At 39.1% G+C, this 132948-nt stretch overlaps 1 protein-coding gene across 12 annotated transcripts; it reads right to left on the minus strand.

The window, feature by feature from the left end:
* Nucleotides 1-3581: 3581 nt before the first annotated feature.
* Nucleotides 3582-67089, minus strand: Il15 (interleukin 15). Of its 12 annotated transcripts, none has more exons than XM_076915459.1 (9): nucleotides 66824-67089; nucleotides 49266-49433; nucleotides 46151-46272; nucleotides 16608-16706; nucleotides 15359-15456; nucleotides 14303-14387; nucleotides 8888-8932; nucleotides 6479-6616; nucleotides 3582-3974 (listed from the first exon to the last, which is right to left on the minus strand). In XM_076915459.1, exons 4-9 carry the CDS (start codon nucleotides 16617-16619, stop codon nucleotides 3864-3866), a joined length of 489 nt encoding a protein of 162 aa, XP_076771574.1. In that variant the 5' UTR covers nucleotides 16620-16706; nucleotides 46151-46272; nucleotides 49266-49433; nucleotides 66824-67089; the 3' UTR covers nucleotides 3582-3863. The 12 variants fall into 12 exon arrangements, with proteins under 12 accessions (XP_076771574.1, XP_076771572.1, XP_034378515.1 ...); XM_076915457.1 differs by lacking the exons at nucleotides 49266-49433; nucleotides 66824-67089 and adding exons at nucleotides 66116-66256; nucleotides 66591-66761; XM_034522624.2 differs by lacking the exon at nucleotides 66824-67089 and adding an exon at nucleotides 66116-66482.
* Nucleotides 67090-132948: the final 65859 nt, after the last annotated feature.

The raw sequence follows: 132948 nt of genomic DNA on the forward strand, positions 1-132948 counted from the left end.
GAATCATAGGCAGAGTCATAGTGACCTGTCCCCTGAACCTTTACCAAGCTGATACCCTGTTCTGAAAGATATATGTACTCCCCCGAACACCTATGCTCCTGTGTCATCCCCTTCCCCACATCCTGCATTTTTGTATTTATAACTCTTGTGTTAAAAAGTAAAAATTATGACTTGATAATAATAAAATAAAAAAGAAAAGAAAAGATTCCATTCAAAAAGCCTTCTTTGTCCCAGGATTTTTTCCCCAAAGACCTTTCCTGCCCCTGTAGAGCCCGATGCTTCATTGTTCATATGCTTCTAACTCCAGTCTTGCAAGTCCCACATGCTGGATGCAGGGCTGCCACAGTGAGCAATTGCTTGCTGATATTGTTGTCCATTCGGTGTTCCAAGAAATCATCAAAGATGATAGAGGTGACACTCCCACACAGTGACGAAGTTTATGAACCCGATATTTATCTGTAAGGAGACTTTGACTTAAAGTCTTCTGTTCAAGGTAGGGTTTTTTTTTTGTTTTTTTTTTTTTGTTTTGTTTTGTTTTGTTTTTTTTTTTTGTATGTTAGAACAAGTCTTCTTTCTAAAGGTCAGACAAAAAAGGCCTTATCCAGAAGCAGTTAGCTCTTCCATTGCCGTGGTTTCTTTTCCATCTTCCCCCCTGTCTATTCTGGATTGTTTGGTTTGGTTTGTTCTAGGACCACTCTTGTCTTCACTGACCGGAGTGTTGTCTGCCAAGTCTACATTCCCCCTCTGGCTTATCTACTATCCGCTGACAGCTCAGCTCACCTGTCACTCCCTCTAAGAAGTGCTCTTTGAACAAACACCTTGAATCAACCTGATTTTCCTCGATCCCCTTGTACACAAAATATGACCTCAGAAAAGGGGCTTGATAATACGATGCTTCTGCAAGATTGTGAAGCTCAGGAAGGATGACACTCTGGCCTTCCTACAGCATCTGTTAAAACGTTTGCACTGAGTACATTTCCATTAACTAAGGTAATAGTATAACTGATTATGACTAGTATGACTAGTAGGCTTAGTGAGAAAAACAAGTGATCATGACAATGAATGTAAGTGACTTGGGTATGGATGCTGCCTTCCATGAATGACAATAGTCCAAAAAGTTTGACACTATTTCCAAAGGCTAAATGTAGCGGCTTTCAAATCTACTTCCATGTTACAACTCTCTGGTTTCTTTAATCCCTATTTTGAAATTCACGGTTGAAGAAATAAATTATAGGATAAAAGCCTGTCTCTGTTTCATTAATTTTCTTCCATGTTAGAAGAAAATTATTATTATAATTATTATTAATTTTCTTTTATGTTAGGTTGAGTACACAATTAGGACCAAGGGACACTTCATACAGCTAAATATTTTACATAACACATTCTTATTGTGATCACAATTCAGTCACTAGACATGTTCAGAAATACTAAACCAAATCTCTTCGGAAATGAGAGTTCCTCTGGGCAAAATATTTAGCCATTGCATGCATTTGTTAAGCATGATTTGCCTGTGAGTGCTGTCGGCTTATGTTGAATTATACACTCACACAAGAGAAGGAACAGGAATACGCTCTCTGGGATTTCTTGTTGCTTGGGGACAGAAATGAGGGAACAATGACATTACTTGATTTTTATTTTGTGTAAGTCAGTTTGATTTTATAAGTTATTGGATTTGTCAGCCATAAACTACAACATCAAAACATATAATTCCCTCTTTACAACTATAGTAACAACAGCAGAAGAAGGTAAATCTATTGATTCACTTGTCTCAGATAAAGAATGAGATCATATGAAACTAGACTTGTAATTGGGTTATAAAATTCTCTTGGCTCACAAATTACTTAATAGTAGTTATGATTGTGTTTCCACGTCCCACTTCAGAGTCCTTTTACTTTATGACTAGAGAGAACATGCAGATTATATCCTCTCATATGTCATTTCTTTGCTTGAAATAAAGAAAATGCAAGAATCTATCCATCAATGGTATGTTGGATTATCAGTCTAATTTTTATTTGTTTTACCTTGTTCATTTGCCATTAGATATATGATTTCGTGCTTCTTTCATTATAGGATATATATGACAAATATTTTCATCAATTGGGTGAGATGTAAATATGGTATCCACCAGGAAGGTAACCTGGGTTGGCCAATGGAAGGGTGTGAAAAGCATGAACTTTGAAATAGATGGGAAGGTTTGATTTTAAGAGCAGAAAGATGAAGTTAAATTAAGATGGTGGTATATAATCACTTTATCTCTTATGGTAACTAAATGATGGTTGTATATGACCACTTTATACACACATACTTTGTATCAAGTTAAAGGATTTTAACAACTATAGACTCAAGTTTCCTAAAGTCAGCTGTGGTGTGTGAGATTTTAGAGGCAGTAACATTGAGCACTGGAACGTTCCAACTTTTCAAACCATCCTGTTTGTGTATACAATACAAGTGGGTTATCAGTCACTATCAAATACCATCAGGAATATGACTAGCATTTTCATTTCCCTTTCCTCAGATAAACAAACACTGGATGGGGACCAACTTTTCTTTAACAATTAGATTGGAAAATTATAGTTAAAATGGTACATTTTCCCCGTTGTCTAGCAATGGGAATGCTAGAAAGCTTACTAATTTTAGACAGAACAGTGAAGAATATTAGCAAGGATTGTAAAAGTTTACAGACAGTTATTTTTAAGTTGCATTTGGGTGTTGAATGCATATGGGTATACATAAGTATTAAGTGCCCTGGTCTACCACTTTCCTCTGCATCCACTTAAGACAGTGTAAGTCATTGAACCAGCAAGCCACAATGATTCTTCCGTTCCTCCACAAAGCACAGGGTAGACATAGCCATGGTCAGCTCTCCAAGGATGCTGGGGATCCTAATGCAGACCCTCATGCTTGTGCAGGAAATATTCACACCCGTGAGCCATTTCACCAGCACCCACGAACAACTGTATTTTGGTCAAGCCAAATGGAGTCTCACAAATTAGCCCTTTAAAAATCTCAACAAGTGTGCATGTGGCATTAAAATTTGCGAGAATAAAATAAAACTGTGAAACACTAACACATCAGTTTTCTGTGTATTCTTGTACTTTCCTTGATGGAGTATCACCCCCCCACCCCCAAAAAGACATACCTTTCATTTGCTACAACATAGGAATTAGGGAGCGAAAAGGTGGCTCAGATGAGAATGTGCTGGTGACACAAGCATGAGGATTTGGGTCCAGATGATCAGCACACATGTAAAATGCCAAAGATGTGGCAAGTGCCTTTAATCCCACTTCTAAGGAAGAAAATATAAACAGAAGGATCCCCAGGGGTCACTGGTCAGTTAGTCTCACAGAATCACTGGGTTCCAGATTAAGGAAAAGACACAGCCTTAAAAACAACGACAGCAACAACAAACAAGGTAGAAAATAACGAGCAAGGCACCCAAGGTCAACCCCTTGTCATGACACACTTGTGCGTGCGTGCACTGCACCGCCAACACACACACACAAAGACAAGCATGTATGCACACAAACATCACAACCCAGCCACACACACATTAATAAAAAGGGCAAAGTAAGATTTAAATGTCAATTGATAAAATAGGCATACAAGTTTATTCCACATCTTCTGTTATATTACAAATATGTACAACTGAAGTAATAAATTAAAAATAAGCAAGCAAACATAAGTCCGAGAGGAGCTCTCTTCCTCTCTTCATTTCTGAGAGTTCATGTGATCCAAGTGGCTTATCAGCTCCTTGTTAGGAAGCTTTGTTTTCCCAGCAGATCACAAATGCACGGAGCTGCGCTGCCTCTGAGCAGCAGGCGGTGGTGTCTTCATAACAGAAACACTGACGAGGCCTGCCTCACTCAGGACGTGTTGATGAACATTTGGACAATCCGTATAAAGTTCTGCAAAAACTCTGTGAAGGTTTTCTCCTCCAGCTCCTCACATTCCTTGCAGCCAGATTCTGCTACATTCTGCCAAACAAGGAGGAAGAATTAGATCTGCAAATAGAATACACTTCTTCATTGGAGGTTATCATACTACATAAAACACATGGTGAGGTCCTCAGACATGAAAGCACTGGCAAATTAAATCATGTTTTGAAAATTTGTGAAAAAGAGCCAGGAGATTTATAGGGGTTGTGTGTTCCTGTGTTGGATTAAAATCTTGCAAGTGCACGGGACATTCATATTAGACTGCATTCTTCCTGCTTAAAGCCCATCACTGTATTGCTGTTGTTTTGATTTTTTTCCTTTTTGTTGTACTTTTTTATTTTTATTTTTTGTATCTCTCTCGAAGTCTGTACTTCACAAACACTTGCCTTTCTGTTCTGTACATATAGTGTGTGTGTATGTGTGTGTGTGTGTGATAGTTATCACATATATAATATATTAGATATGAATATATCACAGACTTTTAGCCTTTTTAACTACTATTGCCTAACTATTCCTGGGAAGCATAACCATATACCATATCTTTTGTTTCCCAGCGTTAAGCACAAGGCCTCGGACAGTGAGTAGCTAACTGAGTGCTTATTGGTTGATCTGAACCACTTAGGCAAGTGCTATAAACATAGCTTTGGGAACAGCTAGAATACTACAAGCGCAGCCGCCACCACGAATAAACATTTTAGAGATCATCTGAACTACAAAGGCTGTGCCAGCAAAATTCAAAATTAGATTTCATATTCATTAGGCACTTGGAATTCAGATTCCCCAATCTGTATAAGGCACATAATGACTGCCAGACACTGTCACAGTGCTAATATTGCTCTCTAGTTGGTCCTGCAAACAATGTCAGAGAGGAAAGCAAGCATGCTTAGTGTCTCATCACCACTGACATGCAAACTGAAGTTCCACACAGGTCTCCCAACCACACAGTCCTGTGCACTCTTCCAGTATTTATGACAAACTGTCACTTTGAGGGTGGCACCAACATGCAGCCTAAAGCTCAGCATTGATAGTGTGGTAAGTTATGTGTTATCATTAATAAGTAGTGATAACATATTACAGAAGTAATTTAACCATGGATAGAATTCACTTGGTAAGTATCGCAAGTGACGGATACCTGTGAGAAGTGTATGCCCTGGGAATCGTAATAAAGAACTCTAGAATGTATGTACTCTGAGGCTAGCTTTCTAAGGGTGACAAATAATCACTGCTACTGACTCTCGGGCATGATTATCAGTGTGGGGCATGTGTAGAACTGGGGACAGCAAGTGTGGATGTGAGAAAAGCATGGTGAACATGAATAAGTGGCATCACTGAGAAGGTGGCATCTGAGCAGACACTTGAGGCAGCCCAGGCTTTGGAAGGAGAAGCTAAGGCATCTCACCATCACTGCACCTCCAGTTGTATCTGCCTAAAGACGCTCCAAGAGTGTCCCTGACACCCATTCCCTGACCTTTGTGTAACATACCACCTTATTGACTATCCCCTATCCACACCAGAAAGAACCCTAGCACTCCCCACTGGCTCCCTCCCCCCCCCCCCCAACACACACACACACACACACACACACACACACACACACACACACACAGAGGCTTTTCTCTGTTACAACTGTGCTTAAAGGCTAACTGGCTGGTTCACTCATTCACTAATCATTTAATTCACATCATCTCTTTCCTTGAAACGGGTGCTTCTTGAAAGGAGTACACTGAAGAGTTCACTAAATTAAATCATTTTACCATGCCACTGATGATGGCATTCCTTTGTTTGCACCGGGTTTTGTCCACTATGATTGTCCCTCTCAAGCCACCGTGCCACGTACCTCACAGCATCTGTGTAGCTTACCCTTCAGCCGACCACAGCAGTCACTAGTATTTGCGTTCTTGTAACCCTCTCCTGCTCAAGTTGTCTGGAATGTTCTAAATACTACTTGAATCATTAACACTTTCGACTATTCTAATTTTTTCCATTGATGAAATTTGTAGAAGGTGAGACGACAGAAGCTGGAGTGGAATCATGGCTCGTGTGCCTTTAGCTGCACAAACGGGGCACGTGCTTAGCTTTGTGCTTCCCTTTGCATCAACATTCAAACAGATATGGAGACAGCTAGCCATGAAAAAAAGAGAAGAGACCAGTCTCTGAGACTGATTTTGAGGATCTGGTATAACGGTCAGTGTGTGGTATTAAGACCTAGTCCAATACATGTGAACTACGACCTCTGATGCCAAACACTTGATCACATTAATGTCTATCCACTGCACCCACTTGCCAATATGGCATTTTAAATCGATATGACTCTGACACTAAAGCACACAAGTTGGCATGATGCAGAAATGCTTGTTTATCAGGAGGATCAACAAGTTTAGGATTCTGTGCACGCCAACCCTGCTACCACTTTTGGACACCACTCCACTAGAATCGAATTCTCTTCTGTGTGCATCATGGAGACTGTGCTTATATGCAAGTGCCTTATCTCAAGCAAGCCCAAAACATCAGATGCAGCTCTCTATGGTTGCTGGATCACTCACCTTGTTAGAAGACAGAGTGCTGTTGGCAAGGTAGAGCACGTTTCTTACTGTTTCACTAAGAGTCATGTTACTGTACTCGTGTAAAATAACCTGTAATTCCAGGAGAAAGCAGTTCATTGCAGTAACTTTGCAACTGGGCTAAAAAGAAAAAAGCCAGTTTAAAACAAAGAAGCAAGCAAAGAAAACCTTTTCCCATTATTCATTTTCACATTGATAAGACTTTGATTTAAAAAAAAAAAAATCAGCCAAACCCATCTAGTTATTTTACAAAGAAACATAATGCCCACACTGCTTAGATTTAAATATCAACTTGGCAAAACTTGGAAGATAGTCTTAATGAGGAATTACCTCTCAAGCAAACCTGTAGGCATGTCCCTAGAAGCTTGTCTTCATTGTTAATTCATAGAGGAAGACACAAACTAGTGTGGGTGGCAACATTCCCTAGGCAGAGGCTCCTGAATAGTGTAAGATAGAGGAGAGCCACCTGAGAGCAAGCAAGCTTCCCGCAGTTGCTCTGTCTGTGCTCTTCACTGTTAGCTGGGTACTTTAAGTACCTGTTGTGACTTCCTATAATTATGGACTATAACTTGGAATTGTAAGCCAAACAAACACTTTCTTTCCTAAATGGTTTTTTGATTGTGTGCCAGTCAGGAGTTTTATTTATGTAGGAAATGGCTTTCTTTTTTTTTTTTTTTTTTCATTTGATTTTGTCAAAACTAAAGCCATCAACAAAGAAGGATAATGCTATTATACAGAAGGAGATAAGGGCATAAAAGGCTGCCATCTATGCTGAATGCCCTCTTCCAATGGGTGCTAGAGCAGCCTAGAAGTGGCAGAACATTTGTAAAAAGTGTTTAAAGTCATACTACATGTTCACATCTTACAGAGTGGTAATGTAAGTCACGTATTTCCCTACAGCTCCCAACAAAAAGGATTCTAAGAAGTTTGAAAAAGAACCCAAGCAAAGGCAGTGCCCACTTATGGGCTGGCCAAATCAGAAGGGGACTGTGAACAAGAAAATGTATTTCTTGTAAGAGTTACTTCACAAAACCCTAAACTTAAAAAACAAATTAAGGAAACATTAAAGGGGAAATTATCTGTGCCTGAGCCTAAGTGTTCACATCTACACAGCAATATTGGAGTCTTTGCATCGCCTTTGAGTTGCAAGGTTATCTTCCTGCACAGGAAAGCTTTTTGATTAGTGAAAAAAGCAGAGTAAAACAGAAAATATGCAAAAATCATAGTAGGGGTTATTTAGATGTCACACACTTGTTTGGTGGACATCTGCTTGTCTGAGTTTCAGACTCCACCTCCTACAAAAGATGAGGAACAAGAGGGCACACCCCTTCCACCTCAGAGAAGTTCCAGGAGACAGTTCCAAACACACTATGCACAGTTTGGTTTTGTTTCTAGGTTCATTTTTTTTCTCTGTCTCTGTGATAAAAATACTCTGACAAAGAGCAGCTTCAAGGAGAAAACAATGTTTTCTCACGATTCCAAGTTACAGGTCATCATTGAAGGGAAGGCAACAGAACCAGGTAGTCAGAACCACAGTTAAGAGCAGAGAGAATGTGTGCAGCTGTACTCAGGCCTCCTCTAGCCATCTCTACTCCTAGTCCAGGGTTCAGCCCATGAACTGATGCAGCCCACATTCAGAGTGGATCTTCCCACCACTGTTAACACATTCCAGAGACACGCCTTCCAGCAAACTTCACTGATGTTCTTACTAGGTAACTTTAAATTGTGGGAGGTTAACAAATATTTAAATTAACATCTTCCAAACAATAGACTTGGAGATCCATTTCTTTGCTTTAGCATAGCCTAGAGTGAAAGGAGGACCCACGTGACCAAATGCCATCCGCAACATCAGTATATTATATTGGGGCTAGCTTATCCTTTAAAAATTCTAGTACAAAATTTGGATTATTCTTTTATCTCACATAGAGACTAGTGGAAAGACTTCTTTCAAGTGTAGAGACCCAGGCAAAATACAAAGCATGGATGCCTTTGAGCAAGTTTCAGTAGATATACTGAGGATGTTCACACATGATAGCACTAGAGTGATGGGTATAAAGACACTTACATAAAATTATTCAGTCAGTCCTATTCTAGCATCTAATTCTATGACACTCTACCTGCATCACAGAAATATATAAGAGATGTTTGACAGTGATAGAAAGTTGTGGGGTTTTTTCCATTGTGATTTAACACCATTACAAAACTAGCATTTATGTAGCATTTTGCCGTAAGTCCCCAAAAATTCAACACTCCCTCTGAAATGTCATGAGTCAAACACTAAGAGAACCCACCACAAGTTAGACTTTAAAACTGTAACTATTTCAGTGAAGTTATGGGAACATGGCTGAAGAACTAGAAAATAGCAATTTTGAAAAACCTAACTATACTCACATGAAAGTCACTGTCAGTGTATAAAGTAGTGTCAATATGGATAGACTGAAAAAGAGAAAATGAAGTCATATGAAAAATCTAGGAATGACAACTAGCAACTTCCTGTAAACAATAACTTTTGTCCTTTAAATTAAACTTGAATTTTACAATCACGTTAAGCTCCTGCAATTGTAAGAGAACATACTGAGAGACCATCTGACCCTCCTTTGCATATCCCTGCAGGGACTTGCTTACCCGTAACACAATCTCCTAGCAGGAAAATTCATATTGATGTGATGTTTCTCCCTTCTCCAGATATTACCAGTCCCCTGTCCAATCCTAGACCTTTAGCATTTCAAGAATGTGAAAGAAATGGAATTACATAGAATGCGACCTTTTAAGACTAGCTTTAAAAAAATAACATTTTGAGCAGTTGTGTTATAGGGAAAAAACACAGCAGAATGTTTGAGGTCTCTTCTACTCATTTATCTGACTCCAATTCCTTTCATGGTTAATATCCTTCACACACTCTGTGCATTTGTTATGCCCAGTGCGTGTACACTCCTACATAGCTACAGTACGTGTGTTTAATTTCCTGAATGTCTTGGTTCTGGGATAGAAATAGTCAGCAACTGGAGGGCAACAGTCACTGGGATTGGACTTTGAAGGACACGGTAGGACTTTCACCTCTTCATTTTTTCTTCTTTCTTTCCTTTCTAGAAAAAAAATGTGAGCAGTTTGCTTTGCCATTAGAAGCTGGCAATCCCACCAGAGACTCCAAATCAATAGTTTAATATATAACATAATAATTATATAATATATTCTATGTTATATATATATATATATATATATATATATATATATATATATATATGCAGGTATCCACCATTCTAACGACATGCCTTGATGTTGAGCTGTGTAAAGAACACCTTACTCTCTCTGCTCACTCTTCCTCTTTCCTAACCCTCACTAACCATCTTTTTTTTCTGTAATTTTATCATCTCTCCAAGGACAAATATTTGGACTTGCCCAACATGAAGCATTCTTAGACTGAGTTCTTTTACTGTATGGAATGCTTTAGGGGTATCTGTTTCCTTTCATGCCTTGGCCACCTATATCTCTTGATCTACCAGCTGGATACACCAAAATAAAGAACATGATGAATAAAAGTGGTAAGAGGTTTGTTGTAATCCCAGGGGAAAGCAGTCTTTCCCTCACTGGCAAGAGTTTAAGTATTCTAGAATATATTTTATATTAAGTTGAAGAACTTGCTCTGTTCCTGTTCTGCTGAGAAATTTTGTCTTGAAGTATCTCTGCCACAGTCTGATGAAGCTGCTATAATAATTTCATATAGACTAGATGTCTTAAACAAAGACATGTACTTTTCTGGACTTCTGAAGGCATTCAGTCTCAGAGGGATGTGCCAGGAATGGTCTCCCAAGATTTCTCACTTTGCCTTATCAATGCCTGTCCTATCTTCTCTCTGTCTCCTCAGGGTATCTTCCTCCTGTGGGTACCCTCCTCATAGCATGGTTTCCTGTCCTTCTAAGGCCATTGGCCATATTGGATTAGAATTATCCTAATGACCCTGATTTCCACTTAAATGGCTCTGTAAAGATTTTCTATCAAATGACAATCACACAAAGAGGCATGAAGAGTCATTAACAAAGGAAAATTCATCCTGTATAAGAGGTGCTGAATTGATCATGACTTTTCTAAATCAATTGATATGATTATCCTTTTTGGCTCCTGATATGTCAGCCTGAGTTGACTGACAGGTCTTGAAATAATGAAAAGATACTCATACTAGAATAAATTCTATACAATGATGATGTAGAATTCCTTTTATAATACAGTGGTAGATCTGATTGGCTAATATTGTATTGAGAAATTTTACACTAAGTACATCAGAGTTGCTTATCTTTGGTTTCATATTTTAATGTAACTTTATCAAGTTTTCACATCAGGGTAAGATTAGTCTCCTAAACTGAATTAGAGGGACTTGCTTCTTTCTGTGCTCTAAAAAAGAGCTGTATACATCATGAACAATGTTTGAAATAGGTTTCAGGATGCTGGAGCAAGGCAAGCTGCTCCTGAGGGTTCTTCTAGGAGGTTCTGCATGGTGAGTGGAAAAATGTCAGTGGTTGTACTTGGACGATCAATTTCATCATTGTTATGTTTTGGGAAGTTTATGGTCTTTCTAGAATGTTTCCATTTCCTGTAAATCACTGGTGCAGTTACAAGATACTGAAGGGAACAATTCTGTGCCAATCAACACCAATTCCATCCATGGTGCTGATGCCTGGTACCACCACTCTTATTATTAGATGTTTATAAATTTCATTGATTTTTTTTATTAATACCTTTATGTTTCATTGATTTCCCCCCCCCCGCCTTCCTGATTTCAGCTTCATTAATGCTTTCTCCCAGATCTATTCTATCCTTCCTCCTACTTGTATTGAATTCATTTTGTGATTCTTGTAATTTGGTAAGCCGTAACTTCAGTTGCTGACTTGATGCTTAGTGATTTTCATCTTTTCTAATTCATGCATTGAATTTTTAAAGTTTCCTCATCTTTAGCAGTTCACATTGTAACAGATCAGATTTTATTTTATTCATGTCTGTGAGGTTATTGGCATATATTTGAGAATTAGACTTTGACCCATGAATTACTTATAAATATATTGTTTAATTTGCCAATTTGTGAGACTTTCCTGTTGTATATTATTATCTCCAGTTTGAATCCATTGTCTTCTAAACATACTTTCTGCACAATCAAAGATCTGGTAGTTCTATGCCCCTTACTTTATTGCTCAGGAGAAATTTAGTCTTGGTGATTATTCTATATGAATTTTTAAAAGCTTGTTTGGATGTCGTTGGGTAGAATGCTTCATGCACAAAGTCAAATCCCATCAGTTGGCTTTGTTATGGTTCCTATATTTTTTAAAATATTTGTACTTAATATTTTAGTTATTTAGTGGACAGGAGATGGTGAAATACACAACTGTAATCATAAATTTGTCTGTTTCTCCTTTGAGTTGTTAAATTTTTGTGTTGTGAATTTTGAGACTTTATATATATATATATATATATATCAATGTTTCTTCTTCATGAATTTTCTTTTGTCATTAACATTGCTCTTGGCATTAGCATTTTCATTTTCCATCATGCTGGCTTTACCTGATACTAATATAAGACTAATCATGCTCTTGATTGTGACATTCCTCTTCTTGGTATTATTAATGGTTTTTTTCCTTGTATCTGGATATGATAGCTGTTGTGTTAGGAGACTCTTGTCCTGCTTAACTATTCTGTTTTAACATGCATCCAATTAACTGCTGAGATGTTTTGTGCTCAGCCTGACTTACTGCTGTGTGCTGTGATTCTAATGGCAGCTTAGCTTTCAGGACCACTTTGGACCTTCCACTATAATTCTCACTCACTGCAATAAGTCACTTCTTCAGACAAGGTTATTTGGTTCACGGGGACAAAGTTTACCTTTCAGAGTTGTCATTTAAGATGATATTCCTCATCTTTCTTGATTAGATTCAGCAGACCCTGCTACTAGGTCATCTGGTATCTCTAGGCAGGAGAAGATCTATAATCCGCAGGAAAAAAATACCTCATTCTATGGCTAATGTCACATTGGGTCCCTTTCCTGCAGCCTATTTTCCAGATAAATAACTCTTCTTCCAACTCCTGCCATGTCTAAGCCCCTTCCTTACCCACCCAACTTTGTGACCTCTTCTTCTTTCCTTCTTTCTTAATTAAGTATGATCTATGCTGCCCATATACTCTTATTAGATGTGTGGCCATCCACTGTTGCTAGGAGACCTAACTAGAGATGATGCCCTTAAAGAAAGCTTACTCCCCTTCTCTCAGCAACTACTAATTGCTAGGACTTCTTCAGTTGGGAGTAAACTTTCTGTCAGCTTCCACAATTCATGTTGGAATTTTATTTGACTTGAGATTGTGTGGGTCTTGTGTGTACTGTCAAATGTGTATGTATTCATACATGCAGCTGCCTTATTGTGTTGAGCAAGCACTCGTTCCTTGGAGTCATCTACTGCCTCGGGCTCTAACAGTTTTCCCAATACCTCTCATATACAGATACCGGTATCTTGGGAAGAGGGAATGGGATACAGAAGTCACAATTAGTGCTGAGCACTCTGCAGGGTCCCATCCTCTGCACCTTGGCTGGTTGTGCTCTCTATGTTAATCACCATGTAGTGCAAAGAGAAACTTCTATGGTGAGTTTTGGGAAATACACTAATCTATGGGTATAATGATGTCATTAAGAGTCACTTTAATGCTATGCATTTAGCAAAAGAATGGAAATAGTGTCTACACTAGAGCCCAGGACCTGCCTACACATGGTTCCTAGCTCTGATAAAGGTGTAAATCTTAACAGTAATTAGAATTTAAAAACAGTATCTTAGAAGGTTTTGTAATGTTCATATATTTCTTCACAAATATTGTTATTTTAAATGGTATTTTATAGGAATTTGTAGAAAGACATAAGAGACGCATACTTCATAGCCATTATATGTTTTCTTTCTGGAAAAAAATAATATCAATGACCTGACCCAGCACTTGCCCCTACATGCCACAATATGTACTTGCCATGTAGGATGTGGTTTGTGACATGGCTCTTTTGGCTTTTACATTGTATTGGAGAACAGTTCAACAACAATAATAAAAAAACAAGCCTGGTACTATACTCTTGAGCAAAAGTCTATGGGCAGGCAGCCATATACCCTAGATACATGGTATCTATCAACCTTGGAAAGCAATCAATCCTTGGGTAAAATTGGTCAAAGTGCTATGAAGAAGAAATTGACTGCTCAGCACTAAATAAGACATTTTTCTAAACCCCACTCCTTGTCCTGCCAAGACTCTGGGATACTGATAAAAAGGATGCAGACAAAAATAAAAGCCAGAGGCTGGGGAGAAGTGTAGTGGAATAATGTCCTGTGGATCCAATGTGGCTGTCACACTCATGAACTCAAAGTACTCTGTTATCTGCACAGATCTTGTCTGACAAAATAACAGCTTTAAAAAGGATGTACGCTCCTGGCTCCACTTCCCCCATATAACAACATGTTGGCATGTGATAGCTACCAAGACAAAAAGAATTATTCTCTTTTGTTGGTATCCCACTCTTATTTTTCTGTTTCCTTGGATGGAGTCATTGCCATGTACATACTTAACATGATAATGTTAAGGCAACATTAATTGGACTTAGTGGGTTACCAAAAAAGCAAGAAACAAAAGATACAAAGTTGGGAGCAGACACAGGAGAAAGATAGAAGAACGGTCTTAAGAGGAGTAAAATGACAAGTAGATATGATCATATTTTAATACATAAATATGAACTTCTTGAGGATAAAAGTTTTAATACAAACAACAAAAATGAAAAAAAAAATGTGTACTTACTTGAATAAGACTTTCGATTTTCTCCAGGTCATATCTTACATCTATCCAGTTGGCCTCTGTTTTAGGGAGACCTACACTGACACAGCTGTAAGAAGACACAAAGCCAAGCACTTTGGAGAGAGTTCTATTGTCTGACTGAGTAGATAAGCAACAGAACTACCAAGATCAATTATCTTCTCACTAGGAAAAAGTTAAGTCTTATTCTCTGTCCCTGGGCATCTGGCAGCTTGGTAGTTGAATGGAAATATCAAAAAGATAGTACAGTTTTGATAGTCTAAGCTAATTTAAGGAAGACTGTCCAACTGTCAAACCTCAATGATCAGAGAAAGGCTAAATGGATAGACAGTTTATACGTAGCCACATTAGTTTATCATAATGAAATTGAAATAGCACCTGATCTGTACCATAGCTCAGTGAATGTTCTTGAATTGATTATTAGCTGTCTATACATACAGGCTTCATGAAACTTTTAGGGCTAGTAAGTGTAAAATCTTGAACTCTATAAACATTTTCACTTAACAAATGTGAGAGAAAATATCCCTTTTTCATGATGCCCATGGTAATCTGATGCTAGGATGATTTCACAGTCACTGAAAATTTGACTAAATACAAGATGGATGATCAGAAATTTATTCACTTTAGTTAAAACTCACATTTAATATCCAGAATAAAAGACACATTTATCACATGAATGTGGAGTGATTCTTAAAGCCCCAGGAAAAACAGTTATTCTAAAAAAAGATCAGGAATAAGCCATGTCAGCCAATGACAGTCTGTCTAATGTGGTCAACTTACATGTATGAGATCAGTATATAGAATAGTTACAGCAAAAAGTCAACTGCTGTAGGGGATAGAATACTCATATGGAATACTGCAAAGGTGCTGAAATCCTCATTTAAGGATTCACAACTCCTTCAAGCAGCTCCACAGTCACCTGATATTCTACACTAAAGAGTGAAGACCTACATACAAGGAAACTGAACACAATACAGTTTCATCATCAAGACATTCAGGGACCACTAACATGATGACAGCTATGACTAAAGATGAAATTACCCCAAAATGAAGACATGAATGCCAGCCTCAGTTAAAAAGTGACTGTTCAGAAGGAAACACAAGTAGCACGAGATGGATGTATTCCTCATATATGGTTTCTGGAAAACATAATCACAGACAATATGGTAAAATATCTCTAGTTAAAAACATTGGGAGACTGCATTTTATTGTATTTTAGGTTCAAAGTTTTAAAGGTGTCATTTCACAATGAATACTCTTTATGGAAAGAGTAAAATTTCAATGAACCTTCTGTTTTGTTTTATTCTAATTTCCAGCTGTCTTTACACACAGTATCTCCAGTAGACATTTCTCTAGTTGAAGGTCAATGATAAACTGACATTTTTAGTGAGTGAGATGCATACCCTTGGGACTATTGAGGTCTTTCTGTCATCATCCTCTTCCTCTTACCCTTCTCTCTTTATTAATAGACTACACACTATGTTCAGCACAGATTAGTAATGTAACATAATATCAAGCACACTAATTATAGATTAATTTCATGCAAGTATATGGAAATTAAAATACATATTATCACATGGAGAAAAACTGGATAAAAATTAAACCAATAAAGGTATTTGGACCAGGGCTAGGATTGATGTCCTCAATCCTAGGACAAGAGAGACAGAGGCAAGTGAATTCTGTGAGCTTAGGACTATCCTGGTCTATATAGTGAATTCTAGGCCACTCAAGGCTACATAGTGATGAAATCCTGTTTCAAAAAGAAGTGTATCCTTTCCCATTCTAACAGCCCCTACATGAGAACTTTAGGGTATGCATGCCTCAGTTATTTAAAACCTTATTTGTCTGAAATTGACCCAGCTTTAATTCTCTGACCTGACTCTTCAGGGCTCTCAGAGCTTTTATAGTTACAGAGAGCAGCGTCAGTCAACACCTCAAATACCAGGAGTCTGTACTCTATGTAGACTCTGCTGAAAAGATGCGTAACACCAGACCTTGCCCACAGAGACACAAAGTGTGCGGTGACTAGACATTTGGAGAACAAAAGAGATTGAGCGAAGTGTAGTGACACATTAACAACAGCACAAAGAACACAGGCATACTGTTAGTCTTGTTTTCAAAAGCCTATGTTACTTATTTTTAACATCAACATAAACCTTAGAGAAACAGACATCTGTCACAGCCAGAGATGTTTAGAGAATAATCATGCCACTTATTATAAAATAGAATCGAGATTAAGGTGACCTTATAAGAAAAGCAATATGCTATTTTTGTCTGAGTTTTTCCTTACCAAAATTTTCATTACTTAATGCCCAGGTAAATGCTTCAGTGTTGAAGCTGAGCTGGCTATGGAGATGGGCTTCCAGCTGCCATCCATCCAGAACACCTCCTGCAATACAACCAGGGCAAAGGATGATAATCAAAAACACAAGCGAGTAAACCAGAAGCAGACAGAGGAAGGCCTGGTGCTTAGGCAACATCTGCTTTTCATAGGGTAGGCTATATGTTCCTTAACACACACATCAGATTTAGCTTTTCTGAGAGCATCATTTGGAAAATCTGATCTGGTGGCACAGAAATCTCATGACTGCCAGGATTAAAGACCAGGTTTGTCTGAGTAAAAGAACAAAGCATTCTTTCACACAGTGTCCTAGATCTGACAGATTTCAGGGCCATCTCAATTAGAATTAGAGGCAATCATATACAAAGGCTCATATAACCCCAACTGATAATAGAATTTATAGCAACAGCCACATCACATAGATGTCTTAAGTACACTCTTTAAAATAATTCTTATTTATTTGAACACCATTTGTGAATTTCCTATATAACAAAACTATTTTTTCCTAAACCAAAACAGGGGAACATGTGATGGTTAAACACTCCAATTAAACTTCATTTCATTAAAATATTCAGGCTCAAAATAAGTCAAATATGGATGGTCTTGCTGTCCTTAAAAATTATACACACTAGTAGACTTTACCAATGAAAATATCACAATCTGTTGCTTCATTAATACAATTTATCCTAATCAATTATCTCAATAGTTCACACATTTGCAATGCTTCCTAATGTTCAAATATTTGCTGCAAATTATGTGCAACATAGTACCCTTATTTTTTACATTTAGTGTGTGTGTGTGTGTGTGTGTGTGTATGTGTGCGCGCGCGCATGCGTGAGCGTGTGCACGCGCGCATGAGTATGCCTCTGTGTGTGCGTCTGTGTGTCTGCATCTGTGTCTCTGTGTATGTGTGGTGTATGTGGGAATCGTGTGTGTGTGTGTGTGTGTGTGTGTGTGTGTGTTTGTGTATGGTGTGTGTGAGAGAGAGAGAGAAAGAGAGAGAGAGGAAGAAAGAGAGAATGCTCATGCACAGGCCATGGTACATGTGTGGAAGTCAGAGAACAAATTGTGAGAACTCCCACTCTCTTTCCATCACTTGGGGATCTGGGATCAAACTTAGGTCATCAGGCTTGGCAGCAAGCACCATTACTGACAGAGTCATCTTGCCATCTTCTTTATACTCTATAGTGTATAGTATATTGTTCTTAAAAGAAAAAACCTAACATTTATCAGAGTATAAAACAAGATACTAGACATGTGTGGTTAGTAGAGTGTTTTCGTGAAGCCTTGACCGCACGTTTCTTGTGACACTGGTGTTAGACTCCCCCCTCCAGCAGCAGTTCCTATATTAAACAGAAAGGCTGGTTTACACCTCTGTCTGATGTTTGCCCCTAAAGCCTAAGTCTCCTGAGCCCACTGTGGAAAGCATAAGCAGCAAAGACTTGAGAGTCAGCTGGGTTTTTCCACTCAGTCTACACTGACCTTTCTGAGATCTGTCTGTTCTTAACTGCCTTGCTTTCCTTTCAGTAAAGCTTGATTAACTTTTCCTCAGGACTACTTTTGTTCTTTATAAAAGTGTTCTGACTGTAGTCTGTTTACTAAGGACCATGGCTTTCCAGTTCACTGGTAACAAGAGCCTGTTATGATATCTCTGTCTTATGTCTGTGTATGCTCCAGGCATGGCAACCCACAAGTGACAGATGACCTAGAATAGGTAGAGAAATGAATTAAAAACTGTGTATGACAAATAAGCACAGACCAGACAGGCGCAGGGAGCTTGGAAGTGTTGAGGCCAGCGGGGTGCAAAGCATGCACTGTTTGCTCCCTACATTGCAGGTCTTTATAGCAGAGGGTTATTTTAACCCTACCTTGAGAAATGGGCAAATGTTAGCCACGAGTGAGGACTGTAACAGTGTGAAGTTGGGGGAAAGCACCTGAGCAAGACTATGTCCACCCGAGCAGTGGATTGACAGGGTTGAGTCATTTTCTCAATAACATAAAAGTAAGAGGTAATGGTGGGCATATATATTATCACTACTGTACAAATAAAGTCATTTTCTACCAAGAGTCAGGTCGTAAGTAGCACATACTTTGAAAGTCCTGTAGTTTTTCTCGTAATTGCATCAATATCCACTAGAGCTTGAACGTGGCTGCAGATGATGAATGGGTTGGCTGCATCTCAGTTCAGCTTCCTCATCACAATATGTGGCAGATGCCTCCCACTTACAACTGAGAGACCAGCTCTTTTGACAAACAAGTATTTGTTTTGCTGATGATGTTTGGCTCCTATGCATCCCTAACTCCAGCCTCGATTAAACACAGCTAAGAGAGTCTTATCTTTAGTTGACTTGTCCCTCACAGTGGCAGTTGTTCACTGATTGTTCTCCAGCTGCCCATGGAAGGCATTGGTGGAACTCTCCAGGAAGCCCACCCAGTTCCCATCAGAACAAGCTGTTATGAAAAAGCCAGCCTGGATCACTGTCTCGACATGTGCTCTTTTCTTCTTGTGTGTACCTTCATCATGGGGAAGCCACATATACCCCAAATGACATTGTGACTAAGAGAAACACTAATAAAGCTACCTGGTATTGGACTTTGAACTCCAACACAGTATGTTAAGTACAGCTCTTTCCTTTAGAGGTGTCCAGCTTCAGGAACGTTAAATCTTACAGTTCACCACAAGATAACAACAACAAATGACCAATTAAGATGGTCATGCTTTTAAAATATCACCCCTATAAAGATATGAAGGCCTACACACATAATTTCAGTCTTAACTTGGGATCCTCTTTCTTAGAGAGCTGTACAGTTCAATCTTGGTTGTCAGCTTGATTAACCTGCAATCAGTTATGGAAGGGTGTGGATAGCTATTTCCTTTAAAGAGAAGTGGGGAGGGTAGACTAGCATACATCCCTGGGGTGGTCTGAGAGAAAGCTGCTTTTTGCCTGCTTGCCTTCTCCCCTTGCTAGTGAACACATCTACTCTACTATTGCCACTGCTGCTGTCATCCTTCAATCACATTGGACATGGCTTCTTCTACTGGTTCTATTCTGTAGAGAAACTAGATGAAGACAGAGCCCAAACACTGCAGAAATTTAAGCCCACAGACCCAATTCCCCGTGTGCTACTACCTAGGCATGTTTCCAAGCAGCTCAGAGCAAAGACCTGTCTCTCAACTCTCTGCTTCATCTGGTCTTATACCATTTTCCTGTTCCTTTTCAGGTATAATCATTATCACAGTGGGTTAAATTTTATCATGAAGAGAATAATAAACTGTATACAATATATAAATTAGCTCTGAATATGTATGCAATAAAATTTCATGGGCAGAGGGAGAAGAAACTTTATCACAGCACATAAATAATAAGTGATATTAAATACATGTTTCCAAAAGAGAGGATGCTTTGGAGTCAAGTGGCCATAAGAGGGAGCAAACTTTGCATAGAAACAAAGAGGTTAGTGTATGAAACCACTGTGCCATAAGACTCCTTGAATGATGCCACTCTCTGAAGAAGCAGTAGAGGAAGTCAAGAGATACAGTTGTGGACCTTCACAACCCACAGACTCTGACTGAGTATACTGGACAGTGGAAACACCAGGAACCTTAAACAGTGATGATAAGAAACAGTTGCATTGATAGGAATTCAATGTGGCATGTTAATAGTTCAACAACAATAAAAACGCAGACCAGAAGTTTACTTCTCAGACAAACTGTGGCTCTAAAGCAATAACCAGCCCTTGTACTTAAGTGAGTTGTTTTACAGCTCCTGGTTATCCATGATTACTCTCCAGGGAAGGAGAGGCTGTTGGTTCTGAAAATGTACGAGTTTAGTTGAATATATGTGGAGGTTACATGTTAATGGTTAGCTAAATACAAGGCTGTTCACTAACAACTAAGACCCTTGCATACCCCCTCTCCATTTCCCCAACACACAGATTCCACAGAAACTCTATTGGGATAGCGTTTGATTGTTGCTTCCATATTTGAATTTCCAAATATCTCCTTTGTCCTATTTCCCTGCACTTTGACCTTCACACTAAAGCTCAACGTTAATCTCTCCACAAATCTATTCTCAGTAATTTAGAAATCTCAGCAGAGATCAAAATAGAAAACACTTGTCTGAAAATTTCTTATAAGACTTCTCTTTCTAAAGTTGTCTCTTCTGTGTCTCTGACATGACCTCATTTTTATACAACTGTTATTGAAAAAAAAAAAAAAAAAAAAAACAAGGAAAAGCTGGAATGGGTTCCTACATGTTCCTGTTCCTGCAGACTGATTTCAAGACCCCTCATTCTTTATACCAAAACCCTACTGATACTCAAGTTTCTTGTCTATGATGGTAGAGTATTTGCTCATATTTTAAAACATCTCTAGATTACCCATAATACCGAATGGGGCATAAGGGCTATAGAAATGAATACACTAAAGTGGTCAAGAAATAATGACAAAGAAAAAAAATTTGTGCATGGCCAGTGTGCTGGTTTGAATATGCTTGGCCCCTGAGGTGTGGTCTTGTTGGAGTAGGTGTGGCCTTGCCAAAAGGATTATGTCACTGTGGGCGTGGGCTTTACAAGCCTCATCCTAGCTTCCAGGAAGCTAGTCCTCTCTTGTTTGCCTTCAGATGAAGATGTAGAACTCTCAGCTCCTACTGCACCATGCCTGCCTGGATGCTGCCATGCTTCTGCCTTGATGATAATGGACTGAACCTCTGAACCTGTAAGCCAGCCTCAATTAAATGTTGTCCTTAGAAGCATTGCCTTAGTCATGATGTCTTTCACAGCAGTAAAACCTTAACTATGACAGTCAGATTTCCCCTACCAAAATCTATTTGATTCATGGTTATTGAATGAATCATGGTGTTGAAGGGGCCAACTTTCCATGGCAGATGGGAAGTGATCCAGAAGTTGTTAAAGTACTTGAATAACTCATTCCAGCTTCCTATAGTGATAGACAACCAAGAGCAGAGAGAATCCGCATTCTACTGTAACAACAGTCAGTCCGCCACATTGTCCACAACCCCTTACTTCTCAGGACTTCCCAGTATTGGCTTTGCACTCTGTATGGGCTACTGTGAAGAAGAGAGAAGTCAAACCCAGAACCTCAGAGGCTCCATATGAAGCTACACAACTTGTGTCACTGAGCCACTGATTCCAAAAAGATACTTCTGAGAAATATACTCCAGCCAGAAACTTATGACTAAGATGGCTTTAAACAAATGTTTGAAGGGGAAAAGATATCATTCTTGAGTTAAAAAAAAAAAAAATTGTAGAACTCAATTACCAATATTTCCAGTAGTTATCTTGTCTAACAAGGCTGGAGAGATGGCTCAGCAGTTAAGAGCACTGGTTGCTCTTCCAGAGGTTCTGAGTCCAATTCCTAGCAACTACATGGTGACTCACAACCATCTGTAATGGAATCAGATTCCTTCTTTAGGCACAAAGTTGTACATGTAAATAGAGCACTCACATACATTTAAATAAACAAACAAACAAACAAACAGATCCTGGGGCTCAGACAGTGTTAAGGAGAAAACTGACTCCAAGTTGTTCTCTGGCCTCCATAAACTCCTGGTATACATTCCCCATGGGCACACAAATAAATAAATAAATAAATAGATGTCATATTGTCTAACAAAACTAGAAAATAGCCATTATTAAATATTTTCTAGATTTTACATATTCTTTTAAAAAATCATATTAATTTAAATTTTTTACTTTAGTTTTATGTGCAAGTGTACATGAATGCAGAGCCCAGAAGATGGCATCAGATTCCGCAAAATTTAAGTTAATGGTGGTTATGAGTCACCTGATCTGGGTGTTAGGAACCAGTTGTGGGTACTCTGCAAAAGCAGCAAGCACTCTCAGCTTCTGAACCATCTCTCCAGCCTCCTCACCCCCAAGACTCATGCCATAATTTTAGAAGTACATAAGCAGACAGTAAATCTGGGTTTTGGTTTATTCGTATATTGTATGTGGTGATAACAGTTACTTACTTTTGTTGGTATCTGCACAAATATTCAGAAAACTACAACTCAGTAAATGTTTTTGAAAGGGGAAAGTACACCCAAGAGCAAAATCCCACATTAATAACTTCTTCCATGCAGAAGAGCAGTTTCATTGTTCTGATGCTGACTAAAGTTGAAAAAAAAATATCTGCAAGACTCATATTTCATTTGATTTTAGTTCAATACATTTTTATATTAAATGGAGGTTCGTGGAGGGTATGCTGCCAACAGACAACAATGACCCTTGCCCTGGGCATCCACACAACGGATCAATATCGGAGAATGATGCTCTGCCTATGAAAAAACTCTCCTTGCAGGAACAGGCCTCAGTCAGGCCTCAAATGACTCACTTGGAGCGTTCACAGAAACACTGCACACACTAACACAAAAAGAGTCTTCTGGAACAGTTAGGAACCAGTCAAGTGCTTGTCTTGGGAGAAGTAATTTCACAGTTTCCAATAAACACAGACAACATAAAAATTTTAAAAAGGGTGAAAGGCTCCTTAAGAATCCGGCTGGCTTAGTCTGGCCCCTCCAGTCACTCAGGACTGTGCCCCACTGAAATCTTATCCAGCAAACTACAAGAGGAAAAAAGAAAATGTGTTTTCTGGTTGTAGATAGTGTTTGGGTGTCAGTACTGCTCGTGGCATGGATATACAAGTAAACAGCTTGTTGGGATCACTAATTATTCTTGAATTTATTTTCTTATTTGTAAAGAGAAATTCCATGGTGTTAGGTTTCCTTTTGAATACCAAGTGTCCTGGATGGTTTTATGTCACCTTGACATAAGCTATATCAGAGAGGAGGGAACCTCAGCTAAACAAATACCTCCATAAGATATGAATGTAAGCAGACATGTAGAGCATTGTTTTAAATTAGTGATTGATGGAGGAGGACCCAGCCCGCTGTGAGTGGTGCCACCCATGGACCAGTGGACCTGGGCTCTATGAGAAAGCAGGACGAGTAACCCATTAGCAGCCCCCTTCCATGGCTTCTGCAACAGTTCCCACCTCCAGGTTCCTGCCTGGCTTTGAGCTCCAGCCTTGGTTTCCTTCAGTAGACTGTGATTCAGGATATGTGACTCAAAGGAAACCTTTCCTTTAGGAGTTGCTTTTGGTCATGATGCTACATCCCAGAGATAGTAACCATACTAGGACACCAAGCGACCTGTTTCCAGACCAGATGAAAGATTACTAAGACTTATGTTATCCTTTCAAGGATTTCTGCTTCTTTTTGTAGAAGTTCATCAAATGTGCCAACTACTAAGAAAAATGGAAGGGAATAAAATGTTTCATGACTTGTCTTACAGAAGAATTCAAAGCAGCAATACAAAACTGTTTGAAGGAAGAGAGGAAGGAAAGAAAGGAGGGAGGGAGGAGTAAGAAAGGAAGGTAAGAAGGGAGAGAAGGAAGGAAGGAAGGAAGGAAGGAAGGAAGGAAGGAAGGAAGAGAGATGAGGGGGTGAAAGAAAGAAAGGAAGGTAAGAAAGGAGGAAAGGAAGGAGAAAGGAAGAGAGGAAGAAAAGGAAGAAAGGAAGGAGGTTAGAAGAAAGGGAAGGAAAGAGAAAAGGAGGAAGGGATTGGGGAAGGAGGGGGAAGTGAAGAAGAGAAAGAAAAAAGGAAAGAAGGTAGGAAGAAGGGAGGGAGGGAAGAAAGGAGAAAAGAAGGGTAGGGAGGGAGGGAGGGAGAAAGGAAGGGAGGAAGGAAGGAAGGAACAAAGGAAGGAACGAAGGAAGGGAGAAAGCTATGTTGTAACAGATATAGGCATTTGGTCATACATCATCAATTAATATATAACAGAACCACTATGTTGTTGAACTATAGGACATATCAGGCATGCAGTAGCTCATCCAGATATCACCAGTTCCAGCATGTGAGCGAACAAAGCCATGGCCATGAGGGGTCAAGGGAGGGTCTATAAGATGAATCATGAGTTAGGATACGTGTACGGAAGCCTGGGGTCCTGAGGTTAGACATCTGGACCCATGTGCTCAAAGGAAAGGTTATGAATTTTTTAGAGAAAGAAAATGTTGAAACAAGAATTTGTAACATGGCAGAACTAAAATGCAACTATATTTGCCACAGTGGAATAATCTCCAAACTACCAGATAGTTATTGAGGATTGTCTCATATGAGACTGCAAGTCTCAGCAGTTAAGTCTAGGGTAAGAAAGGGGACCTGTTAAACGGTACTTGGTTGTTGTCATTTCAAATGTCCAAGGAAGACACCCAAAGGGCTTGTTTGGTTTCCATGTACGGGGAGGCGGGGTGCATAGACTGTGTAGCCCCTTCCTGCAGCAGACTGGTGGGGAAACAGTTCGGAGAGGGGACAGTGGGTGGAAGATGAAGGATGTGTCCAAATACCCAAGTCAAACATGCCCTCAGTAAAACTAATACGAGGAGCTTTGTTAGTTCCTTGGTAGAAAACAGGATGGCAACACATAAAGACGTTTTCCCATCAAATGTGAAAGCTTCCTTTATAGCCAAGGCATAAAGCCATCTCCGGGATGCAACTTTACAACAGTGCTTTCCAGCCTGTGTCTGACAGAAGCAGCCATCTTACAAGACTCAGATAGTTTGAACAAAAGAAATGAAACTAGTGACATAATATTTACCCGATAGAAGGAAGCTCAGAAAGGGGGAGGGTACACTTCTGGACATAGTACTGGTGGTCCATCACTCTCAGTCTCTCACACATAAAGTCATGCTTCTCCCTCCAGCTACAATAAGGCATCTCTGTCAAGCGGAAAACCAGCACATCGGCTTACAGAGTACATGGCCTCCGTGGTTCCCCCTAACAGAATCCCACAGCTTTATGAAGCCACGCACTGACAGAACAGCAATGGAAACAGAAAATAAAACCAAAATAAAAACATAAACAGCTGTTTCCCCTGCACTATGGCAACACTACAAATGCCTGGCAGCACCCGAGCCTGCATGGTGCAGGCTCCTTCTGAATCTTCCTGGATGCCAAATGGCAATGCAAATAGATTCATTCTCTGTTGGTTGTTATTGTCCTAATTTTATTGTCAGGAAAAAAAAAATCTTTCCCTACGTGCACGTTACCCTTAATATCCTTGCTTCTGGGGAGAGAAGCTATAGCTTAGACCCGATTTATAATTTTACTGTTCATTTAATTTCCTTTAAAGCTTTAAAATGTTATGCGAAGGCTTTGACTCGTCACAACAGAGCTGTCCATTTCAGGCCTAACCCATCAAAATGACAGCATGAACCGTTCTCACAGTCTACAACAGAGACAAAGTCAAGCCCAACGTTTTAAAAGACAGTGAGTGTGTGCACACTGACTACTCCGCACTGTCATGGTTGGCATTCATGGATTATTTTAATAATCTGTGCTGGAGAACAGAAATATCTGTGTCTCATTTAAAATGCAACCAAGTATTAAGTTTTTTTTTAAGTAGCATTTGAGATAAAAATATTTCTGGCCCAAAGAATAAAGAAAGATGTATTTGAGAAGACAAAAGCCTTTTATTTCCAAAAGAAAAAAAAAAAATTATCCCCAGAGCTTCCCCACAGCCAGTCCCACACACTTCCCACCAGGCTTTGCTTGAACGTGAACACAAATACATATACCTGGAATTACTTTTTCCTCCTTTTACAAGATCCAAGAAGTGATTTTTCATTAGTCAAGCCCCAACTCCAGCACATCATAAATGATACTTGTATCATTTATGGTAATTTTGGAACTATGTATAAGTATGAACTACATACTTAAGCTGCAGCCCAGTGATGCCTACCGACCGATCCCTAATGAATTACTACGGAAACTAGCTTTAAGCTGTTTAACCCATAATCCACACAATTCAAAACACACAGGATGTGATTACAGTCTGTTAGTTGACTCTCAGAGTTGAGCTCTGGCCTGGTGAATGCCAGGAGAAAAGGCACCTTCCTGGGTATTCTGCATGGAGACAAGCAAGCTGTCAGGAAGAAGGCAATGTTTCTATCACAGGGTCATGAATTATTTTATATTTCCTGCCCAAGAAATGCATGCCATTTTCATCCTATCTAAGATCAGTGGAACGACCCTTGCCTCAGTTTCTCCTTTTGTGGGACACTAGATTATTCTTGTTCATGTAAATGTTCTCTAGTTAATTATCTGTGGGTATTTTCTTATCCTGGATATGATTTCCCTTTTCTCTTTCTTCTATAGCTTTCTTTTCTCTTGTGTGTGTACATGTGTGTGTGCATATAGTGTATGTGTGTGTGTGTGTGTATGAGTGTATGTATGTGTGTTTGTGATTTAAGACATGGTCTCATCCTGTAGCCAGGCTGGCCTGTAACTCAGTAAGAAGCTTAAAGTAAGGATGACACTCCTGACTCAGGCACCCAAGTCCTTGGATCACAAGTGTGAGCCACCATGGCTGGTTGTCTTTTTCTCAATTGATTTTACATCTTTTGCAGTTCTCTTGATTCCTTGTTATGAGACTCACAGCCATTTAACACAATTAACTGGGAAAAAGACAAGTAAGTAAAAAAAACCTGTAATTTCCATGGGTATTTGGACATGACACTAGTTAACCAAATTTCTTCAGTGTGTTTATGAGACAGAGGGGAGAAGGCAGCATCAAGGCAGGTGATAAAGTAGGGCAGATTACACTAACAAACACAAACCCAAATCAAAAATTATGTAGAGCATAACGAAACATCGTTTATGTGCTGCTTGACCATCTGGACCTGCTGTTTTATGGGATGAAGGGGTGAAAGCTTGAGCTTGAGCCCTCCGAGGAGGTACTTTTTATAGCAGCATTTGAGGCCCACACAGACTGGCAGTACAGTGTTATGGCTGCTTTCCATAAGGCCTATCAATAGAAATTGAGCCTACAGTGAATGCTGTGTAAGGACAGAGCCCCGGAGTTCAGTCAGCTGCAGGCTTGCTGACATTAATTCTGCCAGTTCCTTGTGGTTCGTAGATTTGTGCTTCTTCCTTCAACTGGGAGTATGACAGGGGCTGGACTGTCGCGCCCCGCTTGTCCAGCAAGGAAGACGCGACAAACCGGATTCTTCTCAACAGCCTTTATTGGAAGCGCTCTTTTAGCTTTCTGGGAGAGACTGACTCGAATGCCCAGAACGGGCTGCTTATATACCCCCAGCCCTGGGCGTGTCAAAGCACATGGAGGTGTCCGATTGGTCAATTTGCAATGACTCATTAGCATACTCATTAGCATACTCCGCCTGGGTGGGGTTGATTGGCCAGGTTCGTGGTACCCTAGTTGTACCTCATTTGCATGCCCCGTTTGGGAGGGGCTGTAGTCAGATTCCTAAGTGCACTGCTCATGCACAGTACACTGATAGTTTTACCTGAGCCTGAGTAGCCGCCATCTTGGATGGTGCCTCAGAGCGGCTGACGCGCGAATGTCAGCACTGTCAGTCGCTTTGAGGCTGGGGTGCTGCTGCTTCTCTCGGCTGGCAGCCGCAGCCTCTTTCAGTCAGCAGCGCTGTGAGAAAAAAACGGGCAGCTGCTTTGAAGTGGCGGCAGTGCCGCCGCTTTTCAAGCTGACAGACCTGTGGTGCCTTCCAGCCGTCAGGTCTGTCAGGTCAGCTGCCTACACTGGACATGTGTTGAGATATCATCCCTGTGCTGTGGTTGGTCACTTATGACTATGTCATGCCATAATGAATGGCTTACCAGAGATGTTGTTGAGCACAAACATAAAATATAATCACATTAGTCATGAAGATGAGAGATAGAGAGACAGAGAGAGAGGCAGAGACAAAAACAGAGACAGAGAGACAGAGATGTTTTCTAGCTGGTGGAAAAGGGGGGATGGCAGACAGAAATTCTGAGAAAAATTAGACTTAAAATTATGTAGATGGGGCTGGAGAGATGGCTCAGGGTTTAAGAGCACTGACTACTCTTCCAGAGGTCCTGAGTTCAATTCCCAGCAACAACACGGTGGCTCACAACCATCTGTAATGGGATCTGATGCCCTCTTCTGGTGTGTCTGAAAAGAATGGCAGTGTACTCATAAAATAAACAAATAAATCTTTAAAAATAATAAAAAATAAAATTATGTAGACTGTATAAATCACTGACGATTTGAGATGGATGAGTGTCATGAAACACAGCATCCATGTTTTCAACATGGTAAGCAGCTTTTACTGACAGCCAGTGAAGAAATATCAGCCTCACTCCTAACCTACAAAGACTGAATTCTGTCTGCAAACTTTAATGAGACAGGCAACAGATTCTTTCCTGCATCTCCAGAAAAAGAGATTGTTTGGTAAATCCTTTGCTTTCTACCTATACTATAGAAAGAATATCCACTTAAACTGGACACCCATGTAACTGTGACTCTATTGAAGATGTTGTTTTAAGCTTCTTTGGTAATTACTTCTTACACAGCAATAGAAAGGTAATTTATAAGGCAATGTGTTTCACTACAAGTGTGGTTGACAATAGATATATACTAAATATGTATTATGTTTATCAATTTTACACATAAATATGTATATATATTATATAGTTGTCATAAATGATTTTAATAGAAAGTAATGAGACTATTTGTGCAATCTAAGGCAATCTATTTAGGTAATAGTTAATTTTAAGGTGTCTTTCTTTTATTTTTGGCATTTCATTACAGTCACATCATTTTTTTTCTTTTCTGCCCCCCTCAGCCCTTCTGTACACTCCTCCTGCTGCTCTCTTTCAAAACATGCCCTCTTTTTCATCAACTGCCATTGCATGTACACACACACACACACACACACACACACACACACACACATATATATATATATATATATATATATATATATATATATTGCAAAATATAACCTACTCAGTCTGTATGTTACTTGCATGTGTGTTTTCAGTGCTGACCATCTGGGATTGGATAACCATTATTGTGCTTTTCCCTGGAGAAGCCTATTGCTGCTACTCCAGCTTTCCCTATGGTGATGAGGAAATATATCAAAGACATAAGGGAAGTATTAAATTTGGGTGATTGTGGTTGTCTGATGGTCTAGGGAATTGTAAAATTACACACACACACACACACACACCACATACACACATATTCAAAATTGTTCCCTTGGTTGTATAGTTACAACCTGAGAAAAGACCTTATGAATGCTGCTCTCCCAAAGGCTATGTTATATATTATGAGACAGAATACTTCATAAATTGCACACACACACACACACACACACACACACACACACACTCATTACATGCTTCTTGTTTTTAATGCCCAAACTTATCAGTACTGATCAGAAAGAGGGATTCTACAGTATTTACTTACATGTGAATATGTAAAAAGAGGGTAACTTTACTACAATTTATTCCAGATGAAATTAAACATCAATTGCCCACTGCAGTGCTCTAATAACAATGAGAGGAGATGATACTGCCATGAACAAAGACAATGTCCTATTTGTCTTTGCTGAGCTCACACTCTGCAGAAGACAGATGGGCCTAAGTACTGCCGATCTTGGTTTATATTAGAGGAAGGTAGGGTGCAAACATATAGAGGAAGACTTTGGGCTGGGGGAGGCTTTCTGCAAGAAGCAATGGGAGTGGACCCGAGACCTTCAGGGCAAGAAAGCACTCATTGAGAGGGTTTCAAGCAAAAGCGAACTAATCATCAATCTTGTTATAGAGGCATGAAAGTGACAACAACCTAGAAACAAACTTACTAATGCCTACTAACGCTGAAAATGGAGTGATGATCAGGATTGTGAAATGCTCAAACTGCTGGACTTTCTCGCAGTCATAAATTCTTCCCTTATGAAACATCCAACAGTAGCTAACCAAAAACTCATGCCAGCAGCACCTGCAACCAGACTGAACTGAAACTTGTTGGCCTGCTTTTCTTATTATTATCTGCTACTTGTGGTCATGAAATATGAAAAATGTAGGAAGCTGACCTGACAGACCTGACGGCTGGAAGGCACCGCAGGTCTGTCATGTCAGCTTGAAAAGCGGGCCGATTCAAAGCTGCTAAAAGCGGCGGAACTGCCGCCACTTCAAAGCAGCTACCTGTTTTTTCTTACGGTGCAGCCGCCGACTCAAGGCGGCTGCCCGTTTTTTCCTCTCGGCGCCACAGACTAAAAGCGGCTGTGGCTGCCAGCCGAGAGAAGCAGCGCCGCAGCCTCAAAAGCGGCTGACGGGCTGACGTTCGCCTGTCAGCCGCTGAGGCGACTATCCAAGATGGCGGCTGACTCAAGGCTTTCAGGGAAAACCATCAGTGCACTGCGCATGCGCAGTGCATTTAGGAACTTGACTCCAGCCCCTCCCAAACGGGGCATGCAAATAAGGTACAACTAGGGTACCACGAACCTGGCCAATCACCCCGCCCGGGCGGGGTATGCTAATGAGTATGCTAATGAGTCATTGCAAATTGACCAATCGGACACCTCCATGTGCTTTGCCACGCCCAGGGCTGGGGGTATATAAGTAGCCCATTCTGAGCATTCCAGTCAGTCTCTCCCAGAAAGCTAAAAGAGCGCTTCCAATAAAGGCTGTTGAGAAGAATCCGGTTTGTCGCGTCTTCCTTGCTGGACAAGCGGGGCGCGACAGAAAAATACAATGGTTGACCATCATAAATAAAACTAAATTTGCACTTTACTACATGGCAAATTACAACTTGCCCTACATAGATGCGGGCTAAGACAGTCACAACAATCTGACATATTTTGTGTGCCTTTTCCAAAGTTCCATTACTGAGGAGGGGTTTCTACTTCTCTCCTCAAATCAGCACCAAGCCCTGTCCATACCTGAGTAGTTAAGCCCAAAACTATGTGTAAGTTCCAATGCTAGGACTTAAAAGGTCTGTCCTCTCTGTTCCTTCTACTGGCACACAAGAAAACTCAGTGGAGACAGTAACGATTGAAACAGTACAGATGTTCAGACCTGTCATCCCAATAGCCCAGATGGCAATGAAAACAAACCATGGAGTCAACCAACAAACTGTGAGAATAACAAGGCGTATCTAAAATTACGCTGTGACCTAAACTGAGCATCTACATGTACAAAACTAATGTACTATAGATTTTAACAATTTCTCTGAATTAAAATATTGTCTTTAAAAAAAGTTCTGGGTTGTAGTTGGGGATATTTTGATCACTATAGAAATCTCTTGCAAAAGCCACCTATCTTGGCTAATCTTGTAATTAATAAAATCCATGTTAAAATATATTAATCTCTAAAATCTATGTAATCAAGGGAATAAGATGGACTCGGTATTTATGGCTAGTTTAAGAAATTCCTTGGTTAGAATGAACAGAATACCAAGACACACATTTTCTTTGTTTAAATAGTATCTAAGATGTATTTGCTTTGGCCAATATTTAAAAGGATTTAACAATATCCCTTTCCATAAGCCTAGGCATCATGAAGTGTTTGTGTCAAACTCTGTGTCCTAAAGCTAGTATAATTAATTCTGTCTCATATCATAAAACTCTGTAGAAGTAATTATTTAAAAACAGTTGCTGGCAAAGCCAACCATCTAAGCTGTGGTGGCTCTGCCTAGCTCAGCAGCCATGACCGCAGCTAGAAATGGCCAGCCAGAAACACCAGCCCTGCCACCCATGAGACACCAGCGTGGGAGATGGCTCTGCCAATCTTCCACGCTGTCTCCACATGAGGTGGCCCAGACCATCTCACCATCCACAGGGTACCCCATATGAATGAAACTTTAATGCTCAAAGAATAATTAAAGGCTTTATATGTTTGGTAATGTACAATTAGAGGTGTTTCCCAATTAGCTAACCTAAATATAAGTTGTTACCCAGGACTGATCTTCATACCTGCGTGGCTCTTCATCCTCCTACATCTCTGCTCTCTCTTGCTCCTCCTCTTCCTTTTCCTCTTTCTCTTCTTACTCCTCCCACCTTAGCTCCTCCTACAAAACTCTTGTAAGGCAAGGGTATCACTCTTTGTTCCTGCAATATCTATGAACTCAAGAATTATTCTTCATTAATTCTGTAGACTTATAAAATTAGAAATTTTCTGATACTATCCTGTTAAAATCAATATTTAAAAAGTCTGGATTTTTTTTGAACCTACATTTATAGTTGATAGACACCTTTAAAAGATGCTTCATGGCACTGACAAGAAGTAAGGGACAATTGGGAATCTTCTTCTGGATAGCTTTAGTGAAAGAAGCCAGCAGTGTCTGTTCAATGCTCATCCCTAAACCGGGCATCTACATTAAACCTACCAAAGCCCAGGGATGGTACCCAAAAGAGGATGGAAAGGCTGTAAAAGCCAGAGGCGAGGAGGAATGCTAAGAAAAGTAGTGTCTGCTGGACATGGCCTGGCTGCTGCAGTCAAGTATCTGTGGCTGTGTGCTCAAGAAAGACATGAAAGCAGAAACATGGCTAGTTGAGAAGAAGTTACCTGTATGAGTAAGAAGGGGATAAAAGAATGTATTTGGGGGATGAACATAATCACAAGAAATCATATGTGCATATGTAATTGTCAATATGAATAAAATTTTCTTTCAACTTACAAATATTTATATGCTTTAGTGATAATGTTCAATTTTAATATTTTCATGCTCAAATTCAGTTTCTGTTACTGTGTGGTTACAGCAAAGATTGTTTCTTCAGTACCAACATACAGGTGTTTCTCTCCATCACTGCAATGAAGCAACTCCACAGGAGACACCAGTTGAGTGTTTGATAACCCAGTATACTTCTGAGGCTGCCACTTTGAGACAGTGTCAAAGTTTGTGTGTTGGCGGCTCGGTTCCACAGGTGCACCCTACTTCTGACACCTGAGACACTTCTGGCCCTCTGGGATTCCTGTTAACTCCCTGCACTTAGAGACCAGCATCGTTCATCAGCCATATTGATTTGCTATAGCCTTACCCAAAATGCCTGGAAACACATTTACTAGTTCTTTAAGAAGGATAATTCTGAATAACAAATAAACCTCTGGGTTACTGTGGTTCAAAACCTGGTACGGCCCAGATGCAGGAGCTTCCGTACCTTTGTAACTAAGATGTACAACTCTCCTGGAGTGAGAAGAATTCTGCAGCTTCCACAATGTTCTTAGAAAGTTCTCGGAAGCCCTGTCTCTATGGCTATTTTAAAGGAGATTTCTTTGCATAAGCAAGACTGGAAAACAAGAACGACATAGAAATTGCTAATATACTAAATGAGACTACCCAGGCCATTGCGGCCAAGGCTTGTTGGCCCCTCTAAGCAATACTCTTCCTGTTAGCTGACTTTCTAGATTCTTGATGAGATGAGATTTTTCTGCTTTACAATCGGGTAAAGCAGGCAAGAGACCTCCTCTAAGGCCAACTCCGAGAAGAGAGTAGAACAGAGAAGTTGGATACTGTTTTTAGTCGCCATGACATGCACTGAGGAAGAGGAAATGGGTGAGAATGTCTTTAGATTTATGATCTCTGTTTAGGAAGAGAGGAGGGGCTGGTGAAGGAAGGGCAGGACATGTTAGGGGTTTCACTGGCTGAGTCCTGCACTTGCAGTCAGAAGTGCTCCTCCATCAGGGCAACCAAAGCTGCCCTCACACTGCTGTCACAGGGCAGCGAATGTGATGCTGAGTTATCTAGTAACCACGGATAAGTCAACTTTTTAATTCACCCCTGGGAAGAGAGTGAATTAATCTAGATCCTGAGATGTACCATCTCAGTCAAGCACCTGATCTCCTGCAATGAATGCAGCAGAAGATGACAAACTGTGGCCTCCTGGGCTCAATCAGGTCAAGGATTATTTACCTTGTTTTGTTCCACATTTTTATTTCTGAATTACACATAAATATAAAATTACATCTTAATTTATGTATCGTTTATGTTACATTTGAAATGATATATTATATACTTTTACTTTTAACATCACATATATACTTGTATTTTAAATATATAATTATAATATTTACTATATTAACATATGTATTAAATATACTGTTTTTACTTTAAAATATATATAATTTTATTTTAAATTATATATAATATATTGTACTTTAAATTATATTATAATTTAAAATGTATTACAAATATATTAAAATGTATACATTATATATAAGTATAAAGAATGATAAACAAAACACAAAGCACGTATCTACAAACATTAAAAATCACTCTCTGATCCTTTACTTCCAAAAAGTTTGTCAATTCCTGGCTTTAGGATAGTTCTACTTGAATAACCCACTACTATCTCAAATACAATAAATCTAAAGGAAAAGTATCTCCTCGGATACAGCACTTTCATCTTGCAATTCTCCATTTCTCCTAGAGCCAACAGAATACAGGCATTCACTACCCACCAGCACCCTAGGATGGAGACCTCTCTGCTCTCAGATCAGCTACTCTATTCTATCTTGTCACCATGATACTGGAAGCCACACAGCCAGAACTGAGTGCATCTTGCTGTTGGATCATGCAACTGTCTCTTGTTCATACTTTGATCATGCTGCGTGTGCCTAATGGCGGGTTTCAATCAGCATCTCTTAGTCAAGTAATGACTGTAATACGTTCAGGGTTCAGGTCCTCTTGCTAATCCTTGATTCTAATGCCTTTCAAGTCCTTCTCAATTATGCATCTGTATTTCCAGCTACATTTCCATTTAACTTCCACCAGGAAGACACTTGTGCCACTTCACTTTGGATATGAGAATGAGGAAGCCATAGTCTATTTATGTTTTGCATTTTCAAATATTAAAAAAAAACAGTATTTCACTATCAATGATGACATGAGCAATAGGTGCACATGATCTCATCTCATCATCTCTAATCTTGCCTGTTTATATGTTAATAATTTTTGTATCACAGTAACTTTGATAGGAAACATTATCATCATGTTAAATATAATAAAGCTGAGGTACAAAGAAGTTGCATATTGTCTTATACTATTGCCATGACAAAACGCCATAACCCAGGCAACTTGGGGAAGGATTTATTTTGCTTACACTTCCACACCACAGTTCATCACTGAAGAAAGTCAGGACAAGAATTCAAACAGAGCAGGAACCTGCAGAGGCCATGGAGGGTGCTGCTTAGTGGCTTGTTCTCCATGCCTTGCTCAGCCTGCTTTCTTATAGAACCCAGGACCACCAGCTCAGGAGTGGGCTGGGCCCTCCCTCATCAACTACTAAATAGGAAAATGCCCTAAGGGCTAGCCTACAGTCCTATTTTATGGAAGCATTCTTTCAATCAAGGATATCTCCTCTCAGATGGCCCTAGCTTATTGAGACAAAACTGGCCAGTAGACATCTTAGTGCAAGATTTCCCAGATTATAGCAGCACCAGAACAGAAAGTCAAGAAGCCTCTTTTGAGAATTAAGCCAGGGTCATCTCCAATGTTAACAGTCCCCACTATGTAGGCTTAGCCAGGATGCCACCTTGGAGATGAAATTTGGTCTAAATCTGGTTTGTCCATATGAAGAGAAGAAATCCTATCAGTGAAGACTCTCTATGAGGATGACATACATTCTGGTATCCTTCCAGGAGAGTGGGACAACAAAGAAAAATACAGCAGAAGGCAACATGGACTAACTTCTCATCCCAGAGTTGGTACCCATGGGAAGGGAGCTGAGCATCATTGGTAGTAAACTTAGTAGTCTATATCCAGAATTACCAACAAGAAAGCCATCCCACTCTGGGAGCAATCGATTGTGGCAGTGTGACAAGGATGAGTTAGTCAGGCAAAGAAGGACTGAGTTAAGAGACACAAACCTCCTTTCTGGGAAGATAAAGAGGTTTCTGCCAAATCTCACAGGGAACTTGAAAGGGAGAGGAGGATTTTGTACTGGAGCAGCAGTTGCAAGATTGCTTAAAAGAAGCTGAACCCAGCATGTCAGAGAGAATGTAGCCATGCAGCCTGGGAGACAGACAGGCTCAGAAGAGCACCAGTATGTCCTCACAAAAAGTCCTCCATTCGGAAAACAAGGGTAGCATATGTTCTAGGTTCATGTGACATTAATGCAGAAACAATCATTAATAAAATTACAAATGGTGCCAACACAATTATATAGCATGTATTAATAAAGAGGAATTGTTTATCTACAACCTTTCTGTGCTCAAATTGTATTTCTGGTAAAGTGAGCTTTACTAACTGTGACAACAGACAGAGCTTAATGTCCCATAATAAAAATGTTCACAATGCCAGACTACAGAATATTAACATAACCTGTTGTACCAGAAATTTTAAATGAAGAGATTAAATAAATAAGTTCATTAAGGGTTGATGGTAATGATGATAATTCTACACACCCATGTAGATCTGAGTAACCCACAGAGTGTTCTAACAGTGTGTTCTATGCATTTTAAGAATAAGAGAAAAATAAACACACTCACATTATCAAACACTCTTAAAGAATTTAACAAAAAGGGGCCAAGTGTTTTAAAAACTCAGTGTTTGAGTCAACTCCACCCTTCCTTCCTCCAACAGAAGAAACAGAGCCCTCAAAAGCAGAAGACTATCTTGTTTCTTCATTTTTTTTTCTGACTGGGCAAAATGCATCCTCTTTTAAAAGACACACAGCATGTGAATAGTGAGTTAAACCACAGGAGGAAAGACAGAAGTGCTCCTCACAGTGAGTCACTGCTGAAATTCCAGGCAGGCTTGCTCTCACTTTTCATCCCTTTTACATTGCCCCATAGATAAGCCCATCGCCATCTCCAGAGCTAATAATGCATACACTATGACTTTTCTTTTTTAGTGCCTGCTACAAGTTAAGTACCATGCAAGTGGCTTTACAGACTAAGGATTGGTCACATGCCTGGGACATTTATGATGCACATCTGATAATAGTCTCCATTTTACAAGTAAAAATAAGAGCACAGGAAGGTTGTAATAAAACTTCTAAATGGCATATCTGGGATTTAAATTCCACTCGGATCAATACTAAACACATAGAGGTTTATGCAAATATAGCCACCACTATTTACAAGGAGAAAACACAATAGCCATGACTTCTATAATTATACAGTTGACAATGTTCAACAAACACCAGAGATGCCACAAAGACTGAAGTGCCAACATCTATAAGTTGAGGAAAATATCAATAATAAATAAAAGATACATAACTAATAACTTTCTTACATATTATTCTATATCCCAGCACTATGCAGGAGAAGTAGATTCTTCTAAGTACAGTTTTGAGGAATGATTATAATAATGAAAAGATTGGTATTACATAGAGAAGACAAGTGTAGATTAGAAGACAGATGTGCAGTTAAATAATTTCATGTGTGAACTTAACCCTTAAATAGAAATACTACACATTACAAAAATACCACTTTTTTTCCCAAATTATTCTCTAAGAAATGAAACTGAAAGCAAAATTCACATACAAGAGCTGATTATGGAAGTAAAATTGACACTGTGTTCCTAAGTTCATCTAGAAAACAATCCACTGGTACAGACACTATTTAAATAGGAAAAGAACAGAGAGGAAGCAGACAGAGTGGAGCTCACAGTCCACTAGTTTATGAAAATGTGATTTATGATCCTTGAAATAAGTCTGTCTATGACGCTTTCTAGATCTGCATCTTGAGGCAGCAGGTTAGCAGAGCCACTTAGCAGAGTCCATAAAACAATTAACCCACTTTTTCAGAGAAAGCATAGAGTCTCAGCTTATATCATGTGACAAACTGAAAACTGCAGATTTTTAAAACAAAGCTATCCAGAGAAAAAGTAACTGATTTCTGGCTAGAGATATAGAGTTGGTATTTTTAATTCAAAACAGGAAAAACAGCAGGTCTGATAACATAAATGTCATTAAGTTCTATAATTTAACACATAGTAAAATTACAAGATTAATGGAGTTTATAAAGTAAAATAAATATATTAACATATAGCTCTAGAATATAGGAAGTGATAATAAAAATTTAAGAATTTTTCCATATCTTTCTACTTCTAATTATAACAGAAATTGGACAGATAGTTTCAAAGTATGAAAAAGCAAACAGTAAATGAATACACCATGGAACTCAGTCTCTACTGTATTAAAGAGTGATGTCATCTTTACACCTTACAAAGTTGACAAAAGCTAAAGCTTTGTGAGGTGGTAGAATGGGCCCAGTGGGTAGAGCAACTTGCGACCTGCCAAGACCAACAGCTTGAGGTCCATGCTGGGAACTCCTATGGTGAAACGGGAGAAAATTACTCCTGAAAATTGTTCTCCATTCTCCACACTTGTGTACTACCCCCATACTAGCTCTAACATACAAATAAATAAATAAATGCAAATTTTAAAATTACTAATTTGCATTCTCCTTCAGTTTTCTATAAAGGCCGTATATGGATGTGACTGAAGACACAGGCTAAATACAATGATTCTCACCTCCAAACCTTGCGCATGAAAGGTAGAAACAGGAAGATCAGGGCCCATGGCCAGCCTCCCTACGTAGGGTTCATATCTGAGCTATCCAGAGCATTTCACCTCTGCTCTGAAAGAGGTCAAAGATGGGAATAAAAGAAACAGGAAACACACTGTGAAATGATACTCATAAAAACTGTCCCCCAAACCCTGCCCATCAACTGCTTTCTGTTCTACCCTGGGTCATTAGGCAGTGCTTCCCAATAGTTCTTGTCCATCCTGAAAAATTTCCCTGTGGAATACAAACATAGACATAGGACATAGACTTTTAACCCATCGTTTCTTTGATAAATATTAAATAACAAGTAGCATTTTATATGTCATTGAATATCTATTAATGAGCTGAAAGGTCATTTATATTTCTTTTTAAGCAAAAGGTTTATTCATGTTCTTTTTCCCACACTTGGCCTTGGACACATCTCTATTCACATCCCCACAATTTCCATTAGAGAAAAAAAAAATCCCTACCTGTCCCCTCCAAACCCAGTCCATCAGTTTCATTTTCAATTTCTCCAGATTGTTCTTTTTCCCAACCAAGGGGAGTTTTATACAATGAGTCAGGTTTATGTTTTTAAAGATGCCTGTTTTAGATGTTGGAACTGAGTAAGAGTTGGAATTTTCCAGTGAGATGCTTCAGGAGTTTCTAAGTAACAAGACAGCAAAATGTAAGAGCTTTACTTCAATCGTTTGTTTTTGAGTCCTAGCTCTCCCTCTTGTCGGCGTTGATAATTAAGCTGATCCAACATCACCAAGACACGTGAGGTTTAAGCAGCACCACCTCATTTGCACCTTTATCAGAATTGCCTCTAGCATTTTGTCATGAGTTATGCCATGCTGTCTAGGATACAGCTGTGTACATATGCATAAATGCCATGTTTATAAAATGTCTCTTACTTTGTTGACTCATTATTATTGTGTATGAATTCAGGCATATATGTATTGGCTGTCTGTACATGTGCCTATGGGTGTGTATATGTGGGCATGCAGCTATGCCTACAAGTGTGTGAGAGTGTACATGGAGGTCAGAGGTTAGCATCTAGTGTTGCCTTTGATGGTTCTCCACCTAAATATTTTGAGGCAGCATCTCTCTGAAACTGCAGCTCATTGTTTCATCAAGGTTGGGTAGTCAGTGAGCTCTGAGGATTCTCCTAGCTTTAACCTCAGCCCAGTGTTGAAGTTATGAATGTGAGCCACTGAATACAGCTTTAAATAGGTGCTAGCTATCCAAACATGAATCCTCACATTAGTGAGTCAAGAGCCTTACCTACTGAGCCGTCCTACCAGCTCTGAGTTATCACTATTTTTTAAACATGTATAAATACTGTTGACTATTTTTCAACTAAATTTTCCCATCTGTGAAAATTTGCATATTGTTTTCCTTTGGTTTCTAGGATATGATGAATTATTTTTAGACAAAAAGCTCTGATTTCTAGGATAAACTTTATTTGACCATAATATATTATTCTTTCAATGAACATCTAGGTTCTTTTTAGTATACTAAAGTTTTTGAAATTTATCTACCACAATATTAATATGAACCAACATTAACTCAAATAGCCTTATTTGGAAGATGGCATAGCATTTCATTGGCTTGAGAAGGCCGGTTTATCAGAGAAGACAAAACAATGCAAAGTATGTTTTTTAAAGATCACACCTTTATGGTAGAAAGGAGAAGCAGTCAAATGCACTATCACCACAGACGCTTCCTAAACATTTCTTTTCAAATCCAATGTAACAGAAAGTAAAAGAAAATTTCAGCACACATGGTATGGTCTAAGACTAATTCCTAATGTTGGTCCAGCTGGTGCGTGTGGTCCACAGCATTCAACAATGGCCTAGCTCATCAACAATGGTACAGCTCATGCCATGTCCAAGCCCTCCTGGAACACTACCAAAATTAAGCACATATTGTGTCATCAAGAAAGCCATTACAAAACTAAATTGGCAAAAATCCTGGCTGTGAGAATGAGCAAAGAAACAGATGATATAATTTGCTTGAAAATGAAGCGACACAGATTTACCTAGTCTGTGGAATAGCATAGAAGTTCCAGGAGACATCAGAAGAGCAGTAACAGCAATATGATGTTATCTTTAAACATGGGAGTATTTACATAAGTGAATTTCCAGAAAAGCTAGAGATTTTAAACTGGGAAAATAAGAGGAAATGGAAAAGTCAGTTCAGGGAAGAGCTACAGAGTAAACATTTCCAGTGCAGAGAGGCAAGCAAGTTGCACTGTAAGACTGAAAGGAGTTACTCATAGACAAAGAAAAGGGAAGAAAGTTTTGGTAACTTCTGCCTTGTGAATCAGAACCAAGCAGCAGTATTTTTAAGTTTCCATGGGAGAAAGGAAACAATTCAAAGAAATGCCTGAATCTGTCTGTTTGTATGGGCGTGGTGATACTCATTGGCACTTGGGTACCAGTTTTGTCAACTCCAGCTTCCTTGTGAGATGATGCCACCAAGAGACATGCCATGTCCTTCCTATGGCTTTATCTCTTCATTTGTAGATGAGCTCTGGGATGGTCAGACCATGTACAGCCTTCTCTGCTTCTTCCAGCAACTGTTGCTGCCTGGATTAACTTCTCAGTCAGCAGAGCATGTTGCCTCGTAGAATACTCAGTTGCTGGTGGTTCACTGTTACCAGTGGGTTTCCTCCATGCCTCTCCATTCCCTCTATCCCAGGGGAGATTCCCACACAAAGATAGCCCCAGTTGCTCAACCTACAAAGGCCACAATTTGGATTTCACAGTATCCTTCACATTCCTTGAGCTTTGCTCTAAATTTATTTATGAGAGCCTTCCCCCACCCCCAACCCCAACCCCAGTCCCTGCCACCAGGTCCAACGTCTTTATTCTCCATATGCTTTCCGATAAAATGGCTTATTCTAATATAAATTTAAGTAGTAAATTAATCAAAACAACTGCATTTTCTTACCTTTGCTAGTTTCCCAATAACCATACAGAGAGACTAAGATTTATTCAAATTGTCTTGAGCCAAAATACTGAGCAACCATTACTCTGTTCTAAACTTGCAAGCTAGTCAGGCTTCTCCCAAACAACATCCTCATTTTATTTGCATTTCTTTGTCCTTTTTGATTCAGCTCTCTTCTCATAATGTTTCTTTCAACCTCTCCTCAAGGTTCCCTCCCTCACTTTCTGGTTCTTTCTCCACCCCTCCTACAATCAGAAATTTCACCTTATTCTCTCTAAAGCTCTGTATTGGCTCATTGGCTTTTATTAGCAAGATAGAAAATGAATGAGGAGCAATGTTTATACAAACTTGAGACGGGAGCTTCTAAGAATAAACACAACAAAGCCATGTCTGGATTGAAACAAAATATGATGGCAGAGAAATCAACATTTGAATAACACAAGGATGACCTTTATACAGTGCACAAAAAAAATTATGCCTACAGTTTCCAGAAAGATATTTACATTTGGCATTAACTGTTTCTATCTTCCTTATGGAACCAGAAGATTTCCTGCAATGTCAGCATTGGCGAGATAGCAATGTTAGGAAGACTCACAGAGATGATCAAATCAGTGTTCACATATTTTCTATAATAATGCCCATAAGGTCTAATGTCTGTGATGGCTACTCTGGCTATCAGCTTGGCTGAATTGCGAAGATGCCCAGAAAACTGGCAATCCATACTTCAGGGGGTGTCTATGGAGGGGAATTTGGGAGAGACTGCTTCCTTGTTGAAAAATCAGGGCAAATAGGAATCCCAAGAGGTGGGAGTGGCCCTGGGCAAAATGAACCACAAAAGTAGAAGTGGGAAGCCAGCCTTCATTCATGCTCTCCCCTCCTGACCAAGTTCACTTATTTGTTGTTGTTGCCTGTGGATATAAGACTTCAGGCTTTTTAACTATTGACCTCAGACTTGCACCAGAGGCTCTGTAAGTACCGCCGGGCCTCTGGTTTTAGACCAGGGCTGTTCCTTGACCCTTCTATCATTCTGAGGCTTCTAGCTTTTCCAGTCTCAACAGATTTAGCTCTCCACCCTGCAAGCAGTCACTGCTGGGTTTCTCAGCCTCTGTGATGTTCTGAGTCAGCTCAATAAGTCCCTGTTTATAATAGCATATGCTTTTGGTTCCGTTTCTCTGGAGAAGCCTGAGTAATATGCCCAACCTCCAAATTTTTTTCTAACAAAATTGTTAAAAATATGCACAGAGTTATACACAAAAGAAATGCATTCTATTGAGTATTTCCAAAATCTATCCAAATTAAAGAAATCAATGATAGAGTTTAATATATATTTAAACTGTATTACTATATGCATGATGATAATATTTACTTCTGTAATGCTATAAGAAAAAAATGCTATGATTTAGTGTTAAGTACACAAAGATATAAAGCAAATTTTTCATTCTGTTTTTTATAGAGAATGTGTAGAAAACTAACTCTAGGAAGAATAGAGTAATGAATTACCTGTTAGTCATTACATAACTGGTAATATGTCTCCCACTTCACACTTCTCTGTAGACTACACTTTTACTATAGTGAGCACACATTATCTTAATAATCAGAAGAATAAGAAATATAATTGAAAGCTTTAGCCAAATAGAGTTTAACATGGGTATCAGGATAACCATAACTTATAGGCTGTGGTACTAGTTGAGATACAAAAGGAGAAGGCTTAACATGAAAACACACAGGAGAGACCCCTGAAGTGGTCTCCTTTGAAAATTCAGTTATGTCATATGATGTTTTGCTGGGGCAGACAGGTGAAAGGGGGTTTTGCTGAAGCAGACAAGTGAAAGGATGTTTTTCTGAGGGAGACACATGAGAGAGGGCACATGATGTTTAAGAAGAATATAAATACGACCCCACAGACAGTGAGAGGAGGCTCTGGCATTGATTCACTTTGCTCTGCCTTGATAGGCTTCACTGATGGTATTCATTCGCCTTGCATCAAGTTGCTGATCTTTGCTTGTGGTGACTCCATATAGAGTAAGTCACCAAAGAATTTCTCATGATATTCTGGCTACTTCTTGCTGCTTCAGTGGACTTGGGCGATTTGGCAGAGCCTTGCAATTTTTTCTGGATCGAGTTGCTGCTACTGATTCATGTTTGTGTTTTGCTGGTAAACTGAACTGCTGATATCCTGACAATGAAGACTGGAATTGCCCAAAGAACTAGTTCTAAACAGGTCTACAACCCCTGTTTTTTTTATCAACCTTCCTTTCCCACTACCTCTGGTGGGTGGCGGGTTGAAGCATTTAAGAACCCTTATTAAAGTAGGCTTTGAAAAATCTAAGGGGTCGTCTAAAAAAGAAGGTATTTACATACCACATAAACAAACTTTTCATTATACAAACATTTCTTTTTAGGGTTTAAAAAGTTTGAAAGAGCATGAAAAATGCTACAGGTGAGATGGGCCAACAAGACTGTCACTGTAGCCCAGGATTCTTGACTGTAGGACCTATGAAGATTCTCAATTGAGTGTCCAAAAGGAAAGCTGCTTTGGTGGCAAAACTCCTACTTCAAATTGTGCTTCCTTGGGTCCTTAGGACAGTAAAGAGCCAAGAGTCACTAAGTGACAAATTGTACTTAATTGTCTGTGTTCTAGATGCAAATTAAAAGAAACCTGAAGTCTCTAATTCAACTTAATCTAAATTTCCAGCCCTCCCTCACATCCACTGGAAAAGCTATCAGTGACTATCATTCTATAGTCAGTTGAATGACCTGTTTTCAAGCATTCAAACACAGAAAGCCAGAATGAAATTATTTAGGGAATCCAGAAGAGCTGAAAAAATAAAATCATAAAGCATGTGACACTTTTCTTGTCTTCAGGAGCCTTATTTGTCACTGGCTACTACAGGGTAGGGAATGTGCTGTTTAAGTTTCTTATATCCTTCAGGTGCAGTTTGAGTCAAAAAAAAAAAAAAAAAAAAAAAAAAAAAAAAAAAAAAAAAAAACCCTCTGCCACCATAGCTTATTAGTCCTGTAGTTTATCACATGAAAATTTTTAAAATATGATGGTTATTTTCAAGTTATTTTTATCACTATCTCACAGTAACAAGGTGATTTGGAGCTACAGTGTTTTTGCTAAAAATGACTCAATTTCTATAACTTCAGCATCCAGGATACTCCTCTGTCTCTTCCTTGAGCCCCATGGCAACAATCCCTAAAATCTGTGTGTCTGAAACTCTAAGCACAATTTGATTCTTGAGTTCAGGAAATTTTCCACAAGATTTCTAAGAACCAGCTTCCTTTCAAGAAAGCCTAGGAGGTCACTGTGTAAATATCTGTTTATAGTTAGTCAGTGCCCAGGACATGTTGTTCACACTTTTTCTTTCAATTTTTATTCTTTATAATTTTACAACAACAAAAATGATTGAAGAAGACAGGAATTACCTTCTCATTCTGGGTTTTTGTAAAGTTATTCTTCTAATAACTCTGTTCACTTCTATAACCTCCCTTACCTTCTGCACTGTCGATCTTGATCTGACCACACACTACAGGATTTCGTCTGAATGTGACACAGAAATTACAACTCAGAATAACAATGAAAGAAATGCATTTACCAATAAGATGCCAGAGCTTAGTTTTCTGTGTGTGTGTGTGTGTGTGTGTGTGTGTGTGTGTGTGTGTTCATTTTGTTTGGCTTTTTTTTAGCTCTACACACCAAACATGCCCAGTGTTCTCAAATGATTTTCAAATGTTGGAATTACTCATCTAAACAAACAGACCTATGCCATTTTCTAATCTGTTTGCATTAATGTACTCATTGAAAAAAAGAGATTTTGCAATTACTTTTGTGTGAAGCATAAAGTATCCCATTCCTTCAGATTACCTAGTAACAGAGCAGAAAGTGAAAGAAAGAATTTATTTAGCATGGGTGCCAGAACCACCTGGTTTGGAAATGATGCTGTGCTTGAGACAGTCATGTTTATCAATGACCAAGGTTACTACCTACCCACGTGATAAGAGATGACTAGTCAGGAAATCAGATGGCCTAAAATATTTTTGATCTGACTCCGGGTAAAAGAAAACACCCACTTCTGTTATGTGGCATACTTTCTGTCCTCTCTAATGCTTGTAAAGGCTGGCATTTTCTTAAAGCTTGAGTGTAAACAATGGTACCTTGCCTGCCATGGCCTATTTATTGTTTGCCGCATTACATTACATTATTATTACATTATTGCATGATACAATGCTTAAAGCTTGCTTACTTGGCCTCCGGTAGGCTGGTTATCTGCTGACATGGGCTTCTGTGCTCTTAAGGACCTCACCAGCATGGACCATGAAGAGACACTGCTTTGGAGAGCCAAAGGGCCATGTGTCAAAGTGGATTCTGTAGGAGCAAAAGGCAAGGCTTAAAGAGATAAAATTCATACTGACTCTTTTCCTCCAAGTTATAGTTAAGTATAGACTCGTTCATTCTGTTAAAGACTAGTGTAGAGAAAACTTAAAAATCTAGATCTGAATTATTTCTTCAAAAAATCATTCCTAAAATCTTCAGTTCCCCATAATACAATTGATGCCCATGTTGACCATAACTCTAATAATAATTCAAAGTAAATAGGATGTGAAGGACAACTGTGGGCTTTATATCAATTACAAAACCTAAGCAAGATGATGGAAGTTGGTTGTATATATCTGTTCTAAAATTTTCTACTCAGGTACTTAGAAGTGTGTGTGTGTGTGTGTGTGTGTGTGTGTGTGTGTGTGTGTGTGTGTTATTTACAATGTATATCTGCTTTTAAGGGGTTTGGTTACACTGTTAGAGAAGCTTAAAATAGCCTACCTCCTATTTTGCTTTTTGAAAGTACACACTTTATGTTTTTCAAAAGAGTAAAATAATATTTTCTATCTTTTAAAATAATTAAGAAACATCTTACAGTACAGAAGGATTAATGATATGAAGGATGTCATATTTGTAGCTTTACTATTATCTTAGATAAGTTCTTCTGCTCATTGTTGGGGTAATAGAAGTTTTGAATTAAAAAAAAAAAAAAGAAGCAGCATTGTGTTGCCTAAAATTCCCAAGTGAGTTTTTGTAAGAGGGTTTAGATATGAGCTCTAAGACTAATTCATAGAGAGGAGAGCTCTCTTACTTAGCATTTAACTTCAGCAGCCCACTCCAAGACTTCGTGTCTAGTCCACATAAGGAACAGTGAATACTAGGGAGGGCAGGGAAAGGCAAAGACTGAAGCGCCACTCAAGAACATTCCTCCTAAAGGATTAGTGCTCTCACAAAAAGCTTGCTGCTCCCTGCCCTTCTCTTCCCCACTCATCCTATCCCCTGCTTCTTCCCTTTCTCCCCTACCATTTAAAAACATGGCAAGATGATAGCCATCTCTGTACCAGGAAAAATCATCTCTCACCAGGACACAAATCAGCTAGATTCTTATTCCTAAAATCCCCAGCCTCCAGGATTGTAAGAAACAAATTCTTCCTGTTTAAACCACTCAGTCTCTAGAATTCTGTTATAATTAATACCCACAGCTGACTCATACAAATTATATCACATCCCCACCGACCAGAAAAATTGATTTGCCCTTAAATATACCTGTAGAAAGGAATAAAATAACCCCCCCAAAAAAATGAAGGCTTTGCTTTCAGTGCTTCTCAGCAAAATCCTGTGTGTTCTCACTGATGCCCTACTGTGGCTCCTGTTACTGGGATACAGACTATATGCAAAAGCAAGTTGGATTGGAAAGGGTATTTATAATTCAGCCCTCAGTTTATAGTATACTGTGAAGAGAAGTTAGGGCAGGAACTAAACCGAGGCCATGGAGGAAAACTTTACTGGTCTGTTCTCTATATCAGCTTGCTTTTATATACCACTCAAACTAGCTGCCCAGGGATGGCACCACCCACAGTGGCTGAGACCTCCCATAACAATCATTAATCAAGAAGATGACCCTATGGGGAATCTGGTGGGTATTTTCTCAACAGAAGTTCCCTCTTCCCAGATGATCCTGGCTTCTGTCAAGTTGACAGAAATCTAACAAGCACGAGGAAACTATCATAGTCAGATTTGATGAGTTGCAAGACCAAGAATCAGAACTGAAAGTGAGAAGTTCAGCCTGCCACCCACCATAGGCCAGTGCAGAAGCACTGTTAAGGAGAACTCATATCTGTCCAGGAGGAGCATCCCTAACCAAGGTCCCGCCACCCACAAGTCTTCTTCAATCCTTCTTATCTGCTCCAGGAGAAATTCAGCCCCTTAGAGCTATACCATCTCCTCAGTCCCCAGCTTGAGGCAGTTAGAATCAGAAGGGAGCTAGAAAATCATGCTACATGGACTGTAGTGTTTCCCCTACTGATCTACAGGTCTGGCTTTAATTAGGGGACACAGGCATGAGACTCTCAGTATAGGACTAGATAATTAAATATAGTTACACAGCTATCCCTATACAAAAATTAGAGAAAGTAATAAAAATTAAAAATAGGCAACAACTACCCCCCCTCAAAAAAACACCTTGTAGCTTTTTAAAATTGTAATCTGAATGGATCTATGGATTCAAGCATTAAGTGTGAGAAAATAATAGCAAGTGTTAAAAGTGTCAGACAGGAGAGGTTTAGTTCCTTTCATTACTCATTCATCAAGCAACTATGAAATATATCTATGTCATCTTGTGTAAAGGTACTTAGGCTACGTGGTGCTTGGTAAGACTGTAACCATGTCACTTAGCACTCTGAAAACCCAACACTGTGTCTCATTCAAAGGAGATGAGGAATGTGTTTAACTGAATTACCACCATGCATGCGGTGGCCAAGTTAAGACCTTTTGCTTTGTTTTTGTTAGAAAAAAAACCTCTAGAAATGGTGAATGACTATTACATTCTTTGAATGTATTTTCTGTGCCTGACTTTTCTGTTCCTAACCTAGTGATCCACATCTTGAAAAACTCCAGAGCTGTGCTGTCAACTCTGCACAGGAGCCACAAACCCTACGTGACCATCTGAGAGTAAATGAAGTAAAAGAGAACAAAACCAGAAATTCACTTCCTTTCTCTGATGCTGAAGAGCTGAGGCACATGCAATTTTGAAACATACTAGCCACCAGCTAGCAATACCGCAGCATTCGTGAGTTAACTCAATATATATTCACCCATGGAATTGAGAAAGTGGTTATATCTACCTCACAGGATGATTGTGCAATTCTGCAGCTCATGCATGTGAGTTGCGTAAAACGGGCCATGGCACACAGAGAAGACTCAAAACTACTGTTGTCTTTATGATTTTTATGGTTATATTTGATTTTCACTGCTACTGATGATTGTTGACAGTGACATAAACTGTTTATCAAATCGAAGAACGGGAGTCAATAGATTTGTACCTGAGATGGCGATGGTCTACTTGAGTTGACACACTTCTAGATAGGGCTTCAAAATTCCGAAGAAAGCTGTCAAAGATCATGAGGAAAGGGACAAAGCCACACAGCAGAACAGGAGGGTGAGGTTTTCAAAGGTGGAGAGTTTGAGATAAGTTTCAAATAACATAGGGACTGCAGAGGTAAAAGAACGAGAGTAGAGAAAATGTTAGAGAAATAAGGCTAAGTTGGTGGAAAGTAATGGGGCAGGGGCAGGAAGAAGCTCTGTAGTCTTTGCTCCTCAAGAACATCTATTTTCTTTCCATCACATAGGCCAACTCATATCATGTTTATTTGTAGCACCAAAATAGTCTAGCCAGGCTTAACTTTAATAGTGGCCACTTCTGCACTCCTTCATTCCTTCTCCATGTTATCTTTATATGATAAAAGTATTGTGCGTGTATACCACACTTAAATTTTAAAAATAGATATGGAAAGCTGTTTGCTGAACTTTGGGGATTGGCTATTGAAGATAAACTACCTCCCTCCAGTCCAGAGAAATGTAATAAATACAAAAGGTCCCCAGGTATACACTTAGAATAAAGGCTCTGCTTTTGATTTTTTGTGGTATTTAGATTAAAAGATCCTTATAAAGTGTCTTCTTCATTATAAAAATCAGCAAATCATTACTTAACAATTTTCCAGTACTGCCACTAGCGATAATTGTTTAACTATTAAGGTGTATGCTATGATTTATAGCAGTCCCGCTGATTTCAATCACAGCATGATCACTCAGCACTGCCACGGAAGACACACCCCATCTGTTTGTCTCGGGAAATATTGCATGACAACCATAATGACGAGTACCTGCTATCACCTGCTGATAACATCCCGTCAGAAGAAATGACAGCCTAATGACACAGCTCAACTCCTTCTGGCAAATGACCAAATTCAAGTGTTTCTATTGCCTCTTGCAGAAGTGAACAGCATGCTTACCACAGTCCCCAGGAATAATGCCACAGAATAAAGCAATCTAGGACAAAGTTGTCATTTTGTTCAATTTTGACCACAGAATTCCTTGGGGGTCTATTGTGTCTACAGTGTCGCCATCAGTGACTGCCATTCTCCTTTGCTTTAATTATTCTTGCTGATGAGACATCAGACATTACTTATTTTGAATATTTGCCCTTTTGTGCAACATAGAGAGTGGTTTACACGGTATATCTCAATCACCAGAGTAGCAACAGATTCCTGGAGTGATCCCAGGTATCATTTGTGTACAGTATTGCTTGATGGGCCCTTTCTGACCAGGGAACAAAGTGTTTAGCAGCAAGCCAACAGCTTGCTGAAATGCTAAGACCCAGGCTGTTTCTATTAACCAAGTTTATTTGTCAGTTGGCATAACAAGCATCAGAGCTCTTGAGCAATGAATGTGGCTACTGCTTTTCCTCTCCCTGGCCTGGTTAGCAGATAGTATCCACACTCTCAATTGTCATTGTTTTTTTTTTCTTCTATGGGGATTATGTGTAATTATTTCGGGGAGAGCCAGTAGACCTCTGACTCCTAAGACAAGGAGTCTTAATTTATAATTATATCTTCTTCCCATTGATCTCATCAACTACTACTCATTCAAATAGTTATCAGAAGGCCAAGTATTACACTGGTAGAGTAGTATTCATCAAGCCACTACTAAGGACGATCATTTTTACCATGTTAAGTTTTAAATTTTTTTCTCTGATTTAAATTACTTCACTCATCCTCTTCAGATTCAGTATCAAGAAAGTAGGTTTCCTAGACAACAGCAAATGCTGTGTCATTCCTTGTGGAATAACGATTGCTACTCTCTTAAGATTCAACTTGTTGAGGGAGGAACTGAAGGATCTGACAGCTAGACATCAATAACTTGTTTCTTGCATCAGGACAATCTCTACATATGGAAAGCTGCCATACTACATGATTAAATTACTAAAACGCAGATTCTTTAACACACACATGTTGAGAACAAAGATATCTTAAAAAGCTTTGCTATAACTTAGGACTTAAAGTATCCTAAAAGGCTCATATGATCCAGGTGTGGTCCCCTATGCAAATGGTGTTTGGAGTTTGGGGGAAGTACTTGCATCATGGAGGTCCTGGCTTTAGAAATAGATTATTCTATTGGTATCAATATTTGAATAGGTTGTGCAGAGGTGGTAGATCTGGGTCCTAGTTAGGGGAAGTGAGTGATTAAGGGAATGCCTTGGAAAGATGGTTTGACCCCTTCCTGTTATATTATGCCATCTGCCCCCTAGCGCCCTGATTTGAACCTTTGCTCTCTAACTTGTTTCTATCATGTACTGCCTCACTACAGGCTGAGAGACACTGCAGCTATCCAATTATGAACACTGACATAAACTCTGACTCAAAGTAAATTATTCCTACTTTTCCCCCTGCACTGTTTGCCATATTAACACAAACAATAAAAAGTATAACACAGTCTTATAGAATACATATCCTATGTCAAAACATAACATAAATCATCTCCATATTATTAAGCACAGGCTATAGGCTTCTAGGTGAGTAGTATTCAGTATACCCCTAACATTTGCTAACAAAAATTTGTTTCTACAGAGGCAGAATCTCAGTCTTTGGATTGTTGTCTGAACAATGACAGAGAATTCAATATCTTCTATTATATTCTCATGCATGCTACTTTGTTCCCATTAAATTACTAAAACAATAGCAGCTTGTATCATACTGAAGATGAAGAATTTTTGATAAAATCTGAATCCTTGCAACTTTATCAGAACTATGAAGGAGATGGGAAGCCAAGAAACATAAATACATATTTTAGTTCTGTCTTCAAATAGCTTCATAACCTTAGACAACTTATCTTTGAAATACAGAAATTATATTGGAGCTGACTCTAATTCAGTTTTGAAGTACCATATATTGCCAAGTCTTTTCCTTCTTCAGAATATCAGATTTAGCAGCCTCAGAATTTGGTCTAACTATCTTAATTTTTCAGAAGAGAAAACACACAGAAATTAAATGCACTGTCTAGATTTACACAGTGAGATAAAGTTTGGGTTCAACAATGTGTTTGGAGATCCCCATGTAGGGCCAGATCTGATGCTAAGGTCCTGTTCCCCGATTGGTTCTTGATCTGTTAGTGAAGAAGCCATGGGCCAATTGCTGGGGGTGGAAGTAGGGGTGGGGGTGGGAGAAATAGACAGAACTTCTAGGTCCCTGGAGGAAAAGAGACAAGTGCAAGGTAGGAAGTGAATTCACTATGCTTTGGAGAGAATAAAGCTAAGCATCCATGCGAGGTCTTGAGAGGAGCAGTTGTCTGTGGCCACTCCCGTGGGTGGGTATTACGGGTGTTTAGCAGGGACTAGATGTATCTGAGCCACTAAAATTACGGCAATTAATTTACGGCAGGTGGGGTGTGTGGAGATAAGAATATTAATAAGGGCACACTACTTCAGGTGGGAGATAATAGTGCCCAGCAATTGTGCCAAAAGGCAAGTTGAAAATGAGCAACCTGTGTATGTGTCTTTTATCTGTGGATTCAGGGAATCTGGGTGGGGACTGGTAATGAAGGTGAGGCAGGGAAAGCTACAGGCTACACCCCCTTCCCAACACACATTACTTATCCACTAGGAGTTTACTGGGCTACCAAGAATATGCCAACTGTCCATCCTAACTTCAGTTCCAAGATGAAGGCAACTTGTTCTAATTAAGTAGGAGTGATGGTTAGTCTTACAACTCCACATGGATTGATTATATATAAAGGTGTAGTTATTAGTAGACTTTGAGTTGCTGTTTTACATCTTAGAATTAGCTGTCCTAGAGCATCACCACTATGATTCAAAATGCTGCTACACTGCTGTGACTCCAATCTACTGTTTGCAAATATCGAGCAAATAAGGATCAGAACCAGCCACTGCACCAAAGTAATTCTCCTTATTCTAACCCACAATAGCTCAATTATCCTACTTCCTCTTTGGCGTTTTTGCTAACAGCACTATCCCCTCCTTTATGCACTATCTGGCACACCATAAGCATCCTGTCTAAACATGCTTTTATCATTGTCTTCAGCACTTCCTTTAAGGTTGAACCAATGTTCTACCATCATCACGACCCAAGAACATTTCTTCACATTTCTGTATTGAATTCAATATTTACCATACATTTTTATGCATAAAGTTCACAAATTTTGAAGGATCACATTCATCCTTACCCCCTTTGGAGCTTGACATTAGGGTTTTTTTTTTTGTTTTTTTTTTTTTTTTCATTACTAAGAATGTACTTATAGGGTTTTGTTGTTGTTGTTGTTATGAGTCATCTATTCAGTCCTCAAATCGAAATTTGTCATGAAAAATTGTTGTGTCCCTCCCTGTTGGGGGAGGTTGTATGATCTGTTTTACTAATATATTATGCTAGCTAATGATTATTTACTAATGAAAAATATCATAATTTCACATCTCTCTGATAAACATGCTGAACTTTCTAGTAAGTTTTAGTTATTTTTTTACACAGCTTTCATCTATAAATTATAAAATTTTACATTCTCTTAGTTACATTTTTATGCTTGCTATTACCAGTGAGAACTACTAGCAAATAATAGTCTACATTTGAAGAATGCAGAATCTAAAGTGAGATCCGAGTTCAAACCCCGCTTCTATCACTTTCTAACTGACAGCACTGAGCAGGCCATTTGAATCACGGTGCTCTAGTGAATGAATATGAAATTAGCCCCACGAGTTTGGGAGAACTGATTATGTCGAAGTCTTTAGCACTTCAGAAGAGGAAGAAATGTTTAGAAATATTTACCAAGTAGAGTTAATAATCAAAGGTATACAACCTAGTTTGGAGATTTATAGAATAGCCCCCCCCCCCGGAAGTCTAAAGACTGGATGAGATGGGTGTCAGGAATAAAAAACAGACAAACAGGAGAAGGAGATGTTGGATGAACCAGTTAATTCTTAACAAGGGCAGCATATCCTGATGCTTGTCTGTGAAGAAAAACAATGTGTTTAAAGTCAGTCACTCTACACCAAGGGCACTAAACTCTAAATAGACAGCTATTAACGGCTCCATTGTATAATACATATCTGGAGTGTTTCATGATTACTTCTGTCTGTCTCTCACATACCTCGGCAGAGAACCATGCACAGACAGAGTGATCAGTAAACAGGCACTATTGTTCAGTAGAACTGCCCTGATACTAGTCTTCCAAGACTAAAATCCATGGCTTGGAAAATCTAGTTGGTAAATAACAGTGGCTGGGGTTAAGAAAGGCCAAGATTAGTAAGATAAGTACAGTCATGGCAAGTCAGACAAGACCTCACCAAAATTATGTTTCATGTTTCTTCACAAGCAACCACTAGGGCATTGCTTTACAAGAGTTAACATCTAAAACTGTAAAATATATATTTGTAAGTCATCATTAGACTCATACTGTGACATTATAATTTTAAGATGATATATTTAATCTTTTATATTCTTGTGAGAAGAGGCACTAGATAAATTGCATGTCAACAGCATATCTAGTTTTGTAAACTTCCCTTATCCTCTTCTGTTGAATTGTTTCTAAAATACTTGGCAACAAGAATTAAGAAAACAAAAAGAGCCCTGTTTGAATGAATTTAAAGATTAGGGTTTGCCATATTTCAATTTCCTTTTATTTATGAAAGCATTTTCTTTGTAATTGCAAAATTACCTACTCTATAACAAAAAGTGGCATAAAATATTAAACAGCCCTGGGTTGGTTTTATTATGTATTCTATATTCTAAAACTTTCACATTTCTAATAATGAATCCAACTATTCTGTCTGCATCCTGGGTCAAATTATAGTCCTAGGAGATTTCGGTTCACTTCTTGATCCTAAAAGTAAGAAGTATACTGAGAATTCTCAAAAGTCATATGATCTGACCAGGGATAATTCATACTGATCAAAACTAGCTAAATACATTTTCTCAGACAGTTTTCTTAGCACTCAACACAAGGGGTGGCTTAAAGGCAACGCAAATAACATTTGTAAGCTTCCATAATCTTGCAAACAAGGTGGCAGGCATACAAGGATTCACTGTTTCCCTAATGTCAGCCCTTTGACTCCATTACTGCAGCTCTGAGTATTTTCCATGCCTGAGAAGCTTCATGAATATGTTCCCACCAAACTGAGTACTACTGAACCTTTTTGCCATATATATAGTTCCGAATCAAACACTTCAACAAATAAATAATATACATTAATATATCAATTATCCTTGAAATTGCTCTTATTTCTTTTCCCAGTTGTTTTTATATTTGTGATGCATGTGTCTAGTTGGTTGATTGGTTGGTTGGATGGATGGAAGGCTGGCTTTTGGAGTCAAGGTCTTACCAAGGTAGCCCAGGCTGACCTTGAACTCAGCATCCTTCTTCCTCCACCTACCAATACTGAAATTGCTTGACAAGTTCACAAAGGTAGAATGCAGACAAATTTCTAGGACCAAGACAGGAGACCGGGATGAACTTTGATCTTGCATAGAAACCTTCATACAGAAAGTGACTTTTTAAAGACAGACATGAGAAGATAGGCATTGGATAGACAGAAACGTGTTTCAGAAGACAGCAGGCAGTGCAAGTATGACATGCAAGCAAAAATGTGTGAAGCGTAACATTCTTTCTTGTAGATCTCAGAACAGACCAAGGCTTTCCCGAACTTTTCACTGAGCATTGCTTCTCCCAGGGTAATCAGCTCTGTGACAATCCATTGTGTGTGTGACCTAACTCCTGGATAACACTCTCACAATTAGCCACAACTGATTTCTTGCTAATTTACTGGCTATGCTCTTAGTAATTTGATCTATAGGACAATACTCCAAATGACTAATATTTTTAACTGTGTAATATACTTTTGTTACAGTCTTGAGATTCCACAATTAGTATCTCTTTTTCTTGTTTTAGTTATAACCAAGATCTGTCCCTGGCACCTTTAATTTTCCTATCTGTCAGGATTAATTCCCAACACTTGACTCATACCTCCTGGTGACTCAAAACTTGCCAACTATTTAGAATGCAGCCCATATATTCTAGGAACTTAACATTACTGAACTGGCAACTAAAGCAAACAATTTAATAGATAACTAAGATATTAATAAGTAGATTCTCTTGAAGATGTTTTTTTTTTGTTTCTCTCACTGGTTTTTTTTTTATATTGTTCAGTTGGTTGATTGGTTAGTTGGGTGGGTGGTTGTTTGATGGTTTTCAAAAACAAAGACTTACAATGTAGCCCAGTCTGGCCTTGAACTCAACATCTTCTTGTCTTTGCCTATTGAGGACTAGAATTGCCAGGTATGGGTAACTATGCCCAGCCCTCACTATTTTTTTAAACCTATTGGTATTCCTTAGTGGCAATATATCATTTATTCATTCATTCATTCATTCATTCATTGAGTTTCTAATAGAAACTACCATATGCCATATCCAACAAATGACAGAGCTATGTTAATGAAGAAAATAATAAAAACACATGCTCCACTATAGTTTACATTATAACAAGAGAATTGTTCACAAGTCATTAAATCAAACATACACAAGTCCAGAATTCCTTTTTATGAACATATGAAAAACTTTGAAAACTGAAAACTTTCTCTGTACTGTATCAGTTAATCAAGCATGAATTGAACAGATATATGTCTCTATAACCTATATGTAGTTCACTTTTGAATTGCTATCTGAATAAGTTTTATTGTTGCCATTCGCATCACCAGATATTGTTTAACTTTTAAAAGCCTGGAATAAAGTCCTGTGTTTCTAATTATATTTGATCCTCTGAGTTTCAGATGAAGTATTACAAACTTGGTTGTATTAGACAAGAACAGGGATATAGAGAAGGTGTGAGGTAGGGGGTGTTTTGAGCATGCAATTTGAAGACTGGTGATGACAGAAAGCTTCAATACAAATGGGGTACTCAATTCAAACCTCAATGGAAGTAAATGAGAGTGGACATGTCTCAGATAAGAGAATCCTGGGCAAAGATAAAATAACAGCAAATTCAAAGGTTCTTGGGCAAGAATGTAGAATGCTGTTTGATAAGCAGAAACGCTGTCTGTGTTAATAAATCAGTGAACCAAAGAAAAGGGGAATAGACAAGATACTAAGCATTGTAACTGAATTTGGATTTTACTCAGAGGAGAAAGCAGAGGAAGATTCTGAAAAGAACAGTAGTACATTTCAAGTTTCCTTACATTACTGCCCTTCGTAAAATACAATTTCCAGAAATAGCTAACATAAAGCAATGGCTTCCAGCCTGTGAATACCCATGCCAGTCCACTTGTCAAGAAATGATGTCTATGTCCTCTGATGTTGAGTAGAGAATCCCCTTATGAGTTCTATTTCCCAGAAGAAGGATACAAGTGTGGCAGTCAGAATTGAATCCTTAAGTGTTGGCAGGTTCCACTTCCTGTCTTACAGGAGTTCAAGATTATGTAAAGTAGACATGGGCTCCAACCCTTAGCCCAGAAGACATCTGCAATTGATTCCTACTAACAAAGAAAACATTAGTAGGTATATTTACCTATTTACCACACTTAACAGGAGGCCTCATGCCAAGCAGTAGATGCCCAACACAAAACGAACTCAGTGATATTTTTGTAGACTCTTTCTTTGATATTACTTTCTTTGGGCATTGATTGTCTTTTGTTTTCATATTATAATTTCTAATGCTGTAATTTTATGGGCCGTGTGTGTGTGTGTGTGTGTGTGTGTGTGTGTGTGTGTTTCTTGGGTTTTTACTTTTTTAAATAATGTGATTTATGGTGCTTTTGTTTGTTTGTCTGTTTGCTTTGGAAAGATATAATAGGTAAAGAGTTGGTTGGGAAGGGAGTTGGGATGGATTTGGGAGAAGTCAAGGGAGAGGAAACCAGAATATATATATATATATTCTGGTTATATATATCCTCAAATCCCTGGGTATAAGGAAGTTACATCCAGAAACAAAAAAAAGCCTTGTGAAAGACAACTAAGTCGCCCAGGTAACAGGACAAGAAGCAGTTATGAAGTGCCATGTCCACCTATGTCTTGGGTCACTCCTGCTCAGAGGGTACTGGCACTGATGGATGTTACTGAAAGAACAAAACAGACATTTGAAAGTGGCAATTGGCTGCATTTAGGGGCTAAGATTAAGTATAGGACCAGAAAAATAAAAGATTTTCAAGATGGCTGTAATGGGCCATACTTGTAAACACAGCACTGGAGGGACAGAACAGGTGAATGACAAATCAAGGCTAGACTAGCTATAGAACAAGTTCCAAGGCAGTGTAGCACTTTATCTCAAAAACAAAATACTAGAAATAAAACTGATTCTCCTCCTTGCTTGTCTAGGCATCAACAAATTTTCAAAGGAACACATGGTCTTGGGGCAAAGTTCAAATCTAGGGTTCATTAGAGCAACTTACTCTCAGGTTATAGATTATATGACTTGTGCATCTGCATCTCTCATTAAGGCCTGAGAAAGTTTTAAGGCCATGTCTTGCAGATGTGGCCAGGTAGTCTAAAGTTTCCAAAGCACCATATTGGTTCTTCTATAGTATTCAGATACACAAAGTAAAGAGGAACCAGTCTTGGGAGTTGTGTAAGTACTTTTTCTTAATGGAATGAATCCCAATAAAAACTCCGAGAAAGCTCCAACATTTAAAAGACATTTAAACTTAAAGAAGCAAACCAACCAACAAAACAAAATAACAACTACATAAAAGAATGTCTGTTAGAGCCAGTCTTCTCCTGTTTGCCTTCAGAACAAGATGCAGGAAGTAGACAACTTAATTGAAAATGTGTTCCTATGGAAAAAAGAGGAAGGGTCCAGAAGGAGACAAATATCCAAAAGGTGAAGATAAAGGACATCCTATGATGCTCACCACTGGAGTTGGTTGTGTTAACCTGAAAGAGCAGAGCCTAAAAATGAGGTGGACAAAGTCCTGTGCAATAGCCAACTTTATTTATTTATAAGACAATTTATACTCTGAGGGTTTAAAAACAGTCACCTGAGTAAAGTGTCCAATCAAAGAACATGCCACATGTGGTAGAAATATGTTTTTCCATAGAGGCATATGAATAACAACAGCTGAAGTAAACCTATTCCTATCTGCTACACCTGAAAGGAGATGGAAGAAACATTGAGAAGAATTCTGTGTTCTGAAGAACCTGAGGTCACAGAATTCAGGTCTTGTTTCTTTGGCGTTTTCTCACACGCACTCAGCATTTACCTCACAGAATTCCATTCTTGGACTGTGTTCTGACATTCTGAGAATAAATCTGAGCTTTAATAGAGCCTACTTTCTGCTTTGAGGGAAAAGAGACTAAAGGAAACAGGTCTGACTGAGTTTTGAACTTCTAGGAATGAGTGGCTACCGCAGCCCTCCTTTTTCTCATTTTTAAATGGCACTGTCTGTTATAATTCTGTTTATATCATCTCACTCTACACTGCAGGCACGAGAATGTGGCTGTAATTTTAGGCCAGAGACCTTGGCACTCAGGAAACAAACAGCACTAGAAAAATTGTATCCATAATTTAAAGATCTAATCTAAAGCCTTCAAGTCTGAGCTACAGACAGCAACATGATAAGCCATGGGGCAAGAAGCAGCAAAGAGTGTCAAAGTCCGTCATTGCTATCATTGAGATATTGAACACCATGGCTAAGTCAGTGTAGGCATGAGAAAAACAAATTAAAATTAACTCACTGGTTATCTATACAACTTAAAAAATGGAATTGTCACCAAGTAACATAGGAAGGACTGTGGTGACAGGTGGATTATGAAGTAAAGTTGAGAATCCAATGTGTTAAAACATGTAATCAGGGATGATGGGTAGACTTTAAATATGAGTCTGGAGTTCACATGGGAGGTCATCACTAGACACACAAATTTATGAACCATCAGCTGGTGAAAGCAGGAAAATCAATGAGACAGGATGAGATCGCCAGGAGAGGATCCCTGGTTTAGAGACCAGGTATAGAGACTCAGCTCGCAACAACAGGTTGAGAAATAACAACTAGTAACAAAATGAAATGGTAGCTGGTGAGATAATAGAAAGACACAGATGAGAATAGAGTAGGGAAACACACATGGGAAGAGAAGCAAGAACTAGCCTGTGGAGTTAACCACTACATTCTTTGAATCTTTAACAAGAAGTATACTTTCAGGGAAGAAGTGGGCATATGTTGGTTGCAGTTTCCTCCCAGACCCAACCCTTTTCTCTTCTAGGGAAGCTCCTGAAGACACAAATTAAACAACTCAAAATTGCTTCACGAAGTCTCTGAAACTCAGCAGACTCACTAGGACCTTCCCACACAGAGTAAAGAATCAGGACTGCTGTGAGTCACTCTCAGAAAAGCCAAGCTGCAAAGACAGAGGACTCCGAGGTTAGACCAGCTGCCTAGAAGGACCATAAATCAGATGGGCAGCCCTCAAGAAGCCCAAACCAACTGAATCACCTGGAAAGCGAATACTTTAACCTTTTGAGCTGCCTGTAGGCTGTGCAGTGTGTTCTAGGTTTCCAGGCTTTATGAGCTGTCACCTACGCTGATGTGGGCTTTGGTGATGCAGTTGGCTTAGAGGCATTTCTGCTTTTATAAGTAACCCTCACTCATATTTCTATAAGTAACCCAGTTTTAAAAGTTGGGTTATGGTGGTTTGTATTTGCTTGACCCAGGGAGTGTACTGTTAGGAGGTGTAGCCTTGTTAGAGGAAGTGTGGCCCTGTTGCAGGAAGCATGTCACTGTTGGTGTGGACTTTGAGACCATCTTCCTAGCCACATAGAAGCCAGTCTTCTCCTGTTTGCCTTCAGAACAAGATGCAGAACTCTCAGCTCCTCTAGTGTCATGCCTGCCTAGATGCTGCCATGCTCTTGACTTGATGATAATGGACTAAACCTCTAAACCTGTAAACCAGCCCCAATTAAGTCTTGTCTCTTATAAGACTTGAATTGGTCATGGTGTCTCTTCACAGCAATGAAATCCTAAGACTTCACGATAGTTTGGTAGGTTGTGGGATATATATATATATATGTTGTGTGTGTGTGTGTGTGTGTGTGTGTGTGTGTGTGTGTGCTTGTATCTCCCCAGAAAAGCCTTCTCACACAGCAGCATGAAATTCTGGTTTGTTCAAAAAAGTCTAAGAATAGGGAAATCTCAGATAGCAGATAGGTTTGAAATTGTTTTCTATATGGTGAAATAAATGACAGACATAGTAAGAAGGAATACAATAAAAACATTAGGCTAATTATTTTTTAATAGGAGAAATTACAGCAGAGGCATGATGGCAGGAGCCAGATCTATAAGACATAATAAGGAAGCATTACCTGTTCAAGCCATGCATACACTCAGTTCCACTGATCACCAAGAGACCCTCCACAGCAGCCAAACTAGGTTCATTAAAGCTCCCACTCTGCCTAGTTAGCAAGAAGCCTAGGGGAGGGGTGAAACCAAGTCAGGGATCTCTCTGAGCATCCGAGTAAGGTACAGGGTCCTAAAGGAACTAAAAAACCACATTCACTGTGTGTAGAGAAGCTTTTGACAGATGAGACTGGTTCTCCTTTCACTCTCCCTTTTCATAATTACCATTCTACTATTTTGCAAAGAAAGACACACACCTCTCCCACACAGAGTCTCACCATGGACCATGTTCCTCCAGAATGCTATATGCAGGGGAAATGTTCACAAGAAGAAGCAATGTCAAAGCATTGACATTAGTGTCTTATCCATTTTCTTTGATACATATTTCCAATATGGTCTTAGTTTTACACCTAGTTACTTACTAAAATTTCACAGGTTATTGAAGTTATCTATTAAAAATAGCGCAGATAAGAATACAATGCATCAGTGACAATATTTCCTTTCAATTTTATGTACTTAATTCTGTTGTGGAGAGGTACGAATGAAAGCTGGAGACAGTGGAGTTGGAGACAGGGTAGCTCAGTGGCTGTGTGTTTCCTTTACAGGCCTAAGGACCTGAGTTTAATCAGCAGAACACACATTTCAAAAGACTGAGGCATGTTGGCCTGAGATTAGAATTCATGGCTGGGGAGGCAGAAGCAGGCCGATCTCTACAGCTTCCTGGCCATCCCGGCTCTAAAGATGAGTTCCTGGCCTATGAGAAATGCTTTTGTAAAAGAAAATAAATGATGAATGCCTGAGGAATGACCCCCCAATACACACACGCACATGCCTAAACACACCTATAACCCTTTCCCAGAATAAACACAAAATAAAATTGGAAAAACCTACGTTTAACTATGAAGGTTTTCAGCAGACAGACAGTCCCTTGATCGCCTCAGAGCTTGGTCTCGAAAGCTGTCTCGTCTTGTACAGTTCACGTGAAAGTGCAAGAGTAAACTGTCCATCTCGAACCATGACTCAATGTTATTGGCTGCCAACAGCATTCCCACAGCCTCTTTCTGTTCACAACAATGAGGTCAGCTCCCCTCCCCCACCAACCCTGTGAGCAGTTCTTCCCTGTGCCCTGCCCTTACCATTTTCAGTTTCTATTTCTTCATTTGCCAAAATAATTTCAATCATCGTCCTAATGTGGTCTGTGACCTCTCAAGAAGGCATAGAGGAAAAAGCATTTGGAGCAAACACGCGTATTTTACACTCAGGTGCACAGATCACCATCACACTGTATAGTTCTGTGCCTGTAATGGGATAAAGCACTTAGACACATGCATACAAACACTCCAGTCTCCAGACAGAGCATGTGTATGAACACTGATAATCAAATAGCTCAAATAACCTCACTTTGCTAATTCTGACCTCAGCACTGGATACCTAACTTTGCATTTAACTTTTGTTATCATGGTGTGTGTATGCACAGTGGGGGTGGCAGGTTCATGTGCCATGGCACATATGTGAGTAAGGTCAGAGGACAACTTTATGGAATGAGTTCTCCTTTTACCTTTGAACTCAGGTCACCAGGCTTATGTAGCCTGCTCCTTTACTCACCAAGCCACCTCATTGGCCCAGGATAACAGATAAAGAAAGAGGTAACATTGTTCAATATGCAGCAAAATAATCACTCAAATGATGGCCAGTATCTGCTTCCTGGCAGGTGTGTGTGTGTGTGTGTGTGTGTGTGTGTGTGTGTGTGTGTGTGTGTTTCAATTCTCACTGTACTAAACACAAAAAACATGACACCCACAGAAGGAACATTGATGAGAGTGACCCTTAGACTTAGTAGCTGATCCTACTCCACTCGAGAGGGACGGCACCACCACTTTTTACTGGTTTCCTTTTGGTACAGTAGGAATAAACGTGGAACAGCATTAGAATTCAACGGGACTGTGCCTAGGCCATGATGGCATGGTGTCTTCCTGTTAGTAACTTTCAGGTTCATACTAGATTCCTTCTGAATGTGCTGTTAACAATTTTTACTTAAACATCTGTTAGGATTTCTAGGCTAACCTTGATTTTCCATCCACTCTAATCCAAAAACAATTTCAAATAGCCCTTCTATCTGCTTACAGTTGCTAACACACACACAAACACACATATACAAATCTATGAGATACAGAAATGTATGTATATATGCATATGTAATTTTGACATTAGTTAACTAAAACACCATAAAAATACTTCTTCATCAATTGCATGCCATTTCTCCCTAAAAACACTCATTTTCTCTCAACACCCTGATAGAATTTTTCCTCCCACCAGTGCAAAGGCAACCACAACCCTCATGCAGTGTTTTGCAGCCTCAGGCATGACATAATGGGAGATTCTTCTCCTATCGCTCCTTGAGTCCTAGCTTCCTACATGGATGGATGGAATGACAAGCAGAGAGATTCAGATGCAAAGTCAATACAGATTTGCCCATTATTAGTCATTAAAAAAAAACCTGATATACATTAGACAGATACTTTCTTTCAGGGACCATGAATTTCTCTAAGTGATCAAACACATATAGATATTATGTGATTATAATCCTTAAATATATAAGTAATAATATCAGATATAGAAGTAATTAGAAACCAAAATTCTAGCAACATCAGCGCAAATTGAATTAGTAACTATCATTGTCAAACTGTGGGAAAACAATTGAATAGAGAATGATCCATTTTTATCAGCATTGCAATCTTAGGTCTGTCTGGGTTGAAAAGGTTAACTCTCCCAAGACCTGTTTCCTTGCAGAAGTTATTGAGTTACTCTAGTCAATGTGCCACGTGCACTAATATTTATACACAGATGTCTAGTATGACACTCTATAAACATGTGTATACCTAGAACAATATTTCGGGCTTAGAATTTAAGTTGTTGACTGTTATTCGTGTAACTACCCAACATTCAGGCTGTGGGATAAAAACATTATTTCCTAGGTTGGGGTGAACCAGCATTTAGAAGAAAAGTTACATAGAGACCAGATTCTAAAAGTTTTAAAAGCCTTAGCTCAAATATCCATTATAAGAGTTATAAGCGCTGATTGGTGTTACAAATCGTTCCCTCAGGAAATCCAGAGTCCATTTTTAGCTTTCCTGAAGTCGCACACCTCGGCTGGAGTGCTTCCCAAGGTCAAAATTGTTTCAAATTCTGTTTCAATAACCTTAAGCCATTTTATCTTAAATCTTCAAAATTAGTTTATAAAAAAAAAATCTGTGTCATTGACAAATGTTCTATCAAGCAATATAGCCACGGACATGTCTTAGAATTGAAACAAGATTAAAACAAGAAAGCACCATTGTATTTTTCCTTTAATCCACCAGCAATCTGCAGGAAAATTCCAAGAACTAGCTTCCCGCCGCACTGCACTGTGGAGCTGCCCCTGCACACCCAGCAGCAGCAGCGGGAACATGCAAACTACTAGAAACCTGTCAAGCGTCAGAGCTAGAGAAAACCTGACACCCCCTCCCCCCCCCCCCATCATGTCGCAAAATAGATCACAAGGCAAGAGGACACATCAGAGTCAGGGTCGGACTGCAAACTCCCAGAAGGGAAAAGAAGAAGCCTAAAGACCGGGACAAGCAGACACATTTACAAGCCTGAGGCATTTTCTGACGCTTCCACATTTTAAGTAAAACTCCCGAGTTTATTTTTTATTCTAGAAGCCTCAAATAACTATAGTTTTGTCTCCGCTTCGTTTCTATTGATGTTCCTTCTTGAGTAGCTTCCCTCTTATCAATCCCTCTAAACTTTCTTCAGGAAATTCTTTAAATTTTAGTGAGTAGTCAATGTTGATAATGATCTAACTCTTGAGGCAGCAATCTTAGTAATCTGTTTATTTACCAGCTCAGACTGGAGAGCCCTGCCAGATCAATGGGGCCTCCCTGGCGCCACCAATGAGAGTATCAGAAATCAATTTAAAATCACCAATGGAAAAGTAGCTGCTGTCAATCACTTCATTTCCATTTCAGCTTCTGACCATCTCTGTCTCTGGTTCTGTCTGGAAGTGTCAGAACTCTGATTCTGTCTGGAACCTGGATAATCAACAATGTTCAGTTTACATAGCCTTGGTAGTTAACATAATTTTACATGCTGAGGCAGAGGGGCTATAGAAATTCTTTTGAGCTTTGCATTTTTGCAGCTTTGCACTTTCCAACCCACTTGAAAAAGTTAGCTGGGTTTTCACCTAAAGCCCGCTTGAGTGCGGTGGTGCGGATTTTATTTCAGGACTTCATTCTGTCATTTCAGACAGACAACCGCTCTGATTAATCCTTGAGCTAAGCTGTCACTAATACTGACCCAGGCCTATGACCATCCCTGCACATTTATTTCTCTAGAAAATGCATCTTCAACAAGGAAGAGGTGAGTAATTTTTGCAAAGGGAGAGAGGAGAGAGAAAGAGAAGTCCAGAGCAGGCATCCATTCGCCTGGACCAGGAGAAGTTTGGAAGGGGAATGTGGCAAGTAGAGACGCGCTAGTACCTTTCCTGACCTCTCTGAGCTCCGTTAGAAGTGGAACTCAGCCTTCCAAACACAGCAGGATCCCGTCTTCGTTCAACTCTGCAACTGGGCGGGGGCAGCCAGACACGCGTTGCTCCCCCAAATCCAACCCTGGCAAGGTCCCTGCAGCACGTAAGGAGATGCACTGCAAGCCTTTGGGAGCAGAGGTTTTGGAAGAGACTCGCAGGAGGACCCGCAAGCTGCCCTACTCTGCAAGGGGAAGATGGAGAAGGGAACCCCGGAGAAGAATGGCTGGACAGAAGGGGAAACACTGCATACAGTGCCACTAAGTATTGAAGTCTTCGTTAAGAGGGCGGGGCGGCCTGGCCCGCAGCTGGAGGAGAGAAGGGTGCCTGTGCAGAGCCAGAGCTGGGAGGGGCCCGGGGCGTAGGCTTTCGGGAAAAATTCCATTGTTGATCCACCACCACCAGCAGCACTACCACCTCCCATTCTGTACCTCCTCCGGGTTCTGGCTGAAGGGTGCAGGATGCAGAGCGGCAGCCAGCCTGAGCAATCGAGGCACAAGGAGCGAATCAGCTGGGGTTTCCCCGTTTTCCCCCGGAGTGTTTTCCAGCTGGGGAGTCCCAACCCCAGCTAATAGAAAAGTGAAAGAGAAAGAGCCCAAGCTGAGGCGGAGATCAACACCCTGGGAAGGCTGCGGGAGGGGCCCATGGTCCCCGGCTACCTTACCAGGTGCCCACATGATTCTGCTACTGCCAGGTCCCCAGGGCGCAGAACCTGAAGGGCAACTGAGAGCAGAGAGTAGTCTCCGCCCCCTGGGCAGTTGGCCACAGCCTCTGTGTGTCCTGGTAAGCCTTTGCCTTCTGTAAAGTCTCTAGGAGTTGGCCTGAGTTCACAGGTTGCTTGCATCTACAGCAACTGGCCTTGCACGGAGCCAGTTTGGCTTCTCTATAGAAGTCCGGAGATCTGGACAGAGCCCGCACCGGGAGGAAACGGAAAAGGACCTTGGGTCTGGAATGGGCGGTGCTCCAGAACAACCCTTGACCTGCTGCGGAGTCTGGAAGAGGGAAGTTTCTGAACTCTTACTAGGAGGTGCCTGGGGACCATTTGGGGATAGTAAACTTCCACTAAATGAACCCCTCTTGGATCATTTTTCCAGATTTGTAGTTGAGTGTAAAACATTGCACACGTATTTTGACGGGAAACGAGCCGTGGGTAAGGCGGCATCTTTAAACTGGAAGTTGGGAATGATTGTAGTGAGGAGTAAACTGTGTCCACCTTGTATCTGTTCCAGACAGCAGGAGAGCCTGATTCCCAGCTTTGGCATCCAGATGAATCACTGAGAAGCCGCAGGGGCTTGTGTTCCCAAAGCTTTTAAGGAAGCCAGGAGAAAATGATGAGGCCCTTGGCACCCAGTTTAAAACACAACTATGGTCTATGTTTTTATATATTACATATAAAATGGTGAAAAATAATTCCTAGTATATCACTGTGGTGGATTCCAGTCCAGTTTCAGGCCTGTTCTCATACTGCATGCTCATTTCGCAAAGCAGGACTTCAGTGTAAAATGGAAAAGAATATTTGAACGATTAAATATTAACTGTGTGTGACATTCCACATAAAATCATTGTTATGAGAAGTTTGTTTTCACAAACTTATCTTGTATCCCTTCAAGGTTCGTATTTGAAACAATAATACACATTTTGGTAACAATCACACCAAAGTTTACTTATAATAAAAAAAAGTGAAAATATGTATTTTTACAACCATTAAAAATTTTGCTACCATTATAAATTATATTTAAAGAAATATAAAAATCAGACTGGAGAGATTGCTCAGCAGTTCAAGTGCTTGATGTTCTTGCAAAGGGCTGGACTTCCATTCTCAGGACCAGACTAAGATGCTCCACTAACACCTGTAACTCCTGCTCCAGAGGACCCGACAGCATTGATCTCCTGAGGGACCTGCACTTACACACACACACACACACACACACACACTCATGTACACAAACATGCACACACATACAAATACATTTTTAGAAACCAATATTCTTTTTGTACATAACAATACAATGAACTGTCTTGAACAACTTCAGTGAGTTTCAAACACAACCACTTTTCCATTTTACACTGAAATTTGAGAAATGAGCACGCACTATGAGAACAGGCCTGAAGCCGGACTGGATTCCATCACAGTGATGGACTAGCAGTGAACATCCCAGTATGTGAGTGACATAGAGATGAGCAAATAGATCAATATCTCATGCCTCAACTTGGACCAACACAGAGCTCTGTGTACTCTTGCAAGGTGATTCTTCTCACATCTCTCCTGATCACCCTATGTGGTCTGTGTGTTGTTCTGCTGGTAGAGGAATCCCATGACCATCAATAAGACACTTCATGGACTACACCCAGTACCTCCTTGCAGGGCTGGATGTTGCTTTGGCCAGAAGACACAACACCTCCCAATTGTCCTCTTCTGTCCATGTGTTCTACTGAGGCAGCTGCTTTTAGAAGTTCACCAGCCCTAGGACCCAGACCATCTGTGCTGGTTATCCCCAGGACAGATCAAGCATCCCTGCCTAACAATACACTTTTATAGCATGGCAGGGGACACCAAGTATTAAATATTCTGAGCTACTGGAGCCTTTTCATAATATTTTATGAAACCAGAGAGTGCTTTTTCATGAGCTGAACTTTACACAGTACTCTAAGTATATGAAAAACAACTGGTCTGTAACTACTGACGGGACTTCAGATATATACAGTAGGTTTCAGAATAAGATGCCAAATGATATATAAAATACTACTGATGACAATGAAGTCAAATGGAGCAGTGTTGCCATAAGACTCATTGTGCCCTACGATTTCCTCTCGAACACGCAAGGCAAATTTGCTTTTTTAAATTACAGACATAAGAGGAATCTTTAAATTACTCACGAGTGCCCACAGTCCAGTGACATTCACTTTGCGGCATAATTTGTTTTTTGTTGCATTCCACTCAAACAAGATTTTAATATATGCAACTTGTACTTTCACTTGCCACAGGCTGTTTGGCAAGATATTGAAAATTACTCAAACCAATGAACAAGTAAATTCCACCACATAAATTAAAAAGAAAAGACCAAGATTGATGAAATAATCTTGAAATTGCCTCAAGAGAACTTTGACAATCACGGTGGGAGAAGAGATGAGAACAAACTAACTAAAACTCATAAAAGAGGCCATGGCAGTCATTTTCAAAGAATTAACAAGAAAATCAGAGTTCAGTAAGTTAAAATATCTGATGGTGTTTCAAAAACTAACTTTTCTGTCTTTAAATAAATTACTGGATGGGTATGGTGACTCATACCCACTTGCTGATGTTCAAAATTCTGAAGCCATGTGGAGTAACAATTCAGAAATTTTTATTTCTTTTTAAAGATCACAGAAATACTATAAGAATATGTTTGCATTTTAATCCCAAATGTTGTGATATGGGGCTGCTGACAGTCTGAAGGGGCTCACAATGATTCACCTCCTTCTCTAGCAGAGGTGTGGTTATGCCAGCTGCAGATAGTTTCTGTGCCTGTGTGAAGACATTTGGAATTCTGGGAACTTTTCAGAGAGTATATAAATGCTAGATGCCTGACATGCAGAATCAATGGACATTGGTCACTCAGAAGGGGTTGTTTGTGGTTTGGTTTGTTAGTAGTCATGCTCAAAGAAGAAATAAATTAGATTCAAGGGTCTCTCTCTCTCTCTCTCTCTCTCTCTCTCTCTCTCTCTCTCTCTCTCTCTCTCTCTTCCTTCTCCAGCCCCCTGTTCTTCTTCTATGTAGTGACAGGTGGTAAAACCTGGAGAATGAAGTGTGAAAAAAGAGCCCACAAAGTAGCAAAGACTGGCTGCAGTCAAAGAAGCAAGAAGAAAGAAACTAGAGTCAAAGATATCTCTCCCCTCTCTATCCTTCCTTCTCTCTCACTTAGTGATGGGGGGGTGAGATGGGGGTGGGGAGGGGGCTCACAACGTAGCAAAGACCAGCAACAGGCATACCTGGATTACAGAAAAGAGGAAAGAAAGGAAAAAGAAAGGAAGGGAGGGAAAAGAAAAGAAGTTGAAATAACTTTCTCAACAGATTTTTTTGAGTCAAAGAGAAAGATGTTAAATGTTAACTCATGAGCTCTAATGAACACAGTTCATAGCGCAGCCTCATCTACAGTCCCCCTGAGGGTAAGTTACATGGCAGAAGTTCATTGGTCCTCTCTCCTGTCTTTGGAAAGTGGCTTGTTTGTCTCAAGTTGCCTTGAAAGTAAGATGAAAGTGTGTAGACCTTACAATTCAATGATGCTCCCTCCCCCTGAGCCCCTCCCTCCCTCCCTCTTTCACAGTAAGGAACTACATTTGCTTGTCAAGGTTGGTTAGCCTAGCAGTCAAGTATCTGGAGGGCAGTGAGGATTGAACCATGCTAGCTACTGCATCTGTACATCTTCCACAGTGGTTATAGGCCCGTGTTACTTTTAATTATTTTTAGTTGGATCTCACACAGTAATGGGCTACATACAGTATGAAATCCTATGCAGTCACACGAGTAAGAACAGGTGTGAATAGACTTGCGCTCACAGCTGTCAGCAGCATTCCAAGATAACACCACCGCCTTCATTGTATAAGTAGTAAATCAGGGCTGAGATACAGTTTTCTGTATTTGTTTCTGACTTCCTGATTTTCATTTTTTGTTTTTGTTTCTTTTGGTTTTTTTTTTTTTTTTAATGCTAAAGTAGATAGGTTTTTTTTTTCCATTCACCTCAGATTTTATGACATAATATCTTGAACTTAAGCAGTCTGGCTTGAAACCCAACCTGTATGGTAGGCTTCTTCCAGACTGATAACAGCTTCTGGAACGACCGTAGACCGTACACGGGAGAGGAAATAATCAAGGCCTCTCTCTAGGGCCTCTCGGGTAAGATGTCTCTTATGCTTATCACTTACTTGGATTTCTGCCTGCTGCGCTCTTTGTGTTTCTGTAATAAAAGTGTCCCAAGCATTGCAGCCCTACTCAAACATAGGCCATTTGAATAAAGTGATTGACAGTAGGCTGGCAGAGAGCTGTTGGAAAGTTAAAACCACAAGGGGTTGCTGCTAGTTCTTAATAAGGAAGGGCAACTGGGTTGAATTGTGGTATCCAGGTATATCCATGGCAAAGTAAGACATGACACGTGGTTCAAGGGAAGAGACGAATAAGCACTAGAACATATTTCATATCTCAAAATTTATATAACCTTAAATAAAATGCTTAAATTCTATTTAAGAAGCTTAAATAGAAACAAGAAGTGAATTCATTTGGTAATAGACCTATTCTGAACAGGCTTCTATAGTTGATCTTCTCAATCAGAATCTAATACAAAGCACATAAATTGCCTGTATTAGATTTATCACTTGAGAATATAAAGAGGTACATAGAATATATTGATATGTTGACATGTAATACTCTGCACCACATGTACTTGCTAAATGGTAAACACACATGAAATTATTATATGACTCATTCCATTTATTTATCAGTTGAGTGTGGAAAGGTGACTACATGCCAGGCACACATGAGGAACTCAGCAAAAGAACACATTTCTCAGTGCTTCAGTTTGCCTGTCAACCATGTCAGTTCTCAGCAAGAAGTTTACAGGGATGCCTTGGAATTAACATTTAGAAAACTAAAACTAAGTCTCCCTCCCTCCCCTACCTCCTTATATAAAAATCCACTTGAAATACATCAAATGCATAAATACAAATTTAAAAGTTAGGAAACTAAACAACACATTGTAGTTAGGATTTTCTAGGTCTGTTGTCCTCACCTTTCCTAATGCTGTGACCCTTTAATACAGTTCCTCATGGTGTGCAGACCTCCAATCATAAAACTGTTTCTGTTGCTACTGCCTAACTGAAATTTTGCCACTGTTGTGAATTGTAGTGTAAGCATTTTTGGAGACATGTTTGTCAAAGGGTCACTATCCACAGGTTTAGAACTGCTGCTCTAGAAAGACAGAAGGGAATGAATGTGTATTTAAAGATGATTGATTAGATTGTCTTCCATAAGGGAGGAATCCGACAAAAATGGCTGTCTCCACACCAAAGAGGCTGAGATCTTAGTGGCTTCATAGTCACCGAGCTGAATGCCTGCCTCAGCTGGCCTGCTCTGACACTGAAGTCCTGGAAGGTCCTGGACAGCCATTTGTCATCTTTAGTTCATGTTGAAAGGTCAGAGAAGCTAAGTATTTAAGGCAGAAACAGTAAGGAAGAAAGGCAGCAGCAGCAACAGTAACAGCAGCAGCCGCAACAGTAACAGCAGCAGCAGCATCAATAGGGTGGGATTTGCCAAAACAATGGGAAGGCAACTAAAAGGTAATCAGGTGAAAAGCAAGACTGTTCCCTCACACCAAAAAAAATGCCACAGTCAACATGGCTACTCTTAGTCCAAAAAACCTGATTGTATTAGTCAGAATTATCTTAGTTCTAGATTCTGTTTCTCTAAATTCTAGAGAAACAACTGATAGGATATCTATATCTATATCTATATCTATATCTATATCTATATCTATATCTATATCTATATCTATATCTATATCTATATCTATGTATGTACATATATATCATCTCTATCTCTATATCTCTATATATATTTATATCTATATGCATATACATATATGTATATGATAAAGTATTTAGTATATTAAATATCACAATGACTGTCTCTCAATGGAAATCAAGAATCAGTATTTGTTCAGTCTAGGAGTCTGCATGTCTTAGTTGGTTTTCAGTATATGTCAGCATTCCAAAGAAGTAGATTTAATACTAGTGAAGAACTGGACTTGCCAGTGAGAATGAAGGCAAGCACACAAAGAATGAGTTCTTCCTTCTTCTATGTTCTTTATACAGGCTTCCACCAGGTGTGACCCAGAGTGACCCAGATTGAAGATGAGCTACAGTAGCTCAAATGATCCAATCAAGAAAAAAAAAAAAGTCCTTCACAGATATGCCTTGGGTTTTAGTTAATTACAGATGTAGTCAAGTTGATGATCAAGAACAGCCATTACACTGATCAAGAAAGTCCCTCATAGGAGTGCACAGAGGCTTGCCTCTTAGTCAACTCCAGATACAGTCAGGTTGAGAACCAAAATTTACCCTTCACAAGGAAGTTTTTTAAAGAACTTTAAGGGAAATTGTTCAAGGTATACCACAATGAGTTATGACTTAATGTCAATAAAAATATCATTGAAAAGAAAAATAATAATTGCAACTGAGGGTGTTGGCAAATGGAGAACTTTGCATTCTGTTGGTGTAAATATGAATTATCATAGCCATTGTGGAATAAAAATATAAAAATTGCATTAAACATTAGAATAACTATCATATGACCCAACAACCCTGCTCAGGAATGTATACAAAGGGACAGAATCCATCAAGAAAGAGGTATCTGCATTTAGACTCCTCAGCTCACTGTTGGTGGCACTAAGAAGTGGAGGTAAAAATAATAAAGAAAATATGGCCAGACACTATGGGAAAACCTTTATACAAGTATCTTAGTTAGGGTTTTACTGCTGTGAATAGACACCATGACCAAGGTAACTCCTATAAGGGCAACATTTAATTGGGGTTGGCTGACTGGTTCTGAGGTTCAGTCCATGATCATCAAGGTAGGGGCATCGCAACATTCAGGCAGGCATGGTGCAGGAGGGGCTGATAGTTCTACATCTTTATCTGAAGGTTACTAGCAGAATACTGGCTTCCAGGCTGCTAGGATAAGGGTCTTAAAGCCCACACCCATAGTGACACACCTACTCTAACAAGGCCACACCTACTCCAACAGGGCCACACCTTCTAATGGTGATACTCCCTAGGCCAAGCATATACAAACAGTCACAAGAAGTATGAAACTTTGTCATTTGTCACAACATAAACAGAAGCAGAATCCATTTCATTCTATAAAATGAGCTGGGCAAAGAAGGACAAATATTGTTTGATGCTGCTCATATGAGGCATCCAAAGAGCTCATCTAGAAATAGAAGCTAAAGGAATGGTTACAAGAAGTTGGGGTCAAGAAAAGTGTGGTCATGCATGCTAAGTTACAGGCTGAGGGAAGACGGACTTTCTGATAGACTTTATAAGAGGATGGCTATAGGTTATAACAACATAGCATTTATGTGTGTTGAAAAACTAAAGTAGATGACTTCCACTGTTTTGCCATGAAGAGGTGATAGTAGTTTGAGGGAATTGCTGTACTTAATTTAATTTAAACATAATTTATGTATCGATCATCCCATGGTACACCTGTGATGGTTTGACTAAGAAGTGTCCCATGGGCTTGCATATTTAAACACTCGGTCCCTACTTGGGGGCCAAGTTTTGGGAGGTTACAGAATTTGTAGGAGGTAGAGCCTTACTGGAGAAAGTACCTCAGTGGGTGAGCTCTGAGGACTTTATAGACTTCCCAATACCATCCCCAATTCCCCGTCTCTGGTGGATAGATGAAATGTGATCAGCTGACTTCTAGCTCCTGCAGTCTGCCATGCCTCCTACACTATGGCAGATGCTATGCTTCAAGAATCAGAAGCTAAAGAGAACCCTTTCTCCCTCATCGCTTCTGGTCATGGTATTTTATCACAGCAAGAGAAAATAGTCAATACAATGTATCATTGCTATGCATAATTGCCATGCATCAATTAAAGATAAAATGTAAGCATGACTCTGCATGCTTATGATTTCAGCACCTACAAGTTTAAGTCTAAGAGATTTTGAGTTTCAGGCCAGTGTGTGTTGCATAGGGAGGCTCTGTCACCAGAAGCCACTACCAATGATAACTAAAACAAATTGCTTAATTTATCTTAATAAAAATAGATGTTAAATGATGTTGGAATAAAGGAGGGAAATAGCATTGCTTTGCTGTAAAATTTGTTTGTCAACTAATACATTAATAAAAATCCTTCTGCAACAGTTCAAACAGCTAGTAAAATTGGAGGTGGATCATAGAACATTTCTGTTTTTACCAAAAACACATAGGGAATGTGATACTTTCCAAGGGAAAAAAAAAACCACATTAAAACCTGTACTGTTGGTGCATTGAAAGAGAAACCCACACAAACACAAAGTGGTCATTTCTCTGAAAACTGGCTTTCACAGTACAGGCCTGACATTTTTATTGTGTTTGTAGCATGAATTAGAAATGAGATTACTGAGCGTAAAAAAGAAATCTTACATTCACAAAGTTGGCTTTTGTGTTCAAACATAGTAAAGACTTTTTTTAAAAAAATAAAAGTGCCAGAAGAATCTATGCTTTGTATTTGAAGACACCTCCATCCATAAATAAATATTCACACTTGTGTAAACCAGTCAAAACAACAGCCTTGCTATTTTGTTTGCATCTCTTTACACAGGTCTCCCTTCTCAAATATGCCATCCTTTGTACTTACAACTAAGCGTATTTGCGGAGATCTGTAGAATAGAAGTAGGCTTTTGACAGACCTCAGCTAACGTTTCCATAGCATTCCTTTACCCTTTTCTGACTGCTAACTTTGTATTTGCAGGTCTAGTAAAGACTCCATAATCCTTTCTTTACAAGACATTGCCCCATATATCTTTTTATTTATTTTAAATTTCTCGACAAGAGTATAATATATCCATATGATTATATTCTATTATATTTGTTGAATTCTTGGATGAATTTACTAAAGATATGTATGAAATAGCATAAAGAACTATTTCCAAATTCTCCTTAATGTTTCACTAAGATAAACAGATTTTCATATACTTTTTTGGAGGCAGTACTAGTTAACAATCATAGACAAAGTACTCAGCTGAAATAATTTTATGATACTACTTCAAAAGAAACTGTGAACCCTTTCTCTTCTGGATGCCCAGAGCCCATTCAGCTCATAACCATATTACTGGATCTTGTATGAATTCAAACTACAATTTTTGATGTAAAGCCAAAAATCATGTCCATATAAAAGTTCCGCAAATTATCCAAATACTCTTCAATTACAGATTTTTGGTAGCTTTTTCGAATTAATACAGAAAGACAAAGATGATAAGGTAATATTTTGACTTAAAATAAAAAGTGAACAAAATTAAATACCAATTTATATATGCTCAATGCTTGTACAGACGAACTTCTAAAGAATTGTCCATAAAATCTGATAACACTTCTCCCATTATCTTTGAAGATAGTTTTGTATCTACAATTTCCCTTAACTTTATTGTCAAGTACAATGAGGACAGTGATTCTTCTTTTCAGTGAAATATTTTCTATATGTATTTTTAATTTAACTACTTTTTAGTCTTTAAGAATTTCACACATGCATATGATAAAATAGACACTCCTCCCACCCCCCCACCCCCCCATACCAGTCAACACCTTCCCTTCCCAACTTCATGTCTTTTTTTATTTTTGTGACCCACTAAATCCAATGAGTCCTATCTATAAGCAGATGAATGTAGGGGCCATCTACTGTACCTGGAAAGCCACGAGTGGCTTTTCCTCTCCCAGCAGCTATGACTACCAACAGTTCTATCCACCGTAAGGGAAGTGAATTCCCAGGTATGTGGAAACTTTGGCTGCCTTGATCTCATATAGGTCTCGTGCAGACAGCACAACTGGTATGAGTTCATGAGTGTAATCACCATGTCATGTCCAGATGATAAGATGATCTTTCACAAACAACCTTTTGGGCAGCTATTTCAGACATTCTTATTAGCCAGTCTACTAGGTTTTATTTCATTTTATCTCCTATAATTGAAATTATTCTTATGAGTTCATGGTTTTGCTACATGCTTCCTGAGACTTCAGGCAGAGAATGGACTCTTCCTAGACATAAACCAAGTGGGTACTTTTCTCATTCTCCTCTGACACATTAAGCCAACCCTTCTCTCTTACTGAAAGGTCTCCTTTTCAAGGAGACTTTGCACGCTAGCTTCAGTTCATGCTCATCTCTCTTCCCGATGAATCCTTGCTTGGCCACGTTTGGTTAAGCACTGTAATTATTTTTCTCAAGCTAGTTCAGTTTTGTACATTTCTTCATTTCATGGTGATATAAGCTCAGAGAGTCCCCTCCCCTGCTTCCTCCATTTCTCTTTTCACCTTTCTCTACCCACCTCCTCATTTGAATTAATACACAAAGACATAGAACTAGGTTGTAATCTTAGCACTGAAAGGTAATAAATGTTAAGTGAAGAATTCAAAATGTTCTTTGTGAAGATCATATTCTAAAGATTCTTTTAGATTTTATTATGAAATCTTACTTAAGAGTAAAAATAACCACTGGGCAGTGGTAGCGCACGCCTTTAATCCCAGCACTTGGGAGGCAGAGGCAGGCGGATTTCTGAGTTCGAGGCCAGCCTGGTCTACAGAGTGAGTTCCAGGACAGCCAGGGCTACACAGAGAAACCCTGTCTTGAAGAAAACAAAACAAAATAAAAAATGCAAAAAAAGAGTACAAAATAATATATATCTTTTTCAGTAAGCATTAACATTCCACTCCCAAATCAACCAATATTTTTCAAAATCCATGCTTGATGAGTATGTAGTACAATGTTTTGATAAACATTGTTATTATTTTACTGGATATTTCAAAATACCATACTTTGTGATATTTTGTACTTGGCACAATAGCAATCATTTTTATAGGTCTATATTTTGGCATGTGTGTACCTAGTTGATTTGGGGGTAGTGATAGTTGCTAACCAAGTGTTACAGCACTGTTAATTTTTTAAATTTGTTACCTATAGGGTTTGGGGAGATGGCTCAGTAGATCAGAACACTGCTGATCTTCCAGAGCATCAAGGTTCAATTCCCAGTATCCACAACTGTTTGTAACTCCACTTCTAGGGAACCTAATGCCGTCTTCTAGCCTCTGTGGGCACTGCACACATGTGGTATATAAACATATACTCAGGCAAACACTATTACACATGAAATAAATAAAATCTCAAAATAAGTTGAAAATTATTACCTACATACTACTATGAAAACCCCATAAATCTATACTGCACCAATGTTCAGAATTGTAAAACAGCATAAGTATCTGAATTAAAGTTTTCTTAATCAATGAATATTTATCTGCATAGATCATATTTGTTAATACTGTTCTAGTAGCTATTGAATTGAATAAAATTATTTCAGAATAATTTAAGATGTGCTGGTGCCTTGCATATCGTTTATATTGAGAACAATTCTGGTATTTTAACCTTAGGTGCTCTTCTAGCTGTGAATTAGAAAAATAATATTCTTTATATGAAAGAAATAAGCACTTTTCAATAAGATTCTTAACTTCAGAAGGATTTGTTATGAAGTAACTTTGTGATCCAACTGAGATTATCTTATAACTAAATCTTTTTTTTTTGGCTTGTGTAACTGTAATATAATATTTTTATGCCAAAATATTTTTCCCAAGATCATTAGATAAGTTCCACCTTTTTTCAAACTTGTGAATCACTTGACACACAGATGAATGCATGTAACATATATAACATGTTTTATGTATCTATGTAGTACAATCTAACATTGCCCAGACCACAGAAACTCCATGATACCCTGACCAAGCATCTTTAATATTCTTTCAGAGAGAATCACAGAACTCATTTCTTCTCACATGCCATCTGTCTGACATCAGTAGGTACCAGCCTGGCTGTTGAGTGTGCCTGATCTATCTGTTCCTAAAAGGGCTTTGCTCTATCCCTCTTAGACAGCACAGGAGCCATGGTATAGGAAAGCGATGAAGTATGCTTGTTATAAAGATTTTTAACAAGGTTTTATGAGTGAAGAAGTGACTTTACTGACCCCAGCTGATGTAGAATTCCATTCTCTAAACCACATGCAGATTATTAAACTATATCCACACATTGCTTACAACATTTATGGGATATTTATTTTGTTTAAGGTTGCTTTCAATCTATTGGCTGCTTTCACCAAATGACTGCCACAATAAACACGCATGTACACACACACACTATTCTGAGTCAGGGGCATGAACTTAAGATCAAATCTATGCTATGAATTTATCTTAGGTTATAAAGCTGATTACATGGGAGATCCAAAGCATAGTAAAGTTGGTCACACTGTTCTTTTAAATCAAGTTAAATTTAAACAGGCTGAGTACACAGCAGATTGAGGACTGGGTACATGGTCTCAAATGACCTCAAGGAATGTTAACTTGGCAGCAAGGTCCTGCAAAAGTCCAGACTCTTTGTGTTCAAGAGGTATTTTTCAGGAAATATCTGATTGATCATTGCCTGATCAATGTCATTCCTAGGGTCCTTGGCTTCAGCGAATGGTAGACAGAGTAACCTCAGGACAGGACAGCACCCCAGTGCTCTGATGTGGCTAGGAAAACACTCTCTGAAACTGTGTAAAATGAATGGACACCCTTTAGCACAGGAAACCGAAAGGTAACCATAACAAAGCAGGATGCCCTAAGAAAACAGCAAAGAGCCTATGGCAGGAAAACTGAAACCGCCCAAGACGAATCAGAGCACCAAGCTCTATGCTCCTTTCTCGCTCCCCTCAGCTCCATCAAAGTCCAACACAGAAGCAAAAATCAACAACACAGGAGTGGTGAGTGATTATTATGCTTTCCCACACACCAAATCCAATTTTTTTTTTAAATTGAAATCACATCTGGTTGAGACTGAGGTAAAGAGAAAGTAGACATACAAGAAATTAGCCAACGGTAAGGGACATGAGATATAATCACAGAATGTAGTCTATCAAGAGAAACTTTCCCTTCTAGTGCCTTGTCTTAGTCAAATCCCATTGTAATAGTCCTGGCTTTATATGCCCACCCATTCAAGTGCAAAAGTATCCTGATGGGATGAAAACTCAGCAGGTGACTGTTGTAAACAAGATGGAAGTGCATAGATAGATATTTCTGTGAGTGCTAGAAACAGTGACCTCAATGACTATCTTAAAATAGTCACACGACTATAAAAAAAAATTCCTTACGGAATGCCAAAAAGCATTTCAGAAGTATAAGACAGAATTAACAATGTTATAAATTAATAAAATCTGAAGAAGCTGATAGAAATTCTCTTAAATAAAGAAAGGAGCCCAAGTCTGCATAAGAACTATTCAGCAGTCAGCAACTCAGGATACAAATACTTGGTAATTACAGCTCTGTGAAGCTCTCTCTCTCTCTCTCTCTGTCTCTCTCTCTCTCTCTCTCTCTCTCTCTCTCTCTCTCTCTCTCTCTAACTTCAATATTATTCCTCAAGCCCTATAATCCATTTATTATAATAATTTTTATTAACTATATGAGAATTTTACACAGTGAGTATATTCTGTACATCTCCATGAACATCTCCATCTCCTCAACTCCTCCTGTCCAAGAGGGACAGAGCAAAGTCCTGTTAGGGACAATTAGATCAGACACACCCCAAAAGTCTTTCCATTCCCCATCAGATCCAGTTTTCATTGCCCAGTTGGACTTGAGATTGGGGTCTGCTCTGGAAACAAATCCCAACACTGACTTTCTCTCCCGGCCATACCAAATCCCAGTAGCTCCTCAGTTAGTGGTGGGATCTTGTGGTCAGTTGCCACTGCTCGGCCACAAAGACAGGCCAACCTGATTACCAATCTTTAGTCAGAGCTGAAGTTCACACGGCTGTGATAATGTAAGGTTTTGAGGTTAATATTTAAACCACGTACTGAAGCAGGGCGCAATTCCAGGCACTCCACCCACTGATAAGATTGAGGCAAGCTTGCAGTGTTTTCTTTCACTCCTGGATATGTGTCTGTAACAGTTCAGTTTTTGGCTCCCCGACTCCTCTCTTCTCCCTGTATCCCGGCCGGTGATGTGCTTTTGGCACAGAAGAGACTAACACCACAGTTTCAGAGAGTGACTTTACTCAGAGATGAAAGAAAAATTGATAGACATAGGGAAGAAAGCATGAGAAACTGCAATAATTGGGGAAAATATGCAAGAACTCAAAAAACGGTTTTGTTCTTTAGCCTTTATATGTTAGCAAAGTCAAAATGTTGTGTTAAATATAATTTTATTAAGTGCAATCTGATAATGTCAATAATTAACTGGTTTGATAAAATAGATTTTGTAGAGCTTTAAATCCAGACCATAGGTTGGCAAATATGAGAGGATTGCCACAAGTTTGGAGGTAGTCAGAGGAGACCATTTCAAAAAATAAAAATGAATTTTAAAATGGTTTACAAAAAGATATGCTACCAGTATGGTTCATAATTTCCTAGGACCATACTCTACTGGAAATGCTTAGATTTAAAAGAAAATCTGTTTAGGGATTATAGTTATGTGCAATAAACAAAAGTTCATGTCTATTTTTTTAAATGTTATTTATACTAGATTAAACAAAATGGAGAACCTCAGAAATGAGCTATTTGAGTCGTTTCTAAAATGTTTAAGTCTAATTGTCCTAATTTAGCATAGTGATGTTTGATGTGTGTGTGTGTGTGTGTGAGAGAGAGAGAGAGAGAGAGAGAGAGAGAGAGAGAGAGAGAGAGTTTCTAACTCAACTCATGCCAAAATGCATTATGTTAATAGAAAACATTTATTGAGCACTTGGGATATGCTAGACATTTGTTTAGAATATATATATATATATATATATATATATATATATATATATATAATCTCCTCATCCTGTGTCTTGACAGTAAGGTATGGGTATAGTTAAGGACAGTGGTTACTCTTGTACAGGACCTGATGAGGTTGATTCCTAGAACCCACACAGTGTCTTACAGTCACCTGTAACTCCAGTTCCAGAGGATCTGATGCCCTCTTCTGACCTCCATGGCGACTAGGCACACACATGGCAAACAGACATACATAAAGTCAAAATATTCATACAATTATACTACAGAGCTATCTCCCCAGCCACAACAGCTCATTTTGAAAGGACCTGTGTTCAAACACTTTGATAATTAGCTTCAGAACTCAGTGTTTTATATATATATATATATATATATATATATATATATATATATATATATCTTGGATTTTACTGAGACACTAAGAATGGGGAGAACAGCAAAGATCATAAGCAGGAGAAGAACCTTTGACCAACCAAGCATGGTGGTGCATACCGAAGTTTCAGCAGGCAGGAGTGTGCCACCATCCTGGACTACATAGTGTGTTCAAAGCTAGCTGCACTACAGAGTGAGTTCCAAGCCAGTCTGAACACATAGTGAATTTGAGACTGCCTCAACCCCATACATACACCCAAGCTGAGACCTTCTAACTTTGTAACTACATTTTTTTTCAATGTTTACTTTTGATGATGGTCCTTAAATGCCCTAACTTCCCTTCCAACCCACTACCCAGGAGAGGTAGTTGGGAAAAATGGTTCTTTAAAACAAATCCCACCTGCAATTGTCAGGAAATCATCAGTCCAGTTCTCAAGTCAGCAGCTCAATCCACTTCATGAATATACCTGCAGTCCAGTTCAGTAGTGTCAGGACAGCAGAAGGGGTAGCAGGTCCTAGCAGCAACAGCCAGGCCTCCACCAAATTGGCATGAGTCAGAAGGAGGGATCAGAACCAACAGAAACACCAGGAAAAAGTTCTCAGCTGTGTGAGATCTCTGCAATGTGAAGATCAGCAAAGACTCAGGACCAACAAGCATTGCACAGATAGCTCTACAGGCAAGCCCAGCCAAGCCTCTGTCTGTTGAGCCCTATTTATATTCCCTCCAAAGATCACATATCCTCCACATGTCTTGCTTCACCACATATCTTGCATGTGAGTCTTAGCAAAATTCCATGTGAGTCTGTCTCATCTAACATCACTCTGCCAATCAATACAAGTCTGAGGAAGTAGCAAGAAGCTGCAGCACACCACCAGAAGTTTTTTGGAGTCCAGAAAATGGAGTTCAACTATAAAATGTAAGGTGGGCTGATACATGCAAGTTGGAAGGGAAGAATCCTTCATCATGTGCTTGCTTTAGCAGAACATCCTTTCAACTGTGACTGCCTCAATGAACCACCCCTTCATGTGTTCGCCCCAGCAAAACACCATCCAACACAACTGACTTTCCAAAGAAACCTTAAGTTTCCACTTCATGACTGAGTGTAGATTTGTTTAATTGTTTGTTTGTTTTGATTTTTGTTGTTTTTTTTTTCATGTAGGGGTTGGTGCCTTTGAACATATTCAGGACTTATAAACACGAGAGAAGCCTGGAACATATCAAAGACAAATCATACAGTCATTTTAAACTTACGAGATTATGGTTGCACTTGAAATTATGAATCATGCCTATCTTCTGGGTTGCCAGCAATCCTGGCAGTCATAAGGCTTGCCCTAACCCCTTTGTGCTCCATCTCTGGTTCCACAGTTCTAAGCACAACCGCAGACACCTGCAGCATCCCCGACCAAGTGACACTGCTATATCCAAGTTCCTGCCTGTCTGCCTGCCTGCCAAGCTGAGCAAACCCAACAAGAACAAGCTATGCCCTGACCCCTCTGCACTCCATTTCCAGGGCCACAACTCCACCTACATCCCTGGGGCCTGGCTGCTGCCTTAGGGACCAACAGCTATACCTGTATCCTTAGAGGCCTGCTATCACCAGGAACAAGCATCTATAGCTGCAATACCAAAAGCCTGCTGGTGCTGGAGACTACCAGCTCTACCTAAAACCCCACAGGCCTACTCCTATTAGTGAATATTAGTCCTGCTAACACTAGGAACAACCAGATGACTAAAGAAATCATAGAAAAACAATCAACCAAAGTCACGGCAATATGGCATCACTAGAACCCAGCTATCTCGTTACCACAAGCCTTGAATATTCTAACACACCTGAATTGCAAGAAAATGACCTTAAATCTAATTTTATGAACTTTAAAGAGGAAATGAACTATTACTGATGCTATGGTGTGCTTACAGACAGGAGCCTACATAGCTGCCCTCTGAGAGACCCAACAAGCAGCTGAAAAAGTCAGATGCAGATACTTACACCCAACCAATGGAAAGAAGCTGGGGACCCCTGTGGTTGAATTAGGGAAAAGCTGGAAGAAGCTGAGGAAGAGGGCAATCCCATGGAAAGATCATCAGTCTCAACTAACCTGGACCCCTGTGATCTCTCAAATACTGAGCCACCAACCAGGCAGCATACACTAGCTGACATGAGGCCCTCCAACACATATACAGCAGAGGACTACCTGACCTGGCCTCAGTGAAAGATGATGCACCTAACCCTTGAGAGGTCTGAGGCTCCAGGGAGTAGAAAGGTCTGGTCGGTGGGGAAGATCCTCTTGGAGACAGGGAAGAATGAACAGTCAAAGACAGTCAAAGACAGTCAAAGAATGAACCAGGAGGGAGATAATGAATGGACTGTAAAAGAAGACTAAAGAAAAATAGATAGATAGATAGATAGATAGATAGATAGATAGATAGATAGATAGATAGATAGAGGAAATAAATAAATCTGTTAAAGACATACAGGAAAATACAATCAAACAGGTGACAGAAATGAATAAAATTCTTCAAGATCTGAAAATGAAAATGGAAGCAATAAAGAAAACACAATCTGAGGTAATCCTGGGGCTTCAAATACCTAGGAAAGAGAACAGGAACCACAGACACAAGCATCACCAACAGAGTACACGAGATAGAAGAAAAAGTCTCAGGTTTAGAATATACCATACAAAAAGTTGGTACATCTGTCAAAGAAAATGCTAAAGCTAAAAAGTTTCTAACACTAAACATCCAGGAAATGTAGGACACTATGAGAAGACCAAACCTAAGAATAATAGGAACAGAAGAAGATGCTCACAACTCAAAGCCCCAGAAAATATCTTCAACCAAATCATAGAAGAAAATTTCCCTAACCTAAAGGGAAAAAAATGACAATAAAATAAAGTAGATCAAAAAGGAAGTCTTCCAGCCACATAATAATCAAAACACTAGATACACAGAACAAAAAAAAAAGAATATTAAAAGCTGCAAGTGATAAAGGCAATCTAATATATAAAGGCAGACCTGTAAGCTTAGAATTTTCAAAACAAGTGTTCTCCAACACTTTGACCCCTCTTCTAGCTCACCATCTAAAAGTAGGGTGGAAAATAGGACAAGGGAGTGTGGATCTGTTTAGAAGTAGTTCTTTGAGGGGAGGATTCCAATCTCTGCTGTCAGGATACAAGCAGTTCAGTCCAGTAGTGTCAGGATACAAAATACAAATCAGCAGCGATAGCATGATCCAGAAGAAATAGCCAGGCCTCCACTGAATCAACAGAAGTGGGATGCCAGGAGAAGTTCTCTGCCATGCCTCTCTCAATGAAGTAAAGATCATTGAAGATTCAAGACTAAGAAAACGTTGCAAGTCTAGCTATGAAAACACCCCCTCACTGTCCATTGAGTCCTAATTATACTGTCTCCAAACATCACGTTTCCACCCCACTTGGGTCTTGCCTCAGCAAAACACCATGTGAATCTGCATCACATTACACTACCACAATTTTCTACTTCACAAAAGTGTTAGAATCATGCAATAGAGACTGTAAAACCCAGAAGGGGCCTGGGCAGATGTCTTATAGCCTCTAAAAGATTAAACATGCCCTTACAGACTTCTATATCTAATAGTAGAACTTTCAATCACCATAGCTGGAGAAAACAAGATATTTCATAAGAAAACCAAATTTAAAAAATATCTTTCCACTAATCCAGCCATACAGAGAATAATAGAAAAAAGAGTACAACACAAGAAGGGTAACTACACCCAAGAAAACATAAGAAATGGATAATTCCATATCGCCAAATCCAGAAGAAATGCACGCGCGCACGCACACACACACACACACACACACATACACAAGCACAGAGTACCACCACCAACATCACAGTATCAGGAACTAACAATCATTGGTCATAAATATCTCTCTACATCAATGTTTTCAATTCCCAATAAAAAGACAGGCTAACAGAGTGGGGATCCATCATTCCGCTGTATACAAGAAACACACCTCAGTAACAGAGATAGACATTACCTCTGAGTAAAAGAGCTGGAAAAATCTATTTCAAGCAAACGGACACAAGAAATAACCTTGGGTAGTCATTCTAATGTATAATAAAATAAACTTTCAATAAAAATTAATTCAAAGAGATGGGAAAGAATGCTTCATACCCATCAAAGAAAAAAAATCAACCAAGATGATGTCTCAATTCTGAACATCTTTTCCCCAAATGCAAAGGGGAATAGATTGTAAAAGAAACTTTGCTAAAACTCAGATCACACATTGAACCACACACACTAATAGTAGAAGACTTCAACAACCCACTCTTACCAATGTACAGGTCAATGATACAGAAACAAAACAGAGAAATAATGAAACTAACAGAGGTTATGAACAAAATGTAACCAACAGATATCTACAGACCATTTCACCCAAACACAAAAGAATATACCTTCTTCTTAGAACCTCATTGAACCTTCTTCAAAATTAACCATAAACTTGGTTACAGAGCAACTTTCAACAGATACAATGATTGAAATAACTCCTTGTATTCTATCAGATCACCATGGACCATGTTAAAGCTGGACTTCAACAACAACAGAAACAGCAACTCTCTACTCAATGATCACTGGGTCAGGGGAAAAAAGAACTTAAAGACTTCTTAGAATTCAATGAAAATGAATGCACAACATACCTAAATTTATGGGGCTCAGTGAAAAGAAAGCAGTGCTAAGAGGAAAGTTTATAGCACTAAGTGCCTTTAAAACGAAATTGGAGAAATCTCATAACAATTTAAAAGTATACCTAAAAGCTCTAGAAGAAAAAGAAGCAAAAACACTCAAGAGGAGTAAACAGCAGGAAATAATCAAACTCAGGGCTGAAATAAATCAATAATAGAGAAAGAGAACAATACAAAGAATCAACAAAATCAAGAGCTGGTTTTTTGAAAAAATCAACAAGATAGACACAACCTTAGTCAAACAAACTACAAGGGAGAGTGACAGTAACCAAAGTAACAATCAGAAATGAAAATGGAGACATGACTAGCAACACTGAGGAAATTCAAAGAATCATCAGAGCTTATTTCAAAAGCCTATACTCCACACAACTGGAAAATCTAAATGAAATGGATGACTTTCTACACAGAAACCACTTACCAAAGTTAAATCAAAATGAGTTAAACTATCTAAATAGTCCTATAACCCATAAGGAACTAGAAGGCATCATTAAAAGGCTCCAAACAACAACAACAACCCCAGAGGCAGATGGTTTTAGAGCAGAATTCTGCCAGACTTCTAAAGAGCTAATACAAATACTCCTAAAACTGTTCCACAAAATAAAAACAGAAGGAACATTGCTAAACTCATTCTATGAGGCCACAGTCACCCTGATACCCAAACCACACAAAGACTCAACAGAAAGAATTTCAGACCAATTTCTTTTATGAACATTGACTCAAAATACTCAAATAGTTTCAAATCAAATCCAAGGACACATCAAAGACATCATCTACCATAATCAAGGAGGCTTCATTCCAGGGATGCAGGAGTGGTTCAATATATGAAAATCTAGGAACATAATCCACCATGTAAACAAACTAAAAGAAAAGAACCTGAATATTCATCTCATTAGATGCTCCAAAAACCTTTGACAAAATCCAACACCCCTTCATGTTAAAAGTCTTGGGGAGATCAGGGATACAAGATGGATACCTAAACACAATAAAGGCAATATATAGCAAGGCAATAGCCAAATAAAATTAGATGGAGAGAAACTTAAATTAATTTCACTAAAATCAGGAACAAGACAAAGCTGTCTACTTTCTCACTATAGAACTTGAAGTCCTAGTTCTATAGTCCAAAGACAACTAATTAAATCAAGGGGATACAAATTGGAAAGGAAGAAGTCAAAGCATTGGCATTTGCAGATGATATGACAGAATACACACATGACCCCAAAAATTCTACCAGAAAACTCCTATAGCTGATACATACCTTCACCAATGTGGCTGGCTACAAAAGTAACTCAATGGAATCAGTAGCTAGCCTTTCTTTATACAAATGACAAACATGCTGAGACAAAACTTAAAGAAACAACACCAATTAAAATAGCCATAAATAATAAAAAAAAATATTGGTGCAACTCTAACCAAGCAAGTGAAGGACCAATATGAAAAGAGCTTCAAGCCTCTAAAGAAAAAAAATTGAAGAAGATCTAAGAAGATGAAAAGACTTCCCATGCTCATGGATTGGTAGGATTAACATAGTAAAAATGTTACCATCTTATCAAAGACAAATTCAATGCAATTCCTATCAAAATTACAACACAATTCTTTAAGATCTTGGAAGAACAATTCTTAATTTCAAATGGAAAAAAATCAGAATAGCTAAAACCATCTTGTACAATAAGAGAAGTTCTGGAAATATCACTACTCTGACATCAAGCTTCCTACAGAGCAATAGACTATAAACCACATTATTTGGGTATAGCAACAGACAGGTTGAACAATGGAATAGAATCAAAGACCCAGGAATAAACTCAGACACCTATGGACACTTGATTTTTGACAAATAAGTAAAAACCATACAATGTAAAAGAGAGAGCGTCTTCAAGAAACAGTACTGGTCTAACTGGATTCTGCAATTAGAAGAATGTAAATAGATATGTATTTATCACCCTGCACAAAACTCAAGCCCAAGTGGATCAAAGACATCAATATATAACCACATACACTAAATCTACTAGAACAGAAAGTGGGGAATAGCCTTGAGCTCTATGGCACAGGAGACAACTTCCTGAAGAGAATATCAATAGCTCAGGCACTAAGATCAACAATTAATCAATGTGATGTTATGAAACTGAAATCAAAACACGCCATCAATAAGGCAAAAGGGCAGCCTACACATTGGGAAAACATCTTCACCAAACCTACATGTGACATCTGACAGAAGGCTAATATCCATAATTAAAGAACTCAAGAAGTTAGACATCAATGACCCAAATAACAGAATGACCCTTCCACTCTGCACCAGTGCACAGAGCAGTCCTAGGGCACCAGCCCTGAACCTAATCGCCCAAATCCGAGAAAAGGCTGGACTCCCAAGAGCTCTAACACATCCAGGAACATAGGATGATAAGATCACAGGATCTCAGGAGCAGCCTGATTTCCAGGAGCTATCACAACCAGGATCTCAGGATCACAGGATCACAGAGACAGCTGGACTCTGAATTGTTTCAACACAACCAAGATAAAATGACAGATAGGCAACAGTCAGAAACAGTGAGTGAAGGTAGCACTAGAAATAACCAGATGGCAAAAGGCAAGAACAAGAACATAAGCAACAGAAACCTGGGTTCCTTGAGATGAGAATCTAGTTCTCGAACCATAGAAAGCCCTGAATACCCCATGACACCAGAAAAGCAAGATTCAGACTTAAAATCACTTCTCATGAAGATGATAGAGGACTTTTAAGAAAAACATAAATAACTCCCTCAAAGAAATAGAGAAGAACACAGATAAACAGGCCAAAGCTTTTAAAAAGGAAACACAAAAATTACTTAAAGAATTACAAAAAACCACAACCAAACAGGTGAAGGAATTGGACAAAACCATTCAGGACATAAAAGTGGAAGTAGAAACAATAAAGAAATCGCAAAGAGAGACTAGCCAGGGAACAGAAAACCTAGGAAAGAGATCAGGAGTCATGAATGCAAACATCACCAACAGAACACAAGAGATAGAAGATTGAATCTCAGGTGCAGAAGATACCATAGAAAATATTGACACAACTGTCAAAGAAAATACAAAATATAAAAAACAGCTAACCCAAAACATCCAGAAAATCTAGGACACAATGAGAAGACCAAACCTAAGGATAGTAGGTATAGAAGAAAGCAAAGATTCCCAACTTAAAGGACCAGTAAATATCTTAAACAAAATTATAGAAGAAAACTTTTCTAACCTAAAAAAAAAGAGATGCCCATGAACATACAAGAAGCCTACAGAACTCCAAATAGACTAGATCAGAAAAGAAATGCCCCCTGTCACATAATAATTAAAACATCAAATGCACAAAACAAAGAATATTAAAAGCAGTAAGGATAAAAGGTCAAGTAACATATAAAGGCAGACCTATCAGAATTACACCAGACTTCTCACCAGAGACTATAAAATTGAGAAGATGCTGGACAGAAAATGTGGTATATTTACACAATGGAGTACTGCTCAGCTATTAAAAACAATGAGTTCATTAAATTCTTAGGCAAATGGATGGAGCTTGAGAATATCATCCTGAGTGAGGTAACCCAATCACAAAAGAACATACATGGCATGCACTCACTGATAAGTAGATATTAGCCCAAAAGCTCACAATACCTAAGACGCAATGCATAGACACATGGGTGCTTTGGTTTTACTTTAGAAGGAGTAGCAAAATACTCAACCAGAGCTCCCAGGGGCTAAACCTCCAGCCTGAGAACAGAAAGGGAGGGACTCATGGCTCCACTTGTATAGGTAACTGAGGTGGCCTCATTAGGCAACAGTGGAAGTGGAGGGCCATGGTCCCTGAAAGTTTGGATCCCTAGTGTTGGGGAATGTGAGAGCAGGGAGGCAGGATTGGGAGAATGATGAGAGTACACCCTCATAAAAATTGGAAGAGGGGGGTATGAGATAAAGGGTTTTAGGGGGAGAAAGGAAGAGGAGATAACAGTGAAAGGTAAATACATAAAATATCCGGAAAAAAAAAAAAACAGATAATAGGTTTGGCAAAAAAAAAAAAAAAAAAAAAAAAATGATACTTTACTTACTTCAAACAATTTTCAAAAGTTTCCAGGAGATGCTTATTGGCTAAGATCTTATTTTAAGCTCTTCACAAAAGAATTTATGTCTCTGTTTAATATTCTTAAGAGAGATGCAAATCTTAATTTTCCTCAACAATTAATTGACAAAAGAGGAGTAATTTTACAAAAAGTAGAAGAAGCTCTCACTAATTGATATATTATATAGATTGATTAATTGTTGGCTGTTTTATAATAGTCCTTTGATAAAAGAGATTATTAATAAAGAACTATATTTCTTTAAATAGTGTCTTTATGACTCTCTGAGTGTGGAAGGAGCATGCCTTATTTACTCTTAACTTTCTAAAACTGAAAGCTCATGGCAAATCTGCCGCTGATTGTCTCTGGCATTGCTGAGATCAATAAAAACTATGCCACAACTATGTGGAAGGACCCTCTTACCCTTAAATGGAATGGCCAGGATATATGGGGCCAAGGATTGATATGACTGTCTGATCCCACAAGAGGCACAACAAAATGGCCGCCAAAAAGATTAATGAATTAAACAGATACCTCCACAAACCAGGCCCAATTATAAATAAGATGAATAACAATTGACATCCAGGGAAGAGAAATTTCCCTGAGAATTAATTTCTTCTTTCTCTTCCAGGTAAAAATTAATCATCCGTGATGTCTGCTATTAGGAGTTCTAATCCTGATGCTGGCTTCCAAACTTATACTACACAGACATCCAATGGGTCTTTGACAAGGACATCAAACAGCTGTAGATTGACATCAGTAATCTGAAGAAATCCCTCGTTTCGCTGTCTAATGTGATCCCCAAAAATTGCAAAGGACTTTATTGGACCTGTTTTTCTCTTTTACAATAGAAAAGACTGTGTACAGCTCTAGACTGTGTACAGCCCTTAAAGAAGAATGCTGCTTTTACATAGACAAAACAGGGATGGTTAAAGAGAGCATGAAAAGGTCAGAGAAGGTCTTGAGAAAAGACAGAGACAGAAAGAGAAAACGGAGAGCTTGTACAAGAATTGGTCTTCAACCTCTCCATGATTGTTAACCCTACTTCCTTCCATCTTGGGATTATTAATTGGGTTATTTTTGCTTATTTCCTTTGGTCCCTGGGCCTTAAATAGGCTGACTAACTTTGTGAAACAACAGATAGATAATCTGATAGCAAAATCTATTCAGATACACTATCATATGTTAACTATGGAGGACCACGAGATTCTAGATGAGGATGTTACTCTATCCAGGGTGTTCCCAAGTCCCATCTCCACCCAACCTAAAAGAGGGGACTTCCACCCCTAGACCAAGCAGGGAGGGGCCACCCAGAACCCCCTCTGTCTGGCGATCTGAATTCTTCCTTAGGCTGCGAGGCTAAGCACTGCAAGGGAATATAAATAAAAGTTAAAAATATGTTTCTGGGTTCCCTGAGGGACAAGCCTGACTGCATAGGGGTTGATGTCAAAAGTATCCCCTCTCCAGGAAAAAGACATCAGGATGGGTATGGCCCTCATGCCTCACTGAACAATGACAGGAGGACTGGAGCCATTACAAGGTCCCCTTTAATTACTGGAGGTCAGGCCTCTACCCCTGCCTTGGCAAGATTAGAATCGCCACAGGCAAGATTAGAATTGCCACAGCCCTTCTATACTTGGAGAAGGGAGGAGATGTCAGGGGCAGCCCTGCTTATACACTGAAGGCCTGAAATCAGCCATAAGCCTAGAATCAGCAATAGGCCTGACTTACATGCCTGCTAACACAAAGTCTTGGGTCTTATGGAAAAAACACTGAAACAGAGGGCTATGGGCTATTATAAATAGGCAGCTTTTGTTGAAATCTACCAGCCTGAGTAATCATAGACCTTGTAAATAGGCAGCCTTTGGCAGATAGTACCAAATTAGATAAGGATAAGTGAATCATAGGCAGAGTCATAGTGACCTGACCCCTGAACCTTCACCCAGCTGATACCCCGTTCTAAAAGATATCTGTACTCCCCCTGAACTCCTATGCTCCTGTGTCATCCCCTTCCCCACATCTTGTATTTTTGTGTTTATAACCTCCATGTTAAAAAGTAAAAATTATGATTTGATTAAAACACACACACACACACACACACACGCACACACACACACACACACAGTGTACCCCTGGTTCTGCTGACTTAGCTCCTGACAATCTATTTTCTTGTTCTTAGAAATACTTTGAATTATAAAACGTTATTGTGGTTTTTGTGCTGGGTAAAATGATTTTTATGGATCTCATTTTAAACTTCAATGTTTGTAGTGAGTTAAAATGTCCTTTAACATAATTATAAGTCATATTTATTTTTGTATTGTAAAATGCTAGTTGATCTGTTGAACATTTAAAAAAACTGGATTCCTTTTTGAGAATTTCATATATGAACACTGTATTTGCATAATTTTCCCCTTTCTCTCATTCCTCCCACTTTCCCAAACGGCTCATACTTTTAAAATACATTTTATTATTTAATTATTGTTTATATATGTATATGTGTATAAGTATATATGTTTATACAAATATTGATAAAGTGTTTTGGAAAAAAAGAACAAAAATAATTAAAAAAATAAAAAAGGGAAAGAAAAGAAAAGTATATATATTTTTAAAAAATGTCAGCCCTCTAGGAAAAAAAATTTTTTTCTTGATACTAAAACTTGTTCTGAGAATTGTATATTGCAGAATACACAGCCTTGGTGTATCTACTCATTAAGCAAACTGAGCAGACCTGCTCAAACCTCCGATGTCCTGGAATTCCATCCAGATGCAGTGAAGACACAGCATCAGAGGCTTATCAATTTACTCTTCCCCCTACCCTTCTTCTAATATCTCAATGCCCATAATCAGCTTGAAGAAGTTAATGAAGAGTCAGCACCCCTATTCCCTGGGCTTGGGGACTAAGGTGATTAATATTGGGCTGTCTTTCTAGGGAAAAGTAGTGGTTTTGGTGGAACAGGGATGATTAGCTAGGATTTATTGCATAGCCATGACCTATTGATAGAAATCTGTATAATTAGTATCAAGATGAAGTTATAAACTCTTAAATGGTACAAAATTTACTTTGATTTCAAATTTAAGGTTTTCATTGGTACTGAAGACCCCCATACTCGGGAGACCCTTCCTCAAGTCTCAGGTCTTCCTCAAATCACGACCACCCAAAGATTACAAGAAACCATACCATGCAATCAGCAGAGGTTTATTAGGGAAAAGAGCTGGCAGCCAGCGGTCTGACCACGTACTTGAGCAGGAGTAGGGTCCGACCCCAACATCCAGTCCATGGAGGGTTTTAAAGGGAAAAACCACAAACCAGGGAAGTGGGGAGGGGTGAGGGGTTGCCAAGAATACATAACATAAGAATAGCGAAACATTCCAGAGAAACCCACCCTGAAAGGTTAATAGCCATGGAAATTACTCAGTACAATCATTTTTCTCAAAAATGTAGTCTTACCAAGTCACTGTCCCCTATACTGTCATTACAAAATATTTCTCACTTCCTCCGGTCACAGCTCCACCTAGACAGCTTGTATTTTTTATGGTCAGGAATGCGTCTTCCTGCTTTGCCCCCCCCCCCACACACACACACACAGGTGGGCCCACTGCCTAAGGCTTGAGAAATGTAATCCAGCAAGTATCCTCTGATTCAGGGGCAATGTCCTTCACCGGAATGTGAAGGCCTGAAATCTTATTTTCAGTTCCGCGTTCTGGAATCTGCACTTTCCCTGCTCAGGTCTAAGGTGAAAAATCTACACATATTTCATAAAATGGCCTTTATAATTTTTCACTCTACAGTACAAGCTTCTTATTGATATAAAAATGAGATGAATATTGATACTCTCATGGGCATTGTGCCTGTATAACATATTTAGGAATACAAGGCTTAGACCCAGTCCTTCTTTAACTTTTTTAACAGATTTGAGATGGTTAGCCTGTGAGTTAAGGGACTATAGCAAATTCATGGCTTTGAGTTTATTGTTAGGGTGTTCTCTATGTTTTATTTAGAAATAGCTGAGAGGAGTTAACAGACAACAGTCCAGGTTACCTTACATGGATAGTTGGTTTTCAAAACGTCAGAAGTCCATAGAATTGATGTTACAAACATTTCTATATTAATGTTCATTTTGATTAGAGACCTGTCTGCTCCTGACAGCTTCCTGTCTTGGATTCTAAGAAGAAATTGAGCATCCTTGGAGTTACTCCAGTTGTGGTGAGACAGCCACTAGTCAAGAATTGCCTCTTTCCATCTACAGACAAATTACTGTCCAGAAAAGGACACACTTGCAGAATAGTCGACTGATTTTATCTGCCTAGACAGAGTAATCAGCCCTTAATAATTCTGCATCACTAAGGTCTGTCAGATGATTCTGGGCCAGAAGGCTGAAGATTTGATGCTCCAATGTTTGGTAGTATAGGGACTGTCCAGGTGTTCAGTGGTCTCTATAAATTGGCTAAGTTTTAGAAGCTATGCTTTGTGCTTCCCATAATTTCAGTTAACTCAGTCATTCTGGATTTCTGATGGGGTTGAAGACCTATAGTCTCATAGCCAATCCTGGCTATTTACTTTGAGAGAAAAGATCTGAGTGGATGGTTTTCAGCTGACATTCATTCTAAGCCAAGAAAAAAGCCAGGTTCAAAACTAAGTGTTTTAGTTAGGAGAGATGACAGAGGTTCTGGTTAGTCAACAAAATGATGGACTGGGTATTAGGACTATCTTGTACCTCACTGGTACAAATAGGAATAATTATGCTCTAATTGTATATTGAGAGAAAAGTGTTATTTTAACAGGAAGGGTGATATGTAGGAGGAGCTAAGGGGGAAGGAGTACCGAGAGAAAGAGATGGAGTAAGGAGACGAGAAGATGAAGGAGAGAAGAAGCAAGGTAATGAGAGAGAGAAAGAAAGAAAGAGGAGGGGCATTGAGGCAGATGTTCACGTGTTTCCACCAGTCAAAGATAGTTTATATATCTAGGGTGAGTATTGGGTTACACTTCTGATTGAGCATTACGAAACTTATAAAGCCTTTGACTAACATTTAAAAAAAAATGTATAAAAGCAAAAAGGAAAAGGGAGCATGGGATAGGGGTTTTCTAGGGAGGGGAAATGGGGAAAGGAGATGGCATCTGAAATGTATATAAAATATAAAATAAAATTTAAAAAAAGGAAAAAAAGAAAATATCATCCTGAATGAAGTAACCCAATCACAAAAGAAAACACATTGATAAATGGATATTAGCCCAGAATCTCACAATACCCAAGATATAACTCACAGACCACATGAAGCCCAAAAATAAGAAAGACCAAAGTGTGGGCACGTTGGTGTTTCTTAGAAGGAATAACAAAATACTCACAGAAGCAAATATGAAACAATGTGTGGAGCAGAGACTGGAGGAGAAACCATTCAAAAAGTGCCCCACCTTGGGGATCCATCTCAGGTGCAATCACCATATGCAAACAGTATTGTGGATATCAGGAAGTGCATGCTGACAGGAGCCTGATATACCTGTCTCCTGAGAGGCTCTATCAGAGCCTGACCTATACAGAGGCAGAGCTAGCAGCTAATCATTGAATTGATCACTGGGTTCCCAATGAAGGAGTTAGAGAGAAGAATAAAGGAGTTGAAGAGGCTTGAAGCCTCATGGGGAGAGCAACAATACCAACCAACTAGAGCTCCCAGGTTCTAAGCAGCTAGCCTGAGAACACTGGGAATACACATGGAGGGACCCATGGCTCCAGCTTTATATGTAGTGGAGGATGGCCTTGTAGGGCATCAGTGGGAGAGAAAGGTCTTGGTCCCTTGAAGGGTGGATGCCCCAGTGAGAGGGAATTCGAGGGCAGAGAGGTAGGAGTAGGTAGATAGGTGTGGCACACCCTCATAGAAATAGGGGGAAGGATGTTGGAATAAGGGGTTTCTGGGTGTGAGGGAAATGGGGAAAGGGAATAACATCTGAAATGTAGATAAAATAAAGTATCCATTAATATATAAAAAAAAGAAAAAACAGATAATGGAACTAGCTATAGCAATCAAGCATTTCAGACATTTTGGCAGCAATTTAATATTACCCATATTCCTTATAATTGTCATTATAAGGAATGGAATTGGAATTCCTTATAATTGTCAGGGACAAGGGACTGTGGAAGGGGCCCATGGAACATTAAAACAATATCTTCATAAAATAAAAAAAGGGGAGGTATATCCCCGTACACCACAAATCATGTCCTTTTTATTTTAATTTTTTTAAAAAAAATTTGGATGCCAAGGAACTTTCTGCTGACTGTCACTCTACAACTAGGCATACATATGCATAGGTGTAAAAGAAGGATTCACTTACTGGCATATGGCATGGTCCTGACCAGGTATTTAATATGGGGAAGAGGGCATGTTTGTGTTTTTTTCTGCAGGATGCTGAAGGAGCATGGTGGCTACCAGAGCAACAGATGATATATGCTGATGCCTGGAAAATGAATGGTGCTGGCCTTTGAGCTTGCTGAGTGCCCAAACAATGGTGACTGGGAAGCTGTATTGGACATATGTCCATATTACTGACCCACTTTTGCTTACCTATACCCCTGATAGGACAAGCTGCCTTGATTCAAGGTTTTAGACCTTGTGAAACAGAAAATCAAAAAGAGAAGTTATAGTGACTCTTTTATTTTCTTAAATGTGACCAGTTATTCGGACTCAATCATGTACTGGTCTAGAAATCAATCCAATATTGGAAATAACAGTCTTCATTTGGAAGTCTGGTTCTGGACATTTTCAGAGACATTTGGAAGTTAGTTGCAGTTCTCTCTGATGCATGTTAGCAAGAGATAAAGTTGGGGCAGGATCTGGATTTCAAACAAGTGTTAGCACATGTGTTAAGGCTCTTTTAATTGTCAAGTTAAAATTACTTTTCTTTCTTCTACAGTATTTAATGTAAGTTTCATTGATTGTACACATTCTAATAGTGTTAGTGTGTTGAAATCTGACATGTCAGTTACGGGGCAGTATATCAACCAGCTTTTGATTTATTGCCCTGAGTATCACAGAACCTTGGTCTTCTGAAAAAAAGCTTGCAATTACTGGAAGATGTGAGTCATGCTTTAAGCAGAAGCAAGAGGAGAGTGGGCTTGATTATTGCTGGTATAACAGCTTTAATTACATTAATAGCTAGCATCACTGCTTCTGCAATTGCTTTGACACAAGAAGTTAAGACAGCTACTTTTGTTAATCATTTAGCAAAAAATATTACGAATGTGTTGAATATACAAAAGGATTTAAAGAGGCATTTGGAACAATGGATTGATGTTCTTTAGCCTATTCAAATTATTGAAAGAAGGTTCAGAGTTTAAGAGTAAGGAGCCATCTTGAGTGTCCCAAATACCCCTAGATTCATGTTAGTTCTAAAATTTACAGTGGTGGTCATTATAATTTGGAAAAAGTTTAAAGACACTTGCAGGGTATTTGGCATAATTCTAACACCTCTCTGTATGTTTTAACTTTGCATAGTGAGCTTATGAATTTAAAGAATGCTGCTCTACTGAGTATTGATGCAGCAGATGCTGCTGATAAAATTACCCATGGCCTGAGTTCAGTATTTCTATTTTGGTCAAGCTTCAAAAATGGCATATATAGCTTGATCATGCTAGCCCTTTTTGTCCTGGGAATACTTTTACTCCTGCCCATCATGTTAAAGCTTGTCTTTAACAACATCAACATGTTGGCAGACAAAGTACATGGCTTGAACCTGAAAATGAACCCCCAGACAGAGTTATTAAATTAACAGGCTGGCAAGCCAAGGACTGGTAAGATTCTGCACAGATCCTTACCTACCTTAAACAGAAGTGCATTGCTTTTGGTAATGCATATTCCATGATGGGTAAGGAAGTCATTTTTGTCAGAATGACCTAAGACAGGCTCAGTCTTTTTTATGAAATAAAAAAGGAGTGGTGGAGAGCTTTTGGGGGCTGCTTTGCAAAAATCTGGCATGGGCCAAGGACAAGGAAATGGGCTGCTTGGCAGGAATATGACATTGGCCAAGGACAGGGAAGTAGGCTTCAGGAAGGAATCTGACATTAGGTTAGAAGAAAGAAGTGATTTCAGGCAGGAGTTTAATATTAGGCTAGAACAAAAAAGTAATTTCAGGCAGGAATCTAAATTTTAGGTTAGAACAATGAAGTATGCTTCAGACATGAAAATGACCTTTGGCTAGGACTGGGAAGTTGGCTCAGATATTTTGGTCATCCTGATAAGCCCTTAGAAACAGTGATCATGGGAGTTTTCACAGAATTTTGTTTATTGCCTTGATTGTTCTTTGACTATTTGTGTTTATTGTCATGTTTGTTCCTTGACTATTTGCATCTATTGTATTGCTAGTTCCTTAACCTAAAACTGATCTTAATACTTGCATATAATTAAAATGGTATAAAAGCAAAAAGGAGGAGGAGGATGGGATGGGGGTTTCTAAGGAGGGAAAATGGGGAAAGGGGAAGGCATCTAAAATGTAAATAAGTAAAATATCCAATAAAAAATAACAAAAATGGGTAGACATCTAAACAGAGAATTATCAACAGAGGAATCGCTAATGGACAAGAAACACCTAAATAAATGTTTAACATCCTTGGTAATTAGGAAAATAAAAATCCAAAACAACTGCACACACATCAAAATGACCAAGATCAAAACCTCAAGGACAGCACATCTTGGAGAGGATGAGTAGCAAGGAAAATACTTCTACCTTATTGGGAGTGCAAACTTGTACAACCTCTCTGGAGATCAATTTGGCAGTTTCTCAGATAATTAAGAATAGTTCTACCTCAAAACCCAGCTATACCACTCCTGGGTATGTACTCAAATGATGTTCCACCATCCCACAAGGACGCTTGCTCAACTATGTTCATAGCAGCTTTTCTCATAATTTCCAGAAACTAGAAACATGTCCTCTAACTGTAGAATAGATAAAGAAAATTTACACATTGGAATACTATTCAACTATTAAAAACAAGGACATCATGAATTCTACAGGTAAATGGATGGAACTAGAAAATATCCGAAGTGAGATAACACAGACCCCAAATACATTCATGCTATATACTCATGTATAAGTAGATATTAGCCATAAAGTACAGGATAACCATGACCCAAAGAAGCTAAATAACAAGGAAGGCCCAGGGGAGGCTCGTTGACTCTTTCTCAGAAGAGGAAGTAAAGTAGATATCAGAGATGCATGGAAAGAAGGAACTGGGTTGGAGAAGGAATTGGGAGGTTAAAGGGCAGTGTGTTGTCAGGGATATGGTGCAGGGAGAGCAGAGGGTAGAGAATGTAAATCAGCAGTGGGCTGTAGGGTATATCTCTAGGATGTGCCAGGGACCTGGGATTTGGGGTAGGCCCCAGAGTGGCTATGGGGGTGAGTCTAGCTGAAACTCCTAGCAGTAGAAGATATGGATCCTGAAGTGGTCTCTTCCTGTAGCCAAGCAGGACTCTCTGAGGAGGGATAAGGACAGCAATCTATCCACAATACTTTTGACCTTAAATGTATCCCGTCCGCAATATGTGCGGGGACAAAGATAGAGATTGAGGGAATGGCCAAATAATGACTGGCCCAATTTGAGACCCATCCCATGGGTCAGAACCAATTCCTGACACTGTTAATGATATTATGTTATACTTGCATAACTCTCCTCTGAGAGGCTCCACTCAATGATTGACCAAAACAGACACAGAGACCCACAGTCAAACATTAGATAGAACTCAGGGAGTTTACGATTTATTGAGGAACTTGACAAGGATAGGAACTTCAGAGGAACACCAACACAGACAACTAACCTGGATCCTTGGGGCTCTCAGAAACCAAACCACCAACCAAAGAGCATGCATGGGCTGGACCTAAGCCTTCTAGCACATATGTAGCAGATGTGAAGTTTGGTCTTCATATGGGTCCACAAACAATTGGAGCAGGGGCTGTCCCTGAGTTTGTTGCCTGCCTGTGGTTCTGGTTCCCCTAACTCTGCTGCCTTGTCTAGTCCTACAGCAACTGATTTGTCAAAGGTGAGGGGAATATCCCCCCTTCTCCTCTGAGAATGAAGAATGAGGGGAGAAGCTGTGAGAGGCAGGGATTAGGAGGGTGGCTGATATTGGGATATTAAATAAACAAATAAATAAATAGTTATAAAACATTACACATATCCACCTTCTGTGGGATTAAGTTTGCCCTGTTCACATTTAGTCAGCTCAGTATTACACAAATTCATTCGTCTCTCCAAAAGAAGTCTTTTTTGTTGTCTGTTTTATCTCTCGTTTGGTTTTGAAATGTATGGACAAAGATGCTTTGAGGAAATGGAATATACATTTCTATAGGGAATATTGTAAACTTCCTATTGCTTGCAGTTCAACAGTGTGCCATGTGCATATGTCATTGATATTAATGTCTATATGTCTGAACCCTAGAGGCCTATTCAGCTGCAGCCTAAGGCAGTAGCATCTCCTCCCTACTCCTGTCTGTATCTTTCTAGACAGTTCTCAGCTTTCCACTGTTCTCAGTAGCATCTGTCTGCCCTGGAAATGCCTTTGGAAGTACCCATTACATCTTAACATGCCCAGTTGTATTGACCAAAATAATTAGCTAAAATATAAAATAAAAATAAGTGGAGAAGCATAAATTTTTTTTAAAAAAAATTGTCATGTTATTTCTGAAAAATTCTGTAAAGCACTCTAAGCTCTGCAAAAAGACAAATGTTAAAAGCTTCTGCAATGCCGATATAACCACCCACTTTGGATTCTGATGTAATCATGGTGTATGTCATTAATGGTGCTGTACCCCTGAGCTTAGATACCAAGAGACTTTATGATGGTGCTAGCCTAGACTTGGTATGGCCATTATTAAAGGACTCATACTTTTACTCGGCTTAGTTACTGTCTTTAACTATCTCAAATGAATTATTTCTAAATAATTTAACACATTTTGACTGATGATATGCAAGTTAACCATTATCTTGTGTTTGTGTGTATGGTGGGATGGAATATATGTATGTTGTGAATGATCACACATGTACATGCCCACAGAGGCCAAAGGAAATTATCACGTGTCCTCCATGAATCTCTACTTGATTCTTTTGCAGTAGTGACCCTCTATGAACCTAGAGGTTTTGGCTGGTTTGAGAACTAGCAAGTCCTAATGATCCTCTGGCCTCCACTGTTTCTCCACTCTCTATCCTGCTGGGATTAGAGATAGCACAGGCAAGCATAGCATTGCCTGCCTTGCTAGCTAGGATCTGAACTCAGGTCCTCATGGTTGTCGTGTAGAAGAACTTTAATCACTGAGCCATCCCTCTAGACTCTGAACAATGTTTTAAGTTGATAACATATGTTCTTTTCTTTAATAACATTTTAAATATTTGTTTATTTTATGTCTATGAATGTTTGCCTTGCATGCTTGTATCCCTTTTGCCCACAGAGGCCAGAAGAGGGTATCAGATCCCCTGCATCTGGAGTTACAGATGGATGGTGTGAGCTGCCACATCAATGCTGGGATTGGACCTTCCTCTCTCCTCTGCAAGAGCAGCAAGTGCTTTTAACCACTGATCCATCTGTCTGTCCCTATGGACTTTCAAGTAAAGCATTATATTATAAATTCAAATCTACCGTCAAAAATACATTTTAAGTTAAATTCAAAATGTTCCATCTTATTTTCTTTCCCCCCTTTATTAACCTGTAAGTCAAGATGTCTTAAAATGATAATGTTGGTGATCTACATTAAATTATGTTTTTCTAAGCATTTGATACATGACTGTGTATGTATTGGAAAAGACAACAAATGAATCATAAATGCAAAGTGTACAAGTACCTCTTGGGCAAACATCACCATCTACCATCTGAATGAAGTTCCTCCTCAGACGTGACACCTGCCTACTCTATGGGGTACCCTTCCATTAGTCTAAGCACCCAGACATGTACAGACTGGGATCATTTCGTCTCTGCATTTCTACAGTGGCAGACAGAGGAAGCACTCCTCAGTTATAGTTGCATGTGGCTGTTTTCCTGTTTGTTTGTTTTGTTTTGTCTTTCTTTTTTTTTCCCCCAGATAGTCCTACTCTGAACCAAAGCTGGCCTCGAATTTGTAAGGATCTTACCTCCGCCTCTCAGATCCTGGCAGTACAGATGTGCAGCACTGAACAGAGGTTCACCCCTAAGCCAGTCCCTTCCTCACAGCTGAGGAAGTCGGTGCTTCACATGTAAATAAATCCTCTTCATTGATCCCTGATTCTACACATAATAATGTGTGTACCCATCCATGGTTTTTGTTTGTTTAGTTTGCTTTGTTTAAGGGAACAGAATCTCACTCTCTAGATTAGAATGCCCTGAAACTCACTATATAGATTAGGTTGACCTCAGACATCAGTCTCACAAGTGCTGGTATGATAGGCCTGACCCAATAAATTAATTATGAGCTTTAATAAATTGTTTTTAAATTTTTATTACACTGATAATCCATGTAATAATAATACCATCATATACCCATATATGTGTTCATGTCACATTCACGTGTGTGGGGAGGTATAATTTGTTAAACACATTCCCAGAATCAAAGTACATTGAAAAAAATATATACAAACCTTGCATCTTGCTAGAATCAGCCAAATTGTCTTATAAAGTGGTTATTGTCATTTACTTAATCAACAGTATAGAATATCAATACTTTCCCTCAACATTTTTCTTGAAAATAATTGCAATTTTGTGATCTATTATGACTGAAATTTTCATCTTTTCAATTAGTATTAGAAGACCTTTTTTAAAAATGCACAGTGTTAACAGAGTAAGTCAGAAACATTGTTTCTTTATTCTTTCAGCTAAATTATCAAAAACAATTGTACCTTCTTTGCCAAATGTTTCTTACATTCCTAATGGTTTTTCTTTTACTTTAAAACCATGGTGTCAGGTGCATATAAAATTCATGAATAATAGCACATTGGCATTGTGCCTTATAACAATACATAAAACTGTCATGCTGCATTTATTTTATCTGTCTAGAAATGTGTGTTTTCTGAAATTCCCAGGAAGCATTTCTTTTACTAATAGTTTCTTGGTATAATGTTTTACATCTTTTACCCTTAATCCTTTTGGGTTTAGCATATTTCACAGGTGTCTCTTGAGTATCATGAATGCCTGGAATTTTAATTTTTGCTTTAATGAGGAAATTGACACAATTTCCTATATTTGTTTTGACTGCACAGTTAGTGTGTTGCTGATAGGTTGGGATGCTTTAAACCTCTGCTTTATGCTGTTTACATATATTATCATTTTTCTTTAATATATTCCTTTATTTTATATTGCTGACTTGAGTTACATTTCCTTTTCAGTTTGAAAATTTTATATTCAAATTTTATTCCTCTAGTAATAATATTTAAGCTTTCATTTATGTGTGAAAGTCTAATTGCTGTAGTAGTTAATTACAGATACCTTGCATATACAGTTTAATGCCAAATCTGTTATGAAAGTGTAATCATCCAAGCTGCATTTTTATCAAAATTTCTGTAACCTTAAACTAATTATGATGCCTTCAGAGTTTCATGTAAACAAAAGCACACAGGATGTGCTCCTCCCTGCCTCTACTATTTTAGTTAAATCATTTGGAGGATTTTCCCATGCTTCATTGTGCATGCCCATAGTTTACTCCTTTACATTTTTAAGAAGTATCACGCTTCAGAAAATTCCTGAGTTGGTTTATCCATTTACCAATTATTGTGTATTATGTTTCTACATATCTGTTATTGTTGATGGAAATACAATAAAAACAATCATTCTGAGATGAGCCTTTCTTCTATGCAAGAATGGAGGGAAACCCATCGAGTTAATGGTTTATTGTGCTAACAGTGAGCAAATCTGTCTTTGAGCTTGATGGAGATATTGTTTATACAGTACAAAGATTTTTGTTATAAACTCACCTTAGGAGAGATTTTCTGAATCCATTCCAACATGCCAATTACTAGTCTGATGTCATTGCCATCCTCACCAAAAAATAAAATAAAATAAAATAAAATAAAATAAAATAAAATAAAATAAAAAATAAAAACCTGTCAGCCAAACTAAAGCAGCAAGTGTTCTTAATCATAAGGAATGGATGTCAAAGGAAAGCTCCCTCTCTACTTTTCAACTGGATAGACAGGAAGACGTGGTATCATGTCTTACCAGGAACAGGAATAGGAAATGGGAGACATCTAAGGAGTAATTGATGAAGTGCTGGGCATTAATTTAGGACGAGGTTAACAGATTAAAAACAGTTAAGGTTCAGCCTTACAGGATTGAGGTTGACTTCATATCTTCAAGAGTTTTAGCTACAGAAATGTAACCAGATTCTCAGAGTAAAGAACATTGGGGAATCTCCTTTCTATCAGGTAAGGTATCTTGAAATATGGCCAGAGTATGTTGTATTTCTTAATGAACCTCTTCTCCTAAGAAAAGACACAGATAAAAGATTTTGCCAGAGTCTAACCAGGCTAGGGAAAATAAAATTTATCTCCCAGGCCTTCATTAACTCCTATCCAAAAGAAAGGTGTGTTGGGGGGGGGGGGTGGGGCTAGGAATCTATACACAGTTTTCAGCCAGAGGCCCATGGGTCCACTGAAAACATGAGGCTAACCATCAGCCTGCATATCGCTTACTTTTTCCCACACCTATAATAAATCAGTTTTTCTCAGAACTGAAAAACTCTCAAACCAGGAGGAGGGTAGTGGGGTGGGAGACATATGACACTCAGGAGGTAAATAAATGTCATGTCTGGAAAACCTGAAACTTACAGGACTAGTGAGATACTTTCCCCAAGATCGTGGAGGCCGTAAAGCGCTGCTTGTGGAGGAGGCTGAGCAGCCTAGCTGGGATTCTCTGATGTGCTGGCCGCTGAGCAGCTTGCTAAGACCTGAGTATTTCCTTTCACACACTACAACTTCCTCATTGTTCCACCATCATAGGATACTTGGGTCTCCTCCTTAATCTGTTTTCTTCTTTGAATTTGAGGAGTTGCCGCCAACACATCTCCAAACTCACCGATGCTGTCTTTGTGCCAGGGCTTCTGATAAGCCTGAGACGTGACTGAGACTGGGACTGAGGAATGGGCCTACTGCATGGTAGTTGAGTTTGAGGAGCATCCAAGGAGGGTAATGCTGACGTTGAAGAACTCTCCTGTGAGGGTGAGTTGCTATGGAAGAGAACTCAGTTCTCTCCTTTGTGCCCCATCAAGGGATCTTTTCCATGATTATCCCATCGTGATGTTTCCATCGAAACACTCTCAGCAGAGGCCAATTCAGTGTGACCACTGCCATCTTTAATTCTTAGTCAGGTAAACTGTGAGGATTGTGTGCTCTGCACAGACTTGTCTAGTCTGCCACAATTAGAAAAGGGAAGAGAGACCTAGACATTTCTTACTATCTCAATCATAGTTATTTTAAATTCCCAACCTGGTGACTCCCAGGAGCTCTCTTTGGGTGACATCAATCATGAAGTTATACCTTTTTGTGTATTACAAATAGAAAATACACAAATTTTCTCAAAAGACTTTTTGTTGAGTTACTATATGAACTGCTTTCATGAACTTCTAGCCCAAACTGAGGTCTGCTTACCTTTGTGGCTTCTTTGCTCTGTGGATTACTTTTGTTACTTTAAAATATCTTAGCCCATATATTTTATTTTTCTTAATTTAGAATTTGATACCATTGTATGAGTGAGGATGCTGTGCATCTTTTTAATATTTTTAAACTCATCAACCTATAGTTTTGACTCGTTTAATCTGCTTGCCTACAGATAAGCTCACCCAAGAATTTCTTCATTTTATTTATTTATTTACTCATTTATTTGTTTGCTTATATATTTCAAATTCAATTTATGCCCCAATCACAGCTTCTTCCCTCTTCTCTCCCCTGCCTCACCCTTACAAGTCCCTTCCCCCTATTCCCTACTCCCAATGGGATCTCCCCTTGAGTACCACCCTACTCTGGGACATCTAGTCCCAGCGGGTCTTGGCACTTCCACTCCCACTGAGGTCCAACCAGGCAGTCCAAGTAAAGGTAGAGGGGTCTTTCTTTTATTTTACATTTTTATTTTCAGCCTTTCCATTTGTCTTTTATAATCCATCTCTCTGATGAAGTTCTCAATCTCTAGTAAGAACAACAATGACCTTCCAAAGATGTCTCACCTTACTTCCCCAAACCTGTGAATGGCACAGACAAATATTGATTTGTGTCACCTCTGGCTTGAGTTCCTATGACTTTCCTCTTATTTCCTTGAATGTCTCAGGTTTTATACTTTGATCCTGGGCACTGAACAAACCAACAGCAGAGACTCAGTCAACACTGTTTAATGCTAAGACAGAAACACACTTCCCCCAGAATGTTATAGTGAACCGAGTTGCAGTTATTTTTGTCAACGATCTAAATGACACTTACTGCATGCTTGGACTTGTTTGAAGGCTGTGTCACACAATATTTTACAGGATCAGAGGTCTTCGTGCTTGGAGGGTTTGTCTCAATTTCCTTTGCTCTACTAGTTACCTTCAGAAAGTCCCAAGGAAATATATCTAAAAACAGATTCCAACCCTTTGAGCAATACATTATGATAAAAATATGTCACACTTTCTAAAAGACTGAAACTTTTGCTGGAGCTCACAGCCGAAGTTAATAAAAAAATTTTAGGTCACTTTAGACCCTTATCCTACTGTTTACTAAGCCTGACTCTTTAACCTGCTTTTATGATAATAATAACCAGTTATACTTGCCTCAGATTTCCCATGTAATCAACATTTACAAACTAAGTTAAGGCATACATGTACTCTTCATGTTCCTGACATGAGGGTAATTAATATATGTTTGTCTTTATTATAATAATCCTTTGGTGAAAATGGCAACTATATGCTGAAAGTAAAGTTACAAAGTGAAAATCCACCATAATTGTTGAATGGGACACGTCGATATTCCTTGAGAAAGAATGACATTTGTAATACTGTTTGTTATCTGAGTCAGCTGAGACATGACATGACGTAATCCCTTGTAAAACTGTTAAAGGTATCTGTAAAGTATCCCATTCTTTCCCCCATGTGAGGCTGTATACCCTGTTAAATAAATACAGAGCAAAGCCCTTTGTTAGAAATAGACACACAGAAACAGGCAAGGTCATGAGAAAAGAATTAGGAAAGCACAGGTTTAGACTCATACAATAGACAGACAGAAGACAGATGACAGAGGGAGGAGCAAACTAGAGAATTCAAATCTTGGTTAATTCTTGGTCAGATGCTACCAAGGTAAAATGCTTTATTGATTTCTGTCTTACTATGATACTGATGTATTATTAATGACTCAGAGATCACAAATAATGCATTCACACTGACCATAATCCCCAGAAGTCTTTTAATAAATGCTTATTAAGGTCTTCCTATGGACTTGTGGGTCTAGGATGAGGATAATGTGACTCTGACAAATTGTTTGCAAGTAATGGGTCTTTTACAGTGCAGTTTTAGAAGTGTTAAGAAATATAAATTCAAGATAGTGTTTAGAAACAGAATATGGCAAAAACAGACTAGCCCAGCATCCTAGAGGAAGCCTTTTTTTAGTGGAAAAAAGATAAACTATACTCTTAAAAAAAGATAAAAATGAAGGAATTAATCCTAGAGAGTGGGAATTATAAATTCAAAACCTCAGAAGCCAAACAGAACATGGCAGCTCCTAGAGACTAAAATGATTGTATTCCATGTAGAATACAGCATACCTTATAAAACAAGATATGTATACATATATTTGACACATATATAGCATACTGATATTTGGGTGAAAATTTTTAGAAGGTATGTCCTATAAGAAATTATTTTGAAATATGTAAAAAATTAAAATCAACAAGATTAAAATGTCTGGGAGCCCATTGAGCAATGTTCATGAATTTTGCAATCCTGATCTTGATAAACATTGTGAAATTATCAGAATATTGTGGGTTCTTTGTAAGACTATAGATAGATGTCTAAATTACTCTTACAGTAGCCATATGGCCCACCTACTTGCAAATGACAGAAAAGTCATCTAGAAACAGAAGGACCTTTGTGTATCACCTATGCCTTCAGGTCTGGAGAGAGTTTAAGGTAGTTGTGTAACAATGATGTTTTACTGCCTACTTTGCATTTCTATAATAAAGAGCTAAAGTGTTTAAGATTTAAATTGAGATATTTGATTTATGCGTGTATAATGTGTGTGCAGAGTGATAGATATGGGTCTAATTTTATTCTTCTGCATTTGAAATCCAGTTTCCTCAGCACTGTTTGTTTCTGAGAAGCAACCGTATCTATTCTCCAGTGTATGCTTTGGCTTCGTCATTAAATATTTCATGGCTGTAGTTATGAATACAAATGGTTGAGTCTTGTAATTTACTCCATTGGTCTTTCTGAGTCTGGGTTACCTCACTCAATATAATCCTTTCTAAATCCTGTGACTGGTAATAAATACAAATTTAATTACAATTCTCTCAGTTATTTTTCCAAGGTCCTCACCACCAAATACCATTATTTTGAGATTGCATTTTCAACACATGAATTTCAAGGGATGCTAATGTTCTTTCCCCCACAGCTCACTTGGTACCCACTGTCTCCATCATGGTTACAGAGTACAACCACTGATCAAGGCCTCATATCTCTACAGAATCTAAACCAGAAAAAGACAGTCTGTAAGAACCCTGAGTCTTCTTTTTATGGTTAAGAAGGAAAACATCCCAGAATTTACATCCACCATTTGTTGGCCAAAGCTGAGTAATAGTCCCATGAACCTATTCAAAGTCAGCTAGACAATGACTCTCTAATTGTGTAGAATTTGCACTGTCTGCCCTGAGAAGCAATGTCTTCCAGCCGTGGTGCTGAAAGCCTAGGAATGAAGCATGTTAGAGGTGACTTGTGATTTTCAATATGTTTCTTATCCTCATTTTAGAGGTGGGAGCCAAGAGTCAGCACTTACTATACTGAAATACCATGACTGTTAAAAAAATAAGATACCTTGCAAACACTGAGTAAAACATCTCAGTCAACAGATTAGCTGGCAATCTGAATGCCTGGGAATGATTAAAGTTTAGAGCCATCTAAGTTATCTCTCCCTTTCCAGATCATGCTTAGCTGGGAACTAACTATGTGCAGACTTCTCATCTTTCCCCTTTTCCATTTTCTTTCATTTTCCTGTTTTCTTTCTCCTCTCTCTCTCTCTCTCTCTCTCTCTCTCTCTCTCTCTCTCTCTCTCTCTCTCTCTCTTTCTTTTCCAATTAGGCTTCTGGTACCTACTTTCAAGCTATTTACAACATTAGTAGAGTTAATACAAACTGTCAGAAAATAATCAACTTTCCCCAACTTAGATTCTTTTCCTGATGCTGTGATAAAATCTCCTGGCAGAAGCAACTTAAAAAAGAAAGGGTTTATTTGGCTTTCATATTTTCATACTTTCAGGCTATAGTCCTTTTTGTAGTAGAATTAAGGTACAAAAACTTGAAGCAGTTAACAAATTACACCCTCACTCAAGAGCAGAGAATACGGAATTAATGCCCGTGTGCTAGTGGTCAGCTTCCTCTGTCCACTCCAACACAGCATATGATCTAACACCTAAGAAATGCTACCTCCCACAGTGGGTAAGTATTCCCACCTCGGTTAATGTAACCCTCGTAGCCATTATCTGAGGCCCATGGCCAGATGATTCTAGGTTTTGCCAAGCTGGCAACTAACACTAGCCATTACATTTTGTGCAAATGGCTACATCAACATCACAAATTTTGAATATGTGGCTCAGGACTCATCCAGCAGATAGGGTGGAAAGATTATAAGAATCAAAATACCAGGAAGTCTATTGTGAAACAGCCTCTCCTAGAAATGGCTGTATAAATAAGATAATAACAAATGGCAATGTCAATTAATATGTAGATCTCTGAGATACTCTGAGAATTGACATTATTTGTATTATTACTCTATTCTTGGTACTTTGGTAGGAACCTCAGTATAGACTCCAATTTTGAAAACTCATATAGATATTTTAGCCATTTTTCTGCTACTAGTCTATTATTAATGTGTTCTAGAATGATTTCTCCTCTTTTTTTTATTATTTACTCCACTAAAAGCATACAATAGATGGACTTTAAAACAACTATTAAACCTCAACATTTTTCAAGCAAAAAAAAAAAGAATAAAAATTTTACTATAATACTTAATCTTTTTAAAGCTCTTGTCAAAATTTCTATTTATCTTAAGTGCATTGTCTATTATGTTAGAAAAGACCATTACTTGAACAGATGTTTGCAGTTGTTTTATATTAAACTATAACAATTAGTATTTGTAATAGGTATATAATTTAGACTACTTTGATCTGTCAGAGGTTTCTTTTAAATGTCTTCATTTTAAAGTGATATTTGTGTGATATGAAAACAGTTTTTGTTTAAACTTAGAAAACATTCATATCATAGTTATACATGAAAAACTAATGTCAATGTAAAAAAAATCATGCTTCTGCTGTCTTGATTCATATAATGAAGACTTTACTATAGTCATCTAACCATTGCCTTCAACTACCAATTTACCACATACAAGAGGCCAATGCTCCAAACTTTCACGAACTCTTAAATCATCACAAAAATCTTTAAGAGAAATTCCATGCCTCATAGCCTTCCTTTAGTACCAGATTTGTAAACATAAAACCCTAATTTGAAAGAAGGTTCAATGGTAAATAGAATAACAAACAATTTCTGACATGTGCATATGAAGTGGCTTTTGACAACTTACTTATCAGTGAGCTTATGGCTCAGTGAAGAAATTTGTAAGTGTGCCTGAAATTCTCTCGTACAATTCGTAGATGTGCAGAGAACACCAAGTGTCTCTTTCTTTATGGATGATCCCGGTTGTTCTCTACAAACCCATTTCTCTGTTCTAATGCTAGCATCACCTTCCAAACTTCAGCCTGAACTTGATGAAGTTTAAATGAAGTTCAAGTTTAAATTTTAAGGTTAAGTCTTCATGTGGTGATGCCTGTGAGTGTTCTCTCACCATAAGTGAGAATAATGCCCCATAAAACAGGCTAGGGTAGAGCAGGGGATGGACTTTTCCTTCTACCTTAGCCATTTTAGAGGCAGCATCTATTGGTAACCTGGTGTTGGACCTTTCATCCTCTAGATTCATGAGGAATGAATTGGTCTTATTGATAATTATTCAGTTGTGAATATTTTTCTCAGTACAAGCATAAGAAGGCAGCCATAAAACTAGGTGGAGGTCTTCGATTAAGATTATAGAAAAACAATGTTCATTTTCATCTCAAGAAGTGTTCTGCAGTCCAAAATTTTGATATATAGGCTTTTTCTCTATGGGTAATTATTTTTATACTTCACTCCAATTTTAAGAAAATATTTCTTATATTTTTAAAAATTGTAATGTAATTACATCATCCTTTCCTCCTTTGTTTTAACCCCTTTAACCTCTGTCTTGTACCTCCCTTGCTTTCTTTCAGATTCATGACCTCTTTTTCTTTCATCATTTTCATACACACACACACACACACACACAAACGCATACACACACACACATTCCTAAATATATAAATACAACTTGATTAGTCTGTATAACATTACTCGGATGTATATGATTTCTGGCTGACCACTTGGAAGTGGGTGGCTCCAATGCAGGACTCTTCCTGGAGAATATTTTTTCCACTTTTAGCATCCCTTGGGCTCTATAGTTTTCGCATGCAGTTCATTCTTTCTATGCCAGCCCATAGACCTTTGATTATGTTGGGGAGTTTCTTCCTCCCTTTGTAATTGACAGGTATCTGAGCAGGACAGGTGCTTGTATACACATGAGCACAGCATCCTTGAATTGAACTGATCTTGGTGCTGTTGGAATTCCAGCACAATATCCTTTGAATTCCCTAATCTACATTGCTGACACCTAGGACTGAGTTTCTCACAGGCTCCATTCACACTATGGCTCTTCATCTTAAGAGATGAACTCTGACCTACAGTCTGCATCAAACCAAGCTCTCAGAATGCCACATCCACAAGGGGCAGCTTTCTGCTTCCATTTATTAGATACAAGATTCTCCTGCCATAGAGCCAAGGCTTTTCCCCTTCATTACTTCAACAATTGTTTTGATGTAGTGTCAACCTCTCGAGACTTCTAGCAAGTCTCCTCACAGGTGATGTAATGATCCACAATACATGAAAGTCAAGGGGAAGCTAGTGAGCAGCTGGCCTTGGCACCTTCCACCAGCTAAGCCCACAGCTAAATACATGGTGAGAATATCTAAGACCTGGTGCTTTTGGACTCCCCATAATGGTAGGAGGGCAAGAGAGGCTGAGAATACTTTTGCATTTTAGGTTATTTCCAATGTTCTTCCTAAACATTGAAGAGAAACGGGAGACAAAAATAAATGCCCCCACCTTACTCTACTTCCTCTTATGCTGAGAACACAGATATAATCTTGTCTTTTGAACTCTATGACAGCACTTTTCAAATTTCTGAATAATAATAAATAGTCGTAAGAACATTCCCTTAATTTAGCAGAATCTGTGAGTATTGAGTTGTGATATTTTTGCCATATGTTTGTTATGTGTATACATTGAATATTAAAGAAAACATTATCTTGCTCCAGAGTTCAAAGCTCATGGCTTTGATGGGGTTTTCTTCATCAAATAAGTTCCTCATCTTATAAAAAGTGTGGTGAAACCTCTCTACAACACTAAGAGAAACTTCTCATTTGGCCCAGGGGAATCTAGCTTTTGGGTGTTTTAAATAAAACTGAAAGGAATTTAGACAAACAAAAAATTTTTTTAAAAGAAACCAAACAAAAATTCCCCAAACATAAATGGATTTCCACACAGCCTGGCTGTCTTAAACGTGTCAAGCTCCACGGTGGCAATGTTTGCTGTTCTTCAAAGATCTGCTTTGGATTTTCCATATGTATCAACATCGCTTGCTTGGGTCCCTCTTATGTTTTAGCAAAGAGTTGCTGTTACTCTCAGCATCAGAATGATGAAGAGTGGACTCACTTGATCTCCAATTTGTATTCCCTTATTTTTCCTTTGTCTAGTGCAGTGTCATATGTTCAGGGCTCAGAGTTTTGACTTGAAGTCTTCCTTCACCTAAAAATGTCCAACAACACTCTGTCTTTCCCAACCTTTTCAGAAATAAAACTAATAGCACTTTAAAGGCAGCATTCAGGGTGCTCACCCACAGGACAGTCTTTCTAATATTGCACAGTCTTTAATGTCAGTTTCTTAGAAATATGTTTTAATTGAAATAGAATAACACAACCCTTCCTTTTCCTTTTCCCTTCTCTACACCTCCCAGATACCCTACCCTATCTCTCAGATCTTTTCAATGCCCTAACACTCTTAAACTGATGCCTCTTTTAATTTGATTAGTTTTTTTTTACAAACATACACACATAGGCACACATGTTTATATACACATATGTATGTATCACAACTATATATAAATAAAAATTGTGAAGTCCATTTTGTTGTTTATGTGCATAAGGTTTCAAGGCTGACCTGTCTGCATTAGATAAAATAAATAGGAGTTCATCTCTGTGAGAGGCTAATTCTCCTTTTCCCAGATTCTATCGGTTGCCTGTACTTCATTTTTTTTTTTTTTTTGCATTGATATGTCCATTGATGTTGGTATAGATCTGGTCTTGTTTATGCAGCCATTTCTAGAAAGGACTATTTCAAAGGTAATTTCCTTGTGTTCTGCTCTTAAGTCTTTCTAATCCCTGTTCTGTGATGGTCCCTGAGCCACAGATGAAGGAGCTATGATATAGATGTACATACCGGAGCTGGGTTCCCCACAGTCTCGTCATTCTCATACTATGGACACCTATCTTTTTCTGAACTCCACTGGAAACATGTTAAAATTGACACATGGTCTCTAAGTCAGCATCTCGTACACAGGACAGAATTAGGCTGAGCCCTCTGGGAGGACTCCAGTTGTTCAGAGCTGCCAAGCCTTTACAGATGGTTATCCTTACACGGGCTCCAGAATTTGGGTTGATAATGCCTAACTTGAAGAATATTTGTGGAATCTGTAGTTATGGGCTCGATCAGAACTCATCTAAAGCTCAGGACTATGGTCACAAGCAATCAACAGTGAACACAATGCTCACTTGATCCCTTTGGCACTGTACTGCACCGCACTCTGTCCTACAAGCTTTCAGGCTAGTTAAAGCATTGCACTTTACTTTGAGTCACCAGCTGCTTTAGTGGCAGATAATTAGGATCCTGGACGTGCTCTCTTAGAATGACAACATTCTCCACAATGCTATGTTTTTATAGGGGCCTTATTTCAATCCCTAGTAGAGTCTACCTTAGACATATTATGACATCATGGCTCCATTGCCTAACTTAAATTGCACTCCATAAAACCTGTTGTCTCCATAAGTTTCTCTTCTGGATCTCACAGCATTAAATTCTATGTGGAAATCTGAGGCTTGAGGGTATTTGAATATTTCAGAATAACAGCATATTGAATTGGTAAGGCTTTTATCATCGGCTTTTATTATACCTGCTAGGAAAAAGAACCTTGGGTACCTGAAGAGACTTGCCAGACTTCTATGTATCAATTATAACACCTTTACCTTTGCAAGTAAATGGAAAGCCAGAGAGGTAAAATACCTAAGGTCCTACACAAACATGTTAGCATTCTTCAAACCAGCTATGCAATTTGCCAGTGAAATCTGCTCCTCACAATAAAATATGTGCCCAAGTTAAAAGCAGATAATACAGGAATGTATTTTTGAAATATCAGCCTGATTTTATTTCTCCATTAAATCATCTTCACTGGCAGCCTCACACTTCTCAAAACTGAGCTCAAGGCTGTTTCTGAGTCATAAGGTCAGTACAACCAGTTCAACATTCAGACTGCAGCATCTTAGTCTACAGGAGAAGAAAGATCTTATAAACCAGATATTGTCTAAAACAAAAAGCCCCCCCCCCCCAACTTGTTTTATTTTACTTTCCATGTCCCAAGAGGCTTATTTGATAGTCTTGATCATACATTATTTTTTAGGAAGGGAGAGCCTACCCTGATCAACAGGGAAGGAAGAAACAAACCCTTCAAGTTGGTGATCGGCAGAGAGATAGGGAAAGGGAAGGGAAATCAGAGACAAGCCCCGAGACACTGCTTTGTCTCTGTTAGATGTCTCTGCTTGCTCACTGTAGCATACATCACCCATGCTTGACTGCCCAAGCCAATCTTTCAACGTCACTCAGGTGAATTGTTAAGATCTTGGTGAGCTGCCCCCTCATTGCTTTCTCTTATGCCATTGCATTTTCTGATTCTTCTGCACATTTTTTATTATTCTTAAAAAATAAACTTCACCTCTTATACGAATAGCAGCTGCATGTATGTTACCTGAGTATTATCAGCATAAGCTAAGCAACAGAGCACTGCCTGCTTCCCCTTACACAATTTCTCTTTACTCCCCTACTTAGATGTAAATCATTCAAAGCTATATGTTGTGCAAATAGTCTCATCTTATTTTCTAATTTCTTATCTTTTCCTTTTATACTATTATTTTATTAGTGTATACATTTCACATAGAAATTTCATACATCTTGGGGCTAGAGAGATGGCTCAGAGGTTAAGAGAACTGGCTGCTATTCCAGAGGTTCAATTCTCAGCGCTCACACAGCAGCTCACAACTGCTGTAACTACAGTTCCAGGGCATCCAATTCACACACAGGCAAAACACCAAGGAACATAAAACAAAAATAAATACATTTTTAAAAAGAAATACCATACACCTTAAATGGGGCAAAATATATAACTGTCAAAAGTATTTATCCATGAAAACATCACTGAAGTAAGAAGAACATTTTCAATCACATACTTACTATTTGCTGAAAAATTACAAATTATAACATATATATAAATATAATCTGTATATCTATCTATCTATCTATCTATCTATCTATCTATATATATATATGTTATAAAGTCAAGTACTCTTCTACTCCTAATTCGTTTTGAGAAATGTTATTAAGATGAATTTTGTGAGATTTTTCTGTACTTGCAGAGTTCATCATTTGGCTTTTATCCTCCACTAAATTAGCATGGTGGTCAATTACATTGATTCGTTTCTGAGTATTATGGGCAGCCATGCATTTCTGACACCTTCTAATGAGGAGATACTGCCCTTGTAGTTTTACTTTCTGCCAAGAAGTTACAATACAGTATATGAACAATTCTAGTTGATATTACACAGAATTTTATCATTATATTTTACATATTTCTAAAGGTATGTTTAATTCCATGTAGAAATAATAGAAAAAAATCTAAATCTTGAATTTGTAGTAATAGATTTTCTTCCTCTGTTGGTTTGCAGTTCATTTTATAAGTCAGTAAATCTCTTTACATTTTTTATTGATTTATAGATGTAGAGAGGTACAATCAATGAACTCCAAGTTCCTGCATATGTCATAGACTGGCAGAATCTTTGAAACCCTCACATTTTCTAAAATGTCACATTCTACCCAGGAGTGAAGGAGAGGTGGAGTTTATAAGCCTGGGAGTTTAGTTGAGGCTGCTGAAGGAAAGTGTTCTATCTCTGAAGTTAGCAGCTTCCTCTCCACCTGAGCTTCACATTCTGAGACTATGGAAAGAGCTCTCAGGCAGAGATATGCATTCTGAGGGCTTTCAGGGTGAGCTGAAGCACAGTGGCATGGATCAGACCTGCACAGTATGTGGGATGCACAGCACATGGCCAAGAAGGGCACTCTGAGTAATGTGGTGAGCAAAGTGAGTTTCAGAGGAGAAGGAGATGACTTTGAGGTCAGGCCACACTTTCAAGAATAATGGGGACAAAAAAATTGGTCCAACAACTGATGGAGAGGTCAGTCTGAGGAGGCTTGGACAGTGACAACGATTGCAGCATCTTAACAGATGGTATTGAGTTAGTAAAACACAAGGAACCTTTTCTTCAGAAGTTCATGAGAGTTACAGCAAAGCAGGGACTTTGATCGAAAGGGAGATGAAAGAGTTTTAGCTAGGGACAGAGAGGAGGAAGAAAAAGATGCATGTTTGGGGGTTAGTAAATGAGTAGAGGAATTCTCTACAGCTCTGATTGTTCTTCTCTTCTTAGAACAGAAACTATTGCTGTCTGTTGGAAATGATGGCAATAGAATTCCAGGAGAAAGGAGGGTAAAGAGAGGGCACAACACAGTTAGCTGCAGGCCATGGACCATGAAAGGAAGTCTGCTAAGGTTGAGTCAAAGGCTTGAAGCCCCAGAGACCCTGAAGGGATGGTAGGAGCTTTGCCTGCTCCTGGCACCAGGCCCTTGTCACGTAGCCACAGCTCCCCCCCCCCCCGCCCCCCAGAGATTTGTGGCCATCAGTCACGTAAGGGCAACACGTCAAGCCCTTCCACATGTAGATGAGACATTCCTAACATCTCAGACCAAGACAATAGGAAAAGAGACATGACCACAGGTCACGTAGGCTTAAGACAGAGATCTCCATGTTAATGATGTACCTAGAGGCCCAAAGGGCATTGCCAGTAAGATTCCCTTCCCAGACATTCTTCCCCGCAAAAGATATTTAATCTCAGGCCCACCCTGAGAAGTGGGATATGGTTTTATGCATCCACTTTCCATCGTGACAATAAACTGTTTAGAATCATGGACTGCCTCTTTTCATAGAGATCTGCTGTGGGAAGTCACGAAGGCCTTTGCCTACAGGGCCTCTGCCTAATCTCCCACAAAAGGTCTCTTTGCATTCTCAGCCACAACTGCCACCAAGCCTGCTTCCATCAAGTCAAGAACAACATACCCCTACACCCCCACACCCCAGGCTGGGCTAGATGCAGCTGTGGGCCTCCAACTTGATTGTCAGCTCTTCCGTGACTCCCCCTGGTAGCTGGATGTCCAAGAGCCTGAGAACCCCATAACCCCAGCCTTGTTGCATGCCCAGGAATCCCAGAACCAGCTCTAGCTTTCCCACATCTCAGACTGGGCTTTCCTACATCTTAGACTGGGCTTTCCCACATCTTAGACTGGGCTTTCCCACCCCTAGAGTGGTGTATCAGCACTTCTCTACAGCTCACACCCACGCGGCGGCAGTGTGGGATAAGCATAGTCAAACTGTGTCATGCCCTGTAGCGGAGCAGATGCAGGACCCCACAACCCTACAACTATCCAGCCAGCAGAATGGCAATGAGCAAAGGGAGGTGACAACAGCAGATTAGAGGCTCATTTGAGATTCTTGCCACAGCCTGTAAATTAGATTAGTCGAAAGACATTTTGAGCTTTCAATTGATTTATACTATACTGATATATAAAATTATTTTTTAAAAACTGTAATGATTCTTTAACTTAAAGATTTATCTTTTATTTTATTGAGGTGTGTGGAGTGGGGGAAGGGTGTGAGAGGGTTTGAGTCAGGGTATGTACATAAGCTAGGAACCAAAGTCAGGTCCTCTTCAAGCGTAGTATGTGCTGTTAACCACTGAACCACTCCTTATGCTCCAGAATCGTAAAAAAATTTCACTTTAACTGTAAATTTTATATTTTAAATTTGATGTATCATATTCTGTTCCCCAAAACCTTTATGAACATGAGCAGAGATGTCAGAATAGCTATACAAACCCATGTACCAAGAAACAATATTCTACACTAAGTCTCCAAAACAATAAGATGTGTTGAGAAGGCCTTGCTTAACTTCAATTCATCTTTCTCGGTCATTCAGCGTTTTTCCCCACCAGGGATGTATGTGTGCTTGCACACATATACAAGTGTGTGTGTGCATCTGTGCGTGCAGATGTGTATGTGTATGCAAATATGTGTGTGTGCATGTGCATACGTGCATGAATGAATAGGTGATCTCACTAGATGATTGACAGATACTCCAGTGTATTATAGTTCATATATAAGTAGAAGTGAAGAATGAGTAAGGACAAAGGCTGATATTGGAGTAACCCAAACACTATTCTTAATAAATGATCTGTATATCATAGTGGTTTCTATGTTAATAATTTATTAGATCCCAAATCAAAGTTATGTCCACTGCTGCTGAGAATTTCATTCTACTGTAACTGATCATGTCATCAATGTGAGTTTTAAATATGTTGATAGAAACTTTATCCACTGAAACATATTGTACTATAAAGGAAATGTATTCTTTTGCCCAAGTTTATGCCACTGACAGGATGGGCAAGATTGAACTTTACCCTTCCAGAATGTGCCATAGTCACTGATAGGATAAGACATTGAATGATAAGCAGGACAAGAAAGCCCATGTGGGCACATCTCTGTGGGGTAACCCTTTTAGAGAGACTTCCTACCTAAAAGGAATTGGGCTAGAAAATGTGATGCTGGAGCCAGTCAAATTATAACACAAGGAAATATGCTGGGGTCAGGTTAATGGCAAAAAATCATACTTGTGCCCAGTGAAGGTTACTTGAACTTATTGAGGATAATGATGATGTCTTTTGTTGGATTTGGTTGCCAGAGTCATGCTGGTGGTGACACTAGGCTGTCTGACCTATTAGCCTATGGGGGATCCTGCATCCTATCTTGCTGTAGGTGCACTGGGTCTATAACTGCACACTAACACATCTGGGTTTACACAGATGCTGAAATCTAAACTCACTTCGAGACTTGCACCTTGGAAGCTATCTCCCCAGCTTATGTTGGACTCTAAGATCCAAACCAGGGGACGCACTCCCCCAGAGTCACACACGGACAGAAGATTCGCTGCAACAACATGAGGTTTAATGAATCCAGTGCACCAGGGCTCCCTTGCATGCAGGCAAGAGAACCCCGGAACAAAAGCTGGGAGCAGTTCTTATACAGAGTACAGGAGGACAACCACAAAGGACCACAAGGCTGACCTTCTCTGGTCCGGTCTATAGATGACTCAGATTCACACATTACTTTCTTCCTGACCACCTCCCATCCTGAAATGTGTCTCTGTGCTCTGGGCCTTTCCTACCCACAGGTGGGTTCCCTTCCCTGTGGTCTGAGGAATGTTAATCAGCCTCTCCCTTCCTCTTCTGAATGTTAATCCAGCAAGTGTCCTCTGACTAAGAAATGTGCCCCTCCCAGAATGTGTCCTGGGATAGTGGGATTCTTTTAATCTTAAAAGTCCTACACTTATATTTTTATGGGATTTTTTTTTTTTGCATGTGATGGATGTTCAATTTGTGTTAAATAAATTACATAAATATTTTTATTGACAAATTAAGTAAATTGCATTATAAAACTATTTTAGATTCCACTTAAAATTTGTCATGCTTGACTTTTTTATGAAGTATTTCAAAGTTGTCTAAAAGTTTATACTTACATGGAGCAGCAGTGATTATCATCAGTAATTTAACATCTCTATTGACAGTTATTCTGATTTTACTTTTGATTTAAAAAAATATCATTCGGTCTAAACAGCAAAGAACAGAAGTTAAAGGGAAATTGGACAATTAGGCAACCTTCTGAATCTAAAGCACTAAAAGGAGTGAAACCCAGAAAAAGTTGCCTACTGTTTAGAAGGAACATAGAGCTATATAGACTGAAGTTTTACACTGTACAGATCTGCAGCATCTTCTAATGGACACAGACATGCACTGCATATGTCCCTGATACACAGCCTTGTTCTCTCCCTCCCCACCCCCAACACCCAACAATCAAACATAATGGATATGAGCCCAAATCAATCCAGCAAATAGTTACTGCAGTATGCTGGCATTAATGTGACAGTGTCCCTCCAAAAATCCTTTTGAAGAAAAACCCAGTTAAAGTAATCTCATAAATATCACAAAATAAACTGTAAATGAACAGTATCGTTAATTTTTGTGCTTTAGTATTTCATTTTTGTACACAGTCAAATTCTGTGTACATTTTTAACTGAAAGCACAGTTCATCCATCACACAGATTAACTTCCTTTCAAATCCTCAACATTATAGATTCCATTAAATACCATACGTGTATGACACAATTGAATAGATTTTTAAGTCCCCATTTAAACATATCTTCTACAAACTACACTCAAGATATAAATGCTCTTGTGGTAATATATATCATCCATGTTTGATTTGTAAATTTTTGAAGTTTAATAGAGACAAATAAAACAAAATAAGCTATTTCAGAGGAAGGAATGTTGACCCTTAATGATAATAATTGAACCATTTAAGCATCAGAGCCCCAGGAATGGTGGATCAGCTTAGTGTGAAGGTAGCCATCTTGCATTGTGTTAAACCCACCACAACTTTAGAGTTTTCCAGTAATCTATAAAAGAAAAAACCACTGCGATAGAGAGTGGGCATCTATAACTTAACTAAGATGACAAAAAAATGCTTAATTTTAAACCATCTGCAATGAAATAACTAACATTTCCTTTGCCCCAATAATCTGAGCAGGTATGCAAAGTCTAGGCTGTTTCAGAACAACAAAGAATAAAACTCAAGAACACAGCCATTGAAAGTAACTCTAACCACCATACTCTGGCCTCCTTTGTAGTCATTATATGGCTGAAGTATTAAGTCCATGTGTATTTGTAGAGTGAAAAATTATAAAGACCATTTTATAAAATATATACAAGCTTTTTCTTTACCCCTAGACCTGAGCAAAAGAATGCAGGTTCCAGAAAGTGGAACTGAATGTAAGATTTCAGGCCTTCGCTGCCCCAGGATACATTCCAGGAGGAGGACATTATCCCTGAGTCAGAGGAACATTCCTCAAGCCTCAGGGAAGAAAACCCACCTGTGGGTGGGAAAAGCCCAAAGCAGGAAGACACATTCCTGACCACAGAGAAAGATGCAAGTCATCTGGGTGGTTCCAAGAACTAGCTAACTTTCCACTGTCCTTGGTTACCCCTCCCCCCCCTTGAGGCCTTCCCAGTGTTACATCCTGCTGATGTTCAAAATTTATAAAGCAACCAATCATGTGTAACTGCACAAAAATTCCTCCTTTTCCCCACCCTGTGCTATAAAAAGCCCCTCAGCTTGCTGGCCTTTTGTCAAATTCTCTTCCTGCGTGGACAAGCAGTTTGACCGTTGGCTAGCCAACTCTCCCCAATAAACCTCTGCTGATTGCATCCAGGTATGGAGTCTTGTGATTTTTGGGTGTCTGTGATTTCCCAAGACTTGAGTAAGGGTCTCCAGAGTTTGGGGGTCTTCACATTCAATACTTTCTTCTGACTTACAAAGGCTCAGTTCTGTGTTATGAAGAAAGTTTCCCTTCCTGGAGTCTCTCTATAAGAGATGAAATATAAAGTTGTCATGCCAGATGGAGACTAGGTGGTCCCAAAATTGATATTTTTCCTTTGAGCAGGCAGCAAATACCACAGCTTCTCAGGACAAGAAAGAAAGGTAGCCTCTGAAGAAGATGAATGAATGATGCAGTCAAGGTTGGCAACTAAAGACCTAGGAGGAGCATTGAGAGTTATACATACAAGTTTATGTTCAAAAGCTTTGGAAATTAGTCTGATATCTAAGATGACCTCAACAGTAGTAGAATTACTCTGGGAAAAGAGTCTTGCACACAGTGGCTAGTTCATTTCTTCAACTCTCTGCCATCTGGCATTCACAGACCTTTGGATGTTACTACTGGTATCCCAGATAAATCTTTTTAAAATATGTATTTATCTGTTCATTTATTCTTTCATTGGGTGGTGGCAGATCATTCATGTTGTGGTATCTGTGTGGAAGTCAGAAGACAACTTGCTGAACTGGGCTCCCTTCTTCCACAGGTTCTGGAGATCAAATTTAAGTGCTCAGTCTTTTTGGCAGATATGTCACCTCTACTCTTTGTGGATGCATCTTTCTCCCTCAGCTACTTTGCAGAAACACCAGAAATGAATATTTCTTTGCAGAAACACCAGAAATGAATATTTCTTTGCAGAAACACCAGAAACGTGCTTTATTGGGTATTGTAGAATCCCTCTATTCAAGTAAGTGGAAAATCCAGAGTAAATGTCAGGCACACATGAAAGGCTAAGATATGATGACGTCTATGAGTTCAAGGCTACCCAGAGCTACAAACTCTTTCTGAAGAAAAAGGAAAACGAAGAGGAAAAAGAGGGGGGAGGGAAAGGAGGAGATGGAGGAGAAGAAAGGGAAAAGGAAGAGAAGAAGAGGGGGAGAAGGAGGAAAGAAGAGAGGAGAGAAGAAAGAAAAGAGGAAAAAGGAAAACTGATTGAACATCAGAACACAGCAATAAAATTTGAATTTTTGGACCACACATCAGTTTTGTTTCTGCTCTTTCACCAGCAGTGCACAGAATCTCATCAGCACCAACACTGGTTACTTTCTGCTTTCTGAGGTTTGTGTCACAGGCCCTGCTGATAAATTTAAAGTGTGGCCTGTGTGATTCTATTCTGTATTACTCTCATGATTAGCAGTACTGTACAGTCCCACATTTCTTCAGCAGTTAATTTTGATAAAAAAAAATGTGTATCGTGTGTGGAAAGCCATAGAAGATTGTATAGAAACAATGGGATACGGCTCTATTTAAATATTTTCCACTATATGGATCTAAATAATTTATTTGAACATTGGAGTCTAAGATTCTGTATTCAGGAAGTGAAGGAAATAACATTCACTTGGCAGTAGGTTCAGAATCAAATAGCAGTCATTATTAATAATGTCATAAAGTAAGAAATCAATTCAAACTTTCTTTATTTGTGGAGACTAAACATTGGCAAAATTTCAGATTAGTTTTATATTTTTCTACTAGTGAATAGATCCTTTCTCCAAGCTATTTGATGTATCATTATGAGTAAAAATGAAGATAGTCACTAATAAACTAGTGACTACAAACTTTCAGTGTGGAGAAGGTGACGTATTATTTTAAAAAGTATGTAAAAAGGATCAATTATTTCCATTTTTTTTTCTTAAATAAAACACAATTACCTTTTAAGCTTTGCTGCTCTCCACATTTTCTGTAAGGTTAAGGTTATGAATTCAAAACCAAAAAGAAATAGTCTACAATTTCCTTAAGGGAGTCACTGAATAAACAAATAAATCTTGCGCTGCTAGCAGACAGTTTCAACAGCAGACACAAGGGTGATGTTTGCTTGTTTGTTTAATAGAGAGAAGAACTGGGGCTGTTCTGCAGCGATAGATCTAATTCCCTAATCTAAATGAGAACCATTATTTTGAATGAATTCTTCTCCCATGACACAGATGAAGGAGGAGGGTATCTCATGATACAGACTGAACAGAAGCAGGTCCAGGATGGCTGACTGCTGTGCAGAGATCTGTCAGGGATAAGAGTGCATTGATGAAAACTCGGTGTAGTCAGCCCCAGTTCTATCATTTGTAGGTAGGAAGGAGCTGCCGAGGAGGAAGGAAACTCCCGTCATCCATCACGCATTGCAACTTCCCCTTCAGTGCCGAAGATCTCTTCCTGCAAAAGCACTTAACTTTGCAAAGGTGTGCGCTATGTCCCTGAAAGCAAAGCAAAGCAAAGCAGAGCAAAACAAAACAAAACCGAAAACATGAAAATCCTGTGCTGACAGCACGCTGAGGGCATAGTTTTCTCGGAGCTTGTCCGTGGAGGAATCATGCTTTCCGTTTGCACCTTTGGGACTATTTCCGTGATCCTGGAGAAACGCAAATGAATGTTTCTGTCTCTCTTTGAACATTTAGGATATTGAATATAAGGACATTTTCTTGTAGTCTCATAATGCTGATGTATACAAAGGGGACTCAGATCTGAGGTAGAATCCTAACAGTATTTCTATCCTGGCATAAAAGTGACCTGGGACAAGGTCAGCACAAGGTCACCACTAAGATGAGCTGAATAAAGCCTGCTACACACCATGGCTGTTGTCATGAAATGTGGGAGAACACATCTAGCATGGGGCTGGGCTAGCAGACAGGGGAGGTTAGTCTGTTGCTATTCCTGTACTTTACTGTTGTACATGTTAACCCTAACCATAAACTTCTCAGTCCCACAGGATCCATCCCTTTCTTTATATTTGAGCTCCTCAAGGCAAAGTGGTCATACTGCCTTCTTTGCTAATGTAAAAACCTTGACTGCAGCAATCAATATGTTTTGTCTTTCTTCTAATTATAAAAATAACATATGATCACTTCAGTGATTTAGAGAGTGCACACATTATAAAGAAAAATATATTTAGAATTGCTATAATGCAAGGACATAGAAAGTGGCACTCATAGCTCATTTTAACATATTTCTTGCCAAAAAATCTCCCCACATTGCTTTGTAAGATTTAGATCATGCCGTACTCGGAGATTTGTAGTTTATTTACTCACTTAGCTTTATACAATAAACATTTTCCATATCAAAGGTTTTCTCAAAAGCGTGTGTTTTAAAAGCTTCAGGATGATCTACCAACTGAATGATCATACATTATTTTACCACACCCTACTTTGTCCATTCCCAGTTTCACCATTGGACCTAATCATTCAATAAGCAAATCAATATTGTCCATGAATCTTGGCATTTCTTACTCACTTAAAAATTCTCATGAGGGGTTCTGGGGGAGATGGCTCAATGGTTAGAGCACTGGCTACTCTTCCAGAAGACCCAGGTTCAAATCCCAGCAACCACATGGCAGTTCATAACTATCTGTAACTCCTTTTCCAAGGGATCTAACACCCTTACGAAGATATGCAAGCAAAACACCAATGCATATAAATAAATCATTCTAAAAATAATTATGAGTGATATTCAAAGATAAAAAAAATCATACTCTTAAAAATCTCACCTCTCTCCTTCCTTTAACTACCACAACTTTATGATTGCTGCTCTTTTATTCAGTCATTTTAGACGGGATTATCCACATTGCCCCATCCGTGACAGCTCAACTCTTGTACACACTGCTGTAGTTCCCAAATTTTTCATGTCATGCTAGTTCAATAGACAACTGTAAAACTGAATTGCCATGAATAACCTTAAGATCTTGATGCTATCAACTCTCTACACTGAATAGGATGTTCAGCAACGTTTCTGATCTCTATCTATGGGTACCAGTAATATTTCCCAATTGTGAAAGTGACCGCTGTCCCCAGTCCTGCCAAGTGTTCTCAGATCTGAAAAAGGCCTTGTGTCTCCCATGTTGTCATCATGCCTCAATTGGGTTTTTTTTAAGTCTAAGAGCTTTTTATTATTTTTTAAATTTTTTTAATTTTTAATTTTTTTACTTAAATTATTTTATTTATTTACATTCCAGTGGATGCCCCTCTCAGTGCCCCCTCCCACAGCTCCTCATCAAGGCTCTCTAGGATGGAGCACATCTTCTCCCACTGAGGCCAGACAAGGCAAACCTCTGCTACATATGCACCAGGGTCCTCAGACCAGCCCATGTGTGCTCCTGGTTGGTGGCTCTGTCTCTTGGAGCTTCCTGGAGTCTGGGTTAGTTGAGACTGCTGGTGTTCCTATGGGGTCTCCTTTCCCTTCAGCTCCTCCACTTGAGGCCCTGTCTATCTACTGGAGGTGGGCTTTCTGTGTTCCAAGTGTAACAAGCAGAAAGGCCCAAGTGAGGAAGTTTCAACCCCACTTAGAAGGGGGGAGGAAATAATCACTGGAGGAAGAAGGACCTGAGTGGGAGCAGAGGGGAGGGGAGTGGGGGAAGTGGATCAAATACAGGAGGAAAGAGGAGAGAAGCCCAGGGGGCCAAGAAAATAAGTGAAAACAAGCAGCCTAGGAGTGGAGGTAGGGGGATCCTCTAGAGACTACCAGAGACCTAGGAGTTCAGACACCCTCAGGACTCACTGGTGGTGACCTTAGCCTCAGTTTAAGCTAAATATCAGTCCCAGTTTCAGTGTCTACCAGCCATTTTTCAGTCCCCCTCCTTTTTTTTTCTTTTGCTTAACTCCTGTCTTTACCCTGGCACACATATCATCTTTTAAAATGGCCATACTATTTATGTTTTTCAGTATATATTATTATGATTTAAATATATCTGGTCTCTGTCTTGAAACATAATAATAACTTGTATCATCTTCTTTGAAAATTTATAATATTCTATTTGGGAGATCTACCAAAATTTTTATAACCAAATCCCAAGTGATATATACTATTATTATTTCAAAATGTATTGATATTATGGAAAATGTACCCTTTATATCAACATATGAACATTTCTTCATTCAGGTAAATTCCAGAAGTGGAAAACACTGCCCCATTTTCCTCTAAGAATTTTTTTTTAATTTTACAGTTGAAGAATTAGGTTTCAAAACATATAAAGTATAACTAATCCTCGTTTATTTTCTTAATTACTATATATTTGAAGACAATTACTATGTAGTTTTGTCAATTACCAATTTTTTGTTGGCTTTTTTAAGTCTTCTTATATGTTAGACAAAGTCAGTCATATAAGAATATTAATAATCTTAGCTGAGATAATATCAATTAGTGGCAAAATACTCACATGGCCTGTTGAGTAGCTAAACACATCACTGTTAAATTTTTATATGAGATAATTATACTATGCCTTTATAAAAGAATGCCATTAAAATAATATCAAGGGGAAATACCGTATTTTTAACTTATTTTAATTTTGTAAAATTTAATTCCTTTTTATTTGATATGTGTGAGTGTTTGACATGCTTATTTTGGGCACCAGTCTAAAGAGGCCAGAAGAGGGCTTTGTATCATCTTGAGCTGCAGTTAAAGATGGTTGTGAACAACCATGTGGCTGCTGGGGATTGAAGCCAGGTCACCTGGAAAAGCAGCCAGTGCTGCTAACTTCTGAGCCATCCAGTCGACTGAGCTGTGACAGACACACAGACCCACAAGACAATACAGACTCATGCCCATGCACGAGCCTACATCATTCCCTACAGATGGTAGAAGACACGGGAAGAGCCAGCTCCAAGAGTGCCCCCCCCTCCTCCGCTGGTGCCCACAAAAACCTCTCCACGAAACTTCAGGACAGTGAGTAATCCCCAGCCTAGTTCACAAGACTAGGCAGACTTCTTTCCGTCTCCTTTCTCTCTTTCTCCACATGTTCCTTGCTCGCTTCTTCTAATTCTTAGCTACTACTAGCCCCTGCCTAGTTCAAAAAGACTAAGTCCCACTCTTTCTCTCTCCAGGTGTTCCTGGTCAGCTTCTCTGCTTTAACTCCTCTCTTTTTCTGTCTCTCCCTCTCCACATGCTCTCCAGGTCAAGGACAAGATGGCAGACTCCCTAGCCTCCACTTTGCCCATCCCCAGCTCCACAGAGAGGGCTTCTTCACACCTAACAGCTGTCTTTCAAGTCACAGCGCTTGCTATGACCCTCCTTCTGAGACTCTTTCCTTAGGTGAGAGATTCCCTTTTCATTTTGAGCTCTCGGGAGTGCAGACTTCAGTCTTTACACACTGCCTACTAAGTTTAATTGTTTCAATGATCCCTTGCCTTCCTAACCCCCACTCCCAGCTCCCCTTACTTTTTGGCTTAATTGTGCCACACCCTTTGACTTAACTGTGCCACACCTTATGGCCTTCATAGTGTCTTCTTTTAACCCCCTCATCCAAAATCTTCACTAAAAAAAGAGTGAGATTTGGGCCATAAAGAGAAGGTTTGGTCTCCCCGGTAAAGCACTGGGTTTGAGATAGCCGGGGACCCAACAGGACATTGCCTGTAAGGGATGGCATATATCTCCCCGTGCTCCCAGATTCCAGACTACTCCATGTGGTCCACATCTCTCATTAACACAGAGTTGCCCCTCCTTTTATGAAAGAAAAGAGAGTGGGATGTGGGGCCTAACATGAGATCTAATCTCCATTCCACCTTTACTCTTCAGTCAAGGTGGGCATGATAAACAGGCCCCAGGCCCTAGAGAGATTTACATACTAATGAGGTACCTGAAGGCCCTGAAGGTACCTGAAGAGGGTGGAGCTGATTAAGCATTCCACCCCAGCCCCTCCCCCCTCTTCCCCTCCCTATTTAACTCAGGTTCGCCCTGGTTTTTAGCAGGGGCACATCCAGATCCATCCACCATCCACCATGCCAAAAATTGGTTTTGGAAACCCAAGGACTTCCTCGTGTGTTGGGGCTGTCATGGTAAAGACTTAGCTCCCCATAGGAAGGCTTTGCACAGAGACTGCTGGGTGGCCCCTTCGTCTCACAATGTAGACAAATCTGTAAATCTGCCTACATTTACTGTTCTGTTTGTATCCATCTAGAATTCTGGCCAGCATATCATATTGTTGGGCATTTTTTTTTTTTTTGGTCAGAAGTTTCAAAAGCCCATGCTCACCCCAATTAACACTCTCTCTACCTGGTACTTATGGAAACAATGTAAGCACTCAGCTACTGCTCCACCACCATGCCTGCCTGTCAGCCTGCCTGAGTGCCTGTCTGCCTGTCTACCTGCCTGCCTGAGTGCCTGCCTGCCTGCCTGCCTGAGTGCCTGCCTGAGTGCCTGTCTGAGTGCCTGTCTGCCTGCCTGTCTGCCTGCCTGCCTGCCTGCCTGCCTGCCTGCCATCACTCTGTCACTCAGCATGCCATTATGGTCATGAATTCACCTTATAAAACTGTAGGAAAGCCCCAATTAAGTGCTTTCTGTTATAAGTTGCTTTGGTCATAGTGTCCCTCCATAACAATAGAACAGTATCCAAGACATCACTCTTTACAAAACCTCATTTATTTTTATCATGAGCCAGGCATGGTGGTTAAGCCTAGTGATACTGTGACTAGCAAGAGTTCAGACTTTGTCCCTTCATGTATCTGTGTGCAAAAGAACATTAGTCTAGAAATCCACAGATTAATATAAAACCACCAGTAAGTGTTTTGAAGCCAAAATGCAAAATGTTTTTCTATTATTTTGGTAATTTATACTGAAAAACTTTATTGAGACTGAAAATTCTTTCTTTTTAGAGCCCTGTGAAGCAGGAGCAGATTAAATGATGTCTTTCAAAACTCCTGATAGCCCAAGATGGACAGTTAAAGCAATGTCTTGCTGATACGTCTTTCCTATCAATACCTTTCCTGTCATTTTACCTCTCCTTACAAATCGAGCCACAACTTCCCATAAGCTGAACTGTAACCCAGGAATCCAGCAATATTCTAGACTCTCATATATCATCAACTATCTCAAATAACAGCATGCTGGAATTCAGGGGCAATTTCGTTGATATATGAGGCAGAGTGGAATCCAGCTTACTCTTTTTGCTGTTATATTGACTTTGCTATGACAGTGGCAGGAGCATAGAATTTGGTTTGTTTCCTTAACCAGCCAGGCTGTTGAAAGTACCCAAAGAGGGAAATAGCAATATTCTGACTATATCAACCCCTTGAATTTCCAGCTGAAGTAGATTATAGTCACAAAAAGATTTTATTGTTTAGTCCCTAAAGGTTTTGTTTTAAACAATTACTCACTTATTCCATTGCAAAAAGATATTTAAGTTAGGTTTAGAGGGTCTATTTGAGTGACTATCAGATATTTAAAAAAAACAAGTATATGAAGCTTCATTTGTAGTCCTCCACCAAGAGCTAGCTAAACACCTTGAGCGAGTGCAATGTTTGCTTTGTTTTTCAAGGTGAAGATTGCTCAGTGCCTCTCAATGTACAGTGACTCAGCTAGACCCCAGATCCAACCACTGTGTTCGAAGTTCTAGATACCCAGAACATCATTCAGTCTGCACCGTAACACTGTGAGGGTTGTTACCATTCTACCTCTGTTTCCTTTCCTCTGCATCTAAGTGTGAATCCTTCAGGGTTCAGTCACCAGCAGTTGTGTTTGGTGACCCTGTAACTTAAAGTTTTCAATAGATGCTGAAGCTATGGGAAATCTTACAAGATGTCTCCCACGGGGCACCACTATGGGACACGGGTGATTTGTTCTAGTGAGCTGAGCTATCCCCTCCTTCTTGTCTAACTCTGACCAACTCCTACAGATTTTCTCTAGTTTCCAAATGAAGACTCTAGCACAGGTCTGAGTCAGCCTCTGCCAAAGCTTGAAGAAAACGTCCCCATTTAACAGAAGGGAAAAACCAAAGTTTAGCAAAGTTAAACCATTTGTCTGCATAGCATCACCCATACCACAGATCCACTATTAGTTTAACCTAGACGATTTGTTCATTAAGCACACATCTTCCATTTTGTTAAAGGACAAAAAGGTCTGTCCGACATTCAACAATACTCTCCATAGCTCTCACCTATGGCAGGCCACCTACACAGACATCTCATCTCTAAATAAAATTTTAAAATGTCATCTGGAAAACAAAATAGTATCCAAGTAATGCATGATCCAAAGCAATTTCAAAAATAAATCTTAAATCTGGGCAAAGCAAGCTGGTAGAATTTAAAATGGAGGTGAATATTCTATAAATTCAGGAAAATGGTGCTCTTAATTTATGTTTTACCATAACGAGGTCTTATATGGGAAATAGGGTTTAATCAATGTGGTTCCAGCACACACTAGGGTGGCCTAAGCTTGCATCTCTTTCTTCCTCCTCTTGCTCTGAATCTTTTATTGTATGGGGAATTGAGGAATTATTTCTTCCAGTCGCCCACTAAAATGGTACACTAAAATGGTATGTGTGTTCCTGTGTGTCTATGTGTGTATATCTGTGTCTGTGTGTCTCTGAGTGTGTGTCTGTATCTCTAAGAGTGTGTGTGTGTCTGAGTGTGTGTCTGTGTCACTGGATGTGTTTGTGTGTGCCTGTGTCTCTGAGAGTGTTTGTGTGTGCCTGTGTCTCTGGGTGTGTTTGTGTGTGCCTGTGTCTCTGCATGTGTTTGTGTGTGTGTGTGTGTGTTGTGTATCTATGTGTTCCTGTGTCTTTGACACTGAGTGTGTAGTATTGGAGACTGAATCAAAGACCTTTGTGACTGCTGAACAAGGGCTCTACCACTGAGCCCCCGTAAGGGGGCTCCTTTAAGTAAAGTACCCTGGGCTTCTCTCCATGAGACTTAGACTTGATGTACTTGGAAATAATACATTTTTTAAAGCTCCAGCAACGACTGTAGGATGTGGGTACCGTACATGCATTCTGTCAAGGAAAACAAACACTTCAAAGAATGAAGCATAAATCTCCAGTGTTAACATCTAATCCAAGTCCTAGGCTTGTGCCCTGAAGCTGGATTCTACTTTGAAACTGAGCTGAGCTATTTCTGAACTTGGGGTTTTAATAAATCTTTTACTAGCAGGGGAAAAAGCTGTAGGAATAAGTTAAAGTGAGACAAGGAAGGAGAGAGAGCTAAATTAAC

Source organism: Arvicanthis niloticus, chromosome 18, assembly GCF_011762505.2.
Source record: "Arvicanthis niloticus isolate mArvNil1 chromosome 18, mArvNil1.pat.X, whole genome shotgun sequence".
Taxonomy (NCBI): Eukaryota; Metazoa; Chordata; class Mammalia; order Rodentia; family Muridae; genus Arvicanthis; species Arvicanthis niloticus.

Bases quoted from the DNA above. Each gene is read 5' to 3' on its own strand.
- Il15 (XM_034522626.2), bottom strand. The intron at 8,933-14,302 runs GTAAGTACACAT...TCTCTTTTTCAG, and splicing joins AAATCGAAAGTCTTATTCAA to TCTATCCATATTGACACTAC. The intron at 6,617-8,887 runs GTGAGTATAGTT...TTTTCTTTTTAG, and splicing joins ACACTGACAGTGACTTTCAT to CCCAGTTGCAAAGTTACTGC.